The sequence below is a fragment of the Erpetoichthys calabaricus genome, chromosome 8 (assembly GCF_900747795.2).
Source record: "Erpetoichthys calabaricus chromosome 8, fErpCal1.3, whole genome shotgun sequence".
In the NCBI taxonomy this organism is placed as follows: Eukaryota; Metazoa; Chordata; class Cladistia; order Polypteriformes; family Polypteridae; genus Erpetoichthys; species Erpetoichthys calabaricus.
In genome coordinates this window covers 513,234-641,631 of record NC_041401.2, presented here as the reverse complement: position 1 = coordinate 641,631, position 128,398 = coordinate 513,234, and the positions used below count along the sequence as shown (strand labels likewise).

The window sequence follows — 128,398 nt, the reverse complement described above, 5'->3', positions numbered from 1 at the left end:
ACTGACTGACCCCAGCGCTTGGCACAGAGGCCACGACTCAGGGCAGGTGCAGAGCGGCCTTTGGCAGAATGCCCCACCCTCATGACTTTGCCCCATGCCAGCTGCTCCCAGTTCCGTTTGCTTGCCAGTGCCTGCCCGCCTTGCCGCCAGTTCCTTCCTAACTCTCTCAAGTTGTATTGATGAAAGCACAATAAAGAATGCAATGCCAGCAAACGTTTGGCCTTCTCTTGTTCATTGTCAGTGATTTGTGGGCACCGGTGTATATAGTGCCATTCTAAGTGACCCTCTGCCTCAACTCCTAATGCTGCATCTGCCCCGCGAGACAGGATAAAAGTAACACTGGCAAAAAGTGTAATCAATTGTGCGCTTTGTGCCAACTGGCCAGTGGTGGCCTTTGTGATGCCATTCTATGTCAGGCTGGTGATTCACCTAAACTGGCCTGAGGCCGACAAGTGCCATATAGACTCTCTGGCAAGGGCAAGTAGCAGTCCAGGCAGGTGCCACAGGTGACAACAACTACAGCAGGCTGCCACTCTTCAAGGTACAGGAGGCTGCAGTGTCTTGGAGCCCTGGCATGGCCACTTGTGACCCACAGGTCTTGATGGTCCACTGACCGGCTCCTGCTGTCAGTGGCACTCCTGTCACCATTTGTCATTTGTATCGCCCCAGTGGTGCCAGCACTTCTCATACATGTGTGCCAGTTACGCCCGAGCTGCCCTAATGCTTTGCTCCTCCGCTCAGTGCCATCCCTCTCACTTCGATGGCCTTTCTCTGCTCTCTTTCTGAGGTCACCGAGGCTCATTTCCAGTTTGGCCACATGGCAGGGGCCTCCATTGTCATTTTTCTTAATTACCATTCCCTAGTGATGTCAACAAAGAGGGGACACGGGTGCAAGTGGCACTAAGTGCCAAAGGTGAACAGCCACTTGTGTAACTGTTAGAAAGCGGGGGCTCCAACGGCCAAATGAAACAAAAGCACAAAGTGTCAAAACAGAAAGGCAGCCAAACTTACTCCACTTTGGGGGGGGCGGGGGACTCCAGATCAGAAAGGGCAGGAGACCAGCGCCATGAAGAGACATCAGGCAGGGGGTTAATATCTAGGAGCTTCACAACCTGATGTCACTCATGGTGTGCAGGTGACACCTGTGGTTCTAGGAGTGTCACTGAACTGGATAAGCTGGACATGCAAGTGATGGAGAACCCAGCAGGCTGGTACCCGGGTGGGCACACGTCACAGCACGAGCAGCTAAAGTGCCCAGAGCCTCCACTGCGTGGTCACTAAACGCCGTCTCAATAAATCAATTAGTGTCGGGCGCTGGCGCGGGCCGAGCCCTGGGACTTGTTATGGCAGCTCGGCCGGCGCTGGGCGTGCTTTTTCACTTAGCCGGCTTGGCCTCTCCTTCCGAGTCCATTAAGTGATAAATTAGAGCAAAGCTGCTGCAATATGGCAAGTCCATAATTCACTCTAACAAGATGTCAGCCGTCGAGAAGAGCGCGTCCCACGGGAGGCGCCATCCATCACACGGGCTGGACGTGAGCGTTCCTTTTCTACACGCCTTTATGAAGCTCTCCGGTAGTAAAGCATGCGCGCGGGAGCAATCAGCGGCTGACATAAATTGTGGACGAATGCCTCCCCAGCGGCCGCGTCTATCCTGTCTGGACAAGCAGAAGCATCCTGCTTCCCGCGTGCCGGAGCGCCAACTTCCGAGACAAACCTGCAGTCACAACGTTCAGTGGGACAGCGGAGCGGAGCGCAGCGCAGGAGGAAAGTTCTGGGCCAAGAAAGGCACCAGGGGCACACTGGGAGCGGGCAGGTGGGCACACGACATGGGACGAGACAGGGCAGGCCAGGCCAGGCAGGGTCATGGCTTCACATCTGAACACTAACAAAAGCGTACAGGTGGGCAGGAGACACCTCCTCTGGGACAGCCAATTCGCTCCTGAAACACAAGGGTGGTGGCTTCTCCCTCCACGGACCATAAGCGATAAAGAGAGGGGTCAACGGGAGCAGCCGAGTGCCGAAAGGACTCAACACCTTGGTCCCAGTCGGTAACCCAGAAGGCACATCATCCACCCGGTAGGACTTTCATATTACATCACTAACCAGCCTGAACACAAGCCTGGGGTGGCACTAGAGGTGGCATGGAGGCAGAAGTAGGGGCACTAAGGTTCTTTTTAAATGTAAAATGACTTAATTGTGCCAATGGCAGCCCATCACAGCATCTGTCCAAAAAATAACGAGCCCCATCTAAAAATGGGACTAGCTACAGAAGAAGTGGCACTCCTGTCATGTCACACCTGGTGGCTCTGGCATCTCTGCCCCAGAATGAGCCGTGGCACAACATCTACGCTTCACTGTCAGGCTGCCTGTGCTCCTCTCCTGCAGGAGGCACTAAGCTACATGCCAGGTGCCCTTGTGCCACTTGGCACATGCACGCCACATGGCTTGTGGATTCGGTTTCGTGTTGTTGTCACTTTGCTTTTTTCTTTGTATCTAGTTTGTCATTTTTGTAAAGTGCCCAGGGCTCGTAAATTAAATTGTACAAAGTAAAATTGTAAATCTGGAGCACCACCAGTGTAGAAAATGGCCACCTCAAAGATGTCACCCACCATGAGGTTCGCCGCTGGCTCTCTTACCACACGCAGGCCGCATATGCCCAAGTCCCCTTGAGCCACCCAGGGCCACCAATGTCCATCGGGCAAGAAACTACTCAACTCAAGCAGTCACTGCTGACACGCACTTGGAGTCAAAAGCCATCGTACTTCAGTTTGCTCTGAGCTGCCAATGAAAACTTCACAAATGGATGGAGCAGACGAGACGTTCCGCATCATCAGGAAAAATCAGCCGTGACCGCGCTCCCTCCATGACAGCGGGGCTCCTCCATGCTGTGGCATTAGCAGCCTGTGTGCCCGCACACATCCATAGCCGCCACGGTGCGCCCTGCGCTGGAGGAAACGGCCATTGATGCCAGCCCGAGTGGAGCTGGAGAGCGGCCAGCAGCAGCGAGCTATTGATCCGCGGCCCGGCGTGCGAGTGCAGGCTTCCAAGAGCGCAGGCAGCAGATTCTGGACTTTGGCCGCGATTAACGGGGATTAGCACACGATCTTCTTCACCCATGTGAGCAGGCAGAGCAAAAGGTCACCCTGCGCGTATTTTACCATCTGGCAATTAAAGCGGCACCTGAGCAGATGCCTTCGTGTCGGTGCTTCTCCCAGCTCACACCGGGCCTCACGAGGCCGGGCCAGTTAACTCTTACGAGTGGCGAGCGACAGAAAAATCCACGTGAATGGAAACGGATGTGGAGGGCGGCTGATGGATTTCAGCAAGTCTGCAGTGACGCAGAAGAGGAGATACCTGGCATGGCACGCTGCTCCTTGGCCAGGGATACGGGCGCACAGAGCTCCTTTAACTGCCAAGTGCGCTACGTGCTAGAATTTTACAAGGCGTGTAGATTTACTCGTCCGCCAGAGTCATCAGAATGTGCAGCGGACACGGAATGTCTCTGCTGGAGGAATCGGAAACACAGGATCACTTACAGCGCCCACCTCCACCAATTAGTCAGCCTTCTCCCTGCAGTGCTCTCCGTCTGCACTGGCACAATGGGGGAGCTCCGTGGAGGTACAGGTGCTGACACACCTTTGACGTGAAGGCCGTCGTGCAGCCCGGGGCGCCACATGAGGATTGAGAAGGCACAGCTCTATGAAGATGAAGGAGTGCAACACAAACAAACAATGGGCAGCAACACGCAGGAAAAACAAATACATACATACATAGCGGGTCACAGCGATGACGAGGCCATTGGGCTACAAGATGTCTGAAAACAGGCCTCTCGTGTGTAACAAGATGCCCGCTCCCAATGCCACTACCGAGACCGAGAAGAGAAAGAAAAAAGACAATTTAGTGGCGGCAAAGCAGAATGAGGCGGCACGATGAATAACAAGTGCAGTAAGTGGCCAAGAGTGCCAACCGTGACCTGTTATCCCAAAGCGGGCAGAGCTTGGCCTCCTGTACAAGTTTTAGTTATCTTTGGAATGTTAAGGTGGCCTGCGTCACCAGGTCACAATGTCCACACTAGAGTGACCGGTTAAGGACAATGGAGGCCAATTACACACCTTTATACACTAAATGTCCAAAAGGTCAGGTGTGTCATTGTCAGCAGGTACATCCAATCAGCAAACAGCCAGGCAACTTCCATTGGCAAACACCGGGTCATACTGAAGAGCTCTGCGACTTTAAACGTGGCACTGCCATAGGACATGCAATTCTGCTCTCCTACATCTTTTCAGGTCAACTGGATGGAGCAACAACTGATCAGCCAAAAAGTGGAAGACCACCTAAAGTTACAGTGTGGGGAAGCACATAAAATGGCCTCTCCTCTGTGGGCACCACTCACTACAGCATCAACACAAGGCCCGTGTGTCAGGGGCTTCATGAATTGGGTTTCCACGGCCAAGCCCAAGGTCTCTGGGTTCAATGCCAAGTGCCGGCTGAGTGGCGTCAAGCGCAATACCCGCCAATAGGCTGTGGAGCAGTAGAGACGTGTTTGGTGGAGTGATGAATCCCGCACCAGTATCTGCAAGTGTGATGGACCAGTTAGGGTTTGAGGAGGCTGGCAGAACACCACCTTCTGGACTGCATGGGGCATACAGTGAAGTTTGGGGAACAGGATGAATAACGCCAGGGCTCAGGGTCCTATTAATGCCACAGAGACAATTGTGTGCTTCAGTTAGTGGAAGGCCCATTGGTGTCCTGGCAGGACTCTGCCCCTGTGCACAAAGCCAGGTCCATAAAGACATGGAGGAAGATGAGGGGCCTGCACAGAGGCCTGACCTCAGCTCTAATGAACTCCTTCAGGATGAATTGAGTCCCCTCATCCGACATCACTACCTGAACTCACAAATGCTCAGTTGGCTAAATGGGCACCAACCTTATGGAAAGATGAGATGAGCCACAAAGGAGTCAGGGTTAATGGAAATGGATGTCCAAGGAGCTCATACCAGCGTGCTGGTCAGGTGTCCACAAACGGCATGTGTGAAGAAGTGACTGAGGAGTGGACATCCTGAGGTCTCGTCCTGACCTTCAGCTATCTACAGAGCAGATGACCCCAACACCGAGTCTAAACCACTGATCTGAAGAAGCAGCAGCAGCTCACCTTTGAGGTCCTCCCATCCATACTGTAACACTGCACTGGAACCTCGTTTCTGTCACAACGCCGTACTTCTGTGCCATACAAAACTATGGAACCTAAAATAAACATTTGGAATGTACCTGAAAATAACGCAACACAATCCAACAGGCGGCGTGGGCTTATCAGAGGAAGATCATGACAAGCCAAACCTTTACAACTGCAAGAGATGAGAAAAGCAAAGCACATGACATCCCTTAACAAAGATGAATTCCAAAACTAGCAGCTGTGGGCATCAGAGGTCACCTACCAAACTGGAGCTTAAGATGGTTAACCAGTAGAGTACAGAAAAGAGGAGAATGGGGGGGGGGGGGGGGGGTGGCATCAGTGGAGTCCCTCACAGGAGACCACGTGGGGACCTAAACCAGGACTTCAAAATCCTCAAAGGCACTGAAGTCGATCCTGAAGAATTCCATCAGCTAAAGGGAGAGCGAACAAGCTGAGGACAGCAGTGGAAATTAAGAAGAGATGTATTTAGGACTGAAGTCAGGGAGCACCTCTTCACACACAGTTGTGGGAACAAAATACCAAGACATGGAGTTGCAGCAGAAACTCTGACAACCTTTAAGAAGGGTCTGGAGGAGATGTTGGGACAGCTGAGCCATCAGCTAAACAAACGGGCCACAAATGACCGGAATGGTCTCCTCTCGTCCATCAGTCCTTCTGCCGTCACATTCATTCATTCATTCTCAGCCCAGAGTTTGTGACCGCTAGCCAGGATGGGGATGTGGAGTGACCACTAAACATTCATACAGTAGATGTCTGTGTGGATACTCTGAAGTCCCCAGCTTGGTGCCACATACAGTACTTGGTATACAAGATGGTGCGACTGGGTGGCATGTGTGTATAAACTAGGCACCTTATCAAGTGTTCACACACTTTAGAGACGATGCATTTGGTGCTCATGAGAGTTGGGGGAATGGCAGAGACGCCTGGTAGGAGTCAGAGGTGAATCATCACTGGATTTCTGTGAAAGCCGTGGACACCCTGGCGTAGGTGAATGAAGAGCCAACTAGAGGGGTCTCTCAGAAGAGGTCCAGCATACACAGGCCAATGGGCTGCATTCAAGGTCTCAGCAGCAGAGACAGCTGCAAGGAGCTGTGGACAAGAGGGTGCTGGGGTCTGTCATGGCTGCAACCTTCAGACCTGAGGGTGGACATCAGCAGTCGAGCTGAGAAAAAGGGGAGCTCCAGACTTGAGAACGACACACAGATGGCATCAAGAGACTCAGGACGGGCAGGTGGCATGTCAGCCAGGGAGGTCTCAGTAATGGGGAGAAAACCTGACCTCAGCTGGGGGCATCTTTGTGAGGTGGTGGTGTAGCAGTCAGGAGCCGCTAAGATTCACACCGTCAAAGGTGACGGCGATTTATTTATTTTAATAGAGGAGAATCCCAGGAACGTCCCCTGCCTTGGATCGACCCACACACACTCACAACAGAGACCAATAAAGCACACTGGGAAAGGCAAACAATTAAGCATATAACGAAACTAAATGAACTAAACGAAAACAGTAATACCACCCCTGACCCCTTCGGCGATATTACATTTAACAGATACACAAACACCACACAGAAAAGTCCATGAAACCCAAACCGGATGAAGATGAGAAGTGACGAAGTTAAGTCCAGCAATCTGTATGTTGAAAGGGTGAAAGAAAACACAGTCCTACCGGTAGTTACTGAAAGGATGAAATTGGATGGATGGTTCAGGAGCGCTCCACTCTTCCGGAAAACCAATGAATCCAAACGCAGTCCTCAGTGCACAGGTAGACAGATGATCCAGACCCCAACAAACGCATACAGTCCAGGACACAATGATTAATTAAAGGTCCAACAACAGCAGGCAGCACGACAGATAAACGCAACACACAACGAACCAAACAAAACAATCTTTCCTTCCTTTTGCCCTCCTTTTAACTACCTTTGACCCCAGCAGCCCCTGAAAGGACTGCTGGGAGATGCAGTTCTTATTTAGTAGCACTGCTACAGTGGTCACACCTCTCTAACTCAGGTGGAATCCCCGTTAATTTTACTGAATCAGCCCACAATCTCAGAGTTATCTTTGACTCTAGCATGTCATTTAAAGGGCACATTACAAAGTTGTCCAAATCAGGATTCTTCCATCTTAAAAATGTTAGGAAATTAAAGCATTTTCTAAATAAACAGGATTCTCAGAAATTCATTCCTGCATTTATCTCTAGTAGGATTGACTACTGCAATGCGGTGTTCACTGGATGTTCAAACTGTTCTTTATAAGCCTCCAATTAATCCAAAATGCGGCTGCAAGAATTATTACAAGAACAAGAAAATACGAACACATAACTCCAGTCCTTAAATCCATACACTGGCACCCAGTTAAGTTTAGGGCAGATTTCCAAATCCTCCTTTTAACATATAAAGTCTTAAATGGCCGAGGTCCGGCTTATTTGTCTGAACTTATCATGACTTACAAACCTGAGCGCACTTTAAGATCTCATGATGCCGGTCTGCTTAGGATTCCAAGGATTAATAAAATAACAGTGGGAGGTCGAGCTTTTAGTTACAGGACCCCTAAACTGTGGAGTGGTCTGCCTGCTACTATAAGAGATGCCCCTTCGCTCTCAAAGACTCACGACTTCAGTTTAGCACACCCTGACTAGAGCTGCTGATTAACTGTGCAGACTGTCATTAGCACTAAAACAGAAGTCACATGACAGTTTTAATGTGTCACTCACCCTCACCTCTTCGGTTTCTCTTCTCGGTACTCAAATGTGCCACGGCCCACCTGCCAAGTTGTCTGCCTGCCTAAGGTAAACTCACCCCTAATGGAGTAGCACCTTAATCATCGAGTAGAGGGGTCCTTTCATCGGATTGGCTGGCCCAGCGCTGACCAACTGGGGGAGGCAGCTTGATGGCCAAGGTCTCCAGGACTCTGAACAAATCCAAATCCTATTATGGGATATCACCTACTGTTAAACTCTGCTCCGTACTTGTAATATTTTTATACTGTATTGTGGATTTGTTCTGTGTGTTGTATTGTATTGAAACCCCCCCCCCCCCCCCCTTCTTTTAGACACCCACCCTACCTAGACAGGGGTCTCTCTCTGAACTGCCGTTCGAGAGGTTTCTTCCACTTATTCTCTACTAGGGTTTTTTAGGGAGTTTTTTCCTTGTCTTTTTAGTCTGGGGGTCCCCAATCTCAGTCCTGGAGGGCCACAGTGGCTACGGGTGTTCATTCCAGCCAGTGTCCTCATTAGAACTCCTAATGATAGTTGGTGTGTCACTCTATGCCTTGTTAGTGACTTTATCCATCAGACACTTGGAGTTCCTTTGTGGATCGGGGTCCTCAGTTCCAGTCCTGCAGGTTTTCATTTTAACCAGTTTTCTCATCAGAACCCTTTTATTTCCTACTAAAGCAATACATTTTTTGGGCTTCATTTTAGCTCTCTTGCCTGCTGCCCTTCAGAACCCTTCATTGCCTATTTCAGATGTTAGCAGCTGCATTTGAGTTTTAATTTTTGCCTGTTTTCTTAATCAGACATCAGTTAATAACGAGAGGCAGATGACCAATAAACCAGCAGCTCTCCAGCTCATGTGCTTACCATGAAGTATCTGTGATAAAAAATGAATGAGTGGGGACTGGAAGGAGCATTAGGTTTAGATCTGCTCTGGTCCACTAAACACGGGGCTAACGTTCTCACAGAAGGAAACTCGACAGTGCAATCCAAACTGCTCTTGGATGAACACAAGCATCCACAAGCTAAAGAGTTCAACACCAAGTCTCATCATCAGCATGGACTGCTTTCTAATTAGGAAACTAAAAACCTGCAGCCACTGCGGCCCTCCAGGACTATGAATGAGGACCCCTGACTTAGAGAGTCAAGGCTGGGGGGCTGTCCAGAGGCAGGGCCTGTTAAAGCCCACTGCAGCACTTCTGCGATTTTGGGCTATACAAAAAGAAATTGTATTGTATTGCATAAAACCAGGGTGGCAGTTTGTCCCCATTTTCAAAAATTGGGGTCGGAAAGGTGAGCTTAAATTAGAGTGGTCACGAGCCTCAGCCTCCCCTGAAAAGCCTTACTGGGGTTGTGCAATGAAGACTCTGTGCCGTCTGTGGAGTGGAAGACCAACCATACAAACATATGAAGACTCATGGGAGTTGTCCAATCCGCACTTACAGTTTAGGACTGAGTACCGTGTGGTGATCTCCTGCTACGTACCGCTTGGTCACTGCACTTGTGCAGTAAGAGGCCTGTTGGCATACTTGCTATCAACACCATTCTGCCTCTGCCAAGGATGCATCTTATCTCTTCTCCTGCTGTGGATTTTCATGGACAGGACCTCGAGACACAGGTGGAGTCTGGAGGATATCCAGTCTGACGGGGGCAATTCTGCCTTTTTTTTCTTTTCTGGTGATGTTGCCCTCTTGGCCACTGATCTACGGTGCCCACTGCAGCAGTTCACAGCAGAGTGCGCTGAACTTGGTAATCAGAAATCAAATGTTATAATCCTCTAACAGGAAAATGCAGCACATCCCATCAGTAAGGGGTGAGCCGCTGCCCACGTGCTGGTGATTAAGTGCCCTGGGGTGGTGGTGGAGGTGACCGTGGCACAGACCAAGCAACAGCAGCACCTTTATGAATGTTGTACTATAGTATGACGTTGAGTGGAGCAAAGTGTTGCCAATTGACGATGTCGTTCACGGTCCGTCTACAAGCCCATGGCTCACCAGTGCTGGGCTGTGATGGAAACAATGAGAACGGGAGTACAGCGGACTGAAGAGAGCTTTCTGCTCGAGGGTGGGGAGCTCAACCTTCATACCAGAGTGAAGGCCTTGGAAAAGATCAAGGGATGGTTGGCTGTGCAGTTAGAATGCCCCTCGGCGCTCTTCCTCAGAGGAGTACAAGGCACAACCCGCTAGGAGAGAAGTGGGGGACCAACCCACCCGGTGGAAACAAAATGGAGGACAACAAGACTGTTCTTAATAAAGCTTAAGGGATTCATACTTTATCTTAAGATCTGGAAAAGCTTTCAAAGTGTGCCGTGTAAGGAGTCATTTTAATTATTTATTTTTAAAGTCCAGTATTCTCCATTCATGCAGACTGGTGAACCTGCAACTCTGAAGGTCCACAGCAAAGATCTGAGGGTGTGACATGAGGCTCTGCACATTAACACCATTTGAACGCTGGCGCAATGAAATGCTGTCTACTGTCCAATTATGAGACAATGGGCAGAATGCGCACACACAGTCAGGGAGACCGAACTTTACCACAGTGAGCACAGGAGCTCACCCAGCAGTTAGAGAGCAGAGTCGTAATTAGGACGAGGAACAGAATTATAGCAGCCTAGAGGCGAGATTGTCTAAAGTCCCCTCATCATCTCCTCCTCCTCCTCCTCCTCTCAAGTATAATGGATGGAGATATAAATCAAACCATCAAGTGAAGCCTCAATGTCACGGACTGGAGCGGTCAGTCGATGTTTGGCAGACATTTCAGAACATTTGTTATTTACAAAGGGACCCTCGCAGGGTGGCTGGGGATGGCGTAGTGGGCCCAAAAGGTAAACAGCAGCCCCTAGGTTACCTGGTCTGACACAGGTGAGTACACAGGACATGAGCAATTAGAAACCCGACATATTTGATGTAATCGGGTCTAAAAAGACAAAAAACAAGGATAAAAAAAAAAAAAAAAAAACCCCAACAACAAATGGACTAACAAGAAAAATGACATCAAAATGGAAAACGCTCTTAACAACAGCTACATAAAATAATTAGAAAACAAGTTTAAAATATCAAAGAATGAACATCCAGAATAAAAATAAGAGCACAATAAAATCACACTTGAGACCAACTGACATGAAGTGAGAGAAAAGACAACACGGCAAAAAACAACAAAGCCAAAATCAGAATAAAAAGAGAAAAAGGAATAAGACACGGCAGGCAGATGACACTCCTCTGTCACCAGTTTCGGTCGGCGTTTTTATGGACAGAACTTCTAGGGCCACCCGCCAGCTCATCTGCTTTTTGTGGAGGACGTGGTCCTGCTGACCTCCTTGGGTGGGGACCTCAGGTGAGCTCTGGCGCAGTTGGCAGCCGAGAGGAGGATCAGCACCTTCTAGTCGCAGGTCCTCGGGTGTTTCTGCCCTGCAGCCAATAAACCAGCACTGGACTTGTGACTAAGCGCCGCGCCAGCAGGTCGCCCTGGCAATGCACACGTCTGCCATCAATCAGAACTTCCTTTGTGTGTGCGCCACGTGTAGAAGATCAGGTTGGACAAGTTGAGCTGCACATGTGCACAATTCACTGCAAACACGGGGGATTTCCAGATGTGCCCCCAAAGTAAGGCCTACAAGAATATAAAACTGGGAACATCTGCAGAACAGTGTATATGGAAAATTAGCCTTTGTACATGCAAGGAGAAAAGCGGCATATACAGTGGTGTGAAAAACTATTTGCCCCCTTCCTGATTTCTTATTCTTTTGCATGTTTGTCACACAAAATGTTTCTGATCATCAAACACATTTAACCATTAGTCAAATATAACACAAGTAAACACAAAATGCAGTTTTTAAATGATGGTTTTTATTATTTAGGGAGAAAAAAAATCCAAACCTACATGGCCCTGTGTGAAAAAGTAATTGCCCCCCTTGTTAAAAAATAACCTAACTGTGGTGTATCACACCTGAGTTCAATTTCCGTAGCCACCCCCAGGCCTGATTACTGCCACACCTGTTTCAATCAAGAAATCACTTAAATAGGAGCTGCCTGACACAGAGAAGTAGACCAAAAGCACCTCAAAAGCTAGACATCATGCCAAGATCCAAAGAAATTCAGGAACAAATGAGAACAGAAGTAATTGAGATCTATCAGTCTGGTAAAGGTTATAAAGCCATTTCTAAAGCTTTGGGACTCCAGCGAACCACAGTGAGAGCCATTATCCACAAATGGCAAAAACATGGAACAGTGGTGAACCTTCCCAGGAGTGGCCGGCCGACCAAAATTACCCCAAGAGCGCAGAGACAACTCATCCGAGAGGTCACAAAAGACCCCAGGACAACGTCTAAAGAACTGCAGGCCTCACTTGCCTCAATTAAGGTCAGTGTTCACGACTCCACCATAAGAAAGAGACTGGGCAAAAACGGCCTGCATGGCAGATTTCCAAGACGCAAACCACTGTTAAGCAAAAAGAACATTAGGGCTCGTCTCAATTTTGCTAAGAAACATCTCAATGATTGCCAAGACTTTTGGGAAAATACTTTGTGGACTGATGAGACAAAAGTTGAACTTTTTGGAAGGCAAATGTCCCATTACATCTGGCGTAAAAGGAACACAGCATTTCAGAAAAAGAACATCATACCAACAGTAAAATATGGTGGTGGTAGTGTGATGGTCTGGGGTTGTTTTGCTGCTTCAGGACCTGGAAGGCTTGCTGTGATAGATGGAACCATGAATTCTACTGTCTACCAAAAAATCCTGAAGGAGAATGTCCGGCCATCTGTTCGTCAACTCAAGCTGAAGCGATCTTGGGTGCTGCAACAGGACAATGACCCAAAACACACCAGCAAATCCACCTCTGAATGGCTGAAGAAAAACAAAATGAAGACTTTGGAGTGGCCTAGTCAAAGTCCTGACCTGAATCCAATTGAGATGCTATGGCATGACCTTAAAAAGGCGGGTTCATGCTAGAAAACCCTCAAATAAAGCTGAATTACAACAATTTTGCAAAGATGAGTGGGCCAAAATTCCTCCAGAGCGCTGTAAAAGACTCATTGCAAGTTATCGCAAACGCTTGATTGCAGTTATTGCTGCTAAGGGTGGCCCAACCAGTTATTAGGTTCAGGGGGGCAATTACTTTTTCACATAGGGCCATGTAGGTTTGGATTTTTTTTTCTCCCTAAATAATAAAAACCACCATTTACAAACTGCATTTTGTGTTTACTTGTGTTATATTTGACTAATGGTTAAATGTGTTTGATGATCAGAAACATTTTGTGTGACAAACATGCAAAAGAATAAGAAATCAGGAAGGGGCAAATAGTTTTTCACACCACTGTAAATTCAGTACCCGGTCCTGCAGCGTTAAGGCATAGGATTTTTACATGGCACCTTTTCACAGAAGGCATCTTCACAAGGAGCTTTAGAAGACAAACACAAATATGAGGCAGCTAGCAAAGGATTTGTAAAAAATAAAATAGACACAAACACTATGCCAGACCACCAAACTATGGCAGCTGTTGGCACAGTCACGTGTGCGTTTTGTTTAGTTATAAAGGTGGGCCTGTATGGCATGGGCTCGGTGTGAGTGTTCTTTGTGAAGGACTGACTGGCAGCCCCTCTCAGAAAGCAGGTGGCTACAAAGACCCCTATACTTGTGAATCTTTAAACTGTGCCAATACAACTTCAGCATAAATATAAAATATGGATTTACAATGGAATGAAACCGCACACAAAGAGAGAATGTTATCAGAATGGCCAGGATAATCAAAGCAAAGAACAGTGAAAGAACGACCTGAGGGTCCTCGCGCTGTCCGTCACCCAAACTATGTAAACGTCCTGTGCTGTGCGGTGTCACAGCCTCTCAGTGAAATGTCAAACACAACTGTGCAGCGAGATTTGATAAAAGTCTAAAGATGGACACTGGGAATGAGGGCACAGCTGTGAGAAGGGATGGCAGTTGGCCACCATCAGCTGAGCAGCCTGCTGTCCTCAGAATTATCTTCTTATATTCTTCTTCACTCAACACGTCACCAGTTTCGCCCTCCATGTACTGAGCTCCACTGTGGAGTTAAAGGCACAAGCAGACCTCCGAATCCTTGTGTGGGACGTTGGGCAGATAAGTTGAACCTTCTAGAATGGGCACTCTGGCCTCTTCGCTTTTGTCATAGCTCCTCACTTCTGTGACATAGATGGGAATGAAAATGTGAAAGACTTTGCACACTCCTTTATTTTGTGACATCCCCACTCAAAATGGGCCACAGTGTTAGCAACAGAACGAGGACCCAAATGATTCAAGAAAATCAAAGAGCCTAAACGGGAGCAAACGGCCAAGCAAACAAAGACGACACTCCAAGAGCGCCTCAAGCACAGTCGGGATGAAGAGCCATTTAGTACACGCCGTCCGCCATCCCAAAGCGCTCCACTCGCATCTTTTTCTTTACCTACACAGAAAAGTAGACTGTGAGCTGTTCATGTCCGTGAAGGCCAAGCAGGACACAGTGATACAGCCGCTTTACCTGCTCATCCAGGATGGCCACCGTGTCCAGCACAGCTCCAAAACGCTCTTTTCTCTTCCGGAACCTCTCTTGATCAGCCTGGACAACAAAGGACATTAGGCATTTTGATGAAAGAAGAGTGGCATCAGGACAGGCACTGTCAGGACTCAGCTGGCACTACAAACAAATGAGAGCCCAACAGTTTGTGGGGATTCTCAAGGAGCCCTGGCTGTACGCTACACCGAACAGGACCAAACTAATGACAGCCTACGATGTGACTTGCAAGGGTCTTCTTCATAATTCAGGACTATGAACCTGAACTTTGGATCCACCAGCACTGTGCTCCAAATACCAGAGAGACGGCACGTTATAAAAGGTCATGGTAAACTGAGGGCTGCGGAAGGTGGGCGAGTTTTTAATAAATAAATAAATAGCTCTAATTGTCGCACTCAGGTCTTTGGGTGGGGGCGTGGTACTGCAGGATCACCTGTGAACCAAATTGGCTTTGACAGCTGCTGACTGGCACAGTTGTGCCACTCCCCCCATTTTAAAAGGAAAGCAAGGAGATGGAAGAACAGACGAAGGTCAAAGGAGGGAGAGCAGAAAGGTAGGAACAGGAGAGAGTCGGTGTGAGCAGACGAGAGAGAGAAGGCAGGCAGACAGCCGGGAGGAATTCCCTCGAGGGAGCGTGTGGATGGCACTCGGAGGCTGATGGCCACTCCAGCCGAGTGACTGGAGAGTTGGAGCGACTCACCAAACAGAGAGAGCACAACTGCAGGGGAGTGAGCGGCTCAGAGAGGCATCCTGCGGGTGGTGCCATGGACCACAGGGGCACCAGCCTGGCAGTGGCAGTTGCAGGCTTTGGCATAGTGCCCTGCTGGGACCTCAGACGGCAGGAGGGGCCCCCGAGTGTAGGAGCAGTGCTGAAGGTGGGCTGAACGGCTGGGTAGGGGCTTCCTTGGCTAGAAGGGCCCATATAGGGATAAGCTAAGGAGACGTCCATTTTAAAAGACTGCGTGCACCAGGGCTCATGTTATTGGGGACAGGTCCCTGCCGTGTGTCGATTATGTAATTGATTTTAACCTCCACATGGACACCTTTCTTTTTATTGATGTATTTATTTATTGGACATTTTCTTGCATTGCACTTTTTGGACACTTTTCTGTAACTGTTCTTAATAAAAGCACTAAGCACTTTTTTACACCTTCCCCTTGCTTTGTGTGTGTCCTCATCTGCCAAGCTCATCCCGGTCATGACTACCGACTCTGTCGGGTTCAAGAGGCTCCCAAAGCTGAAAGGGGAGCATGGAGCCAACCTGCACCATCACAAAGGCAGAAGAAAAAAAAATGGAGGAACAAACTAAAAACAAACTACACAGGGAACGAAAGAGCAAAAAATCTGCAGGAGGGCAAGCAAAAGCAAAATCAACAAAGATGGCATCAAGTAGCTAAAATATTCAATGAAGACAAAAAAAAACAAAACAATTCATACAAACTGCCTCTTTTAAACATCAACCACTGCTTAAGTCAGATGCACCAGCGCTTACCGAACCAACCACCATGGCACGACGTGGAAAAACACCAGCCAAGCACAAAGATTAACAATACATACATACATTCAGCAAACTGAAAAAGCAGCCAGCTAATGCGGACAAACCTGAAACCTCACTGGCATGAAACTGGGTACCAACCATTTTCCTCTGACGCCATCTGTCTTGTTTTACCGCTGGCACCTGCCATTTTCTGGAGCTGCTACAATGCATTTTCACATTGGTCATATCCAATATTGTAAATGTGATGAAGACGAGACCCTCTACTGTCCTTACAAGTACACAAGCAAGCCAGTCAGATGCACCCAAAGCCACTTTTCTACTTAAGGCCCTGAAAGAACTGAAGTTCAATTTTTGGGGAACCAATCAAACCCAGCGAGGGAGAAGGCAGCATATAAATGGGCACAGGCATCCGAGTAAGACCAAGCCTGAAAGCTGTAAATAGGAGTGGAGAAGGCAGCCTCTGTGAAGTGTGGCAGTACGGTCAAGAGCAAGAGGTAGGCCAGCAGCCTCGAGTCAAGCTTGTTCCTGAAATGGGGACAGCTGGATGTATGAAGAAGCCATTTATAAAAATGAGGTATTAGACGAGAGCCCATCTTCCCTCTTACAAGACGTGGAACACCACAGCCTCGGCCAATGAACAAGCTAACTTTAGACGCCAATTTAGGACACACATTGGAGCATTGAAAGAAATTGGAGAAGAGGCCATGGAGCCCAAAACAGCTCATCATTTCCACAATATGCCATGAAGAGGAGTTTACAAAGTCACACCATCCTTATGAGCAATTTGTGATGAACACTTTCTAATGTTTCTATAACTCAGCTCCACCTGCAAAGCCACATCGTCCTTGGTGAAGAATTCAACTGAAAGTAATTGACTCCCTCCATAACTCTGAATGTGCCTGTCGTGTGCCCTCGTAATCTCCTGATGCTTAAACTGAAACAATTCAATGCCTTTAGGCCTTCCAGGTAGAGCAGACTCGACACTCCTGGGATCTGTCCAGGCTCCCTTCTCAGGACTTTCTAGTAGTTTATTCTCTTATGTGTAACAAACAGGGTCTGATCTGACATGCATCATGGTTCAAATGCTCTCCATAAGTAATAAACGTCACCCTGAATATTACACAGAAGTGACTGCTCGCATCTTGGTCACGGTGCACACTATTCGGCCTTTTCATTTGCACACCAGTTGATTGAGGAGTGTGAACATCATGCAGATATCAGTCACAGAGAGTGAACTACACCAACACACACAGTCCAACAGTAGGGCAGGGCAGCATCAGCAACTATCAGTTATTAATCAGGTAAAACCAAAGGGGTCACAACTGCAAATACAAAGACTGTGCCACCCCCCCAAGAAAGACTGGCTAAACCCGCACACATCCTTGGTGATCTTCACCAAAAAAAAAAAAAAGATCTGACAACACAATTTGTAAAATTTCTCAGCAAACACACAAGCCTTACCCATTTAGGGTGGTGGGATCATTTTAGGCCATCAAGGCCTATATAAAAAGGCAGATGGGCTTTGAAGAACTCCAGCATGTTTGAAGTTCTCACTGAAAGGATGGATGTGGTGAGAAAGGGCATGCAGGTGATGGATGGGAGTAACACAGCAAGATGCCAAGGACAGGAAGAGAAGGAAAAAGATGATCTGCTGTGGCGACCCCTAATGGGAGCAGCCAAAAGAAGAAGGATATCATTCTAGTACTGCACATTGTTTTCCCAAAGACAGACTCCTGGTGCTCACTCGGTGAGCTGGAGATTCATTGGACAGTTACCATCACAAAGAAAACACGAGTCCTCTGCTATGAGAGACCCGAGTAAGAGAGGCTAGGCAGAAGATTTCCAGGCAATGTACCTGACCTGGTACCAGCATTCTCAGTGCTAACATTTGCACAGTTTGTGAGTAGCCCATTTCTGAGAAGTAACCACAGTCACAGTTAATGATGAACCGGAAGGTATCCCTAAGACCTGTGCCCATGACACAAATGCCAAGTGCCTCTGGTTGAGGAGGTTGGTAAGAGCAGAGAAAGGCCTCAAACAAACTGCACTATCATGACAATGAATTCTCTGTGACCGCCGGTGACTGCACTTACCCTTTCGTTCTGTACTGCTGATATAGACAATGACTTTAGTACACGCAACACTTTGAAAACATCACTGTAGAACTATTCTTAATAGAATTCCTAATGGAATTAATAGAAAGTTTAAAAAACTCCACAATGGAGACATATAAAGACTAATAACTACAAAGTGAATTGTAGGGCATATGGGAACATGAGGGGCAACCATTAAGAAGGATATCAGGGAGGCTAAAAGACAGCTGGAGAGAAATAGCAGATAAGGTGAGACGACCCGAAGAGATTCTTTCAGTATTTTAGTAGTAAAAGAATCATCAAGGAGGAAATAGTAAAGGGAATTAAAAGATACAGAAAGTGAAAAAGCGGACACTCTAAACTCACATTTTAATGAGGTCTTCACCAGTGAGCAAGTGGATAACCTCCCAGTGGTAACAGGGACTACTAAGGAGTGCTTTAGAAATTCTAATGAGAGAAGTGCTGCTCAGATTAAATAGGCTGACATCAAACAAATCACCAGGAACAGATATTTTATATTTACCACAGAGTTCTTAAGGAGGCTAGCGAGTACAGTACAGTAAACCCTTGACACATATTTTTAGGAAGTCACTGCACACTGGAGAGATTCCAAAGGACTGGGAAATGGCAGATATTACCACTTTATATAAAAGGGGTGACAGGGCAGATCCAAGCAACTATAGGCCAGTAAGCTTAACATTCATTACAGGTAAATTAATGGAAGGAATTATTAAGGATACAGTCAAAGTGGTGCACATGAGATTACCTATCATGACTTTGAGAAAGCATTTGATGAGGTGCCACATGAGAGGGTGGGCATCAAACTACAAGTAGCAGTAGTTCAGGGTGTGGTGTGTAGTTGGGGGCAGAATTGGCTCAGACACAGGAAGCAGAGGGTGATGGTGTGAGGAACCTCATCTGAATTGGCTGATGTTAAGAGTGGTGACCAACGGGGGGCAGTGCTAGGGCCGCTGCTATTTTTAATATATATAAATGATTTGTATAAGAATATAAGTAACAAGCTGGTTAAGTTTGCAGATGATACCAAGATAGGTGGATTGGCAGATAATTTGGAATCCATTATATCATCACAGAGGGACTTGGACAGCAGACAGGCTTGGGCAGATTCATGGATGATGACATTTAAAGTCATTAAATATAAAGTATGATACGTAGGAAGTAAAAATGGGATGTTTGAATATCCAATGGGAGGTCTGAAAATTGAGAGTCCACCTGATGAGAAGGATTTAGGAGTCATAGTGGACTCTAAGCTATCGACTGTCAAGTGTTCAGAAGCCATTAAGAAGGCTCACAGAATGTCAAGTTATATAGCGCCTTGACGTGTGGAGTACAAGTCACAGGAGGTTCTGCTCAGGCTTTATATCCAACTGGTGAGGCCTCATCTGGAGTCCTGGGTGCAGTTTGGGTCTCCATAAAGACACAGCAGCACAAGAGAAGGTCCAGAGAAGAGCGACTCGGCTGATTTCAGGACTACAGGGGATGAATTATGAAGAAAAATTAAAAGAGCCGAGCCTTTACAGTTTAAGCAAAAGAAGATAAAGTGACATGACTGACGTGTTTAAAATTATGAAGGGAATTAGTCCAGTGGGTTGAGACGGTGACTTTAAAATGAGTTCATTGGGAACACAGTTGGAAACATGTGAAGGGTAAACTTTACACAAACATTAGGAGGTTTTTCTTCACACAGAGAACTACAGACACTTGGAATAAGTGAGCAAGTAGCCTGGTAGACAGGAGGACTTTAGGGACTCGCAAAACTTGACTTGATGTTTTTTTCAGAAGAATGAAGTGGACAGGATTGTCGAGTTTTGTTGGGCTGAATGGCCTGTTCTCGTCTAGATTGTCTAATGTTCAATAAGACTGGAAGGTGATGATTGCAAAGTTGATTATGAGAAAGCACTAGATAGACATTGATGAAGCAAAGATCAAGGAAGAATTTTTCAAAGTGAAAACAAAGAAGGATAAACAGGCCTCTGAAAAAGGAGCACGACTTGGTGTCAATGACTAGAACAGTGCCTTCTAGTCCTGTATTTGGACTTGCATGTGATTTAATAATTACAAATGTCATGTGTTCATTAATGAGTGCATGTTGGCAAGTCAGTTTCTGAACTATTTTCTCCAAATTTAGTGCAAAAGGCGATCTTGTGCGTCTCAGAACTTAATGATGTTGACATCTGTGCCGACTTCTGGGATGTAATTTACTGCTTGGTTAGAAACATATTGCTTACTAGCAAACACTGAACTATTGTTACATTTATAAAAATGTTAAGTGTAAAAGTTAACTGAGTTAAGAAATCAACTCTTTCAATCTACAGACATTACGACAGATGAGGCCTCACAAGTACAACCAGGCATTTGGTGTGACGTGTTAAACGGAAGTGGAGTCATCAGTTCATATAAAAATGTTTAAGACGCGAGCCTCTTGCAGATGAAAACCAGAAATGCTGTTTGAGAGACTTCAGAATTAAAAATGCAGACAGTACCTGTGCTGACAAGATTTAAAGAGCAACTACTACCTGCAAACTTACACTTACCACTGGATGTGAAATGGCAGAATCGTCTAGAAAGAAATAAGAACAGTTTATTTCAGAAACTTTGGCTTTCACATGCAGGTCTGCCCATGCAGGACCTTACAACGAAGGTGAAAGCTGTTACTTATACCTAAACAGTTATATTTTACAAAAAGTCACAGGGAGTCTCAGCGCCCCTTTAAAAAAGTGTCATTCTACCCCTGGATGCTGACTATGTCATTACATTCTCACAATCAGCTTAGTGTCACCTGTCCCAGCACCATCTAAGTGACACCTCCGCTGTCCTTCTGCCTGCCATTGAACATGTCCAGGGTCTAAGCCAAGATAAACAGTTTTGTGCCTTTTTGCTTCACCCCAGCAGCAGCAATTGAAAGGCAGAGAAACAGAAAACACAACCATAACCACGTCACTCATTCATTCATCCAAACAGTCATCATGTTGCGAGTTCAAAGGAGAAGAGCAAAGCCGAGAACAGGAACATCCTGCTGGCCTTTCTCCGTCATTTGGTTTTGGGTAGAGTCCACACCTGGCCTGCTATCTGCTTAAAAACAAAAGCTCCCTAAATCTGACATTATTGGTTTTACACCCTAAAATGCATAACACCGGTATGGCTACTTACCAAAACTAGGAAGACCGAATCTAAATAAAAAAAGAGAAGAAGGAGGCGAGTGTCACTGCGGCACTTCCATGTGTCTACAAGAAATACGTGTGAGAACTCCCAAGGGTTCTGTACTGTACATACCGCACAGCTCTGGCCATTTTCTTTGCTAAACTGCTGACCGGCGCACCAAACCGTTTGCTCCTCCTTTTAATCCTCTGCATTTTAGAACAAAAAGAGATGAGAGTTCACAGGGAATTTCAACAAGTCCAACAGTCACATCAGTAAGTGGTCCATTATTTTGCTGCCGAAGGACACCACACACACAAAAACAAAGAAATCTGCACAGTCACAGTGGGACGAGGAGTCCACCCAGCACTGGCAGCTATTCTGTAAGGGTGTGTGTCTGCGTGTGTGGCAGACCTTCAAGAATAACACACTCATGTCCTGCTTCTCTACATGGCACAGCAATGAGATTTGGAGTCTCCTGCTCCACGTGATCTCTTCTAGAGTAAAGGAAGAGGGCTGGTTTTCTGTCTTACTCACCTCATCCTCGGGAATGAATTGGATTGTTTTCAGGTCAACCTTTTTGAACATCCTAGAAAACAAACAGATCAGATATTTAGCATAAGAAATGTGCAAGTCAGGGAAGGGTTAATCATGGGGGGGCAGCAGCAGCAGTGTTCCCAAGCAAAGCAAGAGTAGCACAACTGTTTCACAACTTGCTGGGTTCCTTTAGCATCCTGACAGTCACAGCATCATCTGGTTATCTGCCCAAACCTATCAGAGTCCAAGAGGTGGGACTTTGGCACAGAACAGCACAAGTACAGGACCGTGCCGCTCATAGATGCTTTAATCTCTAAGAGCAGACACTGAAGTGGCAATGTCGTCACGTTTTACACAGGGACTCACTTTATTGTGATTGTGTTACTCTTACTGCTTTACCATCAGACCTAAAAACCAAAAACTGCGAGAACGTCCCGGGATGTGGTGCTAAGTCACAGCAGGGCCTCAGTCCACTCCTAATACTTACACACTATGCTCTGGGAAGACATCATCCTCTTCCAAAATATCCAGTTCCTCGTCATCATCGTCATTCTCCTCCTCCTCTCTGCCTTCATCCTGGGTAAAGTGAACATAGAAGAGTTAATCCCGATCACCACTAGCCTGGCACACACAGGTGGACACCCATGACCAACTGTGTGTCTCAAGACAGGGCACTACGGAGCACACAGATTCCCAAGTGTGAAAAAGACTCCGCGAGGATCCACTGCCAGACAGTTAAGGCAGGTCTTTAGCTTCAAGACACTGCCATCCTAATCAGTTCACACAAACCAACTGACAGACTGAATCCAACATTCAGTGGTCCTTAAAGCTCCATCTCCATCTAGTGCCAGGCCACATCACTGTGCCTCTATGTGCCACAAGGTCAGAAATAAAACGCTGTCATTCAAGTAAAATGGCACACAAGAAATGCTGGCCAGTAAACAGACAAAAGTTCAAACCCAGAAACACGGAGCGTCTCGCATTCACAGCGGTGGCCCTTGTCGCAGCTTCACTTTGGAGGTCACTTCTCATCATTTCCTGTTCAAAATGGCTGTGATTTGACAGACTTAGCAATCTCTAGAAGTGCTTTGTTATCACTGAACCCTGAGGCTCGTCTCCTCTGAAAGTACCCAGTTGGGCAGGTTGACAGCCTGTCAGCCACTCTAGGCAGGCACTTGAATCGTTTATATGGTTTGTCACTTAAACACTGGCACAGGGGCACCTCTGACATCCTCCTACATGATGTGTCAGCTGTGCGTGCAAAGTCTCACTATGGTTTATTCTGACAGTGACATGCAGAAGAACAGATGACCATACAAAGATGGCAGAGAATGAACACCTCCAGTGATGGAAAGTGTCTCAGAAATTGGTCCACTACGAGATGGAGTACGGCCTCAAATAACCCGATGTCTTTGGTCTGTGCAGGAGATTTCAGCCTCTCTCAGTTACTACTTGGAATCACTTAAACGGCAGTATGAGTAAATAAAATAAATAGACACAGCAATCAGAATGGCACAAGTAAAGAGTAACGTCCGACTTTGATCGTAGCACTCCCTACTAGCCAATGAAATTGCAGGGCAACCCCTCTCAAGAAGGGCGCTGCAGGACTTTAGTCAATTCCAACAGTAAGTAATGTTGAATGGGCTGCCAGTACACTGCAATACGTGTGTCTTCATGTCAACCGAAGGAAAGCCATAGCTAATGGACTTGTCAAATTGAGGCTACCTGTGTTAAAGCTGCAGGCAGACATAAGTGATGAACCGATACCTCAAACTCAGCATCAATGACGTGGGCAGACTGCAGAGTGGAAGCAGCAATGGGTGGCACAGTCCCTGCCATATCTAAAAATGTGTAATCGTCTTCATGCAACGCAATGCGGCGTCATGTGTCTGTCTGGCACAACATCACAGTGACTCAAAATCCAAACGATACACCAACTTTCTAAATTTACGCAGTGACTTTAGTATGTGCTCCACAAGATGTGCCTTACCCTCAGAAAATGTAAAAACTTCACCAATCCTGAGGGGAACTGCAGGGTTACAGTAGCAGACTAAGGATGGCACCTGTGCACTTGTGTTGGGCAGGGGGTTCATTTATGGCAGTGGGAGATCGATGCCCCTGTGGTTGTGATGGGATTCATCTTTCAGGAATGACCTCACACTACACTCTGACCAACACATCTGGCTCAGGTGATCTCTGTAAGTGCTCTGTTGTTTAGTCATGAGAGGATGAAAATTGTTATCCAAAGTCACCGATTTTCCCGACTGCCAGGTACACACAGGTGTCTACCACCTGTAACTCCTCTATGTCAATACCAACAGGACAGGTGGAGATGGCCTTCTTAAAGTCCGCCACCATTTCCTTCATCTTACTGAGGTTGAGCTACAGGTGGTTCACTCTGAACCATTTAACAAACTCCTTCTCTAGAGCCCTGCATTGCTTCTACTGCCCACTCCAACAGACCAGAAAACCCTGCAAATTACACAAGTAAATGTTGTACCTAAAATAAAAAGGTGTACAAGGAGAACAGGAATGGATCCAATGCAGAACCCCATGTGGCCACTACCACACAGTCAGGTACAGAATTCTGAAGATACACAAATGATGATGATGAGTTGGACCTTTAACAATATGACAACACTGACGGAGTTTAACAGCAGTGCAAAGGTGTCAGTTATCCACAACACATAATGTCATTTACAGCACAAATCACATAAAAATCTGCTGGATTCAGTCATAAACAATGAAGGTGATCTATAAAGGAGTACAATTGTGCCTAAAGCCGTTTCAAGATCAAAATATGACCTTCTCAACGGCTGTCAGAGCACTCAGTTGTTAGACGCGATAGACCACTCATCACCACACAGAATGACCCAAGGCCACTGATTTATGAGGGACTGTAAACCCATTTGCCACCCTCAACTAAAGGAATATTGTCAGATATACTGAGCCAGGTTTCAGTAAGAGGATGGTGATCAGATTTTATGCTTCATATCATGTCATTAACCAAAGAAGCAAATGTTTGGCAAAGTGCATTTTAAACTGCGGAAACATTTCTGGACTTGTTTTATACCTTCTACATTAATTTGAATTATGTTAATAATACGGGCACATCAGCAGGAGATCAGATTTTAATTTTCAGCCTTCTTGTCCTATGTATTTTGTGGTGATTAATCAATTTAGGTTTTGTTACATTAATTGATTTTTCACATTGTCGGGATTTTAGATATCAGGAACTGAACAACAGATGGGGTAATCAGCAGGCTGCAGGTCTTTTCCACGAATCTTCTACATGATACCCACACACACCACGTCTCTAACTAGCAGTGATTGGAGTCTCTTACAAATCTCATCCTCTCCACATAATTGTGGTAAGGAGCCAGAAACACAGTCAGGTACTTAAGTATTTGGATAGTGATACAATTTTCATAATTTAGGATATAGCGGGTTGGATAATGGATGGTCCTGTGCAACACCAGAATGGATTTGAAACAAAGCAATCAAGATGTGACTGAAGTGGAGACATTCAGTTTTAATTTAAGGGGCTTAACAGAAACATTGTATGAGTTATTTAGAAAAGACAGCCATTTTTATACATCGTGTCCCAATATTCAGGGGTCAGAAGTATTTGGACAAACTAACAGAATTATAAATCTAATGACCACTTTAATACTTGGTTGAAAATCCTTTGTAGTCAATGTCTGCCTGAAGTCTGAACCCACGACCTCCTCCTCCGTGTGCTGGGTTATCACACCCTACTGATGCTTTGCCAGGCCTTCACTCTTCAGGTGCCGCTTGTCTGTCACACTTTCTGCCATCTGTTTTGTCTTCAGTAAGTGACATGCTTGTCCAGTTCTGTTGATTGACTTGGACACTGAAGAACATTCTACTACTTTGCTTTGAAAAGCACTTGATTTTCTTTTGCAGTATGTTCTGGCTTATTGTCAATCTGTACCGTGAATCGTTGTTCTATCAGTTTTTAACTATTTGTCTGAATCTCAGCAGACAGTGTAGCGCCCTGTACAACTTCAGAATTCCTCCCGTTACTTCTGCCAGCAGACATATCATCCATAAAGAGCAGCGCAGCCCACTTGCACTGGCTGTCATGCAGGACCATGTCGTAACACCACCTCTACCATGGTTCACGCAGGATGTGGTATGCTATGGACCATGAGCCATTCCTTCTCTTCTCTGTCCATCATTCCGGTACATATTGATTGGTCCAAAGAAAACTCCTAGAGGAGTAAACCCTCTACATTTACTTTTGTGAAGTCTTTTCTTGATTGTGGACTTTGGCAGTGATAGGTCGTCCTCCCAGAGGGTCTTCTTGCTTCGGCTAAATGTTGTGAATTGTTTTTTTTCTTCACCAAGGGAACAATTCTGTGATCACCCAGCACAGTGGTCTTCCATGGTTGTCCAGGAGGTCTGGCGTTGCCAAGTTCACCAGTGTGTTCCTTCTTTTTAAGGACGTAGTGAATGGTTCACTTGACCACTCCTGGTGTTTCTGCTAGAACTCTTAAGTGTTTGGTGTGTTTTCTGTGCCTAATGATGGCCTGTTTTTACTTGCATGGACAGCTCCTTGGACCTCATATTGAGCGTTCACAGTGACCACTTCCAAATGCAAACTCCATCCTTGGAATTATTTCCAGACCTTTTACCTGCTTAATAGTCAATGAAATACTGAGGGACCTGCTCCCACCTGGCTATGGAACAGCTTGTCAGTCAAATGTCCAAATACGTTTGGGCATGGCTTTGGGACTTCTGGAGAAAAAGTGCTATATGAATCAAATCAAAGGAAAAGAAAATGGCTGTTTAATCTGTTTGACGTGCCACTGAGCACAGGCCAGTTCTAGGGAAAGCAGGCTTATCATCTTGGGATCAGCAGTCCTAGACACGGATCTCCTCACTGTGGAGGATGACTGGCCGCCTGATACAAGAAGTCTTCATTTTAAACTCTTATGGAGCACCCATGAGGAAGTACATAATTCAATTTATTGTGAGGACATGAAGCGCTCACTAGGTGGTGCTTCCTGGGACAAATGACAATGTGGGCATGATAAAGCGTCCCATGTCATGCTATTGGTGTGAAAACACCACATATGTATGTATAATTCAAGGTGTTCACTGGCACTGCCACACGCACATGTCTCTGTCTGATGCTCACAGTCCTGCCAGCTCCAGACTGTGGAATGCCAAGCTTGGGGAGCTGTAAATGGTGTCTTTGTAGAAGTTTGACTGCTTATTAATAAGCAGCTGGGGCAGTTCTGTAGTACGACCACCTTAAGGCTTGTAAGGAAAAGTGGTGTTTCAGGAACAAAGTTAAATTCCATCACACCGCTGTAGAAGTGACAGCATGGAGATGACAAGAACAGACTGACAGGTGGCTCGAACATGAATCAGGCTGTCAGTTTACCTTCACCCATGGAAGGGAGCAAAGACCTCAACATCTTACATTCAAAAGTTTGGATGAGCCTGCAGAAGAGGGTGTAGATGGTCAAATTTTACAACAGTCTACTTGCTTCGTAATTGGCTGAGGAGCTTCCGCCATTAACAATGCAGTTGACTTCCACTAGTAACCTGTCAAACCACTGGCAAGCAAGTGCCTGGGAGCCATCTACAAATATTTTTAAAATTTCTCCAAAATACTTGCATGTAGACACTGATACTTGCATCAGGGTGAGTGGCCAAATGTATATTGAATGACAGACTTAGTACATGGGGACCTGAACACCACAAAAACCACACAACTCACTTAGATAATAGCCTGACTTTATTTGGATGCACTAAGTGACAATATCCCCCCGTAGCCACATGACTGGCTTGTTTCGTCTCGACACACACAAGACTACAAGTCACATAGAAGCCAATGTCTGGGAACAACTGCTGCACCACTTTGGCCACTGAAGAACTTACTTTACAGACGTTAAACCAAAAATCATCACATAATGTGTATGTGCATTAAACATTATACACCTGACAAAGACAGCGTGTTGGCCTGACCTCATAGAAACTCCTCAATGAAACTTGACAAACATGTCCTGACCTCAAAATAATGCCAATGTCCCACCTCCTGCAAGGGCATCTTATGAACATATGCATTGAATTTAATGATTGTCTAACTGCACGGCCAATCTCCGACTTCAGTATGCAACTTATGATGCCTGGTCAGATACAACATTATATGTGAGAGGTGAGCAAAGAGTTGGGACATCAGTCAGAAATGTTTTGAAGCTCCAAGTGGAAATTCTGTGCTGGTCAATCACCCATCACTCATGTACTTGAGACCAGTCATCTCTGCACATGCCAGTGGGAAAAAGAATTTACAGCGCAGATACCAGTCAGTCACTAGAGGTGCAGCGCATCACTCAAAATGCAAACATGGACTTCTTGAAGTGAAAATCATGTTAAAAACAAGACAAATGAAAGGCTTTTAAGTGTCAGGCCTCTTTATGTCTGTGACTAAGAAATACCAATAGAGAGGAGGGAAGCAGAGGAGCTTACAGAATGACAGCACCTGGCCAGCCATGAGTAGACACTTACCACTGGGTCTGAAACAGCACCATCACCTGGAAAAAAATGGACAAGCATCGTATCACTGGACACCAAGGAGTTTCACTTTGCACCCACAATCATAAGGACCACAAAACCAAGACACAGCTGCCACGAGTCACGTTTCAGACAGACTGCCATCAGTTACCCACAGACTTGTATGCAGTTGTCTGAAGCACAACTCGAAAACTCCAATTCTGCTTGGAGCAGATGGCCTGGTGAATACAACACCTTCTGCTGTAGCCATCTTGGGGTCAGTCTCTCTAGCAGAAAGAGCCCCTGAAACCCGACAGCCTTTTTGGGCTTTTTATCCACAACTTGCTGCTCTCCCACATCGACAGTCGTAAGTCACCTTCTGATGGGCATCCAGACACAACTCACCTGTCATGGCCTGACAGTCACTCCATCTCTGTTTGCGACTATTAACTTAGTACTGTATCTTCCATTTGTCTCAGAGTCTTAACGAGTTAATTTAGTTTAACAAAATAAGGGTAGAGCTTGTGTTTAATTAAACCCAACACTACATCTGAAAAGCAAAGTATTCAAAACTTTATATGATTCCAATAAATGATCAGTTTACTATTTTACCAGACTGAATCGTTACAGATTACGTTACACTTGAATGCCATCACTGCCCCCCTACACACCGTTTTAGAGTCAAGACACGTGGCTGGGATGCACACACACCCTGCTAGCTTTAAGAGCTCTTGCTATGGACCCAATGGCAGACTCCTACACGCCAACATGCTTCTCAAAGCTATGAAGACTTACCAGAGTCAAGAAGGCCAAACCTAAAGAAAAACAAACAAGAAAAGCTGTGAGCACAACCATCACACACAGAGACCGGCTTGCCCCAGAGGACTGTGGGATTCCTTGAAGATACTTACCTTTGTGCTCTGGCCATCATCTTAGCCACACTTCTGCCAGGTACACCTAATTGATCAATTCGGTTTGTAATTTTCTATATTAGAAACACAGCAAAAACACAGCTGAGCCCATCAAAAAGCAAGAATAGCAAGAGCACACAGACAAGCTACTGGGACTTGGGAGATCAGCAATGAAAACTCAGGAGATAACGGGCAACCCGCTGGCTGTCGCCTTCCTCGCTTTTCAGAAGGATCTCATTGTTAAGCTGACACTATGGCTGCACCATACAAACACAGCTGGGACATGACCCCTGCTGCCACCGCCAGCCTCAACTGTAACTCACCTCTGAGTCTGGTAGAAGTCGGACCATTTTCACGTTGGCCTTTTTGGAATTTCTAGGGAGAAGAAACAAATGTAAAGCTATTAGCACTCGCAGTCTTTAAACAATGTGCCAAAGGTTGAGGACAGGTTACATGGCAGGGTAGCTAGACTGGTAACGTGCTTCAGCTGTAGCTGGGTGACTACATGCTCGCCATCCTCACACAAATCTGTGCTTTATAGTTTTGGCTGCTTGCATAATATATTATAGACTATATGGCTGAAGGCATGTGGAAACTTCTCCAAATTTTTCAGTTCAGCCGTCTCACTCTTAACAGGTACCTATAACCAAACACACAGCCTCACAATCTCCATTGACAAACACTGGAAGCAGACTTGAAAAGTGGCACTGAAATACATAGGATGGCATCATTGCCACAAGTCAGCATGTGAAATTTGTGCCCTGCTACATTTGCCCCGGTCAACTACAAGTGCTATGAAGTGGATAAACCCTGGAGCAACAACAGCTCAGCCGTGCAAACTCACAATGCACAGCCACCGAGTGCTGAAGCGAGAGCCGTTGTGTGCCTCCGGCCCCTTTCTGTTCCATCAGGACTGTGACGTCACAAATGAACACACATTCGCAGAGACACAGTCCAAAATCATTTGGAAAGATGAATGGAGACAGTCATCCTTTTGGGGGTGGGGTCTATGGGGGCACAACTCCATAATAATGCCCACGATTTTGGAATGGGATGTCCAACATTCAACAGACTCATATAAGTGTGATGTTCGCGTGCCCACAAATGTTTGACTACATGTGTGAAAGTGTCCATGAAGTAAAGCACAGGCTTTACCGTCAGAGCACGGCTTGCACTGTCCACTCTGCTTGGCCCACTTGGATCCTTAACTCTGTCTTTCATTTCCTAGATTTAAAATGGGCAAAACAAGAATTTTTTTCACAAGACAATATGACAATACTAAGAAACCTGTCAAACACTGAGGCCCAGCTGTGACACAGGCAGACGTGACAAAAGAGCTAAGAGTTGACTGCTGTACCCTGACCACTTTACCAGCAGACATGTCAAGCCCCAGTGTTCAGAAAATGCAGAGCATGGAGTCAGCAGCACAGAAAGCAGGTCCACATCAGGGACTCATTTATCAAATCCACAATATGATGGGTACGTACACGGAATGCTCTGCTAAGGGATCTGCTTCTACCAGAATATCGAGCTCCTCTTCTTCTTCACCTTCATCCTTGGTAAAGACAGCAAAACACAAAGTTAGTCAATTGGGCTGAGAGAGAAGAAAAAAAACAAAAAATCTGTCGTCACCATCCTTCTCTCCAAGCGGAGGGTACCACCAGCACTGGGGGGGCAACAGCCGGGGTCCAGACCTGAAGAAGCTTTTTCACAGAATCAAGCAATCGAGGTCAACAAGGAGATGAGGCAGAAACTTATTCAGTATGAAGCTGGCCTCTCTCCCTCTCATCATAAATAAAATCGATAAGCTGCTTATTGAACTTGAAGCTCCATGATATTAAATTACGGACCAAAGACTTTTATTGTCACAGATTTTTTCTGGCTGTTGCTTAACAGGATTTGAAAGAATGAAAAGATTTTTAAAACCGAGGAGTCGGATGATCTTGCTAAGGCCTGATATGACAATGTGCAAATACTAAACGATTACATGCTATCGACCTTAACTGGGAGAAGTACCTGATAACTGGAAAGTCAAAATACGACTCGAGTCCACAAGAGGGCGCACAAAACTGAGCCCATTAGTAAGAGGCCTTACGTCTGACCCATGTAGGTTTACGAGAACGTATTCAAAGGAAGAATAAATTACGCCTGTCACACCCCATGACTTTTCATTCATGGCCTTCATTCACATAATCTGAGCGAGTTGGACAGTAGTGGCGCTCCTGTGTGTAGTTGGACGTCTCCAGTGACTCAGTGTGTCCAGTCTGTGACTCGGCCCAACTACAACAAGCTGCTTCGATTTTGTCTTCAGTTGTAGGGGTGGGCTGTGGGTGTGCAAGAATGGACAACCAATGAGCACTCATCCAGGAGTACAATACATACAATGCACATTGTGTAAGTTTTAGACAGCTCAAACAAAAGAAAGGCTCCTCTGTCTGATGTATTGTGTCTGCAGTATCGCGGCAGAATTGAAAAACGGAAAATAAATGGGCAGAGACCACAGGTCAGCTCACCATAACAGCATCAGTGCTGTCATACAAAGCGGTCAGCGTGGCAAGCTTGCGATATGCTGGAGATGAGAAATCAGGCTGAATAGTCTGCATTGGGTCACTTAATACGTCACGAGTTGTGAAATCCGACATTCTCAAGGCAACGAGATCTGCAAACGCAGTTGTTAACTTTGAGATCCTCTCCAGCTAGGAGTCTTGTGTTGTGCTGCTGGCTTTAGAAGACAACTTGTGTGATAATAAGATGCTAAATAACAGCAAGGACGTGATGAGAGGGGGACATCGTGACAAAGCCATCTTTTAGATCATGTAGTGACAGACAAACACACAGCGGACATCAGAACTGACTTTGACGTTCAATATATCCTTCCTATCGTTCTGCATCAGAGACGACTTGTGAAAGTAAAAGGTTAACAGTTTCAATGATGTCTAAGGACCCAGAGACAGATAACAGGTTAAAGAATAGAGCTGCGTCCGTCATCAGCAGGAGGTCCTTAGGGGTCTGCTCTCTGACGTGTGTACTGATAACACCGGTGATCCTGATGTAGAGATTTGTTGAGGGTGACACAAGCTGGAACGACAGGAAATGCCATAAAGACAAAGAACACAATTGAAAGGACTGGACAATCATTAAAATCAAGTTCAGGAACACAGCAGGGCACGGACAGGAGTGAAGTGTGACAGACACCTTAAAGGACTACAAAAATAAATGGAAGGTGAGCTACGCTACAGCAGTCAAACTGTGACATGGAGATAGGCATTCACATCGAGACGAGCTCAGCACTAAACGTCTGGTGACGTCGTAAATGCTGTTCAGCGTAAAACGTAAGGCCTTTAAGCTCCTGCTACGTCAGTCTTTTAAACACCCTGGGACATGGAGAGAGAGAGAGAGAGAGACACACACACACACCAGACCCTCCAAAGCACCACATTGGGTCAAGTAAGCAACACACACACTGAACAGACTTGCTTCTTTAATAACAGTCCTAATACTTTTTGATGGCCCTTAAATTGGCCATTCTTGGGCTTTAAGACAGCAGATCACATTTCATTCTGAATTCTATTTATTTAATATTCTTTTCAACAGGTGCTATGTTGCTCTCTAAAGCCTAAGCCAACTTCAGTTATGATTATGAATATTTTTGTTCCTTTATAAAGAGGATGAAGTATGTTGTTTTCTGGTCTGGTCACATGACCACAGGTTGCAGTAAACACGTTTAGGCTTTTAACAGCAGCACTGGATGACAAACTCAACGCCACACATTGTCCTCCAGTGCTTTCTTTTCTACTTCTCATTCACTCTTAACTTGCACAGAGCAGGACCATCAGAAAACACTGAACTGCAATAAACAGTGATGTGAAAAATTGATAATAAAACTCATTAATCTGACACAATTCAATGTGTACATCATAACATGAGGCCCTACAGAGACTCACACAAGTGCTTCTTGCTTTACTCCCAGTGCTGCTGGGATAGAACGACGCTGGTATTTGAACCTCAGTACGATATTCGTTACGTTACTCACTACTTTTAAAAGTAGTCAGACTACGTAATGATCACTACTTTGATGTGTTACCCTACTGCTCTCGAGTTTGTGTTGCCGAGTTCAGCCCTGTAACTCAACATCATCCTTTAGTGATTTCTGAAATACTCAGACACATTATTTCTGCTAGGAGAAGGAATAAAGTGATCACCCAAACATTTGTCTCTAGAAATGTGTTTCGTGGACCCCTCTATCTGTGGCTGCTAACAGTGTGTGTGAAGCAGAGGACAGTGCAGCAGACCACGGTGGTTAGACTTTTGCCTTGTTATATAAAGTTTCTATTTCTATATTCAGTTTAGTTTTCCTTCATCGTGTATTTTTAGTTTTAATTTAGTTTGTATTTCACAAAGACATATATACAGGGGGAGTCAAAATTATGTTAACACTTGAATGGCAGAAACAATTAATTCATAAAACATACTTCATAAGTGCAACAAGATTTACAGGAATGTCTCAACCTGTTCGCCATCATGTCCGGCACGTGCACCACATGTGACACATATATAAAATTTTTGTGGACGATTTAAGTCTATGCATAGCATACTGTTAGTGTTAACGTAATTTGGACTCGCCCCAATATATTTTATATATTATATATATAAAAATTAATTTTAGTAATAATGGTGTGGTTAAAGAGCTGCTATGGAGTTTAGTTTTGCCACAATCAGACTGAACTGTATGCGTAACAGGTTTGGATATAATAAGAGTTTAAAAGCTTACAACACTACATGGTTTACTTTTTGGTTTTGATAAAAACAAGCATAATCAAAACCAGATACTGAATATGAACAATTTTATAATTTTAAAAATATTTTTAATGCCATTTGTGCTAAACAAATGTGCTGACTGTTGTCCTTGTCTTGCCCAGAACAGGCCAATTTAAGATGAACTTTAGGTGAATTTTAAGGTTTGAGGGTTTTTTTTCTAAATGTCTACAGCACACAACATATCCTGCTCCAAGACAATGTGCTTATAATTAGTGCCTTTGATTTTGAATTCCAAAATGTCCCATACTGGGCTTTGTTATTTTTCACCAGCCATATCGATCTCATACAATTTATTGACAGAATTTTGCCACCTGCAGGCCTGAAAGGATATCAAAAAATCAGAAAACAGATTGCACTGTGTTCTGACAGGGGTGATCATGAAAATCATGGGCTAAACTTAGGAAGAACAGAATCAGTGTGCAGACCCCACCTGGCTGTATTAAGGGAAACAAAGAGAAACGAGCAAGTAGTGTGAAGGTTAGGGGCAGTGAGACTTGAATAGCCCACCATAAGAACAGTAAACCCTTAATGAGCAGAGGAAGAGCAGGTCATAGGAGAGTGGACAGCCACAAAATAACAGATAGAATCTGGGATTAGGAGCAATAAATATATTTTCTGAACTTGCTTATTGAGAGCTGGATCGCAGGAAACCAGGAGCCTATCCCAGCAGCGTTGGATGCAAGGCAGGAAAAATCCCTGGTATGCAATATGTATGAAATGGCTGATGTCAAGAACAACAAGAATATGATGCTTCAACAATTTGGAGAAAGAGGGAAAGATTGAAAAGAGGGAGACAAACATTTTAAAACCGAATTCTGCCACCAGATTATTTTCACAATATCAGGTATTTTGAGCTGTGAGTGTAAAACTAAAAAAAGAAATAAATAAATACAACAACACATTAGCAGGTTCAGTTTTTCAGCAGCTGGCAGACTCTCTTCACCTACTCACCTGTAGTTCACTGGAGACATTGCCAACTCAGGAATTTCACAAGGTTTGTATCACTCTGTTGTTAAACGGCCTTTTTAAAGCAAAAGTGATTGGTCAGCAACAACATGCTGATCTTTATGATGACCTGGTCCGTCTCTCAATCAGTGCCATCTTATTTTAAAAAAAGGATTTCTCCTGCACAAAGTGGCGGGTGCATTATTGTCAACAAAACGCAGGCACCTGAGAAACAAACCGAAACGGTACTCACTTGAGATTGTTCTGTCCATACTGGAAAGGTTTTGTTGACCAGCACTTTCCGACTTCAGGTGTTTGAATTACATCTTGATATAAAAGAATTGCCAACAAATGCGGCGGCTCATCCTAACGGACGTTAGACTCATGCAGCCTGGAGTCTGGCTTAGTGTGTGCTGCTGTTTGAGTTGCCGTGTACAGAATTACAGCTAACACGTCGTCATTTACAAACAGACTGAAATACTGTAAGAGATTATCTGTATCTTGAGCCCCGGAGACTGCCGCTGAGCAGATTCAGAGCAAAATCCTCACCTTGATTTGCTTCACTAACACTTGGACCAGCATTCATCATGCTGCCACACTCCGCTCCTGAAGAAGCGTCACTATTCTCACACAGTAAACTGCTTTCTTCGTCACATGCTTTGCACGCCCATATTCAGCTCACTCTGTCACCGCAAATGCCGTGTCACCACCAGCCCTCCGTCACCAGCTGCCGTTCACCGAATGAATACGTGCGGGCAGCTCCTGGGGGGTGACTTTCTGTTTTAGAGTTAAAAGTTATAAAGGGTTAAAGACTAACGGCAGGAATATTTATTTAAACACCAAAGGTGACATTCTTATTAATATATTTTGATTGATTCAGGACCCCCTGCAGCCCAAGCACAAGTCCAGTTAAGAAAACCAAAAATTTTTTTAGTAAATTATTATTGTATTTCAGTCAGCTACTTTAACAGTTTCATTTCGTTTTTCCTTTTGGTTTTGTTCATTATTTTATTTCAGTTTACGAAAATGTTTTTTATTAATAGTTTCAGTTTAATAGCCTTGCAGCAGACATGTGTAGGCTCCAAAATCCTTAATAATAATCAGGTAAGTATTGACATGGCCACATAATCGGGTTATTTGTGCAGAAATCTCTCTGTTAATCTGTTTTTTCACAGTCCAATAACCCGGTTTCTGTAATCGGAATACGCGTTTCCATGGCATTTCAGAAATCAGGCTTCTGTGATGAAGCACACGGAAACATCTAGTGACACACTGGGAAACGTTTCCAAAGCGTTGTCAGCTGTCGCACGCAGCAACTCCATTACCATGAGCCGGCACCCTCAATAAAACTTACTCAAACCCCACCACGTCACACAAGTATGAGAAACAGTAAAGAAACTGATTTGGGAGGGACAAACGGTGAAATGAGGACTACTGAGGTCTTGAGCACGGGACACTCAGCACCCCGACAGGAGTCAGGTGAACGCCTCCTGAACACTGGGATTTGCTAGTCGCTCCCAGCACACTCTCCTTAACTGTTTGGCTTTACTAGGCCTGTCCAGTGGGCACGTCACCCATATGAGCCAACAGCCCACCAGTGGCGACTACCTGACAGCTCAACACTTCACTTAACCCGAGTATCCACAGCACGGGTCATCTGATCTGTCAGACAGACATAACTACAATGCTGATCTCTCACCTTTGGCCCAAGGTGCTCTGCAGTCAGGCACACTTATGAGTACCCAACTGTCCATGCAGGACTGTTCTAGGAATCCAGGAACTGTTAATGATCAGATTTAAATCAAACAGGCTGTCTCTCAATCACACGACATTCCCGTATCCCAGCAGGCCTAGAGAGTCCCCAGCTGATACCCTTCAGCACCACAGCCAAAGCCTCTCAAGAGGTGGTGGCCTTCCTTCCCTCAGTATATTAGAGCCATTACTGTGGTCTGTGAATGAAATAAGCTCTGAACTCCCATATATTACCTGCTTATCATATACAATATACACTTTAGATAGAGATAGATAGATAGATACTTTATTAATCCCAAAGGGAAATTCACATTCTTCAGCAGCAGCATACTGATACACGGAGCTGCTGAAAAGGCTGCCATTTCTAATTCTTATTATAGAATGCTATCACAGTTAATTATTTATTTATTTATTGACTTGATAATCTTCCCTGGCACACTATTCTCTCAAGTAATCTTCATTTCACAAACAGCAGACTGCAGTTTCCATTTCAGCTATTTTTGAACCCAGAACTGAGCATTTAATAATGGCAGTACATTGTAATCCAAGGAAAGCCCACTGACTGGTTTGACTGGTTTTCAGCTGTCCTACACAATTATAAAAGGCTTCTTTAATAACCACTCAGCTAAATAACCAATTAACTATGAAGGACCTAAGAGACCTCGAGGGAGATGAAAGTGGGGATTACAGTCACACGTGAATACAATCTGATAAAATCAGCCATTTCAAATAGTAATAGCCACTTGCAACATTATTAATATATTAGCTACAATTTAAAAACAATGCAATAATACAAAGACATACAAAATAAAGTATTTCTATAAACCTTTAGTATACAGTAGATATTGCGGCAGAGTGTTTTTATTTATTTATTAATCATTTTTAAATGGCATATTATTGGGATGATTTTTAAACTGCACTCTCAAGTTTGTGAACATCTGCTACCTGCTTTAAGACATTTTAATGGAGGAAGTGGTTGATGACCGACGCTCTAATGCAGGAACTATTAATGTGATGATCAAGTAGAATACACAAGATGACAAGACCTCCTTAATTACCCTCAAGGCTTTGGCTCAGGGCGTCGTGCCATGTTTAAGTGTCCAGAATCCCGGAGCATCTTTAGGCCTGAGGCCCTGCATTTAAAACACACAGCGTCTGAATTATGCTGCACCTTCACCTTACTGCCACTCTTAGGCCTCTCCATTTGACATATCGTATGTATGTACAGCACATAGCAATACATTTGAACTTGAAAGTGTCACCGACAACAATGGACCCCAAAACACAAAAAGAAGTCTCCCTCCCCCTCTCTGACTGTACCCCTAGGCAGGTGACATTCACTTCCAACCGTCTTTGTCACATCTCATTATTTAACACTCCACAGTATGGCAATGAACAGGTCCAAAGAGTCTTTGTGGAGTTGCGAAATGCAATTCATAAAAGACGATGAAGAGTTATGATGGTCGGCTGTTCCTTCAGAACAAGGCAATGCCTGCACTTAACAGAGGGGTTAGGAGCACCCACCACACCACGCACCACCTGGACTGGGACCAGAGTGCAGCAGGTGACACATCAGCACCACACTGGAACAGTCAGAGGGGTTTTATGGTGGCTGGAGTGCCAACAACCCCCTCATTTTCCCTGGAGGTCGGAGGACCTTCTTGCAGGGCTGGATTCAGATCAACGGCCTACGCAGGGGCCCAGTGGAGTAGAGTCACTTCTGACATTTATGGGATTCGAACCAGCAACCGTCCGATTTCTGGCGCAGACTCGGCCTCAGAGCCACCACTCTGCCCTTCACCAAGGTGGCTCTCTAATTGTGCACCCAGGAATCCTCATCTACAAAACTTTGAACTTTTACAGAAATCTAAGAGCAGCAGCCCAGGCTCTAAACTCCGAGGGTCCTCACTCTTAATATCTGCCAATTCCAAAGCAGTAATTCCCAGTATAACCATTAAGCAGCGTCTAATTAGTTTTGTCCCTTCCCTTATTCTGTCCAGTGTCCCACTGTCCTAACTTGACAAAGCTACTTCAACTGAGCGAAGAACAAGAGTCTAAGATGGCAACCAGTCACAGAACTTCTCCACATTCTCGGGCACTGGCCTGCACAGCGGCTCTGCCAGCTCTCATTTTCTTTGCCAACATTTCTAATGGCCTTCAATGCTACTTTACATGCTTTAAGGAGAACTGCAAACCTTCAGACGTCATCTTAACTCTGAGCTCCCTGCTGGTTTTTGTTCTAGCCATTGTATTCCTGCCTCCTTGATTTGCCATTTCTACACTGAATTTTCATTTTTCACCAGTGACTTATCTTTTAGAGGTCACCTTCAAAGTGCATAAAAACAATTACTGTGGTAATCTTAGTTGAAGAGTGAAAATACAAACAAAGCAGAGGGAAAGCTTTGACTATGGAATACAAGATCTGCCCCCTTGGTCTGTCCATTACATATAGAAACCTAGGGGGTACAGCAAAAGGCTGGGCGACTGAAATGCTGTGAGGCAGCGCCGTCCTTGTAGAGTGTAAGTGTAAATATGAAATGCTACACTAGAACTCCTGTGGTACTCAACGTCCTAGACACAAGAATTACAGTGACAGTCCACAAGGCCTCTCTCTGGTATGGCAGTCTGAATGTGAATTACTGAGAATAAGCAAAGGGCTAACCACCGGCAGTTCCACCCATCAATCTCCACAGAGTTAGTAGAGCAGCCATCCAGTTTGAGTTCCCCAGCAGTGCTAACGTCTTCTCCAAGATGGAATAAGCAAAGCTCACAGCTGGACAATTCAGCCAGCATCACCAGGGTGATTAAAGGCCTATGTAACGAGGGTCCTGAAGCCAGTAAACATTTTCATCATGGCTTGCAGGTCTTTGGGATGTGGGCAAAGGAAGAATATCCTGATAAAATACCCATGTGGACATTTGGATGGGGGTATCATGCATGCATGCTCCACACGGATGAATTTGAACCCAAGACTTTGGAGCCATGAGATAGCAGTGTTAACCAGCACACCCGCTGGCTCCATATGAACGAGTGTGCCCGCAACCAATGTTAACTGCACAGGCTCTGGCGACTAAGAGGGTTAGGAAATGGAGGGCTCAACTTGTAAACATGAACTCCATTACTATTATTATTATTCTGACTTCTTCTTCTCAAGCAGACAATACATTAGCGGTCAATTAGATGCTTCAGAAATGGTGCACTATCTGGTTAAATATCTCCTTCATCGCACTAGTACAGCCTCCAGCCTTGACATCAAGTTGATTCTCTTGCTTCTCACATAACGCATACTGAGAAAACACCACAAGCTGCCATCCAGCTGTGTCACATTCACGCACAGAGGACCTCATCTACACCCTCACGTCACTGAACTCCTCTCAAAGAGTCTGAAGACGGCGGACAGCACGATGACACAAGCGCAAAAGCAGGAGTGCATCACACTGAAGTGGAAAACCTGTGTCAAGTCACCGCCTGCAAACCGTTCACGGGAAATTCCACCTGGCCCTGATGACATCATTCCTGGTTCCTGCCCCTTTGATGTCACTTCCTAGACTGACCTTTAAAAGGTGCCACCTTTCCTCCATCCTTTCAGTTCTGTTCTGGACTCCAATCTGTACACATCAGGACAAACCGTTAACAGCCAGGGAATAAATAATATATGGGTGGCTGCCCCAAACCTTTCTGTGGCTTCTTTGATTTTGTGACAACATTAATCTCATTTCCTGCAACGAAAGTTTGAACGTCAGTTTGTCATCAGGTTCAAAGTTGAAACTGTTCTTCACCTTCAGCTTTGCAGCAGAAAACAGCAGGCCTTGCTTGACTAGATAGATAGATACTTTATTAATCCCAAGGGAAAAATTCACATACTCCAGCAGCAGCATACTGATACAAAAAAACAATATTAAATTAAAGAGTGATAACAATGCAGGTAAAAACAGACAATAACTTTGAATAATGTTAACGTTTACCCCCCCGGGTGAAACTGAAGAGTCACATAATGTGGTGGAGGAACGATCTTGTCAGTCTGTCAGTGGAGCAGGACGGTGACAGCAGTCTGTCGCTGAAGCTGCTCCTCTGTCGGGAGATGATCCTGTTCAGTGGATGCCGTGGATTCTCCATAATTGACAGGAGTCTGCTTAGCGCCCGTCGCTCTGCCACAGATATCAGACTGTCCAGCTCCATGCCAACAATAGAGCCTGCCTTCCTCACCAGTTTGTCAAGGCGTGAGGCGTCCCTCTTCTTTATGCTGCCTCCCCAGCACACGACCGCGTAGAAGAGGGCGCTTGCCACACCCGTCTGATAGAACATCTGCAGCATCTTATTACAGATGTTGAAGGATGCCAGCCTTCTAAGGAAGTATAGTCAGCTCTGTCCTCTCTTCCACAGAGAATCAGTGACTAGGACCCTAGTGCTCAGTTCCAAAGGTTGGTGGCAACATCTTCTTTGGGTGGGTGAGTACTGATGGCTTTGCACCATATTTATCTTCGTCAGTTAAAGCCAATAAATGTCTACCGTGGTCTCATCAGAGCATGTTCCCCTTTTGGTGATAAATACCACCTGCCATTCAGCACCACAACTCAGACCTGCAGAGAGCACACAAAATATCACCTTGTGCCGATGCTATGGCGCTGTATTCATCGGACCCACACAATTCTGTGCCAGCAGCCCTAAAAGCATTAGCAGACTTTCAAAAGATATCTGGGCTGAAAATCTATTTGAATACAAGTGTGCTCTTTCCAGTGAATTCCCTAGCACATAATACTATACTGGACTGGACACCTTCCCATTTATTTTAACGGATCAGTTTAAATATCTAGGTGTAAATATTACCAGTAAATATAATATAAAGCTCTTTATCAACAAAATTGTGCTGTCTGCATGTGAAAAATGAAACAAGACACTAGATGCCACCCTCCACATTACATTAGCAGGGCATTGTTAAGATGACCATACTTCACAAGCTGCTCTTCCCATTTCAAAGCACCCCCATATACATTAACAAATCATATTTTTAAGGAATTAGACTCAATCATAACTTCATTTATTTGGAAACATCCACATATCCAAAGGGCGACTCAACAACGACCTGAAGCAGAAGAGGACTTGGCACTACCCAACTTTCATTACTGGGTGGCAAATTTACAAGACCTGGACATCGACACAAACTGACGGATATCCACAAGCCTGGTCTGCAATAGAAATCAAATCTTGCAGTACTTCTTTAAATTCCCTGCTCTGTGCCCCCTTGTTGATACAAACTACCGTCATTACACTCCAAATCCGATTACCCATCATTCTCTCAGAATATGCAACCAATGTAGGAAGCACTTTAAGGAGAGAGAAGCTTTAATCTGTTGCACCTCTACATAACAACCTCCTATTTCCACCCTCTAAATCATACAATGTCTGGAATTAAAACACTCAAGAGACTCGTACATAGATAATAATGTCTTGATGAACAATGGTGCTTCAACTACAACTTCTCATCGACTCCACTCCTCCACTACTTTCATGCCAGAGACTTTGCTAAACAGAACTTGCTCAATTTTCCTCACCTTCCACCTTGTTCAATACCAGAAGAATTATCAATCAATCAGTCTTGAAGACTCAGGTAGCATCTCTACAATTTATAAAAATATTTTGAAGTCTCTTCCCTTCAAAGACCCCAGAGTACACCGGAGAAAGGATCTGCCACTCAGTATTTCAGAAAAGAAGTGGAAGGCAGCCATGCACAGTAAACACTTGAGCTCCATATGTGCAAAGCATTCAGTCGTTCAACTTAAAATCTTTTATCGAGCGCATTTCTCTCATTTCAAATTGTCCAAAATGTTGTGTTTCAATTTGCCATTGACAGCTGTGTCTGCTGGACTCCCAGAGGGGCTTAAAGTGGAGAAGGACAAACAAACTCTAATTTCCTTTACTACACTTCTAGCACGTAGACTTATCTTGCTAAAATGGAAGAATCCCCCCAGGGTGGGTAACCGATGTTCTTTACTATTTGAAATTAGAAAAAAAAAATCAAATTCTTACTTTGAGGATCTGTTCAAAACTTTTTCAAAATATGCCAAGGGTCTAATCAATAAGATTCTAGAATGGGCTTCTGTTTCAGGGAGAAGGACCCCCTTCTTTTCCTGCTGGCTCCCATCTCTCGCTCTTTCTCGTGGGTGAGGGTTGAATTTTGTTTTGATTTGTTACATTTTGACTCGACTCTCTAGAATGTTCTCTGTTTCTAATTACAAATCAATAACAAAAAATGTTTGCAGTTTGTAGGAAGTGTCCAGTTACTGGCATGGACTACAGCAAGCTAGCTAAGGGTGCCATTAGTCTTGTCAAAAAGACAAGCCACGCTGGCCCAAAAGCAAAGGCTCAGCCAAAAACGAACTGCCAGTACTCAAGAAACAGGGCTAGCATATAACTCAGAAAAGTGACATTTGTAGCAAATACCCAGCGAGCCAAATCACCGACAACCTGGGACAGTTGGCCTTTGCAAAGCACATTAAACCACAAGGATAACGGCTGTCTGTTGTGGCCTACGCTCTCTGCTGAAGCGTACTGGAGTACAATAAAGAGGCTCGCTCTTTAAAAGGCAATTACATAAGGCAGAGACCAAAATACAAAAACACTTGAGCATGAAGTAAACCATGCTGTTCACACGTCGGTACACTGTATCCTTCACTCATTCACTCACATACTGTGTAAAGTGCTGAAGAGGACCACTGGGTCAGCACAGGAGGGTCTGAAGAAAAATGTCCTTTTAAGGCTAAATGTTTGGGCAAATAAAACACACAAACTAGTCAGGTCTGATCATTCTGAGGACAGATGGGCAGCATAGAGCGGCCCTTACTGCACCTGCTAGTGTGCTCTGCTCTTTAAGCCCATGTGACATCACACGACTTTTCAGTTCGTAATCCCAGCCAGTCACAGGAAGTCGCTTGTGTGAAGACAATCACCGAATGTGACATACTGAACAACTGAGGCCAACTAGTCTAAGATTGGCTCGGACACAATCCAACCATTTTGTTGATAATCAGAGCTGACAAAGAATGAGTTGCTTTCCAGAAGTTCAATACATAGAAGAATGGAGTGACAAGCGTGTTTTGAACCTCACCAACACAAGACAAGCTCGTCTGTCTGATGTCTTGTATTTTATGTACCATACCAGAATGGAAAAAATAATGGAGACAGACGGCTGCTGAACTCATAGGCAGATGTTAATCCTTGATATGACGTCAGCTCCGTTAATCAACACACTACTGGCTTTCAGAAATAGGGGTGAGCACAACCACGCGGGAAGATCAGTGCTCAGTCGGTAAACGGGCTGCGATTTTCACTTGTGTGATTTGACATGGTGCACCAACTGTGATCGACAAATCTGACAGACCCCATGACAAAGGGTTGCATAATGTGACTTCTGCTTCAACTATGTTATAGAGGACTGAATGTAGGATAGGGAATACAGGGCCTTATTATATTTTACATTACACTCATCAGTGTTTATTATTATAAATTTCAAAAATCTTTTTAACATTACTTGTGCCCAGACTCTCGTCTTTTTGTGGACTATTATTCGGGTTTCACTGAAGGGTAAAGCCTTGTCACGCACGGCCATTTCAACAAAGCTCCATTCTGCTCTCACACCACTTAGTCAGACCCACCAACGCCCACCCAGCAGGTGTCACTGCCCCTGATGTACCACTTCAACTCTAAAAAGACATGAATTGGGCAGACGGCCTAAGTGAACTCTTAGAAAGAACCAACTTTACCTTGGTCATACTGGTGTGACTCCATCTGTTCATGAAGGTTTATTCATTCTTTATCACAGTCCAATCGGCATCGGAGCATTCGTGATTTTCAGAAGATCCTAAACACGTACGTACATACATACATAGCCTAGGCAGGCCTCCTGTACATCCTAAAGAGTTTACCTGAATTACAGCAGGCTAGCCTACGTCTACCATAACGACAAAACAGATACGGCTGAGAAAGATCCACAACTAACCTCTGAAAACGTCAGCTTTACAAGGTCATAAAAAACAATGGTGGAACCACAGCAAGGCAGAACAATTAGCTAAGCTATCTGAAGGAGCCATGCATGAGCAGTGCGGTATGTCACGCGCAGAATTTGACTGCAGTTTCTTCCCAAACCTCCATATATGCCGAATGCAGGTTCATATAGTGCTGCCATGCAGGTATGGCCAACACATATTGAACAAGTCTGACAAGTGCAGAGGTTTGTGTGGGTACCACCGCCACAAGACACGGACGTCGTTTCATACTCAGAGAGCTTGATATCTAGCGGCTTTTGTCAACTCTTGGTTTGGAACACAGTGGCTGATCGCCTTTGTTGGCAAAGGACTGCAGGTCTGTGCTCAGCTCCATGAAAGCCTGGGTTACCGCTTTTCATCCACATACGTCACCTTCAAGCCACTCCATAAGACATGTAAAGTGGTGTGGTGAAATGCTGCTGATGGACGTTACTCCTACAATCATGACACATACACGGATGTGACGAAAGAGAACGGACTGTCCTATGCAGCTAATGTACGCTACTCCATTAACCTTACAGAGGAGAGCATTTTCAGTTACCTCTCTGAGGATTTGTTCTGTTCTGTGTATTGTATTGTCCCCCTTTTTTTGACACCCACTGCACGCCCATCTTACCTGGAAAGGGGTCTCTCTCTGAACTGCCTTTCCGGAGGTTTCTTCCATTTTTTCCCTACAAGGTTTTTTTGGGAGTTTTTCTTTGCCTTCTTAGAGAGTCAAGGCTGGGGGGCTGTCAAGAGGCAGGGTCTGTTAAAGCCCATTGCGGCACTTCTTGTGTGATTTTGGGCTATACAAAAATAAATTGTACTGTATTGAATGGTCTGATGATACAAGAGGTCACAGTACTGATGTGTGCAATCTTGTCAAATCGGTTGGTCCAATACGAGGTCAAAGCCAAGTTCAGCACTGCATAATTGGGCACTATCTGCTCAATCGATTGGATCAGTGACTTTTCCAGCTTGTCCTGCATGTTTGAAACGTGACCAGTTTCTTTTACATCAGCTAGAAGTTGAGTGACTTCCAGTGACCTTTCCATCACAGCAGGCTCGGACACACTTGACAGCATCAAGTTCAGCACATGAGCATTGTAGGTGAGCATTGCAGTTTCATCTTGTGAGTCCTTGTAGGGCAAAAACCATCGTTTGTGTCAACACCCAAAACCTTAGCCATTGCCAGGGCATCAAAACCAAGGCGTCGGAAGTGCCCGGTTCAAATGGTGCTACAAAATGAACTGTTACCTGCTGCTCAAAGCAGACAGTGATGGAGAGAAGGACGTTCTTTAATAATATTCTATGGGACTTCAACATTGGTGCCCTGTAGATCCTTAGCCCTCTCTTCAGCCCACCTTGATTGGGTCACTGGCTGTGGTAGTACCTCACTTACAAGGACCTTCCCTTCCCTTGTCAAGGAGCTGTCCGAGTGAAACCCGTTCCAGTCATCGTGTTTTATGGTCGAATATCTTGGCAAACCAAATGAACACTTTTTTTGCATATCTTCTTTGAACTTCTTCTAAGCCATCTGAGGTCTGTTACTGCTACTGATCTCGACCCTCTTCAGTTTGCACATCGAGCACATAGATGTGTGGACGATGTCAGACATGGGCCTTCACTTTGTGCTGCAGCATCTGGACTGTGATGGATCTTCTGCCAGAATACCGTTTGTGGACGCCAGTTCAGTTTTTAACACCACTGTCCCTGACCTGTTGTTAGCTAAACTTTTATAGACTGATCTGAATCCTTCCATCTATAAATGGATTTACACTTTTCCGACAAACCAGAAACAATACGTTTGTGTGGGTCCCACCTCTCAGACTGTCTCTATATTAGCACAGGTCCCCTCAAGGCTGTGTACTTTCAACCCTACTTTATTCCTTGTACACCAATGACTGCAGGCCCACTGATTCTTCAGTTAAAATCATTACCTTCGCCGTTTACTAAAGGCAACGAAACACCCTATAGAACAGAGGCGACTCATCGTGTGTCTTGGTGTGCTTTCAACAACCTGGTGCTCAATACCACCAAGACAGTTGAATCGGCCTTTGACTTTCACTAACAGCAGTTACAACTTCTCCCGCTAGCAACGAACGATTCTGCAGTCAGTATGGTGGAATCCTTCAAATGTTTGGGCACAACTATAACAAACACTCTCAGCTGGAACATTAACAGCACTTCCATCACTAAGAGGGCTCAGCAGCGACTGTACTTCTTATGCTAACTAAAGAAATTAAATATTTCCCAGCCAATCCTAGTTCAGTTTTACAAAGCCATAACTGAAAGTGTCATCACATTCTCCACGGTTGTCTGCTTTAGTTCAGCAACAGCTCACTGTGAGGTCTGCTGAGAAAATAATTGGCTGTGGCCTTCCGTTTGTGGCACTAACCACGTCAAATGGATCACCGTGGACTCAACTCTCCCAGCTCATCGCTTATTCCAAAAATTCCCCTCTGGTAAACTCTTCAGGTCAATCAAAACTAAGACTATCAGGAACCACAATCGTTACTCTTTGTCAAAGCCATAGGCTATCAAACCAGTAATGCAGCCCAACTTCTTTGTGTATTCATGTCTTCTGTCATGTACTGTATGAAGGTGTGTGTGTGAGCGTGCGTGTGTGTGTGTACAGTATGTGCGTGCACAGGTATACACAACACACACTTTCACATCTCCATTATAATTAAACTATTCTACAACTTTGTATGAAGCCTCTCTTTTTAACTTATGCTACAGTATACAGTATATGGTATTTGTATGTGACATTGTGTCCTGTTAGAAGCAGCTTCAAATCTACAAAGTCCAATTCCTGGACATTAAATACTGGCAAATAAAAATGATTCCGATTATAATATGCCCAATGACCTTTGATTTTGTAAAAGTCAATATTGCTTGTTCCTGTTGATGTGGCATCTCAAACCAGAGGTTCCAGTTTAATGGCTGCTGAATAGGAACACTCAGTGGCAAACATCACGACGAGCAAGTTTCACATTTTTTCCATCATTGTGTAAAAACAATTCCCACACACCATTTGGCTTATGCTGCTTTATGTTATACTGGCTACTTTAAAAGAATACTCCACCCAAAAATTATCTATATATCTATATCTCTAGATCTATATATCTCTATCTCTATCTACAAGCCACAAGGCTTGGCACACCTATCCTTGGCCAGTTTGGCCCATTCCTCTTTGCAGCACCTCTCAAGCTCCATCAGGTTGGATGGGAAGCGTCGGTGCACAGCCATTTTAAGATCTCTCCAGAGATGTTCAATCGGATTCAAGTCTGGGCTCTGGCTGGGCCACTCAAGGACATTCACAGAGTTGTCCTGAAGCCACTCCTTTGATATCTTGGCTGTGTGCTTAGGGTCGTTGTCCTGCTGAAAGATGAACCGTCGCCCCAGTCTGAGGTCAAGAGCGCCCTGGAGCAGGTTTTCATCCAGGAGGTCTCTGTACATTGCTGCAGTCATCTTTCCCTTTATCCTGACTAGTCTCCCAGTCTCTGCCACTGATCCCCAATCCCCACAGCATGATGCTGCCACCACCATACTTCTCTGTAGGGATGGTATTGGCCTGGTGATGAGCGGTGCCTGGTTTCCTCCAAACGTGACACCTGGCATTCACACCAAAGAGCTCAATCTTTGTCTCATCAGACCAGAGAATTTTCTTTCTCATGGTCTGAGAGTCCTTCAGGTGCCTTTTGGCAAACTCCAGGCGGGCTGCCATGTGCCTTTTACTAAGGAGTGGCTTCCGTCTGGCCACTCTACCATACAGGCCTGATTGGTGGATTGCTGCAGAGATGGTTGTCCTTTTGGAAGGTTCTCCTCTCTCCACAGAAGACCTCTGGAGCTCTGACAGAGTGACCATCGGATTCTTGGTCACCTCCCTGACTAAGGCCCTTCTTCCCCAATCGCTCAGTTTAGATGGCCGGCCAGCTCTAGGAAGAGTCCTGGTGGTTTCGAACTTCTTCCACTTACGGATGATGGAGGCCACTGTGCTCATTGGGACCTCCAAAGCAGCAGAAATGTTTCTGTAACCTTCCCCAGATTTGTGCCTCAAGCCCATCCTGTCTCGGAGGTCTACAGACAATTCCTTTGACTTCATGCTTGGTTTGTGCTCTGACATGAACTGTCAACTGTGGGACCTTCCAAATCAGGTCCAGTCAACTGAATTTACCACAGGTGGACTCCAATGAAGCTGCAGAAACATCTCAAGGATGATCAGGAGAAACAGGATGCACCTGAGCTCAATTTAGAGCTTCATGGCAAAGGCTGTGAATACTTATGTACATGTGCTTTCTCAGGTTTTTTATTATTAATAAATTTGCAAAAATCTCAAACTTTTTTCACGTTGTCATTATGGGGTGTTGTGTGTAGAATTCTGAGGGAAAAAATGAATTTAATCCATTTTGGAATAAGGCTGTAACATAACAAAATGTGGAAAAAGTGATGAAGTGCTGTGAATACTTTACGGATGCACTGTACACACACACACACACACACACACACACACAATAGTGACCAACAGCAAATAACACCAGTAACACCTTGTTACTGGACTCCCATAACCCACATGCCAAGGCTCAAAGTCCAAAACCTGTGTTTTCACTAAAAGAGCTACTATATAATAAATGCTAAAATCTGTGTCTCCAGTCCTTCAGAGCAATTCGATTGGTCAGTCTGGCTTTGGCAACGCTACGAAAGAGGAAGTGCGAGTGGGAGACACACACTGAGATATGCCTTCAATTTCGGGCAGGATAAAACCTGACAGAAGGCCAGAAAGCTGCCTTGAAAATAACCAGAGGGTCTGAGGAGCAGACTTCACAGGGAGATGCTCGAGGGCGGGCGCACCAGTGAAGACACAGTCACATGTCGATTAGGCACCAGAAGGAACACATTTTTTCTTTTGATATCATATGCTGTTGCCCAACCTTGGTCACTATTGACTTGTATGGTGTCAGAATATTATTTTCATGAAGAAAGAGGGGTGGAGAGAACATTAAAAAAAAATTTTTCTAGGTCATCACTAAACTACATGGGGTAACATACAGAAATATTCCATATTTTTTATATATATTTTAGATATTTTTTATAATATTTTAATCCAATTACTACTCCCTTAAGTGACTGCATGTCTGCACTTGGTGCTGCCATCGTTAAACATTACAAAGTTGTCAGAAGGACATTAAATGCTTTAAAAACACATAAATCCAAATGTAAACAAACCATCATAAAAGACATATTGTTTTGGGTTTTTGGAATGTACCGTAATTCACATGAGACAGAATATAAAGCAACCCCACTCAAGTCCTATGCAGTAGAAGTGAAGTTCACACACAACACACATAAATAAATAAATCCAAACAGTAATCACTATCATGCATCTGCAAACCACAAGGCCTGGGATAATTCATAAGAAAACTCAATTAAGATTTTCATATAAAGAAAAGGCGACGGCACCATGTTGCCGCTCCACACACCAGTTTTCTGCTTTTCTTTTTTACAGTGAAACAGTACTGACTGGAAGATATATGATAAGATATAACAGTAAAATAAATAAATATTACACACTCACACACAGATATATATTACATGTATTTATTTATGCTGTATATGTTGATTTTTTTTTTTTTTAAGAAGCCGCCCATCCCCTGAATCCCATACTGCTAATCGTTGAGTTGAGTCTGGGAGTACAACAGGATTTCCAGAGGAATGCCAACGTCTTCATTGTGGCCCCCAAACCTTAGCAAAGGGGCAGCACCATCAGTGTGGGCTTTTCAATCCAATGAGAAACCAGCCCCTCCACTCTTCTAGAAGCGGCTTGTACACTTGTCCATTCTGACACTCTGGTGAGACCTTTTCCAGCCCACCTTTCTACTCCGTACTCTGCTTATATGGAAATGATACCTGCTAGTATTTTTTTGGTTGCTATTCGTGTTCTACATAGGCAGTTATTTATTAATGTCACATGTTACTTTAACTCCTTCATTTTGTAATCTGAATTTGAAAAGGCACACTGCTCTCTGGCCTGTTTCGAGAGGGTGCTATATAAGATGAGACTGAAACTGAATACCAAGACGTAAATTCCTTCCATGACACACTCAATCCTCTGTGACTGTCATAAATTGTGTTACCTTACAGCACAAGACGACTGGTTCAGTTCCCACATTCAACCTGCCATGTGACCCTGAGCACTTTGAATTTCCCCTTGGGATTAATAAAGTTTATCTAATCTGTATCACTCAACCTACCTGTGCTTTAACAAAAAAGTATGCAAATAGTTACATCATCACTACACTAGAAAAAGGCGCTATATCAAGAGCCAGTGAAGGAATGTATCAGGGTACATCTGTAATTAGGCTATTCTTACCAAAAGAATACAAAGAAGGCTAAAATCACAAGTGTTTCTGTAGTGCAGCCTTCTTCAAATTTCAGATTATTTTACTTTTATCACAGGGAACATGAGGCGCGGTTTGATTGGTTCTTTGTCCCACATTCTACTATGTCACCATTCTACTGACCTGACCAGTCAGCAGTTAGTTTATAGAGAGACGTGCATAAGATGAGACCTCCATGGCACCACCAGCTCAAGCAGCTTCTGCTAGACACACACACACACACACACACACACACACACACACATCTTACCTCCCCCCACAATCCCCTGCTCTGCAGAAACTTGCCAACTCAAGCTTTAGCTCAGACAGTGCCTTTTCAGGCACACAGCAACAAAATATTAATACAACTGGGATGGCTGGTCCATGATGGAAACCGAGTGTGTCACCTGGACATTTCAAGTTTGAGTCTTCAGCTCCCAGACATGGTTCAGTCAAAATGCTGGCTGTAAAAATGTGACCAGAAAATCTACATCAGAAGATGACCAGCATGGAACTCTTACCTTGTACTCTTCACCAAATACATCAGTCATGAGTTTTTCCAAATGAGCCTTTTTCATGGCTTCTTCCAATGCTACAGAAAATAAACCGAGACAGCCATTAGGACAAAGTGGTCAGTTCAAATCAGGCCAAAAACACAAAGGTCTGGGAAAGTGATTTGCATTGTTTAAAGGACAGCCATGTCACTGATGTTTAGAAAATGAAACCAAACGGATAACAGACTTAAAACATAAAAGATTCAAAGTAAATGATCCCCCCCCCACCCCCTTAGGACGGCCTAAGATGCGTTTGGCTTAACAGCTGATCAGCCCTTGATGTGTGTGGCTTTGTGGTATTCATTACAAGGTCTGTGCTGCTATCATAAGACATACGGTACAAGTGACTTCACAAAGTGAGGGAAGGACAAATGACCACCACCACCTCCAAGTAGGGTGAGCCTTCACCGCCTCTGTCACTTTGTGGCCCTCTCTGGTTTACATTCCTGTTGTCATTTTACTTGCTACGCTCCACCTCACCATACATGCTAAAGGCCTGAAGTAACAAAGCCGAGTATCAACTAGGGGCCTAGTCTAGAACAAGCATTGCACTTTCACTTCATGCTGTTCCCTCAGGACCTAAACAAGCATCCGAGACTTGGTTTGAGGAATTCCAATCATCTTTAACACTCTTGACAGGGACATGCAATGGATTTAAACTGTGCCCAGCACTTTCTGGAATTCTGTAACATTAACAGTTTAATATGTTAAAATGCTCCAGACTGCTTAATCAAACTATGGCCTGTGGGCAGTTGCTCTACCACAGTGCCCACGTAGCCACCCAGAGGCTCAAACCATAATCATCAATCAGCCTGACAGCACATCAGTGGAGATGTGGGATGAAAACCGCGTCTCCATTGGCTGTCTGATAAGCCTAACAAATGCTGACAGAATGCCAATCCCGCATATGGCATCTTGTGAACCATTCAGCTGTCATTACACCAAGGGCCAGGCAGACGGAGATAAAGGCCAGGACTCAATGTCCCAGAATGCACCGTGTCATGGAGTGCCTTCAGGATCAAGGGCTTGGCTGCAGAGACTGCCCTCCTGTGGCGCAAGTTATGAAGCAAAAAATTTCTCAAAAACGTCAGTCAGTCAGTCATCATCCAACCCGCTATATCCTAAATGTTCAATTTAAAATTCTGAATGTAAAAATATTTATAAGTATAAAAATAAGTAAATCATGTCAAAGTTCCACTAGCAACATGAATGAAAATAAAAATGGTGAGAGATGTTTAATGTGTTCAGATTACGATAGCTGTGAAAGACCCGAAACAGGGAGGTCCATTCTTCACATCACCCACGTTGCCCTTACATACTACAATTCCGAGGCGACCTTGTGGGTTTCCAAGACTGAGCTTCAGCTGGGGATACACTGCCACCTCTGTGCTGTTCAACATCTTATTCTTCCCTCGTCCATCTATTATCTGGGACAGAAATCAAAGGACCATGCCGGTCGAGTTACACCTAAATTCTTGTGCTCCATCCATTATGGCTTCCTGGCTGAGTAGGAAGTTATCCTTGACCCTCCTCGTTATGTCCATCCATCCAGTCTGGCACTTACAATATAGAAGCTTTGGCTGAGTGCCTTTTTTAAATTTAGAATAAATCCATAATAATAATAACCACCATCACAGTAGGAGGAAAACACACACACATGTAAAGCAGGTACGTATGCCTGTTAACTTCACAGACCAAGCCAGTTAAAATTGGCCAGTTTCAAACTTGCTCTCCAAGCACCCCAAGATGTCCCTGAGAATAGATTAGCATGATGGCACGCAGCGTCGAAGGAAACAGAACTGCAAAATGATGGAAAAAACACCTGGTGTGCACTGCTAAAAACTCAAAAACAACTTTAATTGCTCAAAAATGTTGCAGTTATTTAAATTCAAACTACCCACCTTCACCAATTCTATGAACTCGCGGACCTTTAAAAGACTCCCCTCTTCAGTAGGTACCCATACCCGATATGCTTAATAACGCAATTTGGATTCTGTGTCCTGTAGTGCAGGGGTCCTCAATCACGGTCCTGGAGGGCCGCAGTGGCTGCAGATTTTTGTTCCAACCCAATTGCTTAATAAGAAGCACTTACTGCTCAAGTGACACGTCTGCTTCACTTTAGTTGTCTCGATCGTTAAGATTTTGAACCCTTATTGCTTATTTTAGTCTTAAACAGCTGTATTCTTGGTTTTTAATTGCTCCTAATTAGCAAGAACATGCAAATGACAAAAGAGACAAGCATTTCTCCATTTAGCTTGTTTCCATTTACACCTGTGTGTATTTATCGCTCATGATTTGGTTTAATTAAATACTTGGAAGGAAAGTGAAGAAAAAAAAAAGTGAAGGACTGAGAAGTACTCCTCCATTTTAGCATTCAAATCATTTGGATGATATCCTTAGAAAGGGGAAGAAAATCTTGGATATGAGAATGACCTGACATGGCAGAGTTGAAGCACGGACGAGCCATGAAATTAAATTATTGGCAATTGCTTTCTAATTAAGCAGCCCGGTTAGAACAAAAACCTGCAGCCACTGCGGCCCTCCTGGACTGTGATTGAGGACCCCTGCTGTAGTGGAATAACACAGCAACACGACTTCTGCGTTGCCCTGTCACTAACTCAGTTGATGGCTTTGTATGCTAAATACTCAGCACAAATAGCAACGTGTCCTCTGATTCGTTCTTCAGTAACATGACAGGCCACACCCATAAGTACCACCTAAGTGTTGAGACCAAATATCCGGGGTCTCTGGTTTGAACTTTCCATTCAAAAAGAGTGGCCACCGGGAGTCTTCTGTTGCAAATTTGTATATGAACAATAATGAACATTTGGTTTTTTTTGGCACATAATTAGAACACTAAAATTTCTATTACGTATATAGAAATGTATTTAAATATTTTTTATTGAGTTGCATAATATACTGTATTGGGTCTCTAAAATGGTATTGAATTTCAACACTTGTTTTGTATTGTTTCAGTGTTTGAAATTTGGATATTATGACAATTTATTTTGGTGTATCACACACAGATTTTACTAATTACTAAACACAGAATTGATGCATATAAAGATACAGATTAGCTAGAACACACAAAACAACAAAGAAACTGATTAACATAAATGGAAACCAAAACTGTGTTTGAGCATTAATTAATGAGTTGTTGTACTATGGCCAGTTGACAATGGAGGAGAGTTAGCAACATCAACAGGGAAAATAATCCTCTGAAGGGTCCACAGTCAATTAAAAAAGAGGCACCGTCAACTCCTAGGGCCTCATGTATAAACGGTGCGTACGCACAAACATGTTGCATACGCCCATTTCCACGCTCAAATTGCGATGTATAAAAGCTAAACTTGGCATAAAGCCACACACATTTTCACGGTAGCTAAATGCTTGGCGTACGCAAACTGGCGGCACCCAGCGTCAAAGCAGTGTTTTTGTTCCAGTGTGGGTACCCTTTCTTTTTTAGATCCACATCCCTGACGTGGCTTTATAAATACACTGAAATTAACTGCATATTGTTTATTAGTTTAAGGCATCTGATTGTAATTAACCAGTAACAATATAATGGTCAAACTATTCCAAATACCATAACTGCTTTAGTGTTGTTCCTCTCACTGCACCTTCTTCTTTCAGCTGCTCCCGTTAGGGTTGCCACAGCAGATCATCTTTTTGCATATTACTCTCACTGCACCACTCGGAGCAGCTGATCGGAAGGAGAATTATCAGGATACAGCATCAAGCACACGCTGCCTCAGCCATGCCGTCTATTGAATTGTTCTCATACGACAAACGCTTCAGAGCCTTTCCTGTACAGACCTCGCAGTTCAGAAACAGTTTCATCCCAAGATCTCTAAACGCACTCAATCAGCCATCAAGTGCTCCTGGTAGAACTGTCTGTACTTAGAAGTACAATCACCTCACTGGAAACTTGCGATACAGTTATAATATTGTATAACCTGAGCCACTTTATAAAGCGCGTATTTACATATGATGATGATATCATTTTAAGATGAAATTCAGCAAAATATGTTTATTGCATTATACAGATAAAATGTTAACGTCATTTAAATAAATCTATATTGTTAATAATTAAACACGTGAGGACACGGTGGCGCAGCGCTAGCGAGGAGCTGGCGCCCCGATTATTCCTGCCTCTCACTGTATTCTTGCTGGTGCTGGAAAGACAGATGGACAGAATAATTAAACATGTACTACGAAGATATTTCAATGTTCCTTAGAAGTTTTGAAGAATCAGCATTCTAAGCTTACAGGTGGCTTAACTGGGTATTTCGAGAAAGAAAAGGAAGGACAGAAATTGGAGGTTAGTACGTTTGAAAGGGACAGTACTACTGCAATAAATTATTTCATCTAAGGTCATCTAAGGTCGGGCACGGCGCAACAAGCATCTTACGTGAGACATGAACAATCACTGCACCACCGTGTTCCCATGTTTAATAACATGCTTTAATATCACGTATACATCTCAGTATTCAAATTATTCAGAGAGCTGTAATATCACAAATGTCATGGATTCTGTGTCCTGTCGGAGGAAGAGAAAGCCCAGAAGCACACAGTGATTCACACACACAGAGCACATAGAAGATCTATGAAGAATCTAAGAATACAATACAAAGCATTTAATCTGCTGCTTTAGTTACGATGGGATTTGAGAAACTAGTAAATTAAATAATTTTAAGATGAAGTTTATGATAGTTTATTTTGTCATTAAAGTAGAACATGTGATTAAAGTTGACATTTCGTGCTTTTTTCCCCCCACTGTGTGCCTATTTTCTCTGTACCCTAATAAGCTTTCATATGACACTCAGACGGTGGGCTACGAGTCGCCTTTTCATGGTGACTTTGATATCTGACAACTTCTTTTTAATTTCGGGCACTATGCGACTCTGTGAACTTCAGCTTTCGAGTATCTCCGACACTCTATGACACTGTCAACTTCCTTTTGTTCTTTATTCCACTGTTTAAACCACCAAACTGTACGTTTTTCCTTTCCTCCACTTGGTATTCGCTGAAATTCTTCTATTTTCCCCCCGTGCTTTTGCCATTGTCTTTTCACAGAAGGCTGAGCTTAAGGGCTATTTATATTGATTTGCATATTCAAAGAGGCGTAATTCTGGGAGGAGTTGGGGTGGGACAGCAGGCGCATGCACATGTGTTACTTTCACACAGACCAGGATTTATGGAGCGGAAGAACGTGGAAGCGGACGTTCACACAGATTTATGCATCTGGATTTTTTTGTGCGTACGCACATTTCCGCTTTTGTCCGTATGCCATGTTATAGTACGAGTTCTACGCACAGCGTTATGCATGAGGACCCTGGAGACCACGGTGAACTACGCAGCTGCCCACCTCTTCCTGGGCAATACTAGAAATGGGAAGGAAGCACAGATATGCAGCATGTCAGAAAGGAACCCCAAGAGAGGCGCACACGAGCCGCTGCACACATGGATGAGAAAATGACAAGCCACATAACAGCAGCGACACAAGTGACCCTAAATCCTTTGCACAGGAACTGTCTCTGTCAGGCAGCAAGCATTTGGCAGTTAGAAAAGGGGGCAAGTGCACTGTACTTTGGAAAGTTGTCATGGAGTCGTTTAACATAACAGGACGTGCCCAGTGATTTTAAGGCCATCGATATCAGCAGCAACTGCAGTCATCAAGGCTGGCATCCCCTCCAACTAGAAGTCGTGTAATGTGACATCAGCTTTACTTGAAGGTAACCCAATTTGAAAAGTGTACCTTGATTCATCTAACCCAAGGTTAGACTATGGCCACCATTCCAGTTGTGTAATATAAAAGGCAACTAAAGAAAGCCGATGTCAGGAAGGGCATTGAGTTTTAAAACTTTCAGCTTCAATGACACCCCTGTGATGATGAGGACATCACACCTCACACTGTGGCAACCGCAAACAAACATTCACAAAATGGTGGCATGTAAAAATATAATGTAAATTATTTTAAAGCAAGTCAAAACCCAAGGTAAAGGTACAAAATAAAAACCAAATTAAATTCTGCATGGGACCAGACCTCTAATTACACCACAGCCATGTTACTAAATACAAAATGAAAGCTGAAGGGTCGTAACACCAAGCCCCGCACTGTCTCTGTGCACGTGACGGCTTTCCTCTTACACTCCAAGTTAACAGCAACAAGTGGTCCAGAGAGGGGGGGCTGCACCTGTCCAGAAAACAAACTTGCCAAAGAAATTGGATTGTCCAGGCTCAGAAACAGATGAGGAAAATGTGCATTAAAACCTCTGATTTATACTTATCACTACAAAAATGTTCTATTTGATTGCTTTTTCACATGGTGTGCTTGCTGAAGGTTACTGGCAGCCTTCCTTAAATTATAGTTCCTATTTTTGTCATGGAACTATCTGCAAAGCCAAGGACACTAGCTTGATTTCAGACGTACTGTGGATGCGCTTTGTGCGAACTCTGCACATTCTTGTATTTCTGTACTCCAGACCCTCTCTATACAAGTACTGGGGTCTTTGTCCATCTGTGCCACTGTGTTAGCCCCTGGTCACCATGTGAAGTGGGAGCCTACCTTGTGTTTGTGGACAGCCGAACGTTCTGCCCTTACGTATGCCAGGTGTGCGCGCGCACACACACACACACACACACACACACACACACACACACACACACAGCTTGATGTTTTCTAGCTTGTCTTGCTCGCTTTATGTAGCAGCTGGTTACAACTTTGTGAACACGACATATAGCCCTGTCCTTTATAGAACTTCTTACACAACAAAACTGAACGCCATTATTTAAACATACATTTTCAAGTAAGCAGCCAAACACATTTGTAACTGTTGCCTCCACTCCTACCTGATAGCTTAATTATTCCAGTACTGGTGGGTGAAACGTTAGACGTACTCTTTGAAATAGTCAGAATATTTGAACATATTTAAAGCAGCTATTAAAAATGATGATAAGGTGGCACAGAGGCTAAGCCAGCTTACTCACTGCTCCAGACAGCCACATCCAAATCCCAGTCTAAGACACTTCTATATCTGCTCCAGGTTTATCGGGATTTTCTTCTGTGAAGCTGCAATCATAGTCACCAGAACAAACGTCCACATCATTAGGTGAAGTGGACTCCCTGACAGCTTCTAAAAGCCAAGTGGTTAAGTGGTTTCCTTGTAAACATTATTTGTCTCAATTACAGTCGGCCTTCAGGATTAGCAGGTTAACGATTCACTGATCCACCTATTCAGGGGTATCTCATCAACAATTAAATGGAAATAGTTTTGTGACCTGCTGCGGAAAACCACAGATGATGCTGCATCAGTGCAACTTAAATGGACTGCAAACCCCAGCAGCCCACAAGAGTATTGGCTCACTGGACAGCTTTGGTGGCTGCTGCAAGGGCTGCTGGGTGAAACTACATAAATGTAAGGAGGCTGTTCACAGAGAATTTCATAATACCACCACCACCACCAACATCATCATCATCATCTGCGAAACTGGACTGTGTCATGTTGATCAATTTGAGCTTAGAGATTTGTTGGATTTCTAATGCGACATCCTCAGCAACTCACACCAACTAGTCTGCGACTGACTCCGAACAGCTTAATCATTGGAGTGTGCGACAGCTAACAAGCAATGAAGCACACGGCCAAGAATGGACCAATGAGGAATAGGGAACGCTGGTCTTTGAACATCACTGGTCTGATATTTGGCACACAATAACAGAATTGAAAAAAGAAGAAAGGGGTCAAGATTGTAGCTGAATCTGTCATAGCAGTTGATCCATCAAACAGTGCCAGCCCTGTCAGGCAGCACGCCATTGGTTGTCAGAGCAAGACTGTGGTAGAAGGTCAGCACTCTGTCACTATCTGTGGCATGGACAACAATTTTCAGCTATTTAAATTGATATGGCCTGGCAACATGATCAGTCAGCTTGGTCAGCAAATTTGACATAGGCCTTGAACCAGAAGTCATGTAATGAGGAGAAACAGAACGCATAAGGTGGTCTTCTCTGAAGTTCTGTCAATCACTAGTCCTGGCAAAATGACGATTAAAAGATTTAACATGTGGCTCAGACCTTGGCACAGATCAAGCAAAACAGAGTTATGGGGCATTGGGACACCTTTGGAGATAAAATTTAAACTGAATAATTCAAAATAAAATCAGTGATAAACTCAAAATTGTTTACCTTAATGCTAAAATTATCCAAATAAAACAAATTCATAAGTTACCTATTTTTTGGTATTCCTGATATCTATGGAAAAGGACGAAGGTCCAAGTCTTTAGAGTCCTGGTGCTTCCTGTCTTGCTGTATGGTTGTGAGACATGGACGCTATCCAGTGACCTGACATGAAGACTGGACTCCTTTGGTACTGTGGCTCTTCAGGGAATCCTTGGGTACAGTTGGTTTGACTTTGTGTTGCTCATGGAGTCCCGAATGAGGCACATGACCAGCATTGTGAGGGAGCGTCAGTTACGGCACTACGGCCATGTGGCGTGATTCCCTGAGGGTGATCCGGCTCATAAGATCCTCATTGTTGGGGATCCGAGTGGCTGGACCAGGCCAAGGGGTCGCCACGTAACACCTGCCTGTGGCAGAGAGGGGGTCATTTCCAGAGGGTGGGACTGGACCACGTGTCTGCCTGGGGGGCAACTGGGACCCCGAGTTGTTTCGTCATGTGGTGCTGTACCAGTGCAGGCTCCCACACTTGACTTGTACGCCGTATTAGTCCTTGAGGGGACATGCATAGCAACACGTCAACATGAAATTGTTAAGAGCAACAGAAATTGGCTGAATTTTGGAATGGAGGATAAGAAAAATATAAATGGATGTCTGTTTTTAGAAAAGTAGGCAAAATTGAAAAAGATGGGTAGAATTTGCGGGCAGAGCAGCCAAACTTTTGCAAACACCAGCTCCTTAATGACTAAAATGTCTTGTATTAAACTGTGAACTTTGAAGATGTTACCAGTTACCTGAGAATCCTTCAGTAAGAGCCTCAGCAGTGACCCTGCACGCACCAACATGTCACTCATTCATCACCCCCAGATACTCCTTCCAGAACTCTTCTTTAGTAATCTGAGCGCAAACAGAAGAGGTGGCACACGTGGTTAGTGGTCGTGCTGCCTGACAAAGTAACTGCAATAAACGTGAGCCTTTCAGACTCTAAACAGAGGCAGAGAATGTCAAAGAGTGGATACGGTCAGTGAGCAGTGGCTTACCGTCAAACGTTCATCTTCACATTGAGAAACAATCTGCCATTATAGATGAATACTGAAATAAGAGAAACTGCAAAACAAGAAGCCATGGAATGAAACACACAAGACAAGTTGAATGAGAACCATACCAGTAAATGGCAGCACACTTAAGGATTTTAGGAAATTCAAAAGGCAGGTATGAAAATGAAAAGGTGCTTCAGGTTGTTGTTTAAATATCTCAGGAGTTAAAGACGTGTTAAACAGAGTGTAAGGGCTTGGGAAGCAGTGAGCGTGAAATGGACAAATGAGAACTGAGAGCATTTTTTAACATCCCCCAGCAGCCACAGGGACCCTGAGATTTGAACATAACAGAAGTTCTAGTAGATCGATTTCTACTTTTTTTTTTTTTTTACTTTTCAAATAAAATTGCTAGGACTGGTAGCACATGCTTATGAAAGTCAATGAACCCTTGAAGTGGATATTTACGTCCCCCACCAAAGATTAATTCTAAAACTAGAAGAGGAAGGCAGCAGAGGCAACCAACAAAACTGGAGCTCAAGTTGGTTAACTGGCAGGAGACAAAGAGTACAGACAAGACAGGAATGGGGTGAAGTCCCTCAGGGGTCGGTCCTTGGTCCGTTACTTTTTCTGGTTTACATTAATGACACTTCAGTATAGTTAGTAAACTTGTAAAATTTCCAAATGATAATAAAATTAGAGTAATGACAGACCCTGAGGAGGCAGAAAGATCTGGACAAGCTTCAGAACCAAGAGAAGACCTGGACAATAAACTTCAAAGTAGAAAAGTACCACACATGGACCAACACAAGATGGCAGATGCCATCCTAAATGAAAAGGGCTTAGGGGTTTCTGTTAACACAACATTTAAACATCTAACCAAAGTGCAGAAGTGATCAGAAAGCCAAATAAAATGTTAGGTGACACAGTAAAAACAGGTTGAATATAAAGTAAGTAATGTTACGCTCAGACTACATAATGCACTAGTGAGAAGACGTCTAGAGGAGGCTGTGCAGAGCCAGCTGCATCCCGAGACCTACAGACATGTCATACTCTGACAGACTCACAGAATGAAACTTGAACAGAGGAGACTGCATGGCCACCTCAATCAGGATTTTAAAATTCTTAAAGGCATCAATAAAGAAGATCCAGCAGAATTCTCTCAGCTTAACTGTGAATATGTGCTCAAGGACACCATTGGAAATTAAGGGGGGAGTGCATGGAGTGCCGACGCCAGAAAGCTCTTCTTTACAAAATTTTTTTTTGTTTTTGTTCTTTATTTCGCCTTATACAATTTCTTGTATTAGGAATTTGTTAGTTTTTGCACACCCCTTGGGGTCAGAGCGCAGGATCAGCCATTGTACAGCACCCCAGAGCAATTGAAGGTTAAGGGTCTTGCTCAAGGGCCCAGCAGAGTAGGATCTCTTTTGGCAGTGATGGGGATTTGAACCGGCAACCTTCTGAATACCAGCACAGATCCTTCGCCTCAGAGCTTGAATCTTGAACAAAGTCAGGTACATGAAGTGCAAACCTTGACGACCTTTGTTAAGGACCTGGACGAGATATTGGGGCAGATCAGCTAAACAAACTGAATGGAGTCCATCAGTGGAAGGTCTGAAACTCAAAAGTACACCTCAGGAGTAGGATTTAGGGGTCACTGGTGAGGCCTCATCTGGAGTCCTGTGTGCAGTTTAGTCTCAAGACTACAAAAACAGAACATAGCAGCACAAGAAAAACTCCAGAGAAGAGCAACTCGGCTGATTCAGGGCTACAGGGGACGAGTTATGAGGAAAGATTAAAAGAGCTGAGCCTTTACAGTGATGAAGAGGAGACCTGACTGACTGAAGTGTTTTAAATGATGAAGGGGATTAGTCCAGTGGGTCAAGATAGTGACGTCAAAATGAGTTCATCAAGAACATGGAGACACACTTGGAAACCTATTAAATTTCACACACACATTAGGAAGTTTTTCTTCACACAGAAGCCCACAGACAGATAGAATAAGTGACTAGTGAGACAGACACTAGGACTTTAATAAACTTCAAAACTAGACTTGAAGTTATTTGGATAGGAATGGCGAGCTTTGATGGACCAAATGACCTGCTCTCATCTAAATGTGCCTAATGTTTCCTCCCATTTGTCAAATTTCTTACATTCTTATTTCAGAAATTCCCGCAGACAGAAAAGTCTAAAGTTCAGAAGCTAGCAAATGTCATCTATATATATAAAAATGGAATGGGTGGGTCGTCGGGTGGGCCTTTTTTTCATTCCGTTGAAAGACACGCCCTACTCACTGGACAGTTAAAAACACCAATCAAACTAACGATGACATCAAGTATTACCCAATCAAAAGTAGGAAAGGAGGCATCTTCATAAAATGCGTGTGGGTTGGTTTCGTCCGTTTATAGGAGATGGACGTCTGAAGCAGAGCTCCGCTAGCAGCGGCTTTATTTTCCCACGTATTTCATATTATTTAGAGGTATCCTGTATTTAACCCGACCAAGGAACTTCCACTACAATATACAAGCATGAGTAACAAGAAGAAAAGTCAGAAAGAACCGGAAAAGAAACTTAAAGCTGCATCGAAGTCCGGACAGACTTCCGGCCTGAGTGCAAGTGTAAGGTATGGCATCACGGAGACTGACCTAGAACAGGCAGAAGAGTGCGCAGAATTCCTGGGACCCCGCTCCATTGTATCGTCTCCAGTCGAGAGTGAAAATGGGAGCGAAGGCGCAAGTGATACAGGTCGCGAGGGATCGCCGATTTCTGAGGATCATTCGAGACTAGAAAGGGCTCTGCAGGACGTGCTCTCATCTACTCATCGCGGGCCTGTAACAGGAGCTGCATTTTCACTTGCGGAGCACGAAAGCAGAAGCGAACTGTCCGAACTGAAAGAGATGATCGCTACACAGTCCACTGCCATAGTTACGGCCATGAAGGAGCTTAAGAAAGATAACACAAATGATCTTAAGAAGGTGGCCACTGAGCTCAAGAAGGATAACAAAGATAAGGAAACGCGTCTATTTGAACGTTTCGACATGAACTTTAAAGGCATGTTGGAGAAATTAGTGGAACACATTGAAGAAACTAACTCCAAACTGAAAAGGCTTGATGATCATATTAATGACGTTTCAGATCAGCTGGAAGACGTTAAGCAGGGACTCACGGCTCGAGTGGAAACAGCGGAACAAATGGCATCTAACGCCGATGAAAAAGCCACAGCTGCGAACTCGGAATACAAAAAACTTGGAGACAGACTTGCAGCCCTGGAGGATGGGTGCAGAAGAAATAATATAAGAATTGAGGGTATACCTGAGAAACGAGAAAGCTCAAGCCCAGTGAAATTTGCAGTAGAATTACTGTCTAAAATAATTGGAGATGACTTTAAACTCGACAATGAGATAGCCACGGCTTATCGCACAAAGATACCAAGCGCCTTTAAATCTAGGTCTTTTATTGTCCGCTTTGAACGACTAAGATGTAAGCTTGATGTGATGGCACTTCTCAGACACAAGCAAGAGATTATATTCGAAAATAATCTTATTCGTATTTTTCCCGACTTCTCACCATCAACAGCTGCAAAACGCAGATCCTACAACGACATTAAAAGGATGCTACGGGAAGCCGATATCAAATACAGCCTCTTGTATCCTGCCAAACTGAAAGTGGAAGTTCAAGATGGACATTATATCTTCTTCAGCAAAGAAGAAGCTGAAAAAGAATTAAAGAAGCTGTTTCCGACACTTTTTTGAAAGTTAATTAAAATTAAAGAGCCGTATTCTATCAAGGCACGGGAAGAACCTATGATCTGATCGCTGGATCCATGTTTAAAGAGACTGGTATTATAATTATACATCTTATTTTCTTTTTTTTTTTTGTTTTTAGCTGGACTTTATATGTTATATGTTTATGTTTTAATCAGAGTTATAGAGTTATAGACGTGAGTGTGAAAATGTGGAAGTGATTAAAGTAGGATTCGTTTTATTTATTTATTTTTTTATTCCTTTTTTTTTTTTTTTTTTTTTATTTTACTATACCTTAAAGTAGACTGTTTAACTTCATACCCTTGGTTTAATGCTTGTTCTACTATTTATACAATTACCATTATACTATTACAGTATGAATTACCAGGTTTATCCTAGACTAGTTTTTAAAATCATTCCCAGGGTTGTTTCTTTTTTTTTTTTTTTTTTTTTTAATCTTAATATCTTAACTTAAAAGCGCTGAAGATTATTTCAAGCTTAAATATTGTTAATGAGAACATTTTCGGCAGATAGTATTAAGGATTTGACTGTAAAAGATATCTCTGTTTTAATTCTGTAACGCCGCTGCAGGGTGGGGTTTGTTTTGTTTTGGACGTGCTCTGTCTCTTCGTATGTCAGAGGACTGGAACATCGCGAAGTGGGATCTAGCCTCATGTGGGGAGGCAAAATGGGGGGGTGGGGGGATAAAGGGGGGAGAGAAGGAGAGCAGGTTATATTTAATCTATTCTTATAATCCTTATAATTATAAATATCAATGCAGCAACAGGCTAACATGCAACAACTCCTGGGGAATCTTGAAACTAAGATTAAAACTGCCATATTACCAATTAAAACTATAAAATGACATTAAAAACTCAGAATCAATGTCTCCATGATGGGACAGTTAACTTTGTGAGCTGGAATGTTAAAGGCCTGAATCACGAATTAAAGAGAAAGAAAGTATGCTCTCACCTAACAGGCTTAAACGCTAAAATAGTATTTTTACAGGAGACCCACTTACTAACCAAGGATCAGTTCAGATTACAAAAAGACTGGACTGGCCAAATGTTCCATTCTAGATTTATAAAGAAAACTAGAGGGGTGGGAATTCTCATACATAGAACAGTTCCATTTGTAGCATCAGAGGTAGTGTCGGACCCTGAAGGGAGATATGTGATGGTCATGGGCAACTTATATAACAGTAAAATGATTTTGATAAATGTTTATGCACCCAATGTTGATGATAAGGAATTCATGCAAAATCTATTTGCATCCATTCCCAATGTGAACACTCATAAAATTATAATGGCTGGGGACTTTAATTGTGTTTTAAATCCACTCTTAGATAGGACTCCCGTGACAGGGGGGACGACATCTAATACTGCAAAGATAATTACACAGTTTTTAAATGATCACAACTTATCAGACCCCTGGAGGTTTCTTAACCCAAACTCAAGAACATATTCGTTCTACTCACCAGTGCATTATAGCTACTCAAGAATTGATTATTTTTTTATAGATAATAATTTCCTGCCTACAATTAAATCATGCAAATATGACACAATTGTTATCTCTGACCATGCCCCTCTAGTCTTGGAGCTAAAATCAATAAGCCCCTCGTACTCACCTCGCAGATGGCGTCTTAACCCTCTTTTATTGGCAGACGAGAACTGCACAGAATTTATATCCAAACAAATCAGCTTCTTCCTAGAGACAAACACGTCTACAGAGGTTTCTGCAGGAACACTCTGGGAAACTCTAAAGGCCTTCCTAAGAGGCCAGATTATTTCATATCTTTCCCATAGAAATAAATTAGAAACCAAGAAAGTGTCAGAGCTAAGAAATGAAATTACTAGAATAGATGAAGAACAAGCCAGGCGTCCAAGTGAAGCTCTTCACAGGAAAAGGCAGGCCCTGCATACAGAACTTAACATCTTAACAACTAAAGAAACTGAACAACTTATTTATAAGTCTAGACAGCATTACTATGAACACGGAGAAAAAGCTAATAAGCTTTTAGCTCAACAAATTCATAAACAAGAAGTTCACAATGCAATACCAGTAATCACCAACAAGAATGGAGAAGAAATCATCGACCATAATAAAATAATGCACACATTTAGAGATTACTATAAGTCTTTATATTCCACTGAGCCCAAAGAAGACAACACGCAATCTAATGCATTTCTGGATAATTCACAAATACCACAAATAGATGCTTTAAGTGCTGAGGAACTAGATAAACCTCTAACGCTAACAGAATTACTAGACGCTATAAAGTCACTACAAAGCGGGAAATCATCAGGCCCTGATGGTTACCCCGTAGAGTTTTATAAGAAATTCTCCACTCAGCTAGCTCCACTCTTATTGGTAACATTTACAGAAGCTAAAGACCACCAAATACTACCTCAAACATTTCGACAAGCATTAATCACCGTCTTTCCTAAACAAAATAAGGACTTGTTACAATGTGCATCATATAGACCAATTTCACTCCTGAATAATGATGTTAAGATACTCTCAAAAATCCTAGCTAGAAGGATGGAGAAAGTGCTGCCCTCGGTAATATCACAAGATCAAACTGGATTTATTAAAGGCCGACATCTATCTTCAAATCTCCGACGCTTGTTTAATGTTATATATTCACCAGCAAAATCAAACACCCCAGAGATATTACTATCATTAGACGCAGAAAAGGCATTTGACATGATCGAATGGAATTACCTTTTCACTGCATTGGAGAAATTTGGGTTTGGCCCGAATATTTGTGCTTGGATTAAACTACTGTATACCAGTCCAGAAGCTTCAGTTTGTATTAATAAAATTTGCTCAGACTACTTTAAACTAGAACGTGGTACCAGACAAGGATGTCCCTTGTCGCCACTGTTGTTTGCAATCGCTATTGAACCACTGGCGGTTCACTGCCGAAATTCTCATCAGATAAAGGGGATTGTCAGAGAAGGACTGGAACAGAAAATTTCTTTATATGCAGATGATATGGTCTTATATATATCGGACCCAGAAAACACTGTCCCTGCTGTTTTAACAGCACTAACAGAATTTCAAAAGATATCTGGTCTTAGAATTAATCTGAATAAAAGTATACTCTTTCCAGTGAACTCACAAGCATATAATAATAAATTAGACACCCTACCTTTTACCATAGCAGATCAGTTTAAATACCTAGGGGTAAATATCACAAGTAAACATAAAGCTCTTTATCAACAAAATTTTGGCGTCTGTATGGAAAAAATTAAGCAAGACTTGCATAGATGGTCAACCCTTCATCTCACTCTAGCCGGAAGAATTAACATCGTTAAGATGAATATCCTTCCTAAACTTCTCTTTTTATTTCAAAACATTTCAATATATATCAATAAATCGTTTTTTAAACAGTTAGATTCAATAATAACCTCATTCATTTGGAACTCAAAACACCCACGTATCCGAAGAGCGACCCTACAAAGACCTCAGGCAGAAGGTGGCATGGCTTTACCTAATTTTCAGTTTTATTACTGGGCAGCAAACATACAAGCCATAAAAACCTGGACACAAATAAATGCACATACACAGGCTTGGTCTGCAATAGAAGTAAAATCCTGTAGTACTTCTTTATATTCCCTGCTCTGCTCTCCAATAAATGAAAGTTATCGCAAATATACTAATAACCCAATCGTGCTTTACTCACTCAGAATATGGAACCAAATTAGGAAGCATTTTAAGATGGAAAATCTTTTATCAGTGGCACCTCTGCAAGGGAACCACCTCTTTCAACCTTCGCAAGTATATCCAGTTTTTAATACCTGGAAAAGTTTTGGGATTAAAATGCTCAGAGATCTTTATATAGACAACATATGTACATCTTTTGAACAATTACGTTCAAAATTTAACCTCCCAGCTACACATTTCTTTTACTATCTTCAAATTAGAAATTTTGTTAAACAGAAATTGCCCGATTTCCCCCACCTTGCACCCTCCACAATGCTGGAAAAAATACTGCTCAATTCCGAGGAAACAAACACTATTTCCGCAATATATAAAATCTTATTAGAGTCCCTACCTTTCAAAGATCCAAGAGGACATTGGGAAGAAGATCTCTTACTCAATATATCAGAAAAGGAGTGGAAGGTAGCAAAGCAGAGAATTCACTCGAGTTCTATATGCGCAAAGCATAGAATTATTCAACTAAAAATTATATATCGAGCTCTTCTGTCTCGCTTAAAACTGTCCAAAATGTTTCCAGGCCAGGATCCAACCTGCGAGCGCTGCAACCAAGCTCCTGCCTCACTGGGTCACATGTTCTGGGCCTGCACCAAACTAACATCATTTTGGACAAAAATTTTTAAGTGCCTCTCAGACAGCCTTAGTATCACAATCCCTCCTAACCCACTAACAGCTGTGTTTGGTGTCCTTCCAGATGGACTTGAACTGGAGAAGGACAAACAAACGGTGATTGCATTCACTACACTCTTGGCACGCAGACTTATTTTGTTAAATTGGAAGAATCCTAATTCTCCTCTTATAAGTCAGTGGGAAACTGATGTTTTATATTATTTGAAATTGGAAAAAATCAAATTTTCAGTTAGAGGATCTGTACAAAATTTTTTCAAAACTTGGCAGGATTTCATCAATATTATTTTAGAATAAGAGAATTAACTATTATTGCATTTAACTCCCTTCTCCATCTCTTATTTATATAGATATTTACTTCTCCCCTTCTTTTGTCTAATGTTGCCTTATTAAAAAGCTTAAAGCAATTTTCCTTTAGCTAAGCTCTCCTTCTCAGGGGTGGGGTTTGATTTGTCTTCAAATTTGTTGGGTTATAAATTGATCTGTTTGTATGGAATGATTACAATGAAAATTAATAAAATAAAAATATTAAAAAATGCGTGTGGGATGATTTGCATGAGACGCTGCTTTAAAAAAAAAATGATAAAAAAAATACGGGATAAATCCCGTCCAGTATTGATTCAAAACGGGACGCGCAATTTCATTCTCAAACGCGGCACGATTCCGTATTTTAAAGGACGGGTGGCAACCCTACAGTGCCAGGTAACCACCCATACAATCACATTGTGATTCAGACTAGGAATGCAATGAATGTAATTACCCCGATCTACATACAAGGCGAAAGTGTTGCAACATTCAAAGATGATGGTTTGGGATAAGTACACCATACAACATAAAAGAGCTTATGAAGCCTTGAACCGAAAAAAGCAACATCTCAGAGATCGTAAAAAAAAAAATAGGAGCTAATGTCGTTTTACTCGCTGTAGATTTTAGTCAAACATTACCAGTTATTTCACGAGGGAGACCAGCACATCAACTCAACGCGTGTTTAAAATCCATGCTTCTCCCACGCTCGGTTATATGTCGCGTGTTCTCGGGTAGGTACACCAAAAAATGTATACATTTAAGCATGTAATGGGCAAACAAAAAATGAGGTATACCCGAAGGCACAGCAGTAGTACTTAATGTAACTTTACTTCTTAAATGTTAATGTTTTACTGTTTAATAATTTATACGCTTCTTATATGTTGTTCAAATTCTTTTATCAAAATACCACTGACAGCGCAATGCACGATAACATCGAGTGAATACACCATACGCATCTCACCACGGCTGCCCTGCTGTGCGCAGATAGGACTTGATTGTACAATAAAATAAAATAAAGATAAAAAGACTAAAACAATCATCACCCATAAAGCGGATAGTAGACGTGACGTACTATATGTGTACCACATTTCAAGTGTATAGGTGCAACGGTTTGCGAGCTACAGGTCATTTAAAATCCTGGACAGACACACAAATTGCCACGGTAGCAAATTACAGAAGAAGATTTTACTGTTTAATAATTTATATTTATATGAAATGTGCTTCTTATATATTACTTCATATTCTCATATGATAATGATGTTAATGTTTATATTGATTTCTGTGTTATTAAAACTGCATGTATGTGTGTATATGTATATATATATATATATATATATATATATATATACTAGCAAAATACCCGCGCTTCGCAGCGGAGAAGTAGTGTGTTAAAGAGGTTATGAAAAAAAAAAGGAAACATTTTAAAAATAACGTAACATGATTGTCAATGAAAGCCCGTTTCACTCAGTAAGTCTTATGTGTGTGTTTATGTATGTGTGTGTATATATATGTACATGTGTATATGTAGATATGTATATATATGTATATGTATATAAATGTTTATGTGTGTGTGTATATTATATACATAATATATACATAATATATATATATATTATATATAAAAGACAGCAACAGTTATAACAATGACAACACAATTACATTGACAATCATGTTACGTTATTTTTAAAATGTTTCCTTTTTTTTTTTCATAACCTCTTTAACACACTACTTCTCCGCTGCGAAGCGCGGGTATTTTGCTATATATATATATATATATATATATATATATATATATATATATATATATATACACACGAGCTGTATATACCCGGCGTTGCCCAGGGCAGAAGTAACCTAATCGGTCAAACACTTACATATATACCAAAGTAAACCTAATCGGTCAAACAGTTACATATATAAAAAAACCGAACCTAATCGGACAAACAGCTTCATATATACAGAAGCGAACCTAATCGGACAAACAGCTAATCTATATACATACGCAAACCTAATTGGTCAAACAGTTACATAAATACAAAAGCAAACCTAATCGATCAAACAGCTTCATATATACAGAAGCGAACCTAATTGGTCAAACAGTTATGCATGTGCAGAATAATTTTACAAAGATTATGCGTGTTAACAATCATTAAAAAGAAAAGATTGAGGAACTCTTCTTCTATATGTGATGAAGCTGGATGAAGCTGACTTGACGAAGACGTAGGTGGCATAGATTGGTTTTTCTAAAACAGAAGAAAAAAATGAGTATCTATAATTATTTTAAATTAGAATGAAAATGAGAACCTTGATTAGAGATAGATTATTCGTATTAAAATATGTGCATGAATAAACTTTTGCTAACTCTCTAGCAAAAGTTTATTCATACAAATTGGCATGGGATGGCTTTGTGAAAAAGTAAAAATTAGATAAAAATAAATTGACAATGCGTACTTCCATTTGACTGAGATTATGTGTAATGATGAAAAAAAAAGTTTAGTATGTTTTTTTTTCCATACGGGAAGGATGTAAAACCTTACATAGGCACCCTTCAGCCCGTACTGAAGGGTAGTGTCAGATTCTTACTGACTAAAAAACACCCTTTTTATTCCACAGCTACCCCAAAAACCACTATTAGGCATTACTTTGGGGTGGCAGTAGTTTAGTTATGAAACAGCTAGGTCCTGAAAAAAATCTGTCTTATTAGTGGCTTCATCACATATAGAAGAACAGTTCCTCAATCTTTTCTTTTTAATGATTGTTAACACGCATAATGTTTGTAAAATCATTCTGCACATGCATAACTGTTTGACCAATTAGGTTCGCTTCTGTATATATGAAGCTGTTTGATCGATTAGGTTTGCTTTTGTATTTATGTAACTGTTTGACCAATTAGGTTTGCTTATGTATATAGATTAGCTGTTTGTCCGATTAGGTTCGGTTTTTTTATATATGTAACTGTTTGACCGATTAGGTTTACTTTGGTATACTGTATATGTAAGTGTTTGACCGATTAGGTTACTTCTGCCCCGGGCAACGCCGGATATATACAGCTCGTACCATTATACAATAAGAGACCACCAGGCCAATCCTAACATCATATAGGCCACTAAACTAAACACGTGTTACAGGTAAACTAAAAGATAAAACATTACTACAGTAAGGTTCAGGTGAATTAGTGAGCCAGCAACATGGGTTTAATGGCCACGGTTGTATTTCAATAACATGTTAGAATTCCAAGAGGAAGCAAAAGCAGCACTTGATTAGGGGCTTATACAATAAAAAGTATCTGAAGTTTCAAAAAGTATGGATAGCAGACACTAGTGATCAAGCTAACAGAAGTAGGGATTCAAGGCACAATGGGTAGATTTGCAAGGGGTTATGGTGCAAGGAACTGCTCTTTTTAATTAATATAAAAGATTGTGATAAACGTAACTAACAAGCTGGTCACATCTGGGTAGAAGAGTGGATACCCTCGAGTCAGAAGAAGGATGAAGTCTCACGCAAAGCAGATCACTTCGGAGGTCTACATATTAGATATTAGTACACAAAAGGGAAGGTTACACCTTACAGAAAATAAATCTTATGAAAAGCACTAAAGAAACTCCTTTGAAAAGGCACAAGACTGGGGTCTGAGCTACAAAGGAACACAGCTTTCCTCTCCTTTGATGTCAAAGGGCCACATTTCAGTGACATCATACATTAATACACAGGAACTGTCAGGACCCATTTATGTTAACTAATTTAAAACTGGTTGTTCTGTGAATTTAAATTCTGTTATAGTTGTGTGTACATTATGTGATTTGTACAGAATGAAATTTTGTATTTTATTGATAAGCTTATTATGGCATGTGCCAAGTAAAGAGAGCTATTATACCCACATAGCTTGAATTGAAACAGTTTAGACATTTCACCTTAAACAAGTGGAAGTGTTCAAAATTAAGAAAATGAGTCCAGTCCACCTAAAAACTGAAACCAACTGGTCCAGTGTATGACATCAGTTCAATAATTTAACAAGTCCATCCTCCCAAACCTAAAAACTTATTTCTGAAAGACACTGCCATATCTAGATGCCAATGCACGACAACTTACTGATAACCTGGAGGACCTTATTAATAACAATACAGTGTAACTGAGCTACTCTTACCCACCAACTCTTACAAAAAGCATGCAGTCTCAAAAGCAAGTGGATTCTGTCACAATGAGGACACCTGCAGCTGTACACAGAGAGAAGTTAAAAAGCACAATAGAACAGAGTTCTTCACAGGACCGGCTCGAAACATTTCTCTAAATTAACAAATGAATACAGAAAGCTCTGCAAATGATGTCAACAAGCTTCTGAGTCAAAAAGATAGCTGAATTCCCAGAGAAGGTCCAAACTGAAGCTGGGTAACCACCACCTGCAGGACCAATCAAGCAGCAGCTAACCACTCCTTTGCGTTTCTACCCTTCAGCAATATTCTGAATATCTAACTGGCGATATACACCAATCAGCCACAAGACTAAAACCAGCGGCAGGTGAAGTGAATACCACCGATTAACTTGTTACAATGGCACCCGTCGAGCAGTGGGATATATTAGGCAGAAAGTGAACAATGACTTGTTGAAGGTGATGTGCTGGAAGCAGGAAAAATGGCCAAGCGTAAAGACCTGAGTGACCTTGACAAGAGCCATACTGTGATGGCTAGATGACTGGATCAGAACATCTCCAACATGGCAGGTCTTGTTGGGTGTTCCTGGTATGCAGTGGTTAGTATCTACCAAAACTGGTCCAAGGAAGGAGAACTGGTAAACCGCCTGACAGGGTCATGGTTGCCCAAGGCTCACTGATGTGCATGGGGAGCAAAGGCTAGCCCATCTGGTCAGGTCCCACAGAAGAGCTACTGCAGCACAAATTGATGAAAACCTAAATGCTGGCCAAGAGAGAAACATGTCAGAGTACACACTACATTGCAGCTCGCACCATAGAGGAGACCGGTCAGAGTGCCCATGCTGACCCCTGCTCACTGCCGAAAGTGCCTACAATGAAGTTGTGAGCATCAGAGCTGGACCATGCAGCAATGGAAAAGGTGGCCTGTTCTGATCAATGACGTTTTCTTTTAGATCATGTGGATGACCAGGGGCCTCATGTATAAACGGTGTGTACGGACAGAAATGTTGCGTACGAATGTTTCCACGCTCAAATCGCGATGTATAAAACCTAAAGTTGGCGTAAAGCCACGCACATTTTCACGGTACCTCAAACCCTGGCGTACGCAATTTCTCCACTCGGTTTTGCAGACTGGCGGCACCCAGAGTCAAAGCAGTGCTACTGTTCCTGTGTAGTTACCCTTTCTTTCTTAGACCCACATTCCTGACGCGGCTTTATACATACACTGAAATTAACTGCATATTGTTTATTAGTGTAATGCATCTGATCGTAATTAACCTGTAGCAATATAATGGTCTAGGTCAGGGGTAGGCAACGTCGGTCCTGGAGTGCCACAGTATGTGCAGGTTTTTGTTCCAACCCAGTTCCTTAACGAGAACTCAATTATTGCTGATGAAGCACATATTGCTTAAGTGACATTTTAATGCTTCATTTTAGTGGTCTCGCTTGTTAAGGTTCTCCAACCTTAATTGCTTATTTCAATCTTAAACTGCTGCATTCAGTGTTTTAATTGCTCCTTATTAGCAATAAGATGTAAAACAGGGGTAGGTAATGTCGGTCCTGGTGAGCCGCAGTGGCTACAGGTTTTCATTCCAACCCAATTGCTTAATTAGAAACCAATCATTGCCAATCTCAGACCTTATTTAATTTTATGGCTTGTTAGTCTGTGCAATGTAAGGCTTTTATATCGTAGATTTTTTTCCTTTCCAAGGATATCATCCAAATGATTTGAAGCCTAAAACAGATCATTTTCAGTCTGTCACATTTTTCTATTAAGTGTTTTATTAAATCAAACTGTGCATGATGAACACACACAGATGTAATTGGAAAAAAGCTAGATGGAGAACTGCTGGCTGCTTTGTCTTTTACATCTTATTGCTAATAAGGAGTAATTAAAACACTGAATGCAGCAGTTTAAGATTGAAATAAGCAATTAAGGTTGGAGAACCTTAACAAGCGAGACCACTAAAATGAAGCATTAAAATGTAACTTAAGCAATATGTGCTTCATCAGCAATAATTGAGTTCTCGTTAAGGAACTGGGTTGGAACAAAAACCTGCACATACTGTGGCACTCCAGGACCGACGTTGCCTACCCCTGGTCTAGGTAATAGCCATAGTATTCCAAATACCAGAACTGCTTTAGCGTTGTTACGCTCACTGCATCTTCTTCTTCTTTCAGCTGCTCCCATTAAGGGTTGCTACAGCAGATCATCTTTTTCCATATTACTCTCACTGCACCACTCAGAGTATTTATATCACTGTATCTGAGTGGGGAATCACAGCAGCAGCTGATTGGAAAGAGAATTATTGGTATACAGTTTCAAGCACACACTACCTCAGCCACGGCAAAACGCGTCAAAGCCTTTCCTGTACGGACCTCGCGTTTCAGAAACAGTTTCATCCCAAGAACTCTAAACGCACTCAATCAGTCCATCAAGTGCTCCTTGTAGAACTGTTTGTACTTATAAGTACAATCACCTCACTGTAAACTTACACTACAGTTATAATATTGCACAACCTGCGCCACTTTATAAAACACGTATGACGACGATATCATTTTGAAGATGAAATGCAGCAAAATATGTTGCTTATAAGTATACAGATAAAACTAACTTCATTTAAATAATCTGTATTGTTAATAATTAAACATGTGAGGACACAGTACAGCAGCGCTAGCTAGTTCACGGATTGTTCCTGCCTTGTGCTGTGTTATTGCTGGTGCTGACGCGACACTGGAAGGATAGATGGATAGAATAATTAAACATGTACTACAAAGATATTTCAATGTTCCTTAAAAGTTTTGAAGAATCGGAGTTCTAAGCTTACAGATGGCTTAACGTCTATTACAGAGCTGATTGTGTGGCGATTGGGTATTTGGAGAAAGAAAAGGAAGGACAGGAATTGGAGGTTCGTACGTTTGAAAGAGACAGTACTGCTGTGATAAATTATTACATCGAAGGTCGCGCATGGCGCAGCAAGCCTCTTGCGTGAGACATGAACAATTACTGTGCCACCGTGTTCCCATGTTTAATAACATGCTTTCATTCCTATCATCATGAAAAAGATACCACGTATACATCTCAGTATTTTAATTATTCAGAGGGCTGTAATATCACGAATGTAATGGATTCTGTGTCCTGTCTGAGAAAGAGAAAGAACGGAAGCAGGTAGTGATTCACACACACAGAAAATCTAACACAGAACAAACCATTTAATGTGCTACTTGAGAAACTAGTACATTAAGCGATTTTAAGATGAAGTTCATGATGTTCTACTTTAATGACAAAATAAACTACGTGATTAAAGTGGAAATTTTGAGATTAAAATTGACATTTTCTGCTTTTTTCCCCCACTGTGTGCCTATTTTTTTCTCTGTACCCTAATAAGCTTTCATATGACACTCAGACGGTAGGCTACGACTTGCTTTTCACGGCAACTTTGATATGTGATTTCTTTTTTATTTCGGGCACTGTGCGACTTTGTGAACTTGAGCCTTCAAGTTTCTCCGACACTCTGTCACTCGATCAACTTCCTTTTGTTGATTATATCACTGTTTAAACCAACAAATAGTACGTTTTTCCTTTGCCTCCACTTGGTACTCGCTGAAATTCTTATATTTTCCCCCGTGCTTTTCCCATTGTCTTTTCACAGAAGGCTATTTATATCGATTTGCATATTCAAAGAGGCGTAATTCTGGGAGGAGTTGGGGCGGGACAGAAGGCGCGTGCACGTGTGTTACTTTTCACGCTGATCGGGATTTATGTAGTGGAAGAACGTGAAAGTTTGCGTGCGCACAGATTCCTGCATCTGGATTTTTCTGTGCGTACGCACTTTCCCGCTTTTGTGCTTACGCCATGTTATAGTGCGAGTTCTACGCACGGCATTATACATGAGGCCCCAGGTGTGTGTGGGCCACTTGCCTGAGGAACGGATGGCAGCAGGATGCACTAGTAAGGCGGCAAGCTGGCAGAGGCAGTGTAATACTCTGGGAAACTTTGGGCCCTGGCATTCATGTAGAAGTTTACTTTGATACATACCACCCAAGTAAAGACTGCTGCAGACCCTGTACCAGCCTTCATGGAAGTATTTCCTGGTGACAGTAGCCTCCTTTAGCAGAAAAATGTTCAAGGTGTTGATTTGGCTCCCAAATTCTCCAGATCTCAACCCTATCGAGCATCTGTGAGATGTGCTGGAAAAACAAGTCTGACACATGGAGACCCCACCCTGCTACAGCTTACAGGACTTCAATGATCTGCTTCTTACACCTTTGGTGGCAGGTACCACAGAATACCTTCACAGGTCTTGAGGGGTCAGTACTGTTTTTGGGGTGGCAGGGGGCCCACACAGTATTAAGGAGGTGGGTTTAATGTTCTGGCTAATCAGCGTATATTTTAGAAATTCTCATTGCCTAACCTGTGCCTTGATCAGTCTCATTAGACTTTGGCTGTACAATGTATACATTTACATATAGAATCTGTTGATGTCCCTTACATTTTACAAGTATTTTTAAAAAGAAAACAGAATAATCTTAATTTGTGTATTTTTCTAATAAAAAGAAGGCAGTGTGGTCCCCCTAGTGGTTAAGCTAATGAAATGTACAGCAAAAGCTTTTTAGCTCATTCCCTCGGACTACAGGATGTGTGTTTGCACTCTTTTGTTATCACAGTTAAATACAGGATTTCTCATTCAGTAGCACTGACCTGGTAGGGGACTAAACCAAACTTATTCAGCCAGAAATAAATTATTAATAAGAAAGACAAATGACTTCAAACTTCAGAAAAATCACCTTTTTTCAAACTCTGTTAACCCCAATCTGAATCCAAAGGAGCTCAGCCTGTCCCATCAGCGTTTGACACAAGAGAGAAACCAACCCTGGAAAGGGCATCAGTCCATAGGCCCCAAGTCACAAACACACCCATGCTCTCCTCTCATATTAAGATAATTCAAACATGGTGGACAGGACAAAACTAGAATGCTCAAAGAAAAACACAAGAAAAAGAAAAACACGATGCAAAGCCTGAGACTAAATTCACGTTTCATGGAATACTAAACTATCAAGTCAAACCACTGAACAAGCATGCTACCCACCACAAAAGATACCCCATTAAATAAACACCAAATACGGCACATCTGCCCTCCAACAGTAACAACTGACAGTAAGCCTCACTGCACTGTCCTATTAGATTTGACAGTCTGAACTGCAATACACTAGCGGTGTCCAAGTGTTTGACTCTCAACATCACCACTGACTTGTGTTCAATAACAACAACTGTAGGTGTTCTTTATAGACTTGAGGGTGACGAGTCCAAATCTGGCAAAAGAACTGCTCTATTACATCCAGCGCTTGAGAGATGAAGGTTTCAAATGAAAGAAAAAAACATTATTTTACAGAACAAATGCACTATATCTTATATATAAATGTCTACATGTGGAAGTGTGTGCGTCTGTCTGTCCAGCCCGGAAGTGAGAGGCAGAGTCGGGTGAGGACTCCACCTCTGAGGAAACAGAAAACTTGCTTTACTGCTAATAACACAAGCAAGGCGAGCACGTCGGCAAAACAAATCCATCCATCCATTTTCCAACCCACTGAATCCGAACACAGGGTCACGGGGGTCTGCTGGAGCCAATCCCAGCCAACAGAGGGCACAAGGCAGGAACAAATCCCGGGCAGAGTGCCAACCCACTGCAGCAAAACAAATCCTTCTAAGAGAAAGAGACGCCCAGAGGAGTTCCATTCAATTACCTGACTGACATCTCTACATTTCAGTTTTTCTTCTGACAACTTTAATAGTTTCTTTTATAACTTTAATAGTTTCTAGGACCCCGGGCTTTTAACAGCAGGGGCTTACACAGCTAGTATGTACATATGTATGTGTGTGTATATTTTATATATATATATATATATATATATATATATATATATATATAAATAAAAATAATCAATTAGACATAAACCAAATTACAGATAACTGGTTTAAATATAATCACTTGGTGTTATTTTTTTCCCCCTCTTCAAATCCTCCAAAGATGTCCCACAGTGGAGTGGCCAGCAGATGTCTGCTAACAGGACTGCTCCACTTTCTGTTGGCACCTCTCCCCATGTTCATCAGAGGCAGCTCCCAATGTTGTCAGGAATCAAAATGAGAGTGAAGGATATGGATTTTTAAAGACATTGCACCCAAGTGTTAGGTAGGAAGAGGCATTAAAAGCCATCTTTTTAACCTTCTAAATATCAATTCCTGGCTATTTTAAATGAATAACAAGAGAGAAAAAAATACTGAGAAAACAAATTGTAGAAAATGCTTGGTTTTGGGTCATGTCAACATCAACATTAAGGAGGACGACTGCCATTTTTCAGTTCAGAATATACTTCAGCTAACATTCAGAGCAGGAAAACAACTTTTTTTTTCCAAAATAAACATTTTTCACTGAATCTGATCTCTCGCAGAAGCCGTTTGCGGTAGAGCAATTCCAGTTTCAGAAATGGATGTGGCACACCTAAACCTATAGATCTCCCTCCCACTCATACATTTTTTTTGCCCAGGAGGATTTTGGTGCAGACCAGTGTAACTGTTGCAAAAAAAAAAAAAGTTAAAGGTGCAACCAAGATGTAAAACACAAAACCCCACCAGATCTAACAGCAGAATGGCTTGACTGATGTGCTCCACGACTTTAGAAAGTGCCTGACCTAAATGGATGAATGAAGAGCACAGCACTCCTCATCAGAGTACTTCAAACTTTAAACTAGTAGACTATGACGAGATATATTCAAAAGAGAGGCTTGTCAAGTTCAGGGAACATTCTGGACATAGTGATCTCTGTCATCTATAAATTATTACATGTTATGCACAGATTACAACAGGATGAAAAATATCAGCAGGGCTGTACAAGTCATTAACACACCTCACACATGAGAATTACTATTCTTCATCTATTTATGAGGTCACCCAGTAAAAACTCAAAGACTGCACCATTATACAGGCTGGCACACCAACTTATTGGAATTTAAATCATATGCATTCATACTGTGTGAGGTAACAGTCAAGACAAAAGTGAAGGAAACTATTAAGGTTATTAATTATTGAATTCCAACATTCTTCTGCCAAGTATCCCTAAATGTGTTACCCACAGCTTTCCAAACCCTAAAGAAGTGGACAGAAACTAAGTAACAGAAAAATGAGAAAGCAGCAGTTCAAAGAATTTAAAATAGCTCAGCAATCACTCTGAAGTTTCAGTCGTCTGGGAGATTTTGGGAAAGAGATTCCTTACATATTGAGGTCTTCGTGTTAAAGGGGCAGCAGTTCCAGCACTGGGGAGGCGAGGTATAAACCAGGGATCCCACTGTGGCTTCAGGTTTTTGTCCCAACGAGATTCCTAATCAGTGACACCACCTGATAACACTCACCTCAATTTATTAGCTGGTATTTTTTTTCTCTTTTTCTACATTAAGAAAGCACTGCAGAATGAGTTTTACATTAATAAGACACAGGAATTTTTCCATTTTTGCTAGAGATTTAAATGCTTAACCCTTGACTGATTTTATTCTATTTTGCCCTTTCTCTGTGCAGTTTGCTCCCTTCGTTGCATCTTAATAATGACAACTAGCAAAGCTGCCAGCCAGGCAAACAACACTGAAAAATCGAATTAATTAAACAATTAGAACACCTGGCAAAAAACAGAATGAATATCAAGATGAAAATATTGTTTAAAAAAAAAAAAAAAAAAAACTTGGTTTTCTAATTTCTACATTCTTCCCAAAACACAGAATCTGGCAAATCACAGTTCACTTAATTAGCCCAGGAGTCCAATTGGAACAAAAACCTGCAGCTGCAAGGGGGTCCCCCAGGACCGACACTGTGAACCCCTGAGATAAACTACATAGACTGTAATGTAGAAGAAAAAAGTGTCTCATCTTGACCAAAATTCTGCGTCGGCACAACAGTGTAACCATCATAAAAGTAAGCTAAGAAGGCGCACTACACTAAATAAAGGCGGCGTAAAGTCCATCTGCACGCTCTTAACTACCTGCTTGTATTTTCTTCATATGCCTAACGGTGTTACCCAGACATCACAAGGTCCTGCAGCAGTCAGAAAGGTTTCATTTCATATTTATTTATGTAACACATTTAAAAGACAAGTGTCAACCAAAGTGCTGCACAATAAAATCAATGAATACAAACCAAACATTTAAACAAAAGAGAAGGGTACAAATTGACACATTTTAAAAGGAATAAAATGACCAACAGATTAAGAAAGCAATAGGAGAGAACTACAATAGCAGACAGCAATACAAAACACACCAAGACAGCTGAATACGTAGTCTGTAAAATAAATAGGTTTTTAAATTTGACTTCGATATGTGCGGGATGACTTAATAAAAGATGGAAGACTATTCCCAAGTCTTGAGGCAGCCACAGAGAAGGCCTGTCACCTTTAAACCTCAACAGAGGGTGTAGAACAGTTAAAATCATCGCAGCAGAGGACCGCAGGACTGCAGAGGTGGAATGGAGGCTGACAAGGTCAGAGAGCAATCATGGCCCTGAACTCAGAATAAAACTGCTCCATATTATTCTACCAATGTGCAATAAAGACCTTAAGTTAACAAGTGCAATTTGTATATTTATTACTATTCAGTTTGTTATTATTTTCTCTCTTCTTGTCTTTGTCTTTTTAACTCTTATTCCTCACACTGAGTCGATTGCACCTTCAATTTCGTTGTTCCTTTGTAAAAGTGACAATGACAATAAAGATCTATCTATCTAGATATAGCCAGGAGTCTGCCATGGAGAGCTTTAAAAACGAACATTAAGGCCTTACATTCCACTCTATTTAACAGGCAGCCAACGCAAGGATGCGAGCACAGGACTGACACACTCCCTTTTCTTGGCATAAGTTAGAAGCCTGGCAGCTGCAGGCGTGCCAAACCTGACTGAGAGATACCCAAGGTACAGAGAGTTACAACCACCAAGACGCGAGGAAGTAAAAGCAGGAATGACTACTTCCAGATTCCAGAGCCCGAAGCAAACGATTGCACACTCAGCCTGAAGTTACCACAATGTCATAATAATGACTGAATTAGACCTACTGCCCTCAGCATGCCTCCATGGCCATATTAACTCAACTGGAGAGAGAGGTTTAAATCCCCAATCAGTGACACGGGTCAGTAATATTACAATAAAATGTAACACAGGCACTTGCATAGTTGTATTTTATAGAAGTGACCCACGTTTACAATATCTACAAGCAGGGGTGTCCAACTCCAATCCCAGTGGACCACAGTGGCTGCAGTTTTTCCTGTCTGCCACTTTCTTAATTAATGACAATTCCTGTTGTTAGTTGATTTCTTTTGTCTTTGTTTAAATTGTCTTTTAAGAGTCAGTCCTCTGAATTGCTTCTTTTTTCCCCTTAAATGGCAGACCAACAAAAAAAGATGAAGTAGTGAGCCAACAGATGACCAACTAAACCACAGGTGTCACACTCCGGTCCTCGAGGGCCGCAGTGGCTGCTGCATGTTTCCATTCTAACCATCTTCTTCATTAGCGAGCCATTTTTACTGCTAATTAACTTTTGCTTTAGTTTTAATTAACTTGATTCAGGCCCCTTAATTGTCTCTTTTTCCTTTATTAGTAGCCAAACAATAATGAGACATCAAACAAGCCACCATATGACCAGCTCACCTGTGCTCATCACACAATATCTGAATATAAAGAAAGGTGAAGGTCTCAGGTCACCAAAACATTTTGACGGTGTTCTTTGAAAAAACAGAAAAATCGACAAATTTGGAAATATGTGCTGTGGCAGAATGAGAGCAGCAACAAGCCATGGAATTAAATAACGGGCTTAATTACCAGCAAGAATCAGCTTCTCATTAAGAGACTGTTTGGAGTGAAATTGGTTGGAGTTTGAAATCCCAGTTTAGCTGGTCATCTGTCGGCTCATTTTACTGTCTCATTTCTGTTTGGCTGCCATTTAATGAAGAAACAAATCAATTCAGAGGACTGAATCCTTAAAAACAGAGCTATTGGAATGAAGGGATAAGGAGTTGATTAGCAGTGAAAACTACTCACTGATTAAGAAAAAGGTTAGAATGAAAACCTGCAGCCACTGCGGCCCTCCAGGCCCGGAGTTCGACACCCCTGAATTCTAAACAGGCGGAAATTCTAACTAATATGTTAATTAGGAGTGGATGCTTGTTGTTAATTAAGCACATTGTTTTATTTGGTGCTTTTATTCTGCCACACTAAAAATTTCCAAAACAGTTTTTTTTTTGGAGCACCTCCAAAATGTTTTAGTGACCTCAGCAGATCAATATAACTGAGAACTTCACCTTTCATTATATTAGAAATATTGTATGATGGACACCAGCTAGCTGCTCATGTGCTGGCCCCTTGGAATCTCATTACTGTTTGGCTGCCAATTAAGGAGAAACAAACAATTAAACAGCAAGTTAGTTCAAATTTAGGCATAAATTAATTAGCAGCAAAAACTGGGCACTAATTTAGAAAACTGCTAGAATGGCAAACTACAATCAATGTGGCCCTGTTAGATTAGAGGTGAACACCCATGAACCTGAATCAACAGAGGTCTTCCTTAGGTGTCTGCGACAAAGCCAAGTCAGTCAGTCCTTAAATTGGGTTACATGTCAGCTGTGAAAGCTCTGCAATCGGCAAGTTACGTTTAAGTGATATGTTTAATATACACAACATCCAGAGATAACCGTGTTCTTTAACTTTCAAATATTTTTAATTGTGCATTTTCCCCAAAGCATCTGTTTAAGATATTTATATTATTTATAAATTACCTTGTGCACATGTTTAGTTGGCCATTACCTTGGACTGTCTTATAAAATAACCACATCTGTGTTTTTTTACATCCATTTTGGTCAGGGATGAAGTGTAATTTGGGGTGCCAACAGTGAAGTTTACCTATGGCTCCATGGGGGCACTGCCTGGCACTGGTCGGTGAAGTGGCCTGTACCAGAAGTGTTTCACTAATGATGAACCTGACAGATGGGGCAGTGGGACCCAAACTCGGTTCTTGAGACCCCCTGTGGCTGCAGGCCTTTGTTCCAAACCCTTCATTTCACTCCAATCCTAAACTGGTGAGGAAGGCAGGCTCTATTGTTGGCATAGAGCTGGACGGTTTGACATCCGTAGCAGAGCAACGGGCGCTGAGCAGCTCCTGTCAATTATGGAGAATCCACTACATCCATTAAACAGTGTCATCTCCAGACAGAGGAGCAGTTTCAGCGACAGACTGCTGTCACTGTCCTGCTCCACTGACAGACTGAGAAGATCATTCCTCCCCCAAACTATGCGACTCTTCAATTCCACCAGAGGGGGTAAACGTTGAACATTATTCAAATATATTGTCTGTTTTTTACCTGCATTTTTTATTACTCTTTAATTTAATATTTTTTTGCTGCTGGAGTATGTGAATTTCCCCCTGGGATTAATAAAGTATCTATCTATCAAATTAAGTGAGCGCTTATTTCCCATTTTCTGTGTTTTGCAGTCAATGTAGAAATTCCAAAATTATTTTTTACCAAAGCAGTGACATGGGGATAATGTCGCTCTTGTTAGTTAACAGGATTTTCATTCTGCTTCTCCAGGTGTTCTGGTTGCCGATTCCATTATTTCCTAATCAGTGGGTCTGACGCTGAGGGGGTTGCAGCCTTTCATGTTTCACTGTCGTCTGCTCTGCTGGATTTTAATTATCGTTATTAGAATAAAATGAATGGAGCAGACGACACAGAAAAGGGGCAAATTAATAGGAAAACAAATAGGGAGAGTCGAGCATTTAAAGCCGTAACAAAAACACAAAATATTCCCAAACGTCTTAAAAGTGTAAAATCATAATGCGGTGTCTTTATGAAGCTTTAATCGGAAAAAACAAAAACGCTAAACAATGAAATCAGTTATTATTATCAGTTATCATCACGGCCTGTGACTCTGGTTGGGCCGCAGGAGGTTTTGGGGCCCCGGCGTTCGCGCGGCCAGAATTGCCCACCTTAACATCCCCTAAAGTCGAATAATCCTCAAGGACACCGCGCGCTGCGTAAACTCGGGTGAAACGAACTGCGGCAGGGCTGTGACACTCGTACCTCACTCCCCATTTAGTCGAGACCCGACGCCACGACCATTTTAAAGCGTTCTCAGGGACTTCAGATAAAGTACAAAAAAGCTCCACATCGCAGTTCTCACGACATTAGAAAGAAATGTAAGTACGACGCCGTTCGCTCAACTACAGGTCAATGTGTTAAGCAACGAATTTCAGCCTCGCGCAGACAAAATCTGATTTATTTAAAACAAAACCCCACGCACCTGCAAACGCATTCCACTCCGCCAGACGAACCGCAGCGAGCGCTGATTCTACAAAGGCGCCTTTAGCACCAAAGTGAACAGACATGCGCAGAACGAGGCGTCGGACTCCAGCGCGGCAAAACTGAGCAGGAGGAGAGGCGCCCAAGTGCCGGAAGCTCGTGCACATGCGCACAACGAGGAGACGGACGGGAGAAAGGTGAGTTATAGGCAGCCGGTGCTGCTGACCCGTTAACTCCTTTGTATATACAGTAAGACTTATCTGACAAACGGCTTGAATGGACCGTGCGTTTGAATGACGGGATGGTCAATGAACCCTATAACAGGCTCTCAATGTGGCTCGATGTGAACTTCTCACATCAATGAAGCCAGCGGGCCTTGAACTGATAGTGTAGCTGTTGTTACAGAGCACATGTAGCGCAGCAAACCGTTTAACTTATCGTCACGCCTTTTATACACCTTTTAAATCAAATGAATGTACAATTATCGGCCTAGCAAAAATTAAACCAGCTATGAAAACCCTCGGTTAACAAAACATAACAACGCAGAGTTCACCCTTCAGTCCATCACGACCTCTGGGCTAAAAACACCTAAATTGTCCCAGTAAGGCTGCCATTTTTCCAGCCATCCTTTGCTTTCCATTCTGATTGCACTTCCACTTAGTTTGCTCTAGATGTTCTCAGATATGCAACTCAGTATTTAAAGGAGTGAATGTTGCTGGAGGGTGGCAGGGTGGTGTAGCAATTAGCTCACCTGACTCTCGGGTTCAAATCTTGCGCCCAGACTCTGTCTGTCAGGTCTGATTTTCACACATTTTCACATACAGTACGTTTATACAGACAGTGCAACGTGTAGTCAAGTGCCTCGCTGCTAAGCTCTAAGACTGCGCATTAGTAAAGAAGAAAAGACAATAAACACGACTGTATAAAAATAAATCAATTTAGGACAGTGTGCCTTACATTAATATTATCAAAGCATTTAGAATGTGGATGGACTGTGGACAGGAGATCCTCCTCAGTCTCTCTGGTCTTCAGGCAGACATAGCGCTTCTCTGACCACCTGTTGGAGGGTGGGCACCTCAGATTATTTTCTTTGCCCTGGTCTGACATCACTTGGTGTGGCTGTCCTGGGTGTTAGGGAGTGCCCACCCAGCGATGCCTTCAGCTCACCACACCACTCTCTGCAGAGCCTCGTGTTTTACTGATACTTCCTGTCAGGATTTGGTCAGTGATGGTGGATTTATGGAGGTTCTTTAGTACCTGGGAAGGCCACTGAAAATCCCTGAGGTGGTAAAGGTGTTGTTGTGTTCTTTTTCACCAAGGTGTCAATGCCAGGGGCCTCATGCATAATGGCGTGCATAGAATTCACACTAAAACATGGCGTACAGACAAAAGCATAAATGTGCGTACGCACAAAAAATCCAGATGCATAAATCTGTGTGAATGCCAACTTCCATGTTCTTCTGCTACATAAATCCTGGTCAGCGTGAAAAGTAACACATGTGCATGCGCCTGCTGTCCTGCCCTAACTCCTCCCAGAATTACACCCCTTTGAATATGCAAATCAATATAATTAGCCCTTAAGCTCAGCATTCTGTGAAAAGACAATGGCAAAAGCACGGGGGAAAATAGAAGAATTTTAACGAAAACCAAGTGGAGGCAAAGAAAAACGTACAGTTTGTAGGTTTAAACAGTGGAATAAACAACAAAAGGAAGTTGACGGAGTGACATAGCGTGTCGGAGAAACTGAAAAGCTCAAGTTCACAAAGTCGCACAGTGCCTGAAATAAAAAAGAAGTTGTCAGATATCAAAGTTACCATGAAAAGGGGAGTCGTAGCCCACCATCTGAGTGTCATATGAAAGCTTATTAGGGTACAGAGAAAGAAAAAAAAATAAATAGGGACACAGTGAGAGAAAAACAGGAAATGTCAACTATAATCACGTAGTTTAAATTGTCATTAAAGTAGAACATCATACACTTCATCTTAAAATCGTTTAATTTACTAGTTTCTCAAATCCCATCGTAACTAAAGTAGCACATTAAATGCTTTGTATTCTGTGTGTTTATCTATGTGTTCTGTGTGTGTGACTCACTACGTGCTTATTAACGGGCTTTCTCTTCTTCCGACAAGACACAAAATCCATGACATTCATGATATTACAGCTCTCTGAATAATTAAAATACTGCGATGTATACTTGATATCATTTCAGTATTCATATCATATCAATTAAAGTGTGTTATTAAACATGGGGACACGGTGGCGCGGTGATAGTGACGAGCTGCCGCCCATTCACGGATTGTTCCTGTCTCACACAAGATGCTTGCTGCGCCGCATGTGACCTTCGATGAAATACTTTACTGCAGCAGTGCTGTCTCTCTCAGACGTACTAACCTCCAAGTCCTGTCCTTCCTTTTCTTTCTCCAAGTAACCAATCGGCGCACAATCAGCTCTGTAATAGACGTTAAGCCATCTGTAAGCTTAGAACGCCGATTCTTCAAAACTTTTAAGGAACATTGAAATATCTTCACAGTACATGTTTAATTATTCTATCCATCCAGGGTCACGCCAGCACCAGCAAGAATACAGCGAGAGGCAGGAACAATCCGTGAACTAGCACTGTGCCACCGTGTCCTCACATGTTTAATTATTAACAATATAGATTATTTAAATGATGTTAACGTTTTACCTGTATAATGTAATAAACATATTTTGCTGCATTTCATCTTAACAATGATCTCATGATCATACTGTATGTAAATACGCACTTTATAAAGTGGCTCAGGCTGTTTAATATTATAACTGTATCTCAAGTCTACAGTGAGGTGATTGGACTTATAAGTACAGACAGTTCTACAAGGAGCCCTTGATGGCTGATTGAGTGCGTTTAGAGCTCTTAGGATGAAACTGTTTGTGAACCGTGAGGTCCGTACAGGAAAGGCTGTGAAGCGTTTGTCGTATGGGAGCAGTTCAAATAGACAGCATGTCTGAGGCAGCGTGTGCTTGATGCTGTATCCTGATAATTCTCTGCTGTAGATCTGTGATTCACACTCCGATACAGTGATATAAATACTCCGAGTGGTGCAGTGAGAGTAACAACACTAAACAGTTATGGTATTTGGAATAGTGTGGCCATTCTGTGGACTGTTATATTATTACACGTTAATTACAATCAGATGCATTACACTAATAAACAATATGCAGTTAATTTCAGTGTATTTTAAAACCACGTCAGGGATGTGGATCTAAAAAAGAAAGGATAACCACACAGTTACAGTAGCACTGCTGTGACGCTGGGTGTTTCCAGTCTGCAAAACCGAGCAGAGAATTTGCGTACGCCTGGGACTGAGCTGGCATGAAAGTGTGTGTGGCTTTACACCAAGTTTAGTTTTTATACATCGCGACGTGAGCGTGGAAACGGGAGTACGCAACATGTTTGTGCCCACGCACCATTTATTCATGAGGCCCCTGGTCCTCCGTGATGTGGACACTGAGGTATCTGGAACTGCCCACCCTGTCCACCTGGGTGCTGTTAATACTGAAGGGCTGGTTGGGCCTCTGCTGTTTCCCCCCCCCAAAGTCCACAATCGGCTCCTTTGTCTTGCTGATATTTAAGAGTAGACTGTGGTCCTGATGTGAGCGTGATGGTCTCTCCACTTCATCCAGGTAAGCCTGCTCATTGTGGTTGGAGCTTAGGCCTCCCATGGCTGTGCCATCAGTAAACTTGGCAGCTGTGCAGTTTACCGTGTCTACAAGGGTATCTCCCCTGATAGTTGAGTAGTCTTCATCATTGGCACCTCTGAACTGCGCCCGTGTGACTCTGGGTGTGGCGATAACTCCTGTGTGATCATCTCTTTGACCCCATCAGCTGGACTGTTTCACTGTGTTTCGTCCCATCAGTTGCTGTCTGTTTCTACCCAACATTTATGTTTTTATTTTAAGAACTGAAAGCATTGCATACTTGTTTGCTGTTTATTTATCTCTAATTTGCACTGAAGTTTAGTAATCTGGCTCTGCTTTTTCATTCTGCCATCCACTGTACCGTCACTACACGTTTTTGGGATTTCCGTCTTTCCGTTGTTCTCAAATTATCTTGGACAAGTCAAAGACATAGCAGACCACTTACAGCCAGCCATCAGTCACATTCCATGTTACAGTTTCCACATTTATTTGGCTCCATAATGATTTATTTAAAATTCAGATCCAAGAGTGCTGGACTTGCATTTCAAAGTCCTGGATTTCAGCAAGTGATCTCCAAATAACCCTCTAGAGAAGGAGATCTCGGGAGGGGAGCAGGAAAGGCTTGAATTATCAACAGTGACGTTAGACAGAGGGGTGGTGTGGTGGCTGAGCTGGAGCCGCCCCCCCCATGGCACTAACGCTTGGGGACTTCATGCAGGATCTAGCAGGTCCAAGCTGAAATGGGGTGGATTGTCAGTCTGGACCTGCCGTGGTCTTCTGGAGAGATCTTTTCCAGAAAGACTCCACTAGCATTAGAATGAACATTCAGGGTTGATCTCAGGGGGTCAGACAGCCTTCAGTGTTGGCATAAAGAATTGAAAAGGAGATGCCGTGAGCAGATATGGACTGGAGGGAGGCAGGGAGACGGCAGGTGAGGAATGGACATTGTGCTCGCGTGAACAAGGGCAGTCGCCTGTGGTGATCAGGACTGTGCATGCAGCCTCCGTTACAAAGCATTATGGGCCTCTGGTGGTTTTTAGAGACGTGTAATGCAGCTGTCACACCTGGAAATTCAACTAGGAATCCAAAGGCTGGAGAGCAACTTGATTTTAACGAAACACTGAAAACATTTGAATAATGAAAAGGCCGCACTGTCAGGTTGGTGCCATGTCTCCATCGGAGTGCAACGTAAATGGCATAAAAAGAAATAAAACAACAAGAAATTACAATTCACTCGAGAGCAGACAAATAAGTGATGCTGTGTTATGATGAAGCGAATGCTTTATGTGTTTGAACAATACGTGCGCTTAACTGTAAAACAGACAGCGTGTAGAGCATAGAGATTTAGACGTCATTTTATAGAAATATGATGACCATGACATGGACCACGTTTTCAAAAGCAACGCTGTAAGGACCTTTAATTCTTTTTAATTGAATTGGTTCCTGAGCTGCTGGGGTGGGCTGTGGCCCCCGTGCCCTGATTTAGACTGAGGGACTTTCAGAACAGCTAAGAGCCAACCTGGAGTAAAGACAATGCTGGACTGGCAAGAGGGCACACAAGTCAAGCGGCACGTCTGCTGCCCGTCTTAAGCCCGCGGTGGTCCTCACCTGCTGCATACTGAGAAGACCCCAGTGCTCTTGAACTTTCCTGATGTCTACTGATCACAATGGACTCAGCACACAAGTACAGTAAGTTCAGTTGTACCCATTTGTCACGCGTTACTAATGAAAATTGACAACATTCTGAACAATAATAATTAAAATGGCAGTAATGTTGATTTATAAGCATTTTTAACTACAGAGAGAGAGAATTTACCAAATATGGCAGAAAAAAATACAAGGAAATGATGATAATGTCAGGCAATGTTAATAAAATGACAAAAAGAAACAGTAGGACACAATGAAGACACAGGAAGACTCCAACCACGTAAATATTTGACAATTCCCAAATGCTGGAAACGACCAAAAACCAAACCGAGCCTGACGCACGAAAAGAGCAGCAGGCCAGAGAGCCAACGCTTCCTCTTCCATTTGCTGCTCAGGTCAGTGAGCGTCCTGTCCCTTTAAACTTAAATTAACTGACAAAAAAAATCAAGAGAGGAAAACTTCTACCGGAATGACCAAGAAATGAAGAGCAGAGCCGCGACAGGGGCCTGGACCAATCAGCGACGCCATCCTAGGGCTCATTTCACATCTGGTGTCTTGTGATTGGTTCAGCTTTGCCTTTCCTACCAATGAGAAAAAAAAGCTTTATATGTTTAAACAAAGTTGGGCAAACCTCGAGCTGGTTACACTGGAAGGCAGTGCCATGAAGGTAATCACCACTGGTCACTAGGAACACTTCATTGACACGGATGGCATGGTATGGTGCAGCCTTTTGTGATTTGGCGTCGGCACCACTTTGGCCTCCTCGATGAGTTTAATAAGTTCACAGCTTAGCACCCAGGACTGTAACTCAACATTCACAAGTTGATCTGCCGAGGCTTGTAATGGCAAACTGATCATGGCTGGCAATTCCATGATGGGGAATGTTAGACTTTCATACTATGCCAACCCAGACGCTTCCCAGGGCCACGGTTTCTGACACTGAGGGTCACTTTACCAATGACGAAGTATCCAGAATCCAGCAGAATTCTAGTGACTTAGCGGAGAGTGACGTACTCAAGGACGCCATTAAGGGAAGTGAATTTAGGACTGAAGACAGGAAGCACTTCTTTACACAGAGAGTTGTGGGAACCTGAAATGAACTTCAAAGTCCTGGAGCGGAAGGACTTTAGGAAGTATCAGGGTGAGCAATTGAGACTGCTCAGGTATTGGTTAAGCACACAAAGCTGATGGACTGAATGGCCTCCTCTCGTTTCTTATGTAGGTAGGTCTGCTCTTATGTTTCATGTTTCTGAGGATTTCAAGCCATCTGAGATATTAAAGAGTAGACTCCTACTTAAGGGCACCAGAGCTAAAGCAGAATGTCAGACCCCAGTTGTGTCTGCCCCTTGCCAAGCTTGTATGGAATCGTTGACCACGCGGAGCTCTGCCCATGATTGGCACATTGGGTGAAACAGACAGCAGTCCACTTCACATGCCAGGTCTTCAGAGTTATGATGGCATAGACGACTGGCGCCTGTTCTGTTTAACGCCTGTTGTGGGGTACAAAGTCTGTACATCTTGTTGTGTATTTTCATTTTATTTTGCTCAAGACAACAACAGATGAACTAAATTCAGGACGCATCAAGGCACATCCTCACTTTTAAAACGGCCATTCTAACAAAGAAAGGAAGACATGCTGGTGCCTCAGGTTATCGATTAGTTTATAACCTGGGCATCTGGGACAACAAAGAGCTAAACGGGTTTACAGCCTGGGAAAGGAAGACATGCCAGTAGGTCCTGGGCAACAGCAAAAGGTTTAGTGTTTGGGAAAAACAGACAAGTGAATCCACCCATCATATTGACAGCCAGCCAATCAGAATATCCAACAAACACGTCTTCAAAACCCCCCGGTAGAATTTTATAATAAACTAGACAAAGAGCCCGTTTCGACAACGTAAGATGAAACGGGCAGGAGTTTGTGTCAGCAGTGTATGAAGAACAAATGATAAGTAACGAAGAAGTTGTTTTGTAATGATTGTAGTCCGCTTTACTCATTACTGTACAGGCTTGTACTGTTAGTTGATGCATTTTCCAGGCCTATAGTATAATATTGAATGATGAATGTTCCAGTACAATATGGAATAGTAATAAGTATAAGCACCACAAACCTGATATAGGTGTATTGAATGAATGTGTAATTGAATCAGAATGCGTAATTAGGCCTCAAGCTGTAGTCGAAATCGCCTTTCAGGCCTCTAGAGCTTTAATCGAAGTCGCCTTTCTCTTTGAATTTTTGCAGCCGTAAATCCGCCGCCTGCCGCGATGTTGGGGTTGGATGTCGGTCTTGTAAGGTTTTTCGGGCAGCTGCGCAGAAGGCGACTGCACATTCGGCTTCGGACGGACATGAGTGAGTGAATGAGTGAGGAGGCAGGTGAATTATGTATTAAGATATGCCTCGTCTGAAAAGCGACACAGGAGGGAGGAAGAAGATGAGACGAAGACGTCAGGAGAAGAGAACAGAGCGACGTCAGAAGAGGGCACCAGCAACGTGCGGCCGTTTCCATCTGATCGTCAGAAGAGCATCTCATGAACAACTACGAGTGCTAAGATCACAAGCTGCCTGCGACATTCATCCTGGTCATCTTTACTTTTTCTAAAGCCTATAGATAGATGTACAGTTAGGTCCATAAATATTTGGACAGAGACAACTTTTTTCTCATTTTGGTTCTGTACATGACCACAATGAATTTTTAAATTTCCAAATCCGAGACTATGGTCCTCAGCCGGTAAATGAGCCACCTCATCTGACTCCTCTCGATGTGGAGGAGCAGCGGCTCTACTCTGAGCTTCTCACCCTATCTTTAAGGGAAAGCCCAGACACCCTGCGGAGGAAACTCATTTCAGCCACTTGTATTCGCGATCTCGTTCTTTCGGTCACTACCCATAGCTCATGACCATAGGTGAGGGTAGGAGCGCAGATCGACCGGTAAATTGAGAGCTTCGCCTTGCAGCTCAGCTCCTTTTTCACCACGACAGACCGATGCAGCGCCCCCATCACTGCGGACGCCGCACCGATCCACCTGTCGCTCTCACGCTCCATTCTTCCCTCACTCATGGACAAGACCCCGAGATACTTGAACTCCTCCACTTGAGGCAGGATCTCGCTACCAACCCTGAGAGGGCACTCCACCCTTTTCCGGCTGAGGACCATGGTCTCGGATTTGGAGGTGCTGATTCTCATCCCAACCGCTTCACACTCGGCTGCGAACCGATCCAGAGAGAGCTGAAGATCACGGCCTGATAAAGCAAACAGGACAAACATCATCTGCAAAAAGCAGTGACCCAATCCTGAGCCCACCAAACCGGACCCCCTCAACACCCTGGCTGTGCCTAGAAATTCTGTCCATAAAAGTTATGAACAGAATCGGTGACAAAGGGCAGCCCTGGCAGAGTCCGACTCTCACTGGAAACGGGTTCGACTTACTGCCGGCAATGCGGACCAGGCTCTGGCACAGATCGTACAGGGACCGAACAACCCTTATCAGGGGGTCTGGTACCCCATACTCTCGGAGTACCCCCCACAGGATTCCCTGAGGGACACGGTCAAACGCCTTTTCCAAGTCCACAAAACACATGTAGACTGGTTGGGTGAACTCTCATGCACCCTCCAGGACTCTGCTAAGGGTGTAGAGCTGGTCCACTGTTCCGCGACCAGGACAAAAACCACACTGTTCCTCCTGAATCCGAGGTTCGACTATCCGATGGATCCTCCTCTCCAGGACCCCCGAATAGACTTTTCCAGGGAGGCTGAGGAGTACGATCCCTCTGTAGTTGGAACACACCCTCTGGTCCCCTTTCTTAAAGAGGGGGACCACCACCCCGGTCTGCCAATCCAGAGGCACTGTCCCTGATGTCCATGCGATGTTGTAGAGACGTGTCAACCAAGACAGCCCTACAACATCCAGAGCCTTGAGGAACTCCGGGAGTATCTCATCCACACCAGGGGCCCTGCCACCAAGGAGTTTTTTGACCACCTCGGTGACCTCAGTCCCAGAGATGGGGGAGCCCACCTCCGAGTCCCCAGGCTCTGCTTCCTCATTGGAAGTGCTCGGTGCTTTCTTTCTTTCTCAGGATGTACCAAACTGTAGATTTTGCCACTCGTAATATTGGAGGAATTTCTCAGATGGGTTTTTTCTGTTTTCACAGCTTAAGGATGGCTTCTTTCACCTGCATGGAGAGCTCCTTTGACCGCATGTTGAACTGTTCAGAGCAAAATCTTCCACATACAAGCACCACACCTCAAATCAACTCCAGGCCTTTTATCTGCTTCATTGATAAGAACATAAGGACAGACTTGAACACACCTGCCCATGAAATAGCCTTTGAGTCAATTGTCCAATTACTTTTGAGCCCCTGAAATGAAGGGATTGTGTTACAAAAAATGCTTTAGTTGCCTCACATTTTTATGCAATCGTTTTCTTCACCCCACTGAATTAAAGCTGAAAGTCTGCACTTCAACTGCATCGGAGTTGTTTCATTTCAAATTCATTGTGGTAATGTACAGAACTGAAATTAGAAAGAAGTTGTCTGTCCAAATATTTATGGACCTAACTGTATATCTATCCAGACTTTCCTATCAGTCCTAGTTTCTATTATTCTTTGTTCTACTGCTATTATTATTATTATTATTCCTGTAATAAATACCACGCTGCTTTTCACTTTCTACGTTTCGTCTTCATGTCTAGAGTGACTCAAGTAATAAGATCGATTTCTTTGAGCACCTGGAGCAGCCGCAGGTTTGCCATACACTTTGTGCTGCGAGGTTTATTAAGGCTGAGGGTGAGAGCTCCACTCAATAGTAGGGAACAGGACGTCAAGTAAGGCATTCTTGGCTGATAAATGGCCGATAATCAAGGATGCTGCGCCTTTGTATGTTTAAATGTATTCTCGGAGAGCCAAAGTAATATTTAGGTCCGAGATATCATTAAAACATCACATGTTGAAGTGCTGAGAGAGTGACAGGCTGTGTTATTCCTAAGGCACTTGTGTGGTTTAAAGTGCTGGAGGTTAACCAGCTGTGTGTCATTCATGGGGCACTGTTGAGGTGAGGGTCTCTGTGTGTGTGTGTATAGCTACTGTATGTATGTGTGTGTTACTCTTAAGGTGTGACTGTAGACCAACCCGGTAACGAACTAGACGAGTACACTCACCCCTAGGTGAAGGGTAAGCAGAGGGAGATACCACCACAACACAACACCACAGATGGCCTGCAGCCCACTTGAGATTCAAAAGTCCTAGCAGACAAAATTAATGGAAAAAAAAATCTGTGCATACATTTATCCCAAAAGATTCATCAAACATTGTGTAGGCTTCCTTCAAATTATGAACGAGAAATTTAGGAGAATTCTGGCATGCAAAGCAAGTTGTATAGCACGGAGTTTGGTCTTCTGAATCACAACGGAGCTGAATTTTCCTGGTTACAAAGACCGCGTCTGGGACGATTTTCAAACAAACACCTCAGCGCCACCTTGTGATCATCTGTGTCATCATTCGACTGGAGCAAGGCCGGATGTGTGAGTGTAGTAGTCGGCTCGTCTCATGTGTTGCTCAAAGGTCTTCCCAAATTATCTAGGCCGTTCAAGGTGAAAGGTAAAGTGCTAAAGTGGGGTAGATGGCCTCATGAAGCCGCATTTAATGAAAGGAAGTGTGGTGTTAGGGTTGGTCTTCATGACTGATGGTGTGATGGATCAAATTGTTCTCTGTTTCATGGAGTTTGGTGTTATTTGAGCAGGAATGGGGGTCACTTTATGGAGACTGAGCTCCTTCTGTGTTTATTAGGCCCGAGATGATACGCCCGTCCTGCGATACCCGTCTCCTCCTGCTGATGTTCCATCTTCACAGTCCACATGATAGGAAGTTGTCATCAAAGAAACGCCCTGCATGTCCAGTTCAGCTTATTCTTCATAAATCAGACCTTCAGATCCGAGCGAGTGGTCTCGCCTCACAGACCTCTGAAGACCACTTGCTTTGGCTTTTCTGTGCCTTAGGAGTCTCTCCCTGCTAAGGCGTATGACAGATAATCCTGTCGTTTGTGGGGTGCGGAGCTCTGCGCTGCTGCGTGACGGGTGGCTGTCCATCCTGCCGACTACTACGGTATTGACATAAAATATCTGCACTGCGGTAACAACACACACGTTACAAGTAAGAATTTCTCTGTCCTCTCTACACTTGATGACCGTCACAAAACTCTGAACTTACTGCTCCAAATGTCATTCAGATTTAAACGTATCTTTCTGCTTTCTGAATTAACGTCCAACACGATTGCCGTCCTTCCTTTTATCCTGCTTGAATGCCTTACTGATGTAATAACTGCGGGTCTCAACTGGATCTTCTTGAAGTCCGTGTTGAGTAGTGAGAAGAGCGCTATGTACCTGTAAAGAGTGATGATGATGAGGTTACTCTGCACGAAGCTGAGGCTGCTCCTCACTGGGGACAGACGTCCGACCAGAACAGCGAGCACTGTGAATTTGGGCATATCCTGTGTCCACCATGCTAGCGGGCCAAGAGCAGTGCAAAGCCCACTGCCGTCTCACTCCTTCCTTGCTGTCATTTTCTGATCCGTATCTGTGAAAGGTTCTGCACCAGCGTCTCGTATCCACAGCCTGTGACAGCTGCTGTTTGCGGTGGCCTTTGAGGACATCATGACAGCCGTGCCACACGATGAGCTTGCGCTTTGACGGCCTGTGGATGCTGCGGTACGTTTGTGAATCAATGTCAAGACGCGACTCAATAAGCGCTGTGTGTGGGTGTGTGTGTGTGTGAAGCACATAACCTGCGGTCCCGGCCTCTGGCTAAATTCAGGCCCTAAGCAGAACCTTCTTCTTGGGCCCCCTGCCGCCTCTCCCTGAATCGACTTTATTAGTGTTTTTGATCCCAGCCCTGGGCTCCATATTAGGCCTGTGCAGGCCGAAGCCTTTCTCTGGTGAGGCCATATCTGGGCAGGACTATGAACAGGCCTGACGCCCTCGTACTTATGTTTATGGGCTCTGATCACAGCAGCATGTCGTCCTGACTGGCCGATACGCTGTGTGTGTGCAGGAGGACTACGAGGCCCCACTCGCTGGTGATTTGCAGGGGCCTGTTAGGGGACACACTGGCCACCCCCACCACAGTCCACACTCTCAGCACCAGACCAGGGACGTCACCAGGTCGCTCTTTCCCGATGATGAAGAGCACTTTTTACCCACTTAAAGATTTTCAAACTCGACTGGCTCCCTTGATCGGCGCACTGATCTGCCCACCAGCATACGTCGACCGGTTTGTTGTAATCGTCCCGCCGGGCCTTTTAACGAGTCGTTTCCCTTTCCTTCATTTTCTTAGGTCCATGGTAGCGCTTGGTCTTCCTTGAAGCGGATGTCTCATCACAAATGGATGGCCGGTTTTTTATATTCAGCTGGAGTCCTCCCTCGTTGCCTTTGAGTGTGCGACTGAGCAGAGCCCTCGGAGTCGAGACGTACGCCTGTGTCTGTGAGTACATTTCATAGCGGGTGGCTCCTCTCTCTGTCTGCTTATGTGTAAATTATCAGAGAGTCCACTGCATTGAGCCTGGGGGGCGCTGCGACCCACAATAGAGCCGAGTTACTGACGACCCCCATATAGCGGGGAGGGTCCGGCGCAGCTCCACAGACAAACGCGTGTCAGCCTTACTCGACTGCTGAGGAGATCTGTCGGGTTTTCTGTTTTGTCCTACAAAGTAAAACTCCACCCAGTGATTAACTTTCTAGGTGTTATTTACCCCCCCACTGTATGGCCAAAATAAACTTCACAATGTCATAAAGGGGGGGTTAGGGCACTTCAATGGAGACAAATCAGCAGCACATAGTAGGAAACCATCTCTGAAAAAAACTGCAAGTTGCTCCCGTCCCGTAACCCAAATGCCAGGCGCCCAGTCATGTGCCCACATCACCGTCTTCTGTTAAACCAGTAAACCCCCAATTCTCTAAAGAATCGCAAATCCAAGCATTGCAATTACTTTCTGTTCCCTCCAATATTTGTAGGGATGTAAGATCATGGAGGGTGGGAGCGTCCTGGGAAAGTTTTCATTTAATTAAATAAATAAATACATTTGTACTAAAGCGGTTTCCTTTTGGAGCCATGACTCGTTTGGTTCTGGTGTTTGAGAAGCGCGTTGTAGGCGCCTGCGTTCGTTGTTTTTATCCATGCAGTCTTGTTTTTGTTTTTCTATGGGTGTGTTGTTAGCTAGAAGTCGTTTGCTGTTAGGAATCCTAATTGAACTTACTGTTAACACTGAATTACCTTAATGTGACGGCTGCCACACTGAGTGCTGGCACAGTGGATTAGAGCACACTGACTGGTGGCACTGTTGAGGCACATGGACCGCTGGCACTGCCATTAATCACCACTACCTCAAGTTTAAATACATACACACATATAGATAGACGCTGCATTCACTGTGTTTCCCAGTCGACACGATACATCAGTCTTATTGTGAGTGGCACAAGTGCCATTTAAACTGATACAGGTAGACGTGGACACTGGGTTTTCTGATGAAAAAACAATAACGTTTAAAACAGTATCGTTTACATACAACAGATTTTGGTGAATCGTTTAAATGCAATTATTTATATCCATGTATACACTAATAATGACAATTATTAAATTATAATAATTATTATTAGTATTATATAATTCCTCCCATATAAGTAACATTTCTCGGGCTGCTTTTTTCCATCTCAGAAACATTTCTAGACTTCGTCCTGTTCTTACACAACACAGTACTGAAGTATTGGTTAATGCCCGACTCACCTCACGTATAGATTACTGTAATGCTATTCTATCTGGCATCCCACATAAACTTATCCATCGCTTACAACTTCTTCAGAATTCTGCTGCCAGGATAATAACCTGCTGTTGTAAATCCACTGAACATATCACACCAATTCTCTCTCAACTTCACTGGCTCCCTGTTCACTACAGAATACAATAGTAAATACCACCACTCTGAACATTTAAAGCTCTCCACAGTCTTGCTCCCCCCTACCTCACTGATCTCCTCCAGACTTACACTCCTCTCGCTCACTCAGATCCTGTAATTTGAGAGTATTCAGTCTGGTAATATGGTGCAGCCTTAGTTTGTGGAAGACAGACACAACTAAAGAAAGACATGAACATAAAATGGTTGTCAATTTCAAACTGTGTTTCCTCAATGTGCTCCTTGAGAAAAAAACATCATCAAGTTTGAGAAATGTTAACAGCTAACAACAATCTACATAGTTAGTGACTAAATACGTTTAGCCAAAACGTTGTCTGGAGGCTCACTTGAGCACATAAATGCATAGCTTTGCTAGCTTAGCCTGGCGTAGCTAAAGTTAAGATTATAAAACGGGGTTTTCTAATGGCCAAATATAACCAAAACAATTGTTCAGCCTTACCTATGAAATGGAATCCCCCCGGGATCTGGTTTGGGGCGTACAGCGGTTTGCACAATCCCAGCAGCACATTATTCATTACTTCACTCCACAGCAGTGCCACTCACAATATGGCGGCGATGTTGACGTACGATTCTGCTGGTCATGAGGCGTCTACTTATTCTATGTCAATGTTTAAATATGTCACCATGGCAACTTGTTGGCGTACGCGCTTTACCTCAAGTTTAGTTTACAGGTTGTGTTGTGTTGTTTGGGTGCCACCTACTGAGTCTGGAAAGCTGCTGGGTTTGACTCTGGGGCACCGAGTCGCAGTGCGCGTGTGCTTCGGTGCGTCTGGCGTCTGGTGTCCGTGCTTATATACAACCTTCTTTTAGTAATATAGATCAGCCACTTGTGAAGCTCATTCAGACAGGACGGTGTTTTTGAATTGTCCCCTGATTCACGACCGTCTTTGGTGGAGTCCTTCTTTAAGCCCAACTCCTGCTCTCCTTCTCCATCTCTACAGCCAGATGTTTGTTTGTCTTTGATGACTTCTTCAGATCTTTGGTGCAGACCCTCTCGATCTGTCTCTTCAATTTCTCAACACGTTTACCTAATTCAAGGTCACTGTCTGCCCATGCGTCCCCGGGCACCAGGCCAGGACTGGCACTAGTGGTCATGCCAACCAATCGCAGGGCCAACTTAGAACCTCACACCCACCCACCTGGATACCAGGAGAAGATGCAAAGCCCCCACCCACCACGACTTGAACCTCAGCAACAGGGTCTTCCGTTCATGTCGCTCTGCGTTTCTAGAATTTTCTCTGCTTGACGTCTCCATGACACTCCTGCCAGTGCTCACTTGTGTTTGTGACACCGCAGGATGGCGTGTATAAATATGATGGCCGTGGTGTCTTCGTTTTGTCACTCCTGGACAGAAACCTCCTTCTCCGTAGTGCCAGTTGGCTGCCATTTTCCAGCAGGCCCTCACAGTGGGCTTTGCTCTTCAGGTCTTGACCCCCTTTCCGTATTTGTGGACATTGGTTTCGTTTTGATTTCTTTCCATTCCCTCGTCACTTCATGTCAGTTTGGGTGGATTGACTCCGTCACACCTCACTGTCGCCTCACTTTTAGCTCGTCTTTTCTATGCCACTCTGTTGTGATTGTTCTCGGAGGGCACAGTTGCCATCTGGCTGGTGAAAGTCAGTCACGCATCAGTTTTATTGTTTGTGTTTGCCCCCCATTTCTGCAACGTCCCCCTGTAAACTCACTCATTTGATATCGACTTGTAGTTGTAGGTTGACCACACTAAGGGTCTCTCATATTCAATTCCTCCCACCCGTAGGATTCTGCCAGGTTCTCCTTTCTCCTGGAAGGTCTCATTATTAGCAAAGTTCATTCGTCTTGTCCTTAATGCTTCAAAGATGACGAATAACCTCAAACGTTACTCCACTTTGTGTTCACGTAGTTTCAGGCCCCCCTAAACTCATCCGTGTCCCTGCAGGGCCCCCAGATTATCTTTAGAGGAGACCACTTTGTCAGCTGGACTCCTACTCATTCAGTTTATCCACCATTGGCAATGACAACACTGCCCACCTTAACGGGGGGCTAAGGCACATAAGACTCCACCGTGTGTCTGAGCCCAGATTATCAAGATTTGGGGTGGCCCAGACCCCTGTGGGTGAAGTGCATGAGTGACATGTAATGACAGAACAGAACAAGCGCACAAGACCCCGATCTGTTCAAGCACAAAGGAAACAAAGCGTTTTGGGCCGGATGAACATAAATGGAGCCCACCACAACGGAGACGAGCATCGACAGGGCAAATAAAAGTCTGGGGGGCCACAGCCACAGTCCTGCTGACCTCGCCCCCTCCTGGGCATCATGCAGTCACAGACTGGCTTCTGGGATTGGCCGCAGACCCCACAGCCCTAAAGTGGGTTAGAACGCGGATTGGGGGGCTCACCCACCACTTGACATGTCTTCAGCTTCCACTCCGGCTGCGTTCGTGATGGTGGGTGGCGGGGTACGGTGGACCCCCCCAGCTGGGCACACCACTCCAGTCTGTTTGTCCCCATTTGTCACTCTGGCTGATCTTTTCAAGTACAAAGGCCTTCTTCTTAAATTTCACTTAAAGAACCTTCCAGACCACTCTAGATGGCCAGTCATATTTACTGGGGTCACCTGCTAGCACATCTGGGCAAGAGGCAGGCAGACTAGCACCTCTAAAACCAGCCCAGTCGGACAGAGGGTGCCCACCACGACTGACCAGGATTGCCATTGACTCTGTGTGACCCTCAGCTTGATAATTAGGAAAACAAATGGCGGGCGGTTGACGTTCTTTATATTCTGCTAAACGTTAAACTCCAGGAGAAAGAGGGCAGCCACTGCCAACCAAGACGGTGTCTTTTCTCCCCAGTGTCGAGGGACCCCCGTCATCAAGTCAGGACAGGTCAGGGTGAACGTGAGCAGTGGTCCGCCACCCTGACCCATCAACAGTGCTGATTGTATTCTTCATAAAGGTGCTTATGGACCCCCAGCTGCCCGTTTCTGTAGCACTGGGGGGATTCCTTGTGTAGTTTTCAAATTTCTTAGCTGAAGATCAGACCTTCACCTTGGTGTCATGCCAGTCTAAGTGGCGTTTAGGCTCCGCTGCCCACAGGTCTCATCTGCCCGGGTGCGATGACGTGGCGCGTGTCCGCACGTCATCCTTTGGCACTCACTGCAGGGTCCCGACTGACCGACCGGCTAACTGAAACTTCACCCGCCTTTCAACACGTTTGTTTTCTTTGCTGCCCTGTAATTTCCAGAAGTGACCAGTTTGGTCAGAACTGGTGCAGAGTAGTGAAGACCCCCATGTGGGTCAATGAGGAGTCCGCCATTAACTACAATGACTCCACCACGGTGGCCCCTTTCTAGACTGGTGAATGAATGCGACAGGCTGGCAGGTAGGCTGGCATCAGCCTGAGGGCCCTGAAAGTGCTCATCACTACCACAGGGGCACACGACAGCCAGACTCCTAAAAACAGCAGGACAGTTTGTGCAAAAATAAAAAGGGATCATTTATTGAGAGGGGGCACGGCTGGCAGCCGAGCAAGCAGCAGGTCAGTTCTGGGCGGGGAGGTCGAGCAGATGATGCAGCAGCGGGCGGCCGTGCAGACACGACGTGCAGTCGCCCTCCAGCTCAGACATCCTGCTCAAGGTGTCATCCACGTCCTCCTTTGTCATCATGAGTGGTAACCTGCGTGCCAGCCGGACCGCCTCTCCCTAAAAGTCAAAAAGACAACAGGGGTTTGTCTCCTTACGCCTAGGTGGGGACCCCCTAATCGGTCACTGTGCTTACCTCCAAGTGGCGGTGGACTTTGAGCGGCCGACACTGCTGGACGCTTTGGGCCCCGCTGTGAACTACACTGTGCAGGATGTCCTTCAAGTCCGACAGGCCGTAGAAGGGCACACAGGTGGCCATCTCCACAATCTCCAAGAGCCCATCTGTGGCAGTGGCACCTTACAAGAAAGGAACAAACAAGTTCTTTTAGTCTAAACAGCGCCGGACACGATGGCCACACAGGGCGAGTGGTCTGGGGTGAAATGACACACTGAGCGCCTCTCACGTCTCTGAATGAATCCATGGGCTCAGGTTCAAGTCAGCCGAGGCGCACATGGAAAGCAGCTGCTGGCCGACCAAAACTGGAAAAAGGGCACACAAGCGGGCACACGTAAAATAAATGAAGAGGCGGCAGAGCGCAACCACATCTGCATTCAGCCGGGTGGCGAATCGGACAGACTGTGGGGACACAAAGCCGGCCGCTCTCCAATGTGCCCATTGTCTGACCACCAGCTGGCTCTGGGGGTCACTCAGTCACCTCACACTTGCTGGTGACCTCCAACCTGAGGACCATGCTCCACTTTGGCCATGCTGACCCCCCCCACCCCGAGGTGTACTGGGCAATGGACGCAGATGGCACACATGCCCCTTTGAATGGGCCTTACAAGTCCTCTAGTGGAGTGATGGGGGTGAGGATGGCTGGTCTGCCCTGCAATTTCACAAGTCCTCCTCCTCCAGGTGGTCAGTAATGTTGAAGCCCAGCAGGCCGAGGGGTCCCTGAGTAAATTCATAGCCTGCCACACTCCACTGCAGGTAACAAGACGACGCCAAGAAGTCTGTGAGAAACGTAACCAAATGTGACGTGTGTCATCAGAACCCATGTGACCACCTCAGGCGTACCCACCTAAACAGAGTTCTGAAGGTCCCTGAAGTCCTCCTGTCCCCCACACTACTTGTCACTTATCCTGTGTGTCTGTGGCTCTCCTCCTAATGTTTGTGACATTTGCCCTTAAGATTCAATGGTGTCCCTGTGTTCTTGAGGACTTCATTTTAAAGTCCCAGTTTCGACCCACCGGTCACGTCACCACTTCATGTCCTTCAGGCTCAGCTCTGACCTCGTAGCCCTGGAATCGGCCCAGTCTGCTGTGTCTGTTTTATAGTAAATGTGGTGTGGTGTGGTGTAGTGTGCCCCCCCCCCCCCCCCAGACCCACCAAGGCCCAGCACAGGCTTGGCCTACAAAAAGGGGGGTGGCACAATATGACACGGCCCATCGCTGTCAAGGAGTGTCTTATGTGTCCCCAGTGCCACACCTGGCAGTCCCATTTGGCACTCGGAGGCATCAACTGGGATGTGTGGAGACCAGTGGCCATTTTACACTCCTGGATGGAGAACGTGAGAAGAAAACAAAAAGCAGAGAACTAAAGAAAGGAGGCATAACAAGCATGGCTGCCAGCTGGCATTACAATCGCCCACTGGCACTCAGAAGGTGAGCTCCACTCGTATTTTCCTGAATTATCCTAATCAGTTTCTTGTTGCATTAAACACTGAGGATTGTCAAAGTCATGTCACACTACGCATGCCACCTTTCCAGCGATTAGCTGCTGTGGCCCTCAGTTAGAGAATCGTAGCAAGTCTGATGGCAGTCAGCGGCATGTGCCCATGAAATGCCCTGCGACTGGCTATAGGGGTCGGTCAGCTCATCCAGACCCACACAAACCAAAGAGAACATTTATGGAAAAAACAGAAAAGAAGAAGCCAAGATCATGGCAGAACGCGCCATACCCGTTAACCCTTCGTACAGAACCAGCAGATGGTCAGAAAAAGGGGCGAACTGTGCCAGAAACATAATTTGACATGGCCAGCGCTGCAGTGACAAGACCAACCCTGAGACTCGAGCTCACGTGATGTGACATTCAGTCCGGGGCGACCTGCATGGACCACTGTGTCCACTAACAGCCACTCACGCTGCATACTGTGGAGTTGTTCATCCTGTATTTCTGGGGATCAGGGGGCCGACTGTTTCACCTCAGGTTTGTGGGACTCTACCTGGGACAGGACAGGACAGGACAGAAACTCACCTGGAATGTGTCTGATCTGAAAGCCATTGGCCACCAGCCGCGCGTCAGAGAAGGTGGCTGTCCCCCCTGGTCCCACGCTGGTCTTCTCCATGCTGCAGAGGGCCTCCCTGTAGACTGAACCTCCAAGGAGGCTGAAAGGAGACAGAGCGTCAGCGTAACCCACCTCACCCACTTGCCACCACAGCCGGGCACACCTTACCCATCAGACAGGCGCAGCGGGCTTTCCAGTTTCTCGGTGGGAAGCAGGTTCTCCGCCAGCAGACGTCTGAACAGCAGTCTCTCCTCGGTCCGGAAGGGGTTGAGCAGGAGGAGTTGGTCTCCAGATGAGACGAGCCAAGCGGGGTGTGAACCCAGCTGGCCAATGAGGTGCATTCGTTGTGTAGTGGGGCCAACCCGCTTCGAGAGCAGATTCAGGCGCATTTTGAGCGCCGCGAGCGAGAAGGGGACCTCTCTACACGGCCTGTCCGGTGCCAGTGGAGGACGCGGCTTCTCGGCCTGAGACAGGAGCAGCTTGTCCAGGATCTGCTGCTTGGAGGGCACCGCCTTGTGCTTTGGTGCTCGACTCAGCCTGGCCAGCTGCTCAGTGCTCTTTTCAGATGCCCTCTTCGACTGGCACTCATATCTTGCCGTCTCCCGTTCTGCCTTATCTTCATACCTGCAAGCCAAGACAAAATGAGAGCCAAACCATCAGTCAGGGGGGCGGCCATAAAGCACTCAGCTGGGGTGGTCACTTGGTGACGAGCTGCCCCCAAATTAGAAGCACCTGCTTTTACGGAAGTAGGGCTGTGAATAAAAACTTTAAACAGCTTGCCAATTTAAAGTGAAAAACCATTTAGGAGAGTTTCAAAGGTGTTTAGCACCCAAAGCCCATCCCTGCCAGCCTTGCCCCATCACAGTGCCCTTTACAGAGAAAACAGCAAATGGAGTCTAAAAATCAAATCAAGTATTACAACAACGTGACCTCTGACCTTCCCTGGTAAACGGAGTTCTCGTCAGCCCTTTGGGGCACTCTGGTGACGTGTCCATGGCCACACGAATACAGCCGAGTGGTCCTGGGCGGGCAGTGCCAGCTTTTATAACACAGGCATGACTGCAGTGTGTAGTGAAGACGCAGCATGCCGAGTGTGACAAGTGCCACTCATCGTCATATGTGACAGTCAGTGGTTACTTCGACCAGCAGGGCACCAACGCGGTGACAGCAGGCTGGGCTGCTTTTTCTGCTCACACATTCGTAGGCCGCGTATTGTTCGATATTTTAACTTTCGCAAAAGAGTGTCAAGGACCAAAGTTTCAATTTTTACTGCCCATTTCTCTCTCCAGATGCCCACACACACCTTTCTTGGTACTTGCGTGGTCTTTTGGAGAGTCGTTTGAATTTCCACTTTCACGGCCCAGTAACCTAACGTAGCACCAGTCGCTGTATTTTAAATGCGTTTTAGGGATGCCAAAGCTGCCACTGCCACCCTGTGCTCAGCTCTGTCCTCTCTCCGCTAGGCCTGCACATGAAGACCCTCCGGCCCTTGGCTGCCCACAGACTGAGCTCAGGACAACTGAAAGGCCTGGTCTGGGTGAGTAGCCATCTCTTCTGCCACTACCAGTGCTAAGGGGAGATCACAGCATCAGCGGAGGGGTCAGCTAAGTCATCAAGATGAACAGGTCCACAGGTCACAGCAATCCTTCAGTCAGCACAGTCCGTTGATCGATTTGTGAAATGTGCAAAGCTTGTAGAAGTGACACTGGCAGAGCCATCGCCTGTCCAAGGGTCTGTCGGGGACAACATTTCCAACATTCACACAGCCAGCCAACAAGCAGAATGAGGCTCAGAGAGAAACTCAAAATCTCCTCCTCATGAAGTGTAAAGTAGCCATCAAAGTGGCCACACGCCAACGGGCATCTGCCAGACAGGCTGGCAGTAAACCACAAGGAGCCTCTTGAAAATGAGAATGCTGCTCTCTCGGTCTATGTCATTGCTGACAAAGAAGCTACACATCCAAAAAGAGGAATAGAAAATGAGTTATGAGGAAAGAGTCGACCCGAGTGAAGCGTTTAAGATTACGAAGGGAAGCAGATGGCGACTGGGAGTTCAGTAAGAACACGGGGACACCGTCGGAAACTTGTTATGGATAAATGTTAGGAAGATGTTCTTCACAGAGACAACCAGATGCATGGAATGAGTGACCAATTAGTGTGGTGGAGGTCTGAGGGAGCTGGGTGGACAGGACTGGATGGTCCACTCATCAACGTAATGGAAGCCATGTGCAAATGTGGCATCTGGTCTCAACAATCCTGCGCGCTTGCATAGCAGCTCAGGGCGGACATTTAAAGACCTGAACTAAATAAAATGCAGCAGTCTGGACTGAGCTGATCTCACAACAAAAGGCTCGCTGACGAATGCCCACCAGACACTCCCATGCCCCGTCTGGAAGACGCTTTGCCACTCCACAGCACGTCACCAGAGGTTTACTACTAGCCACACCATACGGTCTTCCAGCCGTGTCACCCTCTACCCGCGGCCGAGCCGAGGATGTGCAGGTTGAGGTGGCCAGCGAATGACACTGCACTTCTCACTCTGCTCCCGTAACAGCTGCTGGAAGCCACTTTGACGATAGGAAGCAGCCGGCTGGAAAGCTACACTGCTGGCCAAGAATACTTTCCACTCTTTCTAGTGAGTCAGCGCAGTGGAAAGTACTGGGTCAAAGGTCAAGTCTGGAAACTTACTTCTTTCTCTCTTCCTGTGGTGCATTCTTCCATAGTTGTTCCACAATGTTGCTAATCTCCTGTGGACCTGCCTCTGGATTCTCTGCTAGGACCTTCACTCGTGCTTCCTGACTGAACAGAGCACTGGCAGACTGGGGCTGCCGCACCGCACGGTTGCTAATCAAGTCGTAGGCAGTCACCTTTGCCACTTTGCTGGGGGTCTTGTCTGGACCACAGCTTGGCACTGTAGCTCCATCCCGCTTGGGCACAAAGACCTTCACTGGCTGCAGGTGTTCTTCTGAGGCAGGGTCACTTGGCAGGTGACCCAGGCTCCAGCTGTCCCCATCTATTCGGCCTTGCTGCTTCTTTGCACCGTCTGCTTGTACTTCTTCACTTACGCCAGCGGGTTCAGCAGTGGTTTCCAGAGGGGGTTGTGGGAGTGCAGTACCTTCCTCACTGGCAAAGCCCACTGCTGAATGGCTCTGCTCTTCTTCTGGCGGAACATGCAGTGAACATGGCACGTCTGGGAGGGGACCGTACACAGATGCCAATGCAGTCTCCACAGCCACCAACACCGCATCCTGAGGGAGACAGAAACCAGTAAGGCTCGCCCACAGCTCAAAACCAAAGCCCCATTCCTCTCCCTCCCTATGCCACCTTATTGTGAAGCAGGACTTGCGTCTTGTCAGGGGTCACATTGACATCAACTGACTGGGCAGGAACTCTGATATCCAGCAGCATGAGCGGGTAGCGGCTGTACGACGTCTCCCTGACCAGTTGTCCTCCATGATACCTGCGGATGAGCTGCAGTGTTGAGTTAACATTTGAGTAAACATTGTCAGTGTGCCAGTTTCTTGAATTGGTGCTGGGCATACAGCCACAGAAATGGGTTACCTTAAGAATCTCTTTGTGATGAACCGGCCTGGCATTTATGAAAACGAAGGTCCGGTCAGTGCTGCTGGAGCTCATGGAGTTGTCACTACCAGGTCTGGGGATAAATCCACTGACATCTACCTGCACGTGAGAGGTAAAGGGTAGCAAAACTTAGCTTGATGTCACCTTTAGAGCTTCAGCACCCGAAGCCCCTCAAGCTCAAACATTCCTGTGACTTTCCTGCCACCTACCTGCCATTCCCAGAGAAGGCACTACTGACCTGTGGCTCGTCCTGCTGGTACTGGACGGGCATCATGTTGTTCATGGCGGCCGTCCCAAGCACACACATGAGTCCTGCTCGAGAATCCGACACCTTGGCCTTGTGCCAAACAAGTGCCTGAAACAAAAACGCCAGAGAGTCAGTGCCAAGGTCTCTTATTGCTAAACATAGAGGTGCTGAACAATAAAAACAGGAAGCCTGGGTGAGCGTCCACACCAGCCTGCTCATATCTGCCTTGACTTATTACACATCTTGGATCAATAACTTGCAATTTAAGAAGCTCACAAGATGAGCTGTGAAAGCAGAGAAGCCACGAAGTGCAAAGTTTGTGACACAGGATACCCATACAAGTGCTGAGAGTGTGAAAAGAACAGAGGGCAGACGTGGGGGGACATACCAGCAGAAGCCGGCAGCAACTCCAGCAATGCCAGCTATGTCTGAGCACAGACTCCTTCACGGAGGTCAGTGGGGAGGCGGCGGTGGTGGGCACAGAGATGCTTTCCAGGGAAGGCGTGACGACAGGTGGCAAGTACCCTCCTGACAGAATGCCTGCTATGAGTTCAAGCGCTGCTGGCATTCCCGCAATTTCCTGGCTGCAACAATTCATCTTGTGAAGACGACAGGAAAGTTTTCACAAGTCTCCTGATGGCATCACGCTGCACGGCGGACCCAGTAGCGGCCTCGTGTCTACGTGTTCTCCAGCATGCTTAGTGGCATGAGAATCAATGGTGAGGACAAGTGCAGCCGAAGGAACACGACGAGCTAATGGCCCAGAGAAAGAGGGAGTGCAGCGAGCAAGGAGCAGGACCTTGAAACAGGGGATGGATGTGGCGGCGCCGCTGCTGTGCCCACGCAGTGTCAGTGAAACTCCAGAGAAAAGCTGAAAGTAACGAATGAAAACAGTGGTGCAGCCCAAAGTTATCGTCATAGTTGGTCCATCATCAGGGAGAACTTTAGGCAGAGAAGTTGGTCTTGATGGAACAGCAGAGTGGCAACAAGCTGCATGATCACTGGCACTTGCAAGGGCTGTAAACACGACGGGACAATAAGAAGCCCCCCGGTAAAGGCAGGTCTTTAAGCTTAGCTCAGCTGTGAAATGAGCTCAAGCCGTACATCACACCATCTAGTTGAAAACGGCCATTCCTGCATTGAGACCCAATCTTGTAAGGCACTTTATGAACTAAGAGCCTCACAGACACTCCTACCCCACTTTCTCCTCCTGTGTTGCAGCATAATGCGCCTTTGGCACAAACTTGCTTTAGGTTCTGAAATCCGGACTCTTCCTCTCCTGCACCCTCTTGCACGTCCTGTGGATTCTGAACAGAATACGCCAAACTGACTGATCTACAAGGTGCTGCTACTTCTCCAAAACAACGAGACAGCAGTAACCAGAAAGACGGCTCGTCCTGAGGGAGGGAAGGCCCTGAATGACAACCATGCAAAGGCTCCTGGTCTTTTAAGCTATAAATGAACAACTCTAAAGCGTGTCGAGCTTTTAAAAGACCTGCACTGGCACACGCACTGGACTTGAACGCCAGTTTGACTCGCTGTGTGACCCTGAGCGAGTCTCTGAACCGGCCTAAGCTCTAGAGCCAGAAAATGAACAAACTACCACTGAACTGTAAAGCGCCTTGCAAAGTCACTTTCTACATAAAACGCATGGCATTTGGTCAGCCCATGGATAGCAAATCAATTTAAGTGACGAGACGGCTGAGAAGCGCCAAGTGTGTGCCCGCTGTGGTGCACTGCGTGGGTTTGTTTGCACAGAAACTAAAAGACAACAAACGGAGAACTGTGGTGTAATGTTTTTTCTTTAAGTAAAAACCCTGAAATTGTCTTTATGGAAAGCTTGACAGTCCCAACACACCACACCCTAAACGAAAGGTTCGACAGAAGACATGATGATGAATTGTGAAAATTGTAGTTGCATTTATTTTTTCATTTGCTGGATGGATTGTGTCCCATTTGGCAGAAGCCATCGCTCACTTCCTGGCGCGGAGTCACCTCGACAATCATATATTACATAGGTTCAGACACACCTGTCTCTGTGGGGCTCCCCCTTTTATTTCTAATATATAAACCAGAGTGCAAGCTTGTTTGTTTGTTTGGTTGAAGCCCAAGCAGACTTGACAGGAAGGTCACATGCTGCATGGCATTTAGAAAGATTTAAAAGCAAATAAAACCAAACAAGCTTACCAGAGCCCTGCCAAGGCTCCTCCCACTCAGTGTCTTGTGCAACCTCCGTATGTGTAGATGTTCTGCTCACCGGGACCACAGCTCAGCTGCCTGGGTCAATGGAACAGCACTTGAGTCTGTAAGGACTCAACGGCAAAAATATGCAATCGTGTAGTCTGTGACTAAGGCACAGCGTGGAGACTGCGGCAAAACTGGCCTGAACACCACATCTAGAACTAGGGGGCGTTAAACAGAGCAGCAGCCCCAGCACGGACCCCGATGGACACGACTTTTAATATCCATAAGTGATCTGAGCAAGAAGTGACTCAGTAAAGGACACCAAACTACATGGAAGTGCAGACAAAGCAGCATCGGCCAAATCAGTTGTGATGGATGGCCGGCTAAATATTCCGGCCCTCACCCCCAGGTGGAGCTCTCCGGACAGCATGGAGGTTCCCCGAATTCCAGCAGGGCCTCATGGACCTTGTAGTTTGTATGCACAGCCCTGCTGGATACCATGGGGGCCACCGGGAGTTGCTGTAGGGAGGCTGACAGACTGTTGTGCCCTATAACCTGGAAGTACGTCCTGGTCACATGAACAGGAGAAACAACGTGCTTCCAGGTTGAAGAGAAGGGCTTTCACTCTGACCCGGAAGTAATGAGGACTTGTGGATGATTGGACAGGAACCACTTCCGGGTCAGGGGGTATAAAAGGATGCTGGGAAAGCCCAGACACTGAGCTGAGCTGGGAGGAAGGGTGGTGAAGTGTCTGGGAGAGGAGGATTGGTATTTGTAGAGTGTTTATTGATTATATGAGTAGTGTGGAGTGGAGGGTGCTTTGTGCACTGTATTATTATAAAAATAAAGAGTCTTGGACTTTTACCTGGTGTTTGGCGTGGTACCTGAGGGTTCAAGAGGTCGATAAAAGCTTCTACTGCAACACAGTACAAGGGGACCTGGGAAAACTCACGGCAAGTAAATCCAAAGTGTGAGATTGAAATACACAAGGGGGGCGGATGAACCTATACCGGTTAGTCGTGGTCACCATCTACATCTGGACGGTGGACAAAGGCACTAAGAAGTTCTAGAGCGCCCCTTGTGTGGGGAGTACAAGTTAAAGGAGGATTACCTAACCTCATCTGGAGTCCTGTGCAGCTGTGCTCTCCCTCCACATTACCACAAAGACAGAGCGGTGCTAGAGAATCTCCAGAGAACAGCAACTAGGCCGATGGAAAGACCACGATGACCAACTGAGCAGGAAAGGAAAAGGCAGACGGAGATTGAGAGGCAACAGGACTGAAATGTTTACAATTATGAAGAAAAACACAGGAATTTCCTAAGAGTAGATGTTCCCCAAAGTCACAAGAATCACAGAGAACCACAGACACATGAAACAAGTGACAAAGTAGTGTGGCGGGACTTTGTGGACCTTCAAAACTCAACTCCACTCAGCCAGCAGACATACCACCTGAAGCTCGGCCAGTACGTACACGTGGATGGGAGACCATCTGGGAAAAGCTTGGGTTGCTGCCAGAAGAGGTGCTGGTGAGACCAGCAGGGGGCGCCTACCCAGGAGTCTGAATGGACAACGGGGCAGTGATGGGGACACTGGGCTGTAAATAAAACAGTGCCATCCTTCAGATGAGACAACACTCATTAGTCATAAAAGGTCAATGGGGATCCTTCATAAAGAGTGGGGTTCATCCTGATGTCATCACTAAACTGCCACCATGGCCTGCTCATTCTGCCCCCCTAATCCTCCCCCATCTCTAAATGGCGCTCTCTCCCCCTCTCTCTTACCACTTCACCACCTAATAGCTAATGTGTAGGGAGCGTAATGGTGCAAAAAGTCTACTGTTGCATCATCCAAGTGGATGCTCCACATTAGTGGTGGCTGAAGTTGCTCCCCATTCACTATGTAAAATGTTTTAAGTAGCTGGAAATGCACTCTATAACTGTAAAGAATTAGTATTTTTGTTATGTTGGAGAAATTAAGTGAATGGCTAGCAAGATTGTCGGGCTATTTGGGCTCTTCTTAACAATAATGCCATTGGACTCCTCCAAGGACACATCATGTGTTCTTTTGTGAGTGTCCAGAGAAACAAAGGATTACATATCTGCTGTTTGCAGACTGACCTCCAATGTGCCTTTCAAGGGCTGGCAGCAATGTAAGATGTGATGAAGATGAGAATCAGACCCTCCAAATCAGAGCTCACACTCATCGCCCAGAAAGCAGTGGCTTCTTCTCTTCCCTGTCAAGTGGATGCAGCAGCAGTGATTTTATAGACGACGTAATGTATTGAGGTGTTTCAAAGGGAGTCAAGCCCTCAGAAGAAGCTGCTGATTAACTCTTCAGTCTACATACCTCATCATCCCTACGCTAAGGCCACAAGTTTCAGGTGCTCACCACCACTTATAAGAGCCTGTTGCACACAACATGGGAGCATCTCAAGTAGACCCACTACTACTCTAGAAAAAGGAAAACTAGTTGAGATATGGTTGGTGGTTCCACATGGCGACTTCCCTCCGAAATTGACGTACAATGCATGACCCTCTGGAAAAATACTGAGGAGCAGACCCCAGATATTACTTAAGAGACTTTATTCTTGGACTGTGCCTAGGAATTTCACTGAAAAAACTGGGGTATGATGCTGGCAATTGGGAGGCCTGGTCCCAATCAGTGTGTTGCTACAGAGACCCTCTCCCAGAAAGAGGGATGAAACTGATGATGATGATGAACTTTAGTAAAAATGAAAGGCTATGCTTTTTTTTAAAACAACACACAGAGTCAAAGCCCAGTGGGGTGTAAAAAGACCTCATGAGGAAGCAACTGGGTTTCAATTAGGAAACACCTGTCCTGGGCCGCACACTCACCCCCAGTGTCTACACGCTTAGCCCACCTCTTCTGTCTGCAACTCATGTGGTGAAAGCTAAGAGAGGCTCATTGGTTAAAAGTGATGGCGACAGAATGTGTGGTCATGTTGTTATTTTTGCCATCAGAATTTACCCACAACTTGAGCTTATTAAGGGTGAAGTAAACTCCACAGGACTGGAAGAATGCTAACAACGTCAGGAGAGTGCAAAAGAAGGGACTGAAGGAGGCAGAAGCCCCTGGGATGGCTGCTGTCCATACATACAAATTAGTCTCTTTTCAGGGTCTGCAGATGCCCCTTAAAGAAGCATGTGATGGCCACTTCTCTGGGCCTCCTGAGTAAGGCCTGGTACACGTACGATACATCATGGCTTCCAACAAATATACAACAGTCCTTTCCTATTCTCCGTCATTGTTAATCAGAGCCAATCACCCTCCAGCAGCATGAAGTGATAGAAAGGTGTGAAACAAGTGTGGACACAAATGGCAGAGCTCTACACACAGCGGGCCCTGACAGGTCTCTCCCCGCCAACATTACTTGACGGCATTTAAAAGACAACAGCAGACGTAACCGTATACTTCACTTGACCGCTGATCCTAAAAGTGTGAGGACGCAGATGAACTGGCACCTTGCCGACAGCACTGCCTACCTTGTTGTGCGTGAACGTCAGCCTCAGCTCAGGCTGGATTATGGCGTAGGCCATGAGCAAATCCTGGATTCTTTTAAGCTCTTCTTTGCACTTTTTGCTTGTCGAGTAAAACTGCTTCCTCACAGGAAGATTCTTAAAGAGACTGGAAACAGTGACAGTTGTACCTACAAAAAGGAAAATCCACAAATTTCTTTAAAGGTCTGTGTATCCTGGGATTAAAAAAGGTCCTTCTGCAAGCTCTCTAGGAGCTGTCATGGTACATCACTCCCAATGCACACCTTGTCCCAGGTGAGAAGGTTTCTGGGAGATGACATGGCCCTCCGAGTCCAGTGCATACTGTGTGCTCAAGTCAGCATCTGCAGTCTTGCTAGTGACGACCACCTGAGCAGAGAACAGATATGTGAAAATGCAGTGAGAAGAAGAAGCGCAGCTGGACTTCTTTTTATGTTGTACCCTAATCTCCAGCCTGGGAAAAGCACAAGTCTGAAGTGGAATGGCGGTCAGCTACGTTTGGGTGACACAGGCAACCGTCCAACCACGGGGGCTAAGATCAGTGCTGGGCTCAGGGAGGCCAAGCAGGCACCCATTACACCTGTGGGATACGAAGAGCAAGCTCACCTCTGCCACAGCACAGATTGAGCCCAGGGCTTCACCACGGAAGCCGTATGTTTCTAGAGTGTCAAAGTCGGCCGCCGAGCTGATTTTTGAAGTGTAGTGCTTTACTGCCATCACAGGCGCGTCAGCTGCTTTGATCCCACTGCCGTTGTCTCTCACTTCTACACGGTCAAACCCATAGTTGTCCTATAAATACAAAGGAAGCCACAGATTACAAGCTGTTCTCTGCACGGCGGATCCACCACTCCTCCACCCCCCGTAACGTCAAGTATGCTGCTCCTGGGAATGTAATCTGGAAAGTTAGGAAAATGCAATAATTTACATGAGTGGGGCTGCAGTGGCAGTGATTTAGAGCCGTTACTTGTCCCAGTACTTCCAGGCAGCCTGCTGAAGCCATCATTTACCAGAGTTATTGTGATGCTTTCTAATATTCCACCAGAGACACTGGGTTCAGCCGGAGTGCAGAGCATCGCAAAACTCCATCCCTCCACGGACCTGTGACCAACACATTCAGTCCAGGGACCCGCCAACGGCAGCTCTGCATGCCCAACGTTTGTGACTGGCAGGTGCCCGAGAGAAGCATGAAACGTGCACACTCACCAGCTTGACCTCGATACTGGATGCACCTGCATCAAGCGCGTTCTCGACGAGCTCCTTTACCACGCTGAGAACTGAGGTGACCACCTGTGAACTGGACAGCAGGCGCACAGTCTCCAGAGGAAGGTGCTTCATGTCTGTTTCTCTGAAAGGCAAAGGTCCAAGGGTCAGACAAGCAAAGACCTGCTTTCTCTGCATCTCACACACGTTTCAATTCCCTTCTAAATGTGACAGTAGACTTTGCTTCATAAACCTCTGACATACTGTACATATCGGGAAGGACAGGCTTTAGGAAAGGACCTGACCAGGCCAAGCCGCCTCGTCTCCCTGCTAAGAGACCAACATACCAGTGGGCTCCACTATTTAGTTATTCTCATGCTGAAGAAACAATCTGAGCCAAGTCCACACGATTGGGCTGGCATGGTCAGCAAGCTTTAATTAGTAGAACCTTTGGACATTCTTTGGGAATAACAATTAAAATTCATGAGCACACTTCGAACAGTAAAAAGACAGACAGAGAGACAGAGTGAATCCCAGTCCTCATCACATGCAGCCCGTTTGCAGGATTTAACAGTTGCTCTGCATTGTCATTGTCATTGTGATGGCCAGCCTAGAGCTCAGGGCCAGTCCACGGCCAGCCACATCAGCCACTGTAAACGCCTCACACACACGGTGCCATGGGCCATTCTGTCTTGACTCTCTTCAACCCCCTTGATTTAGAAGTGACTCAAGTCCTGGGTGATCTGCAAGCGTGTAGTCAAATCAGGCCTGCTAAAATGTCCTAATGACAGGGCAGAGTTGACACAAATGAAGTTATTTAGTTTTCTGCTTTAAGGAAAGCTGGAAGACTCACATGGACACCTTTTTGTCTGTAAAGTGCGCATCATTTGCTTTTCCTCTTGTCCACTTTACTCCTTTTGGTAAGAACTGTAAAGCTACTTTCATAATTACAGTCATTTCTTTTATTTGGCCATTGCTCAATTACTACACAATACAAACAAAGACACCTGTAAAGAGTAGACGCACACAGTAAACTGTATTTGTGATTTCTTCAAAATATGCAAGTCTTTACGTGTATTTTACAATACAACAACTCGAGTGTGCCCATGAGACAGCTGAGAGAGGGCCACTTTAGAGGCACATTTCATGATTCAGGGCCCCGAGAGGCATGGCGTGCTGCTGTCATTTGACATATAAAACCACAGGCTCCATACACGTCTGACCCGTCAGAATACAGATTCACTACTCAGATGTTCACCGTCTTGTGATCAGCCAGGAGCTTTCATGAACCTCGTACTGAAACTCCACCGACTTCTGCTATCATACGATTTCCTTTATTAGGGCTCAACAGTAACAAGTTAGTCATTTATCACGACTCAGATGCTGAGCTGCACCATGGACTGCAGGACATACGAGTACGGCCTACAAAGAGAAACACATTAGGACTTTTTCCCCTTCCTGGACGTGTCAGTAAGCCAGTCCCAAACTGCAGTGATTACATTGTCCTGTCTGCGAGGTCCTTACTGACCAACAGCAACACGTGGCCACTCTCAGGCATCGTGACAAATAAGAATGTCTGCAAATACATCCAGTAAGGGGATCTGTGTTTTCTGTTCGTGACAAGGAACTCGTGTACTTGTTGTACTTGTCACTGCTCCTCTGATGTGACGTTTCGCATGGCATACAGTTGCTTTTCTGAACAAAGCAGATAAGATGGGTCCATTTTTTTCTTGGGAACTTTGGCAAACAGCCCCTTGACCGTCATGGCACACACTGCCAGCCTGGCTACTAAGCAGACGAACAGCAGCCTCAGCACAGCCTTGGCACTGCACTGGGAGGTTAGCCACTGAGATGACCCACCCGCAGGGCAGTGGAGTTCTGACTACTAAACAATGGCAACATCAGGTAATGAATGACAAGATTCTCCTGCTGTAAATTTCTGTCCCGTTTATATTTTAGAATTATTTTTTTTTCTTCTATTATTACTGTCTGTATATAATAAACAGTCAGTCAGTCAGTCAGTCTTTCTCCAACCCGCTATATCCTAACACAGGGTCACGGGGGTCTGCTGGAGCCAATCCCAGAATAACATTTGTCATAATTATATGCCAATATTTCTTTCTGCAAAAGTGTGAAATATCCTGTGAATTTCCAGACAAACCATCTGAAGATGTGTTAAAAAGTCTCTCTGTATGCTTAAAAAGGCATCTGCTCTTCTGACTCATCACAACTCATAAACTCATCCCAAATGGACACAGCAGTAAGACGCGAGTGAGGAAGGAGGGCCCTTCGGCTTCCTCGGGGTACAAGGAAATAGAACTGCTGCTTTGACAATGAAGAGCCAATGATACTGTGTAAATCGGCCTAAAGCAGAACACAAAAAAGACATTACACAACAACGCACAGCACACGTCCCACATGCATAGCAATGAACAAATGGAAAGGAGGAGGAAATTAGGGTGCAGCTAAAAAAAACAAGCCCAAAACTGAGAGGAAATCTACGAGAATTCTGTTTTAGAAGAATAAGCAGCTCAAGTAACCAGCAGCCATAGGACTGGCACAAGACAAACAACCAGGACACTCGGCGTAAGGATTAGGAGCACAACAGATGAACAAATGCAATGTTAGAAATTCTAACAGGCAGCTACAGGGAAATGTCACAGAAATGCAGAAGGAGGTCATCAAAACAGTTAAAGGAGGAGGTGAAGCGTAGCAAGGTCCAAAAGGGCGAAATCAAACACCAAAAGCTGTCAATTCATATTGTCCTGACATATAAAACTGCACACAAGGCACGGTATAGCAAGTGCTTCAGATGACAGAAAGAGAAAACAGCAAATTAAAACAGAAACAAAGCCGGGCCGGCATGCCATTTACATACATCTACATATACTGTACACATTTTATTCAAAAATAAATAAACTAACAAAATGTAATGGGGCTGAGCCCACAATTATACACCAGATAGCTTAAAGTGCATCACAGGTAGATTAACAGAATCAACATACTGAAGAAAAATGAATGCTAGGAGGAGGCAGCAAAAGCTTTTCATCAGAAGAGTGTATAAAATACTATCGATCTTCTACAATATATATATATTTTGATGTGGCATCGAATCAAAAGAAGTGAGGCAGTCAACTATTCATTAAATTAAATGATGCTTAAAGTCGTTGGGCTTCAGAGCTGGGTGCTGGGGTCAGTGGTCTTTATAAATGACACCAGTAAAAATGTAACCAACATGCTGGATACATTTTCCAGTAACACAAAACTAGGAGGACTGGCACAGAACATCTGAGTCAGCAAAACTATTACAGATGGACAAGAATTAAACACAGCAGATGTGTGACAAAAAACTTTAATGTGGACAAAGGGAGGAGTTTGGAACTTAAAAGTAGACCACATGATAAAGATTTGGGCCTCAGTGAAAATGATTAAGAAAGAAATTGACACGTTGCATTATGCAGCATTCTGTCAAACCTTGTGTGAAGTTTTAGCCTCTGTAGAGACAGGAGAGTAAGAGTTCTGAGAAACGACTGAAGGAGACTTCTCTTTTCAGTTTACGCAAACAGAGATTGTGAGGTAATAACTGAGGAAACAAACTCACAGGGGCATGCGACTCTGAGCACAGGTGTGTAGCATTTGTGCAAACATTTCCCTTGAAGTGATAACCACTGATGCATGGCACAAGTTCCCCAACTGTGTTGTTGGTAGCGTTACAGAATTGGTGACATTTTGCAAAGGCCGTTACAATTACTTATTATTTGGCTGACGTCGTTACCCAAGGCGACTTTCCACATCCATTTGTTCCATTTGGAGTGCAGGCAGGTGAAGTGATCTGCTCAGGGTCACACAGCGTCAGTACCAAGATATGACCTCACAGTAGTCTCAGGGTTTTAAGTCCAAATCCATAACCACTGAGCCACACTGCCATGTTCGGTGGTGACAGATTGTTAAGCCGACAGGCCAGCCATCAACCCTGAACTGGTAGGAAGCACGAGAGAAGCCAAAGCCACTCATTCCCCTGCATGCTGGCTGTGTGTGTGATTTTCGACTGGCTTGGGATGGTGCCGACTACAGAAAAGGCACCGCAGTAAACAAAACGAACGCACTCTGCAGAGTCCCGTCTGAACGTAACTGAGGGATAACCGCGTCGTTTAACGAAAGTTCAGAAGCAAAAAAGACTCCTGCAGTGCGTGCGTTGGGCAAACGGAGCAAACAGCCAGCTGCAGGTCGTGAGACGGGGTTTATGTGGTGTGCCCACTTTGCACCTGTAGTATTGTGTTCATACGCTTTTTGCAGTAAGATTTGTGAACAACGTACCAAGCTAAAGCAGCCGAGCGACGTGAATCGTTATATTACGTACAACTCAGCCTGCATTTATAAACCGTGCACTTAACTGGCGCTCGCTTTGCTTCGCGACACTCACCTCGTTCTCAGCTCTTTCCATTCATGAGCGGTCCGCGTTACACGATGTCTCGTCTCCTAACCCGAGAAGCCTCGGAGTCTCAGCCCGGCAAGCAACGAATTAAGCGGCCGCCGCGGAGCCTTCACACTGCGCATGCGTAGTGAGTTCCCTGTGCGCGACCCGCCAAACGCTAAGCGCCCATTTGCCACGCTCCGCTAGAGCCACTCCCCCTCGCATGTCTTCAAAATAAAAGCTTCCTTTCAAAAGAAGAGTCGAAAGCGGCGTAGGCGGGGTGGGAAATGGACGGACAGGTGGGCGAGAACGAATAAAACCCGCGTCGTATAAATGTCTGAGCTTTTAACAGATGAGCAACATTAACCCGACACTTTCTGAGCGCATTTGGACCAGTTTTAGGGTAGTGAGAATGTTACTGCGGCCGCAGCATCGGGGACAAGCCAGCCACCCCAATAATGCCCAGGCGAGATGCCAGTACAGAGGAACTGCAAAGACGGAGGACGCTGAATCTGAACGTTAAAGCGAAACTTGCGAAACGGGGAGAATCGAACAAACATGTGAGCAGTAAGCGCCAGACCATCATACAATACAAATGGCCTGGAGACTTTCTGGAATAATCAAAACTTAATGGACATTTGGAGAATTAAAAATCCCCTTTTGTACGGGCACAACAAAGATTTAAGTGCTCCGTCAAGAATAGAAAAAGAATAAGAAGGGCAGCATTTGTGACTAACAGACCATAAAGTGGTTCAAAAATCATAAAGTTTTCAATGAGCAAATACAAAAAACAAGATATAGAAGGAACTGGAAACGGAACAGCAGCGTCCTGAATGGCGAAGTTTTGGTTTAAAACATAAATAATGATAAACTTTAGAATTTGGTGATGAAAAGTAAAGAGTTTGGGAAATATCTGGAGACATTAAAACACAAAATTAGATATCTGGTAATTGAAAAAGGGAAGGGGCAGACTTGGGGAAAAAAAAGGATTCTGAATATTTGAAAGGAATGTTAGCTTTTAATGTTAAAGTTGTGTTGTGTTGATTTGACCGCCTGTTTGTTTACCAATCACACAAAAACGGCAGACCCAAGTTTGAAAACATTTTGCTTGTGCGTTGCCATTGGTCCAACTTAAAACAGAACAAATATATAAATGAACAATTCCCATCAGGCAGCAGGTGTGTGCTGGGACTGATGGGATGACGTCATTTTGTCCTGGCTAAAGTGGGACTCTTCTCAACTAATTTGAAGGCTCCCATTGATCCCGACTTGTGATTTTATGGTGGCTTTGGGTCTGCAGACCTGATCCTGTCCATTATATTTGCAAGTTCCTCCTGGTGGTGAAGGATGCTGGACTTGCAGTTTCTCTTCACCTTTAGGGTCAGAATGGTCCTTCTGTCTTCCTTTAATAGTTTTTTTTTCTAACCATTATAATAGCAATATACGGCATAATACTGTCCAGATAATGCTGCATAGGGTGCACAGCAACACGGATGTTCCAGCACTGCCTTTCTACAGACAGAGGGCTTGTCAGTAATCAGCCCAAGCTGGAACACCAGCAGGAATTGTTGGCATCAACTCTCCAGGCTTCATTCACCTCCTTTGCTGCTGCTCATTAGAACTCTCGAGACGAGAACAGGCCATTCAGCCCAACAAAGCCCACCAGTCCTCTCCACTTATTTCTTTTAAAATAACATCAAGTCGAGTTTTGAAAGTCCCTCAGGTCTTACTGTCCACCACACTACTTGGTCGCTTATTCCAAGTGTCTATCGTTGTTTGTGTAAAGAAAACCTCCTAATGTTTGTATGAAATTTACCTTCACAAGTCTCCAGCTGTGTCCCCGTGTTCTTGATGAACTCGATCCACTGGACTAATGCCCTTCATCATTTTAAACACTTCAGTCAGTCAGGTCTCCTCTTCATCACTGTGAAGGCTCAGCTCTTTTATTCTTTCCTCATAACTCATCCCCTGTAGCCCCCCATAATCAGCCTAGTCGCTCTTCTCTGGACCTTCTCTTGTGCTGTTATGTCCTTTTTGTGGCCTAGAGACCCAAACTGCACCTAGGACTCCAGATGAGGCCTCACCAGTGTGTTATAAAGCTTGAGCAGAACCTCCTGGGACTTGTACTCCACACATCAAGGCGCTATTTGTGCTGGTGTTGTGTTTACTTGCCTGTTTGTCTGTGGCTGTGGTGTTTGGAGGACACCATTTAAAGAAGAAAAAAATATGAAATGTCTTCTTGGTGCTTTTAACCTGTGTCCTGAGGGTCAGTCTGTTGGGTTTAAAGAGACCCCCAGTGTCCACAACCCTTTGACCAGTGGTGTGTGTGTGCCTGTACAATCAGAGAGCTATGTATTAAATTGTCTGCTTTTGGCTTACAAACTTATTTTTTTTGTGATCAATTATGTATTTGAAGTAAGATATGATATATAGTGATGTAAAAACAGGAAAACATATACAGAGTAGCGCTGTGAAAAGACCCAGCTAAGATTCACACCACCTATTGACGGTGATTTATTTATTTTTTAGGTGAGGACCCCAGGAACGCACCCAGCCCTGGCCCGACTTACACACGCACCCTCACGGAGTCAAAGAGGCAAATGGCAATGAAACAGAAATTGAAGAATGTATTAAACAACAATGAATGCAATCTAACTACACAAACTAAATCAACCCACCCCAGTCCCCTTTCTGGCGAATACACAATAAACATGAACTCAGAAACAACAAACCGAAACTACACACGATGAAGTCCATCACAACGTCCACAGGAAACGGCAACCAATGCAGTGAAATGATGGAGACTGAACAATCGAGAGGTCATCTCGCTGTGAGTACACGTACACAACAGTCCTACCGGTATATCCTGATGATGAAGAGCGATGGGATCGAGAGCACTCCTCCTCTGAAGGTCAATGATCAATCAGTCCTCACGCAGCAGGCAGACACCAGACAGTCCGCACACACGAATGGGAGATCATCCGGGACAAGAACAAGAATCCAAAGGCAAGGAACAGGAAGATAAACCAGACAGAGCCTCTCCTCTCTCCTTTTAAAACTCGCGCTGGCCTTCTTTTTCCCAGCAGCCCCTGCTTCCTTGGCAGGCGTCCAATCAGAGCCACTGCAGGGACTGCTGGGAGATGAAGTTTTTATTCCCAGCGGTATATAACATTACAGCTGATTCAAAATAATTGTAAAGTATGTTTGACAAATCAGAAAGTTATGAATGTTAGATGCTAGAGAGGTCATAAACACTTCAAGACTCCATGGCCCCAACCCCAAAATGCCCACTCACCTGTGACAGCAAGCCACCAAATATCCACAGCATGCAAATCATAATAGAAAGAAACAAACAAAAAAGAAAACCCCCTAAACACAGCCCAGCTGACTTTGGTTGTTCTTGGTGACATCACTTTCTAATGCTCACGGCCCATTACTTCTCAAAGCTTTGCCTTTTAAAAGCATCAACTTGTAACTTGAAAACTTCCAGTGTCTGAAGGATACACTATGGGGGTCTCTGCAACGACACACCAGTAGAAGATTTAAAGCAACAGAAGTGATTTGTGTAGCTGAGATACCAACGACAGATAAACAGAGCTGTGGTGATGCTGGTATTTGAATATCTGGAATGGCGATAAGGACCCTCGCTAGAGGACTCCACAGTTCCGCCACCTCGGGGTTTTCTCAAAAGTTATACATGAAGGTGCCAGGCCCCTTAGTTGGGCCTTACCCATAAATGAACACTTACACTGTGTGATATACCGTATGTACGATGAACAAATCTAAGTTGCACATACTGATAATCTGGATTTGCCTTTATGGTATCCCAACAAATCTCTGCAGCAGACAACAAATCCCGTTGGCAGACTTTTTGAATATCTGATGGATTAGCTGCTGCACAACGCAGCGTAGCATAAAATTGACAGACAGGCCTGGAATTACAGCAAAGCAGAAAGGCAGATTTAATGAGTGGGTGCAGAGGCAGGGGAGCGGACAGGACAATGGCCTGTGCTTTGATAGCTGATCTTACCTGGAGATGAAGAATAATGAGGAGTCTGGGACTGAGAACTCCTGGCATAAATAACTGAAAGGGTTTAAGGCCCCTGCAATCAAGCAGACCACCCAGTGTATGAACAGCTGCCTTACACCACACGGGGAACGAGATCAGATGAGCCCTGATAGAGTTAAGGGCACGATTGTCAAAAACGGGTAAATATGAGCGAACCCAAACTCTCTAAGTACGGGTGAGAGTTGTAGAATGAACGTCTCAGACTTAACACCATGGAAAGGGAGGGAGGGTAAGAGAACACGAAATTCTGTTGTAGAGTAACCAAGATGGGGTCAGCTCCCTCTTTGTATGCCATTGCTATAACAGCATGTTACCACTCACAACACAAGCCCACCATCCACCTTAGCAAAAGTCAAGGTGCTATATTTAAGTGCTGGCCTCTTTTTATTCCATAAGAAATCTTGATAGCACCAACTTAACCTCTTTCCAAAACCAGGGGGTGGTGCCAGAGGAACCATCCTGTTAATATCATTTAAACGGGGTAGAAAATCCATTTTAGAAATCGAAACGATACATTTAGTTTACCCCATGCACAAATGGAGTCCTTTATTGCACTGAAAGTACTCCAAGAATTAACTAATGAAATTTCACGCATGGAAGAAGAAACCGTGAGCTGTAAGTCTCAAAATGACCCGACCACGGGTATACTGTGAGGCGCCAGTAAATGATTCATGGAGACGCCCAGTGTCAAGAGAGCAGACTTTCATTTGATAACCTGACAGAAATTCATATGTTGAACAGATGGACAGTTTGGCTGGAATGTCAGTCATAGCGTTACCAGGATGTAGATGTCAGCGTGTAAGAACATTTTATGTTCAGTGTCGGCCACAGTTATTGATGTCAAAGCAGACAACCCTCAAACGCAGCGCCATAGCTGGGGGGCTCGAAAATGAGGATGAAAAGCACAGGCATGAGCGGGCACTCCTGCCTGACACCATACTGCCCATTTAAAGGGTAAGCTAAAGTCTGAGTTTGGGCAAAGTGTAGATGTAGTATCTGAGTGCAGACTTTTTACCATGTGTATTATTGTGATATTCTTCTCTACTTACCCTTCTGCTGCTCATCAGGTTCATTACCGGGTTGATCTACTGTTGCACCTTAAGAGTAACACACACATACATAGACATACACACACACCCAGAAAGTCAACAGCACCCCATGAATGACACACAGCTGGTTAACCTCCAGCACTTTAAACCACACAAGTGCCTTAGGAATAACACAGCCTGTCACTCTCTCAGCACTTCAACATGCAATGTTTTAATGATATTTCGGACCTAAATATTACTTTGGGTCTCCAAGAATACATTAAGGCTCAGCATCCTTGACTATCGGCCATTTATCAGCCAAGAGTGCCTTACTTGACGTCCTGTTCCCTACTGTTGGGTGGAACTCTCACCCTCAGCCTTAATAAACCTCGCAGCACAAAGTGTATGGCAAACCTCAGACTGCACCAGGTGCTCAAAGAAATCCACCGTATTACTTCAGTTACTCTAGATATGAAGACGAAACGTAGAAAGTGAAAAGCAGCGTGGTATTTATTACAGGAATAATAATAATAATAATAATACCAGTAGAACAAAGAATAATAGCAACTAGGACTGATAGTAAAGTCTGGATATATTTATAGTCTTTAGAAAAAGTTTATGAAAGAGTAAAGATGACCAGGATGAATGTCGCATGTGGCTTGTGATCTTAGCACTCGTAGTTGTTCGTGAGATGCTCTTCTGACGATCAGATGGAAATGGCCGCACATTGCCGGTGCCCTCTTCTGACGTCACTCTGTTCTCTTCGTCCCTTCTTCTCCCTCCCTCCTTCCTATATCACTCCTCAGACGAGGCATATTTATTCTAAAATTCTACTGGGGGTTTTGCAAGATGTGATTGTTAGATATTCTGATTGGCTGGCTGTCAATATGATGAATGAATTCACTGTCCATTTTCTCAAACAATAAAACTTTTCTGATGTTTCCTGAGGTGTCGCCATGTCTTCCTTTCCCAGGCTGTAAAATAATTTAGCTACTTTTGTCCCAGATGCCCAGGTTATGAACTATTCGATAGCCTGAGGCACCAGCATGTCTTTGATGGATATGCTTTGATGTGTCCTAAATGTAGTTCATCTGTTGTCTTGTCTTGAACAAAATATAATAGAAATATAAACCAAAATGTATAGATTATGCACCCCACAACACCAGGTTAAGAAAACCGACAACAAACCCGTCGCCACTAATGTCCTCCTGATAAACTGCCTGTTTGCTCAATCAAATGTCTCCTCTGCATCCAGGGAGAGCAACGCTGTCGACAATCTGACGTTGGAAGTGGCCTCAATTAGATGCAGTAGTCTTCCATGTTGTCTGCAGCATATCTCATATGCGTTGACCCAGTTTGTTCTGAATGAACCAATTTATCAATGGTCTTTAGTAACCTGGCAGCCAGCACTTTCGCAAACATCGCTATTTTTGAGAGCAATAAGCTGTAAGCACTTCCCGTCAGATCTCGGCCTGCTCAGTCACTTCCGTTGTCCATACTGCCGTTGTGATTTTTGTTTAGTGGTGAGAATCTTCTGAGAAAAACAAGTTTACGTTTCAGTGTACAGAGAGCTCTACAGCTGAACTTTGTTGTGTTCCTTTATGTCAAGCTTCTAGTAAGTATGACAAGGTGGGAAACCTGATCTAAATGGATAGTCGATATCCAGAGAGAGCTTAATGGTTCATCCCCGTACCCAATTTCTATGAGCCAGGATAGTGACTGTTGAAGAAGGGAGCGTTGATTTGGTGGAACGATTTCTCTGTTCCACTTTCAAGACCAGCGGTTTGGGAGAGAAGAAAACAAACTGATGGAGGGTGACACACTGGATGAGGAGGAGGAGGATGATAATAACATCCTCGAGGACCACGGCTACGCTTTGGCTCCTGATCCAGCAGTTGTCGACCTGGCGCTTGATGAAAACGTGTCTCTCGGAGAGGAGGAAGCAATCTGAGATGGCAGTGTGGCACTCACCGCTTTGCTGGCTGACACAGTAAGATGTCCAGCATGTATTAAGCTCACATATTCACCCGTCCCAAGTGTAATGACTAATTCTTGTCTAATCTAATCACATGTTTGCCCCAGGTGAGTTCATAGTAGACACACGGTTTTTAATACTTTGGATCTTACCTTTAGTACTAGGGTGTTGTACCGTGTTAGCCATTATGAATGTAGAGAAAAGCCAAGCAAAATGACACCTTTTATTGGCTAACTAGAAAGATTACAATATGCAAGCTTTCGAGGCAACTCAGGCCCCTTCTTCAGGCAAGATGTAATACAGAAACTGAAGTTTCCTATGTTTATATACACACTCTAGGACAAGAAACAACATTGGT

At 44.3% G+C, this 128,398-nt stretch overlaps 2 protein-coding genes and 1 long non-coding RNA gene across 4 annotated transcripts; all 3 read right to left on the bottom strand.

Moving 5' to 3' along the window:
- Positions 1-13,447: 13,447 nt before the first annotated feature.
- LOC127528892 (uncharacterized) lies at positions 13,448-20,665 on the bottom strand. Its single transcript, XR_007935503.1, has 3 exons — positions 20,576-20,665; positions 14,397-14,474; positions 13,448-14,321 (listed from the first exon to the last, which is right to left on the bottom strand). It is a non-coding gene; the product is annotated as an uncharacterized LOC127528892 (long non-coding RNA).
- Positions 20,666-21,018: 353 nt separating this feature from the next.
- On the bottom strand, positions 21,019-85,895 carry LOC114655240 (SAP domain-containing ribonucleoprotein-like). The gene is made up of 11 exons (XM_051930448.1): positions 85,697-85,895; positions 30,640-30,700; positions 29,476-29,527; positions 29,153-29,226; positions 29,037-29,056; positions 28,257-28,282; positions 22,204-22,292; positions 21,717-21,768; positions 21,315-21,388; positions 21,192-21,211; positions 21,019-21,110 (listed from the first exon to the last, which is right to left on the bottom strand). Exons 1-11 carry the CDS (start codon positions 85,710-85,712, stop codon positions 21,019-21,021), a joined length of 576 nt encoding a protein of 191 aa, XP_051786408.1. The 5' UTR covers positions 85,713-85,895.
- Positions 85,896-103,420: 17,525 nt separating this feature from the next.
- On the bottom strand, positions 103,421-121,107 carry pms1 (PMS1 homolog 1, mismatch repair system component). Of its 2 annotated transcripts, none has more exons than XM_028806076.2 (13): positions 120,978-121,107; positions 116,558-116,699; positions 115,961-116,143; positions 115,621-115,723; positions 115,343-115,506; positions 109,646-109,762; positions 109,387-109,506; positions 109,150-109,296; positions 108,514-109,073; positions 105,995-106,450; positions 105,796-105,926; positions 103,735-103,895; positions 103,421-103,658 (listed from the first exon to the last, which is right to left on the bottom strand). In XM_028806076.2, the coding sequence occupies exons 2-13, from the start codon at positions 116,687-116,689 to the stop codon at positions 103,497-103,499; spliced, it is 2,436 nt and encodes an 811-aa protein (XP_028661909.2). In that variant the 5' UTR covers positions 116,690-116,699; positions 120,978-121,107; the 3' UTR covers positions 103,421-103,496. The 2 variants fall into 2 exon arrangements, with proteins under 2 accessions (XP_028661909.2, XP_051787387.1); XM_051931427.1 differs by having other exon boundaries at positions 120,972-121,101.
- Between the last annotated feature and the right edge of the window lie 7,291 nt (positions 121,108-128,398).

What these genes read in the sequence shown, in the direction of transcription:
- LOC114655240 (XM_051930448.1), bottom strand. An exon ending in GACTTCTACCAGACTCAGAG is followed by an intron (nt 29,227 to 29,475) that starts GTGAGTTACAGT and finishes TTTCTAATATAG; the next exon opens with AAAATTACAAACCGAATTGA. An exon ending in GTCTTCCCAGAGCATAGTGT is followed by an intron (nt 21,769 to 22,203) that starts GTAAGTATTAGG and finishes TTTGTTTTCTAG; the next exon opens with GATGTTCAAAAAGGTTGACC.
- pms1 (XM_028806076.2), bottom strand. Translation starts at nt 116,689, where the DNA reads ATGAAGCACCTTCCTCTGGAGACTGTGCGCCTGCTGTCCAGTTCACAG. An exon ending in TGACGTTCACGCACAACAAG is followed by an intron (nt 109,763 to 115,342) that starts GTAGGCAGTGCT and finishes TTTTTGTTTCAG; the next exon opens with GCACTTGTTTGGCACAAGGC. An exon ending in AAGTCCTGCTTCACAATAAG is followed by an intron (nt 109,074 to 109,149) that starts GTGGCATAGGGA and finishes TGTCTCCCTCAG; the next exon opens with GATGCGGTGTTGGTGGCTGT.